Raw genomic sequence first — 144,179 nt, 5'->3', positions numbered from 1 at the left:
TCATTTTGTAATGATCCACCTAATCTCTTGATCCAACCTCTAGAAAGTAACATGCCAAACTTGGGGGATACATCAGCTACCACAATATCCATGATCATTCTTTTCATAGGTAGTTGAGACAAAGTGATGGCTAGGTCCTTGATTAATCCTAGACATTTCACTTTTCTAGAGTCAAAAGAAAACAGGTCATGATAAGGCTTAGTGATGTCAAGACCGAACTCATCCATGACAGCCTTGGGCATTACAGTATGGCTAGCTCTAGTGTCCAAAAGGCAGTTGTGAAGGATTTTTTCATGAATAGTCAGAGAGACATAGAATGATGGGGAGTTGCCTTCACAATTTTCAACCATTGGGCTGAGAAAAACAGCTGGCTTGTCATCTTGCAGATTTACATAGTCAATGGAGGCTTGGATGGATTTAGGCTCAAGGGCCTCAAGGATGGATCCTCTGAAGGAATCGTCCTTCACTAGTTCAATCAGAGGCACAGGTATTCTTAGCTTCTGAATTTCTGATTGAAAACTGAAAGGAGAAGGAGACTTGTCAAGGCCTCTTACCTCATGAGCTGGAGCTTTGAGGATGATGGGATCAACTGCCAGTTGTTTTTGCTTATTAGCTTGTTGTACTGTAGGGACAACAACTCTTTGAACATGAGTTTCCTTGGCATTATTTATCTTTGACCTCAAATTATATCTTTGCTGATCTACAGTTTGTAGAATAGCTTCACCATCCCATTCTTGGCTGATCTGGTCATTGCATAATGACTTTTCATAGGCAGCTGAGGTCAAAAAGGAAGCATTGCCTTTGTCTTCCAAACAATGGATCTCATCATCTTCTTCAAACTACTCTTCTTCCATGACTGCATTCTGAAAAGGAGCCTTCACCCTTTGGTCTTCATTTGCATCTTTGTTTCTTTGCAAAATCTGCAACTGCTCATTAGTTCTTCTATATGGATTTGGATTCAAATTTCTAGGAGCAAAGGTATTAGGCACTCTTCCTTTCCCTGGGTGCTGCTCAACCTTCAATTTAGAGATTTCAGAGGCTAATGACTCGATCATTTTGGTCATTTTATCTATCTTAGGATCAGAGGATGATGAAGACTCGCCCCTCTGTCTTCTTCTATCAACATTTCCCTTGAGCTTCTCTGTAGCCATGATGTTTGATTCCACTTCCAAGGCTACATCCTGCATGTCAACCAAAGTAGCACATCGCCTCTCTCTCAACAATAGGCAGAAGTCAAAATAAAAAGCACTGGCATAGGTGAGTCTAGCACAGGTAGTAGTGGGTTTTACTTCAGCTGGTATCTTTCTGTACATACGGTTAAACCTCTTATTAAAATCAAGCAACAACTCACCATTTTCCCTCTTTAAGTTCCCAAACTCAGTGTGGTAGTAGAAGAGATCCTTCTTATCCCCCCAATGCTTTAGGAACACATCATCTAAAGCTTCAATATATGCTATAGATCTTGGGGTTAGTTCTCTGAACCATTTTCTAGCCTCTCCATCTAGGCTTTGGACAAAGACTCTCATCTACACATCATCTTCACTAATGTCCAGATTATCAGCATAGCTATATAATGACTTAAGATGTTCTTCAGCAGTAACACCTTCAGTCCCTGTGAACTTAGGCCTATATTTCTGATATTCTCCAGTAGGGAATTCAAAGGAGTGGGTAGTATTAGAGGTCCATACCTAGTAGCTATGATTCTTTCCATTTTGGTAGGTTCTTATGGACCTGCCATAGTTGTGATGGCTAAAAGAGTACTGGTAATCTGAATGATAGATGGCTGAGGAGTGATTGACAGGACTAAAGGAGTATAATTGGTAGGAGGTGAGGTTTCCTTTGGGCTTAAAGCAAAAGGAGAACCTAAAGAATAAGGAGCTTATGAATCTCTGAGAGTTTTTCTTCACTGCTAGTATTAGATGTTATACTCTCAACATGTATTTGTTCTATTACAAGCCTTTCTTGAAGAGATATTGGAGATTGTTTAGGTTTACCTGAACTTGATGCTCCTTTCTACAATACCTTTCTCTCTTTGATGATTTTTTTAGGCTCAGGTACTAGGTCAGCTTGTAGCTTTTGAGGATTTCTCCGTGTATGCCTCACAAACTGAGCCAGAACTATGAAGTGGAGTAGCCAAGAGGTTCGGCCTCTAGTAGAGTCACCAGATAGATGATTACAACCAAAATCGTGCCCAGACTTTTTCTATCATCAAAGCTGGATCTATGTTGTTGCCCAGGGAAGCTGAGCTTCAGTTTCCTCTCCCTGGAAATGATGCCAATTATGTTATCACTCCAAGAAACTCTCCTAGGTTGTAGCTCGAAGATGCCTGGTAACATATAATCTTCAATATTGTTCTCTGAACTATTGGAATAAATGATGGTTTGGATCAAGTTAGATAACCATTTCAGTTCTGTTTTCACTTAATGCATGCATGAACACTCTCACCAATACAAGGCTTTAGACCGTTAATGCTCAATAAGTTATAAATTCAATGGATAGATGGAGAATACTCACTATACCAGTAGATTGCATACATAAACATACATCAATGGCTAGCTACAGGCAACAAAGAATCTTGCAAATATAATTTATCAAAGCAGAGATAATATGACAGTTATCTGGCCTTAGACACAAAGAAAACATGAATAAACTGTTCAAGTGCAAGCATAGAACAGCAAAGAGAATGGACATTGAACCTATAATGGCAAAAGATGCTTATATTGCTAAAATGAAGATGAGAAGCTTGAATGAACAGAGGAGGAATAATCTCCAAAAGTTGAACCCTTATTACATCTTATTTTCAACTATTTATAACCTTTTTACAATGCCCTTGAGCTCTAAGAGGCTCGGAGTCTTAATCTTCCTGATATGCATTGTTAACTAATTTGATTCCCTCTAGGCAAGCATGGGATTGGAGTTTTCTGCTTCTGACAGCAGACTAACTGCTTTTAGATATTTTTGGTGGCTTGTTGCGTTGTCTGAGCTCCCTGATCTTTCTTTTTCGGGATGCAGCATGTTGTGGCCCTTCTCTTTCCATTTTTGGGCTCTGTTTCCTGACAACTATCTCATGGGCATTGTTATATGGTGAAATAGGTCTTAGGGCCTTTGTGTTTCCCTGTAAACTGCAAACATTGACTGTTTTGGTTATAAACAGCGAAAACGTTGTAACATTGATAAATCCCATCCATAACTGTGTATTTTAGACTTTAAAGTCCTAAAATATGGTTTAATTATCCATCAGGTCCGCTCTCGTCGCCATCACAAGTCGCATTTGGCCTGGCCTTTGTTTTCCCTTATATAATGAAATATGTGAAAACATTGAAAAAATCTTGAAAGAATTCTTTGGCGAACTTCAGTTATCATACATTCCACTTCTCAGACCCTTTCGGGTCCAGGCTTCATCACAATCGGCACTGGCCAAAGGTTCCATTGTATTTCGTTTAAACAACGAAAACACACAAAAAGTTAAGAAAAAAATGGGCTTTTACAAACCTGAAAACATATATATTTTGGTTCACGAAACCCATCAGGTCCGGGTTCTGTCGCTATCGCACTGCCCCTGTTTCCCTTTGTATTTAACTATATAACGAAATACACAGAAAATGCTTTAAAAATGTCTTTGGATCGGACTTCAAATTTTATGAATTATCATATATATTGCAGTCGGTTCCGGGTATCAGGTCGCCTGTATGTATGTGCATAGACCCCGCCCCTTGGTATAGCGTCGATGCGGTATCAACAATGCAATAAATCACAATCGCTAATCGCTCAATGCCCAGATCCTTTATATAACATAAACTATACTCCCCGCCGATGTGACCCGCCGACATGATCATCGACGATCGGTGATTAGTGGTGTCATGCGCCCGCCTTTAGACTGTCCCCTGTGCTCAACCAATTGCGATTAGCCACCTAGATCTATGCCTTTGATTGGCTAGATCTAATGACGACTATTCATTCCTCTGTTTAAGCCTGCGTTTGTAGGATTTTCATGTTTTTTTAAGCATTTTAGCCTCCCGATAGTGCATTTCTACCCTTCCAAGGGCTTTCCTCTTACACTGATTTTGATCATTAGATGATCTTTGAGCAAAATTTGAAGATTTCAAGTGCATTAATGGATCCATTGGCATGTTTCTAAGAAAATTTGGAGACTTCCAGTAAGGCTAACAGTTACTAAGGTCATCAACCTATCTTCCGTCCGTATTATTTTCGAAGTTGTTTTGGCTCTCAGAGTCATGAAATATTGGCTCGCATTCCTCTTTTTCTTTGTCGCCCATCTCCACAAGCACAATACTTGCCTCCTCAACCTAGTAATTTCCATTTTTAATTGCATGTTTTCTTTGAATAGCGACTGGTACTTGTCTTGGATGGGGGCTCTCCTTTTTGCACACTGTTCAATGAATCCCTGTTTACTAATGAACTCCTCCTTTGGTCTCATGATCGGTGTTGGTCTTTGTGGATTGACATCAACGAACTCAATAGTTGGTTCATATTTTACCCTTATCTCTTCCATTTGTTCAAAAACTCGGGGGGCATCTCTGGTTCCTTATTCTATAGGTCCCTATTCCTCCACATTTCCTCGAAATGGCTCTGAAGCCACTACAGGTCATTGATGAGTAGTATCCTCAATGTTTACTTCCTATGGCTTCTCTTTTGCCCTGTTTTCTCCTTCCACTTTCTCTGGAATTGATTCTAGCCCTTGCGGGTCAGTACCAACGGCCATATCTCTTTCCAACTGCTTGGGAGGTGACAGTGAAATAGTGTCAACAACAATTTCTTCAATTTTCTCATTGGTTGATGTTGGTTCTTGTGTAACAGTGTCGACAACGATTTCTTCAAATTTCCCCCCAGTCGACACTGGTTTTTGTGTAACATTGTCCACAATAAATTCTTCAAATTGTTCACGAGTCGACACTAGTTCTTGTGTAATAGTGTCAAGGGTAGCTTCTTCTTCCATTGGCTCAGCGGTTGACATTGGTTCATGTGTATCAGTGTCAAGGATAGCTTATTCTCCCATTGGCTGTGTGGTTGACACTGGTTCTTGTGTTACAGTGTCAACAGTGATGCTTTCTCCTGTAATTGCTCCTACAAACTTTAATATCGGGAGATAGATTATTTCTCTTACTGTGCAAGTAGGAGAGTGGAATTTCCTTTCCTCTTTCAACACAGAAGCGAGGAGTGGAGAACGGGGGGTAACCTCCTCATTCTTCCAATGCCTTCTACCTGAGTTTCTCTAATTCTGTCTCCATCCCCTGTATCAACTAGTTGTTTTGTCTTTCCTTCCTCCCTTCCTTCCTCTACTTATTTTGTCGCTTGTTCCCCTAACTCACCCAATTGTTTGGAATTTGACGTTGGTTCTTATGTAACAACATCAACTGTGGCTCCTTCATCTACCGACAATTCTTCCTCTACTTCTTCTATTTCTTATTCCCCCAATTCCCCCACTTGTTCAACAATTGACGCTAGTTCTTGTGTAACAACTTCGACCGCAGCTCCTTAATCTGATGACAATTATTCCTCTGCTTCTTCCTTCACTTTTTCCCCCAATTCTTCCACTTGTTCGGCAATTGATGCTGGTTCTTGTGTAACAATGTCGACTGTGACTCCTTCCTCTGCCAACAATTCTTCCTCAACCCTTGTTGGCATCATAACCGCGAGCTCTTCTTCTTCTAATTCAATGAATTTTGGCAAAGTCACGGGGATCTATGATAGGGCATGCACCAGCAGCAGCTTGAAAAGCCCATGGTTTATGAGGACTGTCAATGCTTGGTGCGACTTGTGTGCAAATCATGCCATTAATTGAATATTGTTCCAAAGGAAAAATGGAATATCTAGGGAATTCACTTGTCAGAACTAAGGACATGAAAGAAGCTTAAAATGATACTTGAACAGAGTGGAAAGTCGACATTCACAAGTGATGTATCACATCGCTAAGTATGCAACCTCATCCCATGCAAGCAACAAATATTTTTGATCATATCCTCTCCCCCTCTGAACCACGGTTTCTCCTACCTATAAGAATGATTCCAGAAATTCTGGTAAGGGTGTTCTCCAAGAAAACCATTTATGCCCTCCTTCCATAAATATTCTAGTAGTAAAGATAATCTCTTATGTTACAAGGATGTCCAGTCCACGAACTTTGGAATATTTCAGTTCCAAATTCAATACAAACTAGACTGCAATGCCTTCATCGAACCCCTGTAACCTCTCAAAGTAGGTGTGCCATTCAACATCATGAAAAACCTGCCATACATCCAGTTGACGCGTAACCTAAAATATATCTTCTAGTTCATGCCTAATAGCTTGACCACCCATTCCACCAGTTTCTCTATAACAACACTCGGAGTAATAGAAAAACCGTTGAGGGGGTGTTAGCATGTAAAGTTGCGGTGACAGGGATTGTGGTAACAAGGAATACGGTGACATGGAAATCCAAACAAAGGTTATGGGAAAAAATGGTAAATTCGTGATGATTATAGTAATTAATCCAATGCATTGGAAAACACCACAAATTAATGCTATTGTACATTATTCAAATTCCAATGTGTGTGGATAAGTGTGCAGGGTATGGTGGGGATCATGAATTGATAAGGATCACGGTGGTAATGATTGTGGGATGTACGACTTGGCACGACGTTTAATAACAATGATGGTCTGACATTATTGCCATTAAATACAATATCTTTAACATTAAATGTGATACCTCCCCCCAACTAAGGGATGTCCATCCTTGGTCATGTTTATTCATGTCATAAGTGAAATACCAATCAAATCCATGAAGGAGTAACATCACCAAAGGAGTAAAAACATTGGTGGAGTAACAACATCGGCAGAGTAACAACATCGATGGAGTAAGAACACTGGAGGAGTAACAACATCGGTGGAGTAAAAACACTGCCAGAGTAACAACATCAGCGAAATAACAACACCATTGGAGTAACAACACTAGTGAGTAACGGCACCAATGAAGTAACAACATCGATGAAGTGTCAGCATCAATGGAGTAACAACAATTGCAAGAAAAGAAGTACTAATAGAGTAGTAACAACATTATATATATATATATATGTGATACCTCCCCCCAACTAAGGGATGTCTGTCCTTGGTCATGTTTATTCATGTCATAAGTGAAATACCAATCAAATCCATGAAGGAGTAACATCACCAAAGGAGTAAAAACATTGGTGGAGTAACAACATCGATGGAGTAACAACACTGGAGGAGTAACAACATCGGTGGAGTAACAACACTGCCAGAGTAACAACATCAGCGAAATAACAACACCATTGGAGTAACAACAATTGCAAGAAAAGAAGTACTAATAGAGTAGTAACAACATTATATATATATATATATATATATATATATATATATATATATATATATATATATATATATATATATATATATATATATATATATATATATATATATATGTGATACCTCCCCCCAACTAAGGGATGTCTGTCCTTGGTCATGTTTATTCATGTCATAAGTGAAATACCAATCAAATCCATGAAGGAGTAACATCACCAAAGGAGTAAAAACATTGGTGGAGTAACAACATCGGCAGAGTAACAACATCGACAGAGTAACAACATCGGCAGAGTAACAACATCGATGGAGTAACAACACTGGAGGAGTAACAACATCGGTGGAGTAACAACACTGCCAGAGTAACAACATTAGCGAAATAACAACACCATTGGAGTAACAACACTAGTGAGTAACGGCACCAATGAAGTAACAACATCGACGAAGTGTCAGCATCAATGGAGTAACAACAATTGCAAGAAAAGAAGTACTAATAGAGTAGTAACAACATTATATATATATATATATATATATATATATATATATATATATATATATATATATATATATAATATATATATATATATAGATAGATAGTATGTGTGTTTTTTTTTTTATAAGAGGTATATAGGAAGAGTTCTCTGCACAAACAATTTCAAAACCAAAGTTATTAGAGAAATGCTTAATAAAGGAGTCCATAGAGGCTGGGCAGTGATATAATTTGAGGTGATGTTCGTTTACAAGAAAAGGAGTATGTTCCTCATCGATTGTTATAGGTATAATAGCCCCATTATCAAACACTGTGTCAACTTCATACAGTCCGATCCATTTAGAGAAAATCTTCCCCTTAAAGTCCTTGAACTGAGATTCTGTTGAGGGCCCTGAAATCGGGTCAACAACAAGGGGGATACCCACCCGGTCCGGAACCTGGTTGGCGGCTCCTTGCCCGTTTGGAGTAGCGGGTCCGACTGGGGATAACGGGACCAGTTTCCCAATGCAAGGGGTGTGTGTGTGTAGGGTTTGATTATGCTGTTTCTAGAGAACATTTGAGAGCTAATTTAAATCTAATTCATAGTTTAACTATAAGCTGCTAGAATCTAATGAAAACAACATATACAATCTACGCTAACCCGGGGTATATCTTTTCCATCATGCGATCTAAAAATATTTCATATAATAACTGGTAATGAAGATTATTCAGCTACTATAAGAATATAAACCATTTAAGATGAACCATTCTGCATAAGAAGTTAAACAGAACAGTTGTGAACTGCATATCGCATAATAAATCATTCATATGTCAAGCATGAATAAATGACTCCACCGTACAAAAGTGCCAAATGGTAACCACACATTTATACATTAACATATAAATAACATCAGCTGTATATCACTTTAAGCAAATAAGTAGAAATTCATCAAGAGATAAAAGTACCATTTATGACTGATTTTTTACTCACAAACTTGAAGCAATAATGATTTACTTCTACTGACTTTGAATGCCTACTAAGAGTACAGAAATGCAACATCAGTAGCAGACATTAAGATGCAAATATAAATAAATCCGATCCTTCCATTCATCAAAACCTCCTCTGAGGTGCAGAAATGCATGTTCTGAGGACAAGTTTTTGACAAATTTCTGGACCCTTCTCCAATGCAATGAGAAGGGTTAAAAATACTATGTCCTAATTCTAATAATAGTATTATTACAAAATTAAGGATTCGGTTTTTCAAATGACCGTCCTTTTTCTAATCTAACTAAAACAAAAAACAACATTCTAAATAAAACTACTTGTGGACTTGGTCTTTGAAGTTGCATGTGTCTAACATAGGCTTGAGAAGAGTCGACTGGCTAACTTCTATTCTGAGCTGGGCTGCGAAAACGGCATCTATAAGAGCTGGCGCTACCTTCTCGGCTGCGTTCATGATACACTTTACCATCATCCATTGGCTGTGTGGTTTAACCAGGTACATCCAGTAACTTTCCCAATTCAGTCTAGCCAGTGTTTGGATAGCTTTCCCTTTTCCCTGTGCCTTTTGCCTCCATTCTGTCTCCAGTTGCAACTTGTTTGGTAGGTATCCCGGGGTGGTCTCTAAGATCAAATTGGACCTGTGTACAGGGAAAATTTTAAGAACCCCCCCTAAATTTATAAATATAATAAATGGGCGAATCTCCATGATATATAGGAAAAATGGAAGGCGATTTTATCAATAATATAATATGTATATATAATTTTTTGGCGAATCTCTCACCAGGCATGGCGAATATTTTACTCAATTATAAAATCTTGTAAGATCTTAGCGAGTCTTTCACTAAATAATAAAACTTTGTAAAGTCATAGTGAATCTTAGCATAGGCTACATGCTAGTTTAATTCCCACATTTAAATAGGCTACATTCCAGGTGAATACCATGGGTCAATACCATGTGCCATTTTGGTGAATACCATGGGTTAATAATGGTTTTTTGCATGGTGTTAATAACAATCTAGTCCATGGTATTTGTCCCATAGTATTTTGGCCATAGGTTTCACCTAAATATAACCCATTTTTTGAGTGTTCGTAAATATAAGGTGACTTATGGAGTAATTATAAAAAAATGTTTTATTTGTTTACCATACCTCTCGTTTATTTATATTTTTATTAATTTACCATACCTCTTTTACAAATATGGTATTTGGCCCATAGGATTCACTTAAATAAAACCTCTTTCTTGAGCCTTCATAAATAGAACGAGTGTTATGGACTAAATATAAAAAGAGGTTTTATTTATTTACGATAAGTCTAGTTTATTTATATTTTTATTTATTTACCATACCTTTTGAGTAAGTATAAAAAGATGTTTTATTTATTTACCATACCTCCACTTTACTTATATTTTTATTTGTTTACACCCTTACATGTATATAAGGTGACTTATGGAGTAAATATAAAAAATGTTATATTTATTTACCATACCTCTCATTTATTTATATTTTTATTAATTTACCATATCTCTTTTATAAATATGGTATTTGGCCCATAGGATAAATAAAACCTATTCTTGAAAATGGGCGAATGGATTCACTTAAATAAAACCTATTTTTGAAAATGGGCGAATGGAAGGTTGTAAGTCCTAATTTCAAGGGCTAAATTTACCTTTTTTACCCTCTCCCTTAAAATAAGGTGGGCTATTTGAGGTGATTTGTAAAAATGTACTATGATACAAAATATTCGCCCACTAAAAATTTAAAACCCCTTAGTTTCGCCAAAGGGCGAACATTCGCCCCTAAAATTATCCTTGCTTGTGTAAATTTTCATTTACACAGTCGATAAGAATACTCGCCTGTGTCGCCGTTGTCTCTACTGCTTGCTCTGCCTAGGTGATCTCCGCGTCCCATTTATTAAAGAGCATTTCTTTATGACTTTCATTAATTCTGGGTGCTCCTGCTCTTTTTCCCTCCTCATTGTCTTGCCAAGTCAGATATCCTGTCACCCTCTTGTCGTTCTGATCATATTCGCTTCGCAATTCCACCACCTGACTGGTGATTTTGTCGCTTAGCTCACAGAAGTGCCTCCACTGTGATATTTTACGCCCCAATTCTTCCTGTTGCTGCAGTAGTTGCTCGTTCAAGCCGATGGACTCTGAAATAAACTCTGCCAGCTTAGGTTCATCTTTGTGCATTTCTTGCTCCGTCTGCAGTTGTTTTTCTTTTTCTTCAAGACTCTTTTGGTAGCCTATTTGCATCTGTTGAAAGTCTTCCTGAAGCTTTTCGAGCTGTCTGGAAGCTTCATTGTTTGCGTTGGCTTGCTGCAACTGTTGTTGTAGCAGTTGTATGTGATTCTCTTGTTCCTTTAAGAGTTGCTGAACTTCAGAGGCCTTGTCGATAGTTGCAGAAGCATACGCTCCTGCAATTTGAGACAGCTTCGTAAGATTTTCTGTCAGATTATTATTTGGGTCTTTCCACAAGACGTCCAAATGTTCAGCGTCTTGAGACAGTGCATTTTCGAGCTTTCTTTTCTTTCTCTGTCTTCTCACAACTGCTTTGTGCTGGGGACTGTAGAACACATCTAGTGGGGGAATTTCTTCCACGTTAAGTAGAAGTTCTAAGGATGGAGTGATGGAGAGGTTTTCTGCTTCTTTGGTAATGTTGACTATGGTCGGAGCAACTTCTTGCACCTCCTGTGTATCGCTCACAGGCGTCTTTGGGACTTGCCCTTCTAGGTTGATTAATTCATTAAAGGACTCCCACTCTTTATCTAGCTCTGTTGTGACAAGAGGAGTTTCGATAACCGGAGGGGGAACATCTCTTGGTGGCGAGGTGATAACTTGTTGCTGAGACATTACACTTGACCGAGCTGTATCTTTGACTGCTTCTTCGTTAATTCCTTTGTCATGCACAGACTCTTCAGGATGTTCGGAAACTTCTTGCGCGGCGTTGGACTTAGATCTGGAAGTGCTGGAGTTCTCACTGAGGCTGATGCTCGGAGTTGGCTCTCTACTAGGTATTTGCAGCCTTTCTAGTGGAATGCTGGCCAGCCTTCTATCTCTGTATGACGTGAATTTCTGGAGGTCACCTTGAGATAACCTCGACTGAGCTTCTCGCAAAATCTCTTTGAGTGAGCTCTTACCCTGAAAGAGATCATCAAACAAATCTTTGTGTCTGAAGAACACTCTTATCTTGACGTTCGTAGTAAACTCTTGGGCAACTTTATTTGGGTTGAATGGCCTCACCGGGAACTTATATAATTGAAGGCACGTCACGTTTTCCACCTCACCAAAAGCGTGTCCTACATCGAACAAAGAGAAGGCCCCACAATTGACGGGAAATTGAGGCCAAATGGCCTTTTTCTTATCTTTTAAGTCTTTGGTTAAGCCGCCTTCAGAGCAAGTTTGATAAGCGATTTCTCGAGCCAAAAGCTTATCAGGGACATACAAGGGTAGGACATGTGGAGGTACAGTGCTTCCAAAAACTCGAATGTAAGTAAACCATTCTTCCACAAACCATCTTGCGATGGGGATGATGTCTGACTAGGCCTCGGGAGAGCACCTTGGGGGCTCCATATCATATATCATTCTATATATGGGCAATATAAGCCCATGGCAAATCTGGTAAAAATGAGGGGCAAATTGGGAATCCCACAAGACTTTGTGATAGACGTGAATGGGCAACGGGTCTTGGGTAGTCCATTTCCATCCCATAGTGGGGAAATTAGATACAAGGCAAACAGAATCCATAACATAGGCAGCCAAATAAAAAGGAGGATAGACCCTTTGAGAAAAGGATCTTTTGGACCTGTAACTAACCACAGCCGTGTATAGAGTATCGGAAAGAATTTTGGCCCAATCTACTATATCGGCGTTTGTGGCAGCGTCAATTAATGGCAGCCATTCAGATGAAAACTTGTTGATATCGGGCATACCAAACAACCTACATAGCATGGCTGCAGCAAAACAATATGGAGAAGTAAGGGAACCAGTGCTGTACATACCGTTCTTATCCTTTTTTAACGGCTCATCTCTTCTAGACCATTCTTTAGTGGTGTCCGATAGATCTGGATTCTCCACTGCGAACTTCTTAACAAATTGTGCATTATAGGTCGCTTGCGGTTCGGGCAGATGGTACATCAGCTTCAGATCTTGGGCGGCGAAAGATCCCACGAGCCCATGTCCCTGAATCTTGAATTGTCTGTTGTTTAATTCTGCATCATCCAGAATCCACTTGATCATATCTGTGTATGGTAGAATCTTAGGCCTTGCCGCTATTCTGTGAAGGAATGAACATGCTAGGTCTTCTAGGGATGCTTCCGAGGAGCGTGGTGCACCCGCAACAGCAGTCACCTTCATTATTCTCGGCTTCTCCTCTTCTAATAGCCTGTACATGCCTTCCCATGTTGAGATTCCTGCATCTCGGTTGCAGGCTGTATCTGTGTATAGGGGCGCCATCTCCTTGGTCTTCTCTCTTGCTTCGAAGCTTTGAGCTTTGTTCTTCTTTCCCATTTTTACTTTGTGTTTCTTTCTGAGTCGTCTTTGCACTTTGTTCCTGCAGATTACAAGTGAAATGGAATGTCCGATCAGAAAGGTGATGGGAGAGTTTTAAATGCAAGGGATAAATCAATTACGCCACCTTACGTGAAGCAAATATCCAACAAGGCACGCGTCTTTAATCCTCTTAATGATTGACAACCAATTCATTTACTATCATTAAAAGCGCATGATTTCAGGTCAGGTTATGGTAAGTGGCTTTTCCTTTGAATGGCGCGCCCGAAGGATTCGTACTAAGGTGATTTTATGATTTTCTGACGTACCCTCGCATGTCACACGATCGCAACATCGCAGATTGCAAAATTTAGTGCTTGCCAAACCTCATCTGGCTTGTTTCTGCGATATGCGATCTAGCGATCGCAATATCACAGATCGGCGAATTTCTTAGCTTTTCGCTATGGACATTAGTATGGTGCGATGCGATGTCGTTATTAATCATGAGGGTGGCGCGCATTTTGATTTTAGAAGAGTAACAGAGATGTTTCCTATCTTTTTTGCATACACGACTTTAAAGACCTATCGTCTACCATAGACTTAGGCTTTTTAAAATATCTAAGACGCCTTTTCTAAATTATGATTTGTAACTTCAAAAAGAAAGTCTAGCTTTTCCTAAAAATTTATCTAAGGGTCCCCATTCATTCAGTATCACGGCTGATACTAAATCAAAAAAAGGGGGGGTTGTTGCTGGCCACAACAATTGGCGATTCACTTGGGAGAACCAGTTATCTCTGTATTTCTATTGACGCTTTTAAAAACTCCTGAAAAAATTAAAAATTTTGAACTTTATTATAAAAAGATAAGACAAATGAGACTTCAAACTGCCTATGATGTTTCGTTTCAACCTCTTTCCGTTTTAATTACTTGCACACCCAGTTCGTCTTTGCATCTAAATCAGCTATTACTTGGTCTTTGTAAAACATAAAATAAAGTCTTCTCTGTTTATCAGTCCTTTAGTATGCTCCTTAGTCGTAGGTAGAGCCTCTGCTGCCAGCAGGCGTCCATAGCCTCGACAGGGTTACCTATTATCCAGCAATGATCCTTTATCCTGCTTAAGGCTGTTAACAACTTTTTCAGAGGAAATCCCTTTTTTGACACTTTTTCCTTTTTTATTCTCTTAAAGAACAATGTCTTGGTTTGGTGGCCAAATTATGACACAGTCATTCACTTGATTTACATTTTGCTGAACAAGCTGGCTCGTGATGAGACCCCTTGTCTTTTGATTGCAACAATCTTGAGTCATTGCCCTGTTTTGGTAGACAGTTTTGGCAAAGTCAGCAATCTATAATATCTGTGATCATGATAAGTCGGCTCGTGATGAGACCTCTTATTCTTTGAGATATAGTGTCCTTTTAGGTTATTCCTCTGAATGCTGCGTTTTCCTTTAGCAGGGAGGAAGTCAAATTTTCTTTCCTTAAGAAAGTTCTGGACGACAATGATAGGGCCGTTTTTTGATAAAGGCTGTTTTGACAGAGAATATTTATCTTAAAATTGATACCTTTCATTGTGCTGATTTAAAACAAATCCTATACTGAGATAGCTTTCTTTAAAATTTTGGAGTTTGAAACTATCATCATATATGGGTTAAAGTTCTAATGATAATAAAGATCAAATTTTTAAAAGATTCGTTGTTCATAGTAGCAGAAGTTCAAAATTTTCAACAGAGACAAGGTATCTTTAGTAAATGTCAAATGTCATTGAACCAGAACAAACATTATTATGGAGGAAATTAAAAAGGAATGATAGGCAAATATTTTCTGAGGTTATGAAGAGAATATGTATAGCTTTGCCTATCAGTTATTAAAAACAAAAACCTAACTAAATTACTCCTACTCCTACTCCTACTCTAACCATATACAGGAAATAACTATGTGAAATGATATTTCCAATGGAACCATCTATTCATTTTTATCCCTAGCCGTATGAATCTTCCAAGCATTAATAAAAAGAATCGAATTTTTCTTGGATCGTAATTGTTGGCTAAGAAATAAAAATACATAACCTCAATTGGAATTCTGTCTGATTTTCCTTTCTTATGCAAAGTTGTTTCCAACTGGGTACCTATTGGATCATAAAAATCAGAATGAATTTCAGTTGTGAATTGATGATCTCGCAATAGGAAGGATAACAAGTCAAATTGTGGACAAGATTTTTTGATTTCAATGGCTTGTAACCTTTTATTTGTTAATTTCGAGTTTTTTGTGATTTTGTTTGAAAAGAAAATTCTCATATGTAAGTCGCTAAAACATAATCTATCAAAAGTTTGAAAATTTGAAAAGAAATCCGATTTTGTACATAATGAGTGTAAGTGAGAAAGGAATGATTGGGAATCTATACAAATAGTGTTACAGCATGACTGGGTTTTACTTGTAACATCTTGTTTTTCACAAAAACTGGCCAGGTTTTGTGAATAGGGAACTAGGTCATGATTACAAACAGGAATGGAGCTTTCCTCATGATACGAATCATAGATCGGGGTATTACCTGGGATAGTAAAATCATTTAAGTGATCTTCTACTTCGAGATGAGGGTGGACTGACATGATTTCTGATTTAAGATGTCCTTTACCTTCTGACCCTAGTTGAGTTATTTGAGAAAACTCAACAACATCATCATTGTCAAAGTAATTATCACAAAAGGCTCTACAGATTTCCCTAGGTTCCTCCTTTTCATTGTATGTTTTCTGACAAGGGAGGTCAGGCAATTCTTTTTTGTCTTTGATCAAAAGCTGTGTTAATGCGATCTCTTTAACTTGAAAACCTAATGATGAGTCATTTAAATAACCCTCTGTAGTTTTTGAGATATCTTGAATATTAAGAGGGGAAAGACTCTCATCACTAAAAACATCAGGATAAAGAGAAAATTGTGAATCTGGAACAATGCATTTAAAAACATCATAAAAAAAACTTTGTTCATCAGATCCATCATAAACGTCGGGCTTTAGATCATACCTTTGTGCGCTGATACTTTTTGAAAGAGAAACAGTTGATTGATCTAACCTTGGCATCTGCATTCGTTGACTTGAAATGATATTGTCTGGATTTGTGTCAGAGTCATCTTCTGGTTCCAAGGTAATTTTCCTTTTAGCATCTTCATCTCTATTTTCTGGTATTAGAGCATGCATGACTCCCAGGCTTTGTAGATTTTCTTCATTATGGATGCTTTGTGTATTTGACTTGAAATGATCATTCATATTAGAAGAAAATCTAGCAAAGGTAGAATTAATTTCTGATTGGTCAGACACAGGAGGTAGGAAATACTCATCGTAATCTGAAGATTCTTCGTCTGTGAGCTCATTCTCGAGATCATACTGTAGGCATTTAAGATGAAATCGCATATTGAAATCCCTTACGGGTTCATCTTGTTTTCTTAGATAATCAATTTCATCATATACCTGGTCGTAGTCATAACAATCAAATTCCAAGATGAAAATCTTAACGAACTGGTCCCAGCTGTGAATTGATGCAACTGGGAGGGTTCTGCACCATTTTGTAGCTTCTGCTGTGAAGGTAAGAGTAAAAATCCTGCACAAAACGCCTTCATTAATCCTCTGAGTATCAGAACTTGAAACTTTTTGTATGAACTGAAGGGCGTGATTGAATGCAGAAGAGTTTTTCTTACCGTTGAACTTTACCTGAGACAAAAGCCTTACCACGTCTGGTGGAATGTTGGAAGAGGTATGAACATAGATGCAACTCCAAATAGGAATTTCATGAGTAGCCATCCTGTTTTAAGATTTATAATTCGAAAAACATTCCAGCAGGTACTATGCTCGGCCCTCCTTCTAGCGCCAAATATGTTGAGGGCCCTGAAATCGGGTCAACAACAAGGGGGATACCCACCCGGTCCGGAACCTGGTTGGCGCCTCCTTGCCCGTTGGGAGTAGCCAGTCCGACTGGGGATAACGTGACCAGTTTCCCAATGCAAAGGGTGTGTGTGTGTAGGGTTTGATTATGCTGTTTCTAGAGAACTTTTGAGAGGTAATTTAAATCTAATTCATAGTTTAACTATAAGCTGCTGGAATCTAATGAGAACAACATATACAATCTACGCTAACCCAGGGTATATCTTTTCCATCATGCGATCTAAAAATATTTCATATAATAACTGGTAATGAAGATTATTCAGTTACTATAAGAATATAAACCATTTAAGATAAACCATTCTGCATAAGAAGTTAAACAGAACAGTTGTGGACTGCATATCGCATAATAAATCATTCATATGTCAAGCATGAACAAATGACTCCATCGTACAAAAGTGCCAAATGGTAACCACACATTTATACATTAACATATAAATAACATTAGCTGTATATCACTTTAAGCAAATAAGTAGAAATTCATCAAGAGATAAAAGTACCATTTATGACTGATTTTTTACTCACAAACTTGAAGCAATAATGATTTACTTCTACTTACTTCAAATGCCTACTAAGAGTACAAAAATGCAACATCAGTAGCAGACATTAAGATGCAAATATAAATAAATCCGATCCTTCCATTCATCAAAACCTCCTCTGAGGTGCAGAAATGCATGTTCTGAGGACAAGTTTTTGACAAATTTCTGGACCCTTCTCCAATGCAATGAGAAGGGTTAAAATACTATGTCCTAATTCTAATAATAGTATTATTACAAAATTAAGGATTCGGTTTTCAAATGACCGTCCTTTTTCTAATCTAACTAAAACAAAAAACAACATTCTAAATGAAACTACTTGTGGACTTGGTCTTTGAAGTTGCAAGTGTCCAACATAGGCTTGAGAAGAGTCGGCTGGCTAATTTCTGTTCTGAGCTGGGCTGCGAAAACGGCATCTATGAGAGCTGGCGCTACCTTCTCGGCTGCGTTCATGATACACTTTACCGTCATCCATTGGCTGTGTGGTTTAACCAGGTACATCCAGTAACTTTCCCAATTCAGCCTAGCCAGTGCTTGGATAGCTTTCCCTTTTGCCTGTGCCTTTTGCCTCCATTCTGTCTCCAGTTGCAACTTGTTTGGTAGGTATCTCGGGGTGGTCTCTGAAATCAAATTGGCCCTGTGTAAATTTTCATTTACACAGTCGATAAGAATACTCGCCTGTGTCGCCGCTGTCTCTGCTACTTGCTCTGCTTGCGTGATCTGCTCATCCCATTTATTAAAGAGCATTTCTTTATGACTTTCATTAATTCTAGGTGCTCCTACTCTTTTTCCCTCCTCATTGTCTTGCCAAGTCAGATATCCTGTCACCCTCTTGTCGTTCTGATCATATTCGCTTCGCAATTCCACCACCTGACTGGTGATTTTGTCGCTTAGTTCACAGAAGTGCCTCCACTGTGATATTTTACGCCCCAATTCTTCTTGTTGCTGCAGTAGTTGCTCGTTCAAGCCGATGGACTCTGAAATAAACTCTGCCAGCTTAGGTTCATCTTTGTGCATTTCTTGCTCCATCTGCAGTTGTTTTTCATTTTCTTCAAGACACTTTTGGTAGCTTATTTGCATCTGTTGAAAGTCTTCCTGAAGCTTTTCGAGCTGTCTGGAAGCTTCATTGTTTGCGTTGGCTTGCTGCAACTGTTGTTGTAGCAGTTGTATGTGATTCTCTTGTTCCTTTAAGAGTTGCTGAACTTCAGAGGCCTTGTCGATAGTTGCAGAAGCATACGCTCCTGCAATTTGAGACAGCTTCGTAAGATTTTCTGTCGGATTATTATTTGGGTCTTTCCACAAGACATCCAAATGTTCAGCGTCTTGAGACAGTGCATTTTCGAGATTTCTTTTCTTTCTCTGTCTTCTCACAACTGCTTTGTGCTGGGGACTGTAGAACACATCTAGTGGGGGAATTTCTTCCACGTTAAGTAGAAGTTCTGAGGATGGAGTGATGGAGAGGTTTTCTGCTTCTGTGGCAACGCTGACTATGGTCGGAGCAACTTCTTGCACCACCTGTGTATCGCTCACAGGCGTCTTTGGGACTTGCCCTTCGAGGTTGATTAATTCATTGAAGGACTCCCACTCTTTATCTAGCTCTGTTGTGACAAGAGGGGCTTCGATAACCGGAGGGGGAACATCTCTTGGTGGTGAGGTGATAACTTGTTGCTGAGACATTACACTTGACTGAGCTGTATCTTTGACTGTTTCTTCGTTATTTCCTTTGTCATGCACAGACTCTTCAGGATGTTCGGATACTTCTTGCGCGGCGTTGGACTTAGATCTGGAAGTGCTGGAGTTCTCACTGAGGCTGATGCTCGGAGTTGGCTCTCTAGTAGGTATTCGCAGCCTTTCTAGTGGAATGCTGGCCAGCCTTCTATCTCTGTATGACGTGAATTTCTGGAGGTCACCTGGAGATAACCTCGACTGAGCTTCTCGCAAAATTTCTTTGAGTGAGCTCTTACTCTGAAAGAGATCATCAAACAAATCTTTGTGTCCAAAGAACACTCTTATCTTGACGTTCGTAGTGAACTCTTGGGCAACTTTATTTGGGTCGAATGGCCTCGCTGGGAACTTATATAATTGAAGGCACGTCACGTTTTCCACCTCACCAAAAGCGTGTCCTACATCGAACAAAGAGAAGGCCCCACAATTGACGGGAAATTGAGGCCAAATGGCCTTTTTCTTATCTTTTAAGTCCTTGGTTAAGCCGCCTTCAGAACAGGTTTGATAAGCGATTTCTCGAGCCAAAAGCTTATCAGGGACATACAAGGGTAGGACATGTGGAGGTACAGTGCTTCCAAAAACTCGAATGTAAGTAAACCATTCTTCCCCAAACCATCTTGCGATGGGGATGATGTCCGATTGGGCCTCGGGAGAGCACCTTGGGGGGTCCTTATCATATATCATTCTATATATGGGCAATATAAGCCCATGGAAAATCTGGTAAAAATGAGGGGCAAATTGGGAATCCCACAAGACTTTGTGATAGACGTGAATGGGCAACGGGTCTTGGGTAGTCCATTTCCATCCCATAGTGGGGAAATTAGATACAAGGCAAACAGAATCCATAACATAGGCAGCCAAATAGAAAGGAGGATAGACCCTTTGAGAAAAGGATCTTTTGGACCTGTAACTAACCACAGCCGTATATAGAGTATCGGAATGAATTTTGGCCCAATCTACTATATCGGCATTCGTGGCAGCGTCAATTAATGGCAGCCACTCAGATGAAAACTTGTTGATATCGGGCATACCAAACAACCTACATAGCATGGCTGCAACAAAACAATATGGAGAGGTAAGGGAACCAGTGCTGTACATACCGTTCTTATCCTTCTTTAACGGCTCATCTCTTCTAGACCATTCTTTAGTGGTGTCCGATAGATCTAGATTCTCCATTGCGAACTTCTTAACAAATTGTGCATTATAGGTCGCTTGCGGTTCAGGCAGATGGTACATCAGCTTCAGATCTTGGGCGGCGAAAGATCCCACGAGCCCATGTCCCTGAATCTTGAATTGTCTGTTGTTTAATTCTGCATCATCCAGAATCCACTTGATCATATCTGTGTATGGTAGAATCTTAGGCCTTGCTGCTATTCTGTGAAGGAATGAACATGCTAGGTCCTCTAGGGATGCCTCCGAGGAGCGTGGTGCACCCGCAACAGCAGTCACCTTCATTATTCTCGGCTTCTCCTCTTCTAATAGCCTGTACATGCCTTCCCATGTTGAGATTCCTGCATCTCGGTTGCAGGCTGTATCTGTGTATAGGGGCGCCATCTCCTTGGTCTTCTCTCTTGCTTCGGAGCTTTGAGCTTTGTTCTTCTTTCCCATTTTTACTTTGTGTTTCTTTCTGAGTCGTCTTTGCACTTTGTTCCTGCAGATTACAAGTGAAATGGAATGTCCGATCAGAAAGGTGATGGGAGAGTTTTAAATGCAAGGGATAAATCAATTACGCCACCTTACGTGAAGCAAATATCCAACAAGGCACGCGTCTTTAATCCTCTTAATGACTGACAACCAATTCATTTACTATCATTAAAAGCGCATGATTTCAGGTCAGGTTATGGTAAGTGGCTTTTTCTTTGAATGGCGCGCCCGAAGGATTCGTACTAAGGTGATTTTATGATTTGCTGACGTACCCTCGCATGTCGCACGATCGCAACATCGCAGATCGCAAAACTTAGTGCTTGCCAAACCTCGTCTGGCTTGTTTCTGCGATATGCGATCTAGCGATCGCAATATCGCAGATCGGCGAATTTCTTAGCTTTTCGCTATGGACATTAGTATGGTGCGATGCGATGCCATTATTAATCATGAGGGTGGCGCGCATATTGATTTTTAGAAGAGTAATGGAGATGTTTCCTATATTTTTTGCAAACGCGACCTTAAAGACTTATCGTCTACCATAGACTTAGGCTTTTTAAAATATCTAAGACGCCTTTTCTAAATTATGATTTGTAACTTCAAAAAGAAAGTCTAGCTTTTCCTAAAAATTTATCTAAGGGTCCCCATTCATTCAGTATCATGGTTTGATACTAAATCAAAAAAAAGTGGGGGGGGTGGTTGCTGGCCACAACAGATTCATAGAGCAATGCCTAATCTCCTCTTTGAAATGCCTTTTTCTTGATAAATTTTTCATGCCATTCGGTTCACTGTTGTTGAATTGCAGCAGTATTCTGTACAACTATCAAACAAAATTCATCTAACTCATTTAGTTATTCCAGTCATTGTTTCTAGGCTACTGAAAGATCCAAACCTACTTCAACATTTGTCCTAAGCATCTTAATTTGAAATTCCACCAGAAACAAAGGAGAATTCCCATAGACAAGCTTGTATGGTGAAAATCATTTTGTATTCCGCCATGTTGTTCTATATGCCTAAAGTGCTTCAAGAAGTTTTTTAGACCAGTTTCGGTGATGGTTCGCTATAGTATTTGTGATGATATTCTCTAGTACCTTATTTGTGCTCTTGACTTGACCATTTGCCTGAGGATGATATGGATATGTCACCATATGTTTGATTCCATACTTCTTCATGAGTGTTGATATTAGATGTGATGTGAATTGCACCCCTCCATTTGAAACTATCTCTCTAGGAGCTTCATACCAAACAAAAATTTCTTCGAATAAAAAGTTTGAGACAACCTGTTCTATGGATTTTGCAAAAACTTTGGCTTCTACACACTTTGTCACGTAGCCTGTGTAGACTAGAATGTGAACTTTCTGATGTGAATGAGTATTAAACAGCCCAACGAAATCGATAACCCATTTCTCAAAGGGCTCAAGAACTAATTGACGTTGTAATGGAATCTCACTCGACCGACCAGAGTGACTCATCATTGGAAACTATCACACCCTCGAACATATTTCCTTGCATCAAGAAAAGAGGGCCAATAGTACCCCATCTATAACACCTTATGACCTGTCTGCTTATTTGCAAAATGAACCCTGACAAGGACCATCATGGGCATCTTTCCGAATGTCATAGATTTCATCCTCACCTACACAACATGGAATTTTTTGATCAAGTCATGTATAGAAGAGGTATCCCGCTATCCATGAGTAATGGGCACAATGATGGATGATTTTTTGTTTCTCTCTATATGGCAAATGATGAGGTATTTTTCCTCTAGAAGGATAGTTAGCAATATCTGCATACCATAGAGTGTGAGTAGAAATTACAAGAAGATGTTCATCCGGAAAACTATCCTCTATAGGTGTATCTTCATCATTAGTATTCAGCCTAAACAGGAAATCTACTACTACATTATCTTTTCCTAGTTTATTTACAATGGTAATATCAAATTCTTGTATCAACAATAACCATCTTGTAATTCGACCAAGAGTTTTCAGTTTATTAATCAAATATTTGATGGTTGAATGATCAGTGTGCATGAAAGTGGGATACCCTATAATATAATGTCAAAATTTATTAATATCATAGATAACAGCCAATAACTCTTTTTCAGTTACAGTATAGTTCAGTTGAGCAAGAGTCAAGTTCTTGCTGGCATAGTAAATCGCATATAGTTTCTTGATCTCATGTTGTCAAAAGACCACCCCTACTATTTTATGAGAAGCATCTATGGAGATATGAAATGGGAGCTTCCAACCAAGACCATGTAATATCAAAGCTTTAGAGACTAGTTCTTTGATTTCCAAGAAAGTTGCTTCACATGCATATGTCCACACAAATTCTGCATCTTTAGCTAATAATTGGAAAAGTGGAAATGCTATCTTAGAAATTTTTTCTATAAAACGTCTATAATAGGTAGCATAAAAAATAAAGCTATGTACCACCATTGGTGTCTTTGGTGTAGGAAAATTTAATATTACCTCTACCTTGGCAGGATCAACCCATATTCCTACAGCTGAAAGTAGGTGTCCCAAAACTATTCCTTCGTCCATCATCATATGGAATTTTATTTTACTAAAGAAAACATGTGTCTCTTTGCATTGTTTAAGTACTTTCTCTAAGTTTTCGAGAACTTCTTCAAAATAATCCCCATATGGGGTGAAGTCATCCATGTAGATTTCAACACTGTCATTAACTAGATCTAAAAAAAATCCTAGTATTGGCCGTTGAAAGGTAGCAGGCACATTACAGAGGCCAAATGGAAGGACTCAGTATGTGAAGGTTCCCCAAGGGCAAGTAAAAGTAGTTTTATCCTGATACTAGGTGAAAGATTCCTTCTGATCCTGAAGGACTTTAAGAAATTATTCAGAGTAGGAAGGTGAAAGGTTAGGATTAACATTCAACATTTTCCCTGGATTAATTTCTACATGAATATTGTTATGGGGTGCAATAACAGGAATGTTTTCAACTTCAGTTTCTGGTTCAATGGTTTCCTGAATGGTGCAACTCATAACAGATTCTAATAACTGGCAAGTTGAATCAGAAATGGAGTTGGGACAACTGATAAATGTGCTAATAACATCTTCTTCCATTTCATCTTTAAAACAAAGGGCTTCATCGATGGTAAGAATTGATCTAATATCTTCATTTTTAGGGTCAAGCTCTTCCATAGGTGGAGATTTTTGCATTAAGGTAAATCCCGGTTTAACTGATGAACGTGGTTCTACAAGGGGGTAAATTATAAGGTTCTTTGCAATTTCCCCATTGGATATTACCATATTTCCTTATTGACACCCAATATAAGTATTTTCGGTTGCAAGCCAAGGCCTTCCTAAAATCAAAGGATGTCCCCCAACTAGATATTAGATATGCAGCACCAAAATATCAATAGGGTACTTCCACGAATCTATAGAGATAGTCACATCTTCTAACTTCTGTACCGGTCATACAGTGGATCGATCTGCAAGTTCTAAGACTGTAAGAGTTGGTTTGAAATCTAGTAGGCCAAAGGTAAGTATAGTTGCAGAAGTTATAATGTTAATTTTGGCCCCTAGGTCTACCAGTGCATTTGGGATATCAACTCCATTAATCTGTATTGTAAGAATTAGGTTACTTGGATTGCCATATTTAACAGTTGTAGGATTTTCTAACATTATATCTGATAATCTCACCATGACATGGACATTGAATAGATCTTTTGGTTTTCTTCCAGGTTTCTTAGAACAAAATTCTTTGATCGTTTTGGTATAAATTGGTACATACTTCATAGCATGAAATAAGGAATTTGGACAAATACGTTTTGTAATTCCCCCAAAAGGTCAAATTGAGGATGAGGAATTTGTTTGCACAAGGATAGTCTCTCAGGATAAGGTGGACCAGTTTGACATCCTCGAGTAAAAATTACTTGAGAAGGGGGTTGTTGTCCCTGGTGGGTTGTGTTATATTCTTTCCATGTAGTTAACAGGGGGTTTGAGGTGTACCCGTAACCCCACTTTATGGGGTCCAGGGCAGCGCCTCGGAAAAATTTGGTTTTGGACCCTGTGTTAGGTTGGGTGAACCCACCTATGCCTTTGTGCATGATTTTCGCATATGGTTTTGGATGCGATGGTGTTCGGTCCATGGTATTTGATGCTTCGGTATGTATAAATATGTATTGTAACATTGAAAGGAACATAATGAAAAATCAATATGGTAGTCCTGGTTTTGGGATCTAGGGGAAAATCTCTGTGTATATGTGTTTTATGTGTTATGCTCTCGTATTTTTTATTTTATGTGTTTTAGAATTCGTATGCAGGTAGTTTCTGTACAGGGTTAAAACCTACATTTGGTATCAGAGCAGATTTTGCTTCAAGGGGATGCCTTTGTTGCTGAGGAGTTTTGCTCGGGCCTGTGGTAGACCCTCTTCAGTGGGAGATCTGCGAGATCGATTCTGGTGGTGAAATAAGATGGTGAGCAGTGGAAAGATAGAGATCGAGAAATTTAATGGTCAGAGTTTTGAGTTGTGGAAACTCAAGATGGAGGATCTGTTGGTGGATAAAGATCAGTGGATCGTGGTAGATCCGGTTACTAAACCAATTGGAGTGTCCGATGAAGAATGGAAGAAGTTGGATCGGAAAGCAAAGAGCACAATACGATTATGTGTCTCAGATTTAGTATTGCTGAATGTATCAGGGGAAGCTACAACAAAGGATTTGTGGGACAAGTTAGGGACTTTGTACCAATCTAAGTCTCTGGTGAATAAACTGTTCCTGCGGAAAAAGCTGTATAACCTGAGGATGAAAGATGGAGACTCGGTGACAGAGAATCTGAATGCATTTAATACTGTGGTAAGTCAGTTATCGTCTGTTGATATTAATATTTCAGATGAAGATAAGTGCATCAGTTTGTTGTGTTCTCCACCAGATTCGTGGGATAGTCTGGTTATTGCAATAGGTAAGAATGCAACTGCCTTGCAGTTTGATGAAATAGTCTCAGCCTTGCTGACGGAGGAGATGAGACGGAAAAATATGGAGAGCCAAAATGGTGATGCCTTGTATGTACGAGGATGGTCCCAGAACAGAAACAGAAATAAGTCATCGAGTGGGAGATCTAAATCTCCAAGAAATCCTGTAAAGGTGGTTTGCTGGAAATGCAGAAAGGAAGGCCACTTCAAAAGGGACTATAAATCTAAAGCTCCTAACCAAGGAAAGGGATCTCATGAGGCTCCTTCTACAGAGGCGAAAACCACCTCAAATGAAGGTGGGGATGTATACTTGGCTTCTTCAATTACACATGTAGATCATGAGGCATGGTTGATTGACTCAGGTGCATCCTTTCACTTTACTCCCCATAGAGAGTGGTTCTGTGAGTATGAGAAATATGATGGTGGTGATGTCTTCTTGGGGGATGATAGAAAGGCTAGAATCATTGGTCATGGAAAAGTAAAATTGAAGCTGCAAGGTGGAAGGGTTAGAACACTTCTGGGTGTTCTGCATATTCCTGCATTAGCCAGAAATCTAATTTCTGTCAGTAAGCTAGATGATGCAGGTGTAAAAACAGTGTTCGAGAAGGATACCTACAAGATGGTTCAGGGAGCATCGGTATTGATGCGGGGAGTTCGGATTGGAACTCTATACAAGATGCAAGGTAGCACTGTTATTGATGGGTGTAATAGTTTCGTGGTTCCTGAAAGTGGAGCAGAAGATCTAGTGGTCTCTGGAGAGAAGACCATGCTGTTGCATCAAAAGGTTTGGACATATTGGAGAGAAGGGCCTTCGAATACTTCATGGTAAAGGTATGGTAGACGGTATGAGTAATAGCTCTCTAGATTTTGATTTATGTGAAAATTGTGTATATGGGAAGTAGAATTGAGTGAGTTTCCCCTCTGGTAGTAAGAGGGTGAAACAAATATTAGAACTTGTGCATAGTGATGTGTTTGGACCTGTGAAGGTTCCATCACTAGGTAAGTCTGTGTACTATGTATCACTTATAGATGAATTTTCAAGGAAGACATGTATATATTTCCTTAAGAAGAAATCTAAAGCCTTTGACAGGTTTAAAGAATTTAAGGCTCTCGTGGAAAATCAGACAGAGAAGAAGATAAAGGTGTTGAGGACAAATAATGGTGGAGAATTTTGCAGCAAGGAATTTGAATAATTCTGTAAGAAGTGTGGTATAGCACGACAGAAGACTACTCCATATACACCTCAACAAAATGGAGTTGCAGAAAGAATGAATAAGACATTGATGGAAATGGCAAGAAGTATGCTTAGTGATGTCGGGTTAGGACAAGAATTCTGGGCAGAGGCAGTGGATACTGCATGTTACCTGGTCAATAGGTCACCTTCATCAGCATTGGAGGATAAGACTCCACAAGAGGTATGGACTAGTAAGAAACCCTCTCTTTCACATCTGAGGGTATTTGGATGTGATGCATATGTACATGTTCCAAAGGAGAAACGAACCAAGTTGGATAGTAAATCTAAACAGTGCATCTTTAATGGGTATAAGGATGGTTTAAAAGGTTATAAGCTTTGGAACCCAGTCACACGGAAGGTTGTGTACAGCCGAGATGTGGTGTTCAGAGAGGTAAAAGATGTTATTAAACATGAAGTCCAACCAAAGGAACCTGAGAAGATAGAGTTTGAGCTAAAGGAGCAAGAATCAGACTTTACAGCAGAGGAGGAATCAGAAGATGAAGAGCCACAAACTCCCACTGTGAGAAGATCAGTTCGAGAAAGAAGGTAGCCAAAAAGGTATAGTCCATCTGATTTCTATTCAAATTTTGCTTTGTCTATTACTGATGATGATCCCAGAACTGTGAAGGAAGTAGTGTATTCAGATGACGGAAAACTCTGGAAAGAGGCCATGGTTGATGAAATGGCATCTTTGCACAAAAATGAGGCTTGGGATCTGGTGGAGTTGCCGGCTGGAAGGAAACCCATAGGCAGCAAATGGGTGTTCAAGAAGAAGACAAATGTAGAAGGAAAGGTGGAGAAATACAAAGCTCGATTGGTAGCAAAAGGTTATTCCCAAGTGCCGGGAATTGATTTTGGTGATATTTTTTCTCCTGTTGCTAAGGTAACTTCTATTAGATTACTTTTATCTGTTGCTGCTACTTTTGATTTTGAGGTAGAACAGATGGATGTGAAGACAAAATTTCTTCACATGGATCTGGAAGAGGAAATATACATGAAGCAACCTGAGGGCTTTGCGATAAAGGGTAAGAAAGAACTAGTATGCAAGTTAAAGAAGTCTCTGTATGGATTAAAACAGTCACCAAGGATGTGGTATCAGAAATTTGATACATTTATATGGGGACTTGGCTTCACCAGAAGCAAAGTAGATCACTATGTGTATTTTAAATTAATTGGTGACCGTGTTATTTATCTTGTCTTGTATGTGGATGATATGTTGCTGGTTGGAAAAGAAAAAGAAATTATCCAGGATTTGAAGACCCAATTGTCCTCCAAATTCGACATGAAAGATCTTGGTGCTGCAAACTATATTTTGGGCATGGAAAGTAAAAGAGATCAGGAAAAGAGGAAGCTTTGGTTAAACCAGAGGAAGTATGTCGAGATAATACTGTAGAGGTTTAATATGCAGGATAATAAACTGGTGAAGGTTCCTATTCCTATAGGTGTGAGGTTATCTGTTGAACAGTGTCCTAAGACACAATAATATGAAGAGGACATGTCTCGTGTTCCATATGCAAGTGTAGTCGATATCCTAATGTATGCAATGGTCTGTACTAGACCAGACATTGCACATGCAGTGGGAGTAGTGAGCAGGTTTATGTCAAAACCAGGAAAGGAGCATTGGACAACAGTGAAGCGGGTTTTCAGGTATTTGCGTGGCATTAGTGATTATGGTTTGTGCGAGCAAGGAAGACCAGGATTGGATAGAGTGCTGGATATTCATGGCTTTGTTGATGCAGATTGGGATGGAGATCTGGATCATAGAAGATCTACAAGTGGGTATGTGTTTAGCCTATTTGGAGGTGCAGTCAGTTGGATGAGTAAGAAACAATCTGTAGTGACACTATCAACTACAGAGGTAGAATACATGGCAGACACTCATGCAAGCATGGAAGCAGTTTGGTCGCAGAGATTGTGTTCAAGTATGGGTTAGTACAGGAAGCTATAAGGATAGACTGTGACAGCCAAAGTGCAATTTTCTTAGCAAAGAACCTTGCATATCATTCAAAGACAAAGCACATTGATGTTCAGTATCACTTTGTGAGGGATATGATAGAAGAAAAAAAGGTCTTGCTGGTAAAGCTGGACGCTTTGAAGAATACTGTAGATGCATTGACAAAATCTATGAGCTCTGAGAAGTTCTCTTGGTGTAGAGAGACAATGGGTGTTTCAGGGCTGGAAAAATGACTAAGATCTCTTGTGGCCCCATGTAGAAAGAAAACAACAAGTGGGAGAATGTTGGGTTGTGTTATATTCTTTCCGCGTAGTTAACAGGGGGTTTGAGGTGGACCCGTAACCCCACTTTATGGGGTCTGGGGCAGCGCCCCAGAAAATTTTGGTTTTGGACCCTATGTTAGGTTGGGCGGACCAACCTATGGCTTTATGCATGATTTTCACACATGGTTTTGGATGCTATGGTGTTCGGTCCATGGTATTGGATGCTTCGGCATGTATAAATATGTATTGTAACATTGAAAGGAACATAATGAAAAATCAAGTTGGTAGTCCCGGTTTTGGGATCCACGAGAAAATCTCTATGTATATGTGTTTTATGTGTTATTCTCACGAATTTTTTATTTTATGTGTTTTAGAATTTGTATGCAGGTAATTTCTGTACGGGGTTAAAACCTACAGTCCCATGGGAACTTGTGGTGAATCACCCCCAGTTGTTCTAATAGGATTCCCAAGTTATGTTTTTGAGGCTTCATCGTCAATATGTTAAATAGTTATCTATGAATTCTAAGTATTTACCACCCGATCAGACCGAAGTTTTAGTTCATTACATTCCACGGTGGCAATACTATATGCAGGAAGGTTGAGTGTCTCAACCTGTTGAGCCCGACTATTTTTTGGGTTTGGGTTACATTGAATAGGAAGTTGTGGGCGAAGAGGAGGATTAATGGTGGATGCATTAGAGGGAGTTTGTAACTATTGTTGTAGCATAAGTTGGGAGAATTGTCTTGAAGGAATAGGAGTTCCATGCCAGGTCCGGGACCATGATTGCTAGGGCATTAGATACTGATAGTATTGCGGACATAAGGTGAAAAAGGTAAAAACTGAGGCCCAAAATTAAAACGATTAAAATACTGAGAAGGTTCTTGAGGCATACATTGATTCATGTTCTGTGGTCATGGTTTCCATGATTTCCTTCATCCCATGAAGTACAACTAATCTACCTCTTCATTTTCTCCCTGGAAAACTTCCTTTAGCCTAGGAAGAGATGGACACGTGCTAGAAGAATGAGTCTACTCAAATATTGCACAGGTTTCAATAGTATTGAGAGGAAATTCCTTCAGCGGGTGCCTCTTCCTGCATTGAGGGTAGAAAATAGCCATTGTCTTTTCGACTTCCATCTATTTTTGTTTTTCCTAAAGAACATCCAACTGTGAGGACAATTTTCGTAGCATATTAGTCCTTAAATTATCCATCAAGTTTCCAATTTCTACTTTTGTAACCCCACTGCTAGATGTCTTGAGAACTCGTACTCCTTGATTATGCCTCATAGCTCCACGTGAACATTTGATGCACAATTCACAGATGGTGTCAAATTCTTCCTTTGAAATTTCTCCCTTTCTTGCCACATTAAGGAGTTCCAAAGATTCCTCCCTTAGCGCCCAGAGAAAGATTATCTTTAAGATATCCTTATCTAGATCACTATGGTCCGATCTTTGCAGACAATCTTTGAAGCATTCCACAAAGTCCTCCATTTTCTCATCCTCTTTCTGCACAATCTAAAATTTTCCTCCTTAATATCTCGAGATTTGCAGTAGTCTTAATATTTTTCAAGAAAAATATTCTTCATGTCATCCCATGTTGTAATAGATTTTACCCCTAAACCCATAAAACACCTCAGACTTGTTCCCTTCAAAGTAGTAGGGAATATATTCAATTTCTAAGCATCATAAATATAATCATATCCTTGACAAACAATGTCGAATTCAAAAAGGAACATGTCCATATCTTTAGAAGAAAGACCATGGAAATTAGGTAATGTCTTCAAAGGAATAGGCTTCATAGACGCATCACCTCTAATATATCCAATTCAAAATTTGATTGTGTAAGTTGGATAAGCCATGAATATTTTCCAATATTCACTTGTAATCTCAACAGGTTCTGGTTTTCTACAGTGCGGGGTTGAGTCTGTCTAACAACACTTCCTCAATCAAATGATGGAGTGAAATCCCTCAATCCTTCTTCTTCTTCTGAACTGGAAATGATCAATTCTTTTGATCCTATGCTTCCTAGTTCTTCTTCTCAGAAATTTTCTTCTGCTATTGGGGGAGGTTGTGGTTGTGAAAGTAACTATCCTCCAGATTTAGTATGAGATCTAACCTTAACAGTAGCTGGGGATGATGCTCTTGACTCAACCCTTGAAATTATTTCTTGGATATACGTAACTCTGCCTAGATCTTTCCTTCCTATTTTTGGGGGTCTTCCTCTACCCCTTTTGTTCGTCTCTCTCTTCATGCAATCAGAAATAGAAAGGAAAATAGTCAAACAAATTTGAAGCTCCAGACATAGAACAGGGTGGAAACTGCCCTTCCCAAGATGAGAGAGTGGCCCCTAAAAATAATACAAAAGAAACAGAAACAAGCCAACCATGAAATATAAGCTCAGGACCTGAAATATGGTAAAAAAAACTTCCCTTCCCAAGATGAGAGAGCAGTTCCTAAAAGAAACAAGAAATCGAAATAACCAAGGCAATTTAATGCTTAGGACCTTGAATTGGGTGGAAATTTCCCTCCCCGTGATGAGAGATTGATCCTAAAAAAAAGAAGAAATCAAACCAACGAAAGTGATCTAATGCTCAAGACCTGGAGCAAGGTGAAAAATTCCCTCCCTAGGACAAGAGATCGGTCCTATGGTTAATACTGGCCATAATTTCACGCCTTCGATAGCCTCCCTGACAACGATGCAAAAATTTTGGTGTTCATATATGAATTATGGAATTCACCCTTTTCCCAGATTAATTTTCAAAACTAGGGCTCGTCTGGTTATTTCAAGGCTACCATGCAAGTTCTATGTAGGCCACAGTTTCCCTACCCAACATTGAGCATTCAGTCAACAACATAACAATTTGTTTGAATAAGAAATAACAGTAACACCAATCAAAGTAACAACAAGTTAGGATTCACATTAACACAACTTAATGAACCATTACAGAGATAACGAAATAAACATAACATAAGATAAATCTACACACACCACTAATCCAACTTCACGTGGTCAGGGGAGTGGGCCCAACTCCCTAATCAGGGCTATGGTAAAAGATCAAAGACTAATGAATACTCAGAATATCATGATTGCATTAATCAAAATAAGATTACAGAAGTTTATTGTTATATGCTCAGAACTCTCATATCTCTCTTTAGTGATGGCTAGCGTTTCCATCCCCGTAGCCTTAGTTATACATTTCAATGTTACAAAGATAGTATCGACAATTTCTAGAGATTACGACAGTTGTTTTCCTACAAATATACAATGATCATTGAGACATAAACAGAATATGAAGATAGAAAATGTATTACATCTAGCATCCTAAGATAGCATTGTCAGCTCATCGATAACCATATGTTGAATAGTAGTATGTTGATCATCATCCTTTCAAATCCGAAAAGAAACATGGGTTAGCAAGTCGCATAAGCAATACTCCCCTAGGACTACGCTTCATTGATTAGTAATTCATAAAGACTCCCTTGGGTGGAATCATGATTACATCTAGCATCCTAAGATAGAATTGTCAGCTCATCGATAACCATACGTTGAATAGTAGTCTATTGATCATCATCCTTTCAAATCCGAAAAGAAACATGGGTTAGCAAGTCGCATAAGCAATACTCCCCTAGGACTACGCTTCATTGATTAGTAATTCACAAAGACATGAAAAATATATATACCTTTGTGCTTGAGATAAAAATTAACCTTGCAAGCACATGAAATAGGTGAAGGAAAGGGGTAAGAAGACATTTAAAAGGTAGGAAAATTTAGCAACCAATAGTCATGTACACAAGCCTATAGGAGGAAAGAGATGATTTGATGCCAAACATCTATTGCGATGTTGGACATGTGGAGAGAATCACTACAATAAATATGATCCATGTCATAGTAATGTAGGGCCATGGATTTAAAGCACACGAGAAGCTTATACTATGGGAGATATAACACAAAGCATATGCAGGATATATGCAATTATGGACAATAAGAAGGCCAACCATTAGGCTTCCATATTTGAAATTAAAAGTGAGATCGATAATCAAATTATTTCTATTTTAATTGAACCAGACTTGAAATATAGCTATATCAATCCTGAACTTGTGGATCAATGCCAACTAGTTAAAGAAATGCATGCAGAATCACGGTTGGTTCAACTGGCAATGGGGATGAGAAGAAGGGTAAATCAATGCATCAAATCACATGTATTTGAAATCAATGGCATGCCAACCATAAAAAAAAAACAATTTTCTTCCTTTGGGTGCATACACTACGTTGTTGGGCATGGACTAGTTGTATAATCTTTAGACAAAAGTAAATTGTTATGAGAAGACCATTGAATGTCTAGATAAAGTTGGAGAGAGAAATATTTTGCAGGGAAAATGAAAGCCCACTTCAGTGAGAATGATCGCAACTATTCAATCTATGTGTGACCATAGAATAGGGTGTATTCTATTTGTTGTGCACATTTCTAGTGATGCTAAAGCTAATAAAAGTATAGGGAGAGAGGACAATGAGGTCATAAGAAGACATCATGTATTCGAGCAGTACTGAGATGTGTTTCCAACACACATTCTCGGATTACCTCCTCATAGGCACTTATACTTTTCCATTAATTTGATGCAATGAATAGCACTATCATCCAAGGCACCATATAGGATGAGCACTCCTAAGTTGGCTGAACTAAAATTAAAGCTTAAGGAGATGCTTGATAAGGGCTACGTAAGACCAAGTGTATCTCCGTGGGGAGCACCGGTTATTTTTGTAGAGAAAATGGATGGTACACTTAGGCTATGGATTGATTATAGGAAATTAAACAAGAAATCATCAAGAATAGGTATCCATTACCAGAAATTAATTATTTATTTGATCAGTTAAGGGAAGCAACAATCTTCTTAAATATTGATTTAACGTTAGTATTTGGCCTTGTAATTTCTTCATTTCTTCTATTTAACTCTTCAGTTCTTATATCAATTTATTGTCCTTTTTTATCCACATTTATATTATTTTTCTCATTATGAACTAGACCTTGGCGATATTCATTTATTTATGAAATTATGTTTAATTGAAAAGAAAAAGATTGTTTTACATATAATTGAGTTAATGATGTGTGGAATAATACTTTGCTAAAAACAAATATTTCGAAGGAGAAAGTAGGGCAGTTGCATCCGGGACAATATTTGGTGATCCAGGCAGGAGTTGTCCCTATAATAAGGAGTTCGTTGCAGAAACAATTTTTTTGGTCTCTCCATCAAAAATAGAATACTAATCTTAAATTAGAAATAACATCTTGATAATCAATGATTCACAAAACATTCCTCAATTTGCAACGTTTTAGTGTAGTCCCTTTTTGTAATATATAAACAAAGGAAGTCACTTATATAGGGATGATGAACAATTGTAAAACTCAAGACAGAGTTGTGAACTTAGTTATGATTGCATTTACTTTTTGAGGACGTTTAATGCAAAATTATATTAGTTAATTTCAACTTTTGCTTATTCGTATTTTGATCTGAATTTCTTCTAAGGACAGGCTGACTCTTGGGAAGTTTGGGCCCGTTACCCTGGATGAAGTGTTGTCTCTCTCATGTAAAGTAGATTATCTTAATTGTTTGTTGTTATTTTTTAATTAATTATATTTTCTTCATTTAAATAGTTACTATGGGTTTCATTTATACTCTATACATTTAAGAACAATGTAGCATGTCATGTTATTTCTTGATAGTTGTTTCCTTAATTCTTTATTGTTGTTTCTTGAAATATTGTTGTTACTTAGTTAATAGTTATTGGTTTATCTCACAATAGTTAAATAGTTGAAATCCTATTAGATAAGGACTAAGGTTTTCATATGTTGTTCCTTGATTCTTATTTGAAGTATTATGGTTGATTAGTTATGTATTTGAATTTCAATTGTACGAGCAAGGTTACGAGTTAGTTCATACTTAAGGTTTATTTTCAGTCTTATCATTTGGTTTTTTCCTTTAGCCTTATTTATTTTAAGTGCTACTAGATATGAAATATTATAAGGGTGAGCATAGAATATATTTTCTTTTAGTAGAAAGATTAGGACTTTAGATCATTTCATGTAGAACCATGTTATGAAACCAGCTCATAAAGAGATAGAAAAGATAGATCAACACCTTAGAAATAAACCTCTCCGAGGGGGAAACCTCCTTTACATTATACAAATGAACAATTCTTTGATGATACAAATGACAAGACCTCCTTTCTATATATAGGAGTCTAATGGGTCATAATATAATTAGAGCTGACATAACAATAATAGTGTAAGGGCACAATAATAAGAATAATGGCCTTCTATGGGGCACAATAATAACGATATGGGGACTACATGGGCACAAAAATATAATAAGGGGGTTGTACTAATAACAATAAGGGGTTACACTAGTAGTATAGGGACCTAACATGCCCCTCTCCTTCAAAAAGTGTTATCCTCAACGCTTGAGTAGTTCTTAAAGCTTCTGTATAAAATTCTTGTCCTCCCATGTGGAAACTTTAGCGAGTAAGTTCTTCCACTTGATGAGATAATCTGAAATTGATCGATTTCGTAGCTATCGGGTTCTTGATTATGTGACTACTCCAAGCTCTAATACGATTTTTCCTTCCTTGTCAAGTTATCACAATACTGTTTGAACTGGGATCTTCTACAACTTTTGAATGAGTTCCCACTCCTTTGGGCATATGGATATATGTAAGGCCTGATGTTTGGAGGAACACTTCCTGGAATCAAACCTGGAACCAAATGAATAGCATGATCATGATCAAGAATAGGTGGGAGGCCTTTGGGTGTCTCAAATACCTTGGAATGATTGTCCAAAACGTTTTGGAGATCTGGAGAAATACATGATTTCGATGTGGGATCCTCTAGTGAACATAATTGTGTAATTACACCTCGTTGTTATTTATTTAGAAGCTTTGTCATGTTGTTAGAGTTGATTACCTTTGCAGGTTTCTCTTTGATACCCCTCAATTCAACTTTCTTTCCTTCCCAAAAAAAGTTCAAGAAAAGTTCTTGAAAATTAAAAGCTATCATACCCAAAGATTGTAGCCATTGGACTCCTAGTAAAACATCAGCACCACCCATTGGAATGGAAAGAATTGGCTATTCAATACATATTCACCCATAGATAGTTTGATATTATGGCACTTTCCAGAGAAATTTATGGTTCCTCCACTTGCAACTATCACTTGACACTCCAGTGTTGGATATAGGAAGAAATTCAATTCAGTGGCTATCTTACAATGAATAAAATTATGGGTACTGCTCGAATCAATCAACACTATTACCTTTTTCTTCTTGATATGTCCTTCTATCTTGCTAGTTTGATGAGTGGTAATTTCTTCCAATGCATTACAAGATATGGTCGGATTCATTTCTTGATGCTCGATGTGATCTTTCAATTCTTGAACATTTTTCTTCTTGATATGTCCTTCTATATTGATAGTTTGAGGAGTGGTAATTCTGGCCAATGCATTACAAGATATGGTCGGATTCATTTCTTCTTTCTTCATGTGATCTTTCACTTCTTGAACCTTTTTCTTCTTGATATGTCCTTCTATCTTGAGAGTTTGAAGAGTGGTAATTATTTCCAATGATTTAAAAGATATGGTTGGATTCATTTATTCTTTCTCTAGGGTTGGTTCCTGGTGTATATCCTCTTCTTTTGATGTTTCTTGATCCTTTTCTTCCTCCTCTTCATAATCTATGTAAACTAATTTCTTCTCAGTACACTTATGACCTTTCGTGCATTTGCTATCATAATTGTAACAAAGCCCTTTTTCTCTTTTTTCTTCCAATTGTTGTGGTGTAAACCCTATAGGTTGTGGAAGGCTAGGAGAAAAAACACTTTCATAATTATAGTCGTGAGTGGTGGGGTTCCTTGTTTCCATAATTTCGCTTTCAATTTTTCTTGCCCACTTGAATGCCTTCTCCAATGAATCAGGTTCCCAAAGATGAACCTCATGTTGAATGTTATCCTTTAAAGTACCTATGAAGACATCAATCCTTTGCTTCTCTGCAATATCTTTTATCCTTATATTCAATTTTTGAAATTACTCAATGTGCTCTACCATTGAACACTTTTGTTTGATATTTATCAATTGGTTAAAGAAGGTGTTTCTATTTGTATCTTCATAATGCGCTATCATTTCCTCTGTGAAAATTGACCACGTGACAAGTGGTTTATGAGAACGAAGCCCTTTATACCATAAAAATTGATTTGATTCTAAATAATTAGATGCAATACGTACCTTCTGTAATGGCGGTACACCATGTAGATCAAAATATTTTTCCATATGTAGTATCCAATTTACCAGATCCTTGACATGAAACTTCGTCATCTCACTTTTTCTTGATTTTAGGAGCTCGTTCTTGAAACGACTGTAACTCTGTACTTTCAGATCTTGAAGGTTTGAAATTTCATTTTGTAATAGCCCTCTGAGTCCTCTTTCTAGCTCTGCAAGCCTGATCGCAATTGGATTCCTAAAGAAAAATCTATTCCCAATCTCCCATGATGACCTAATTATAGACTAGATCAATAGAGCGAACTTGTATGAAGTGACACGTGTCACTTTTTCAACCTTAGTACTTGAAACTGGTATACAGAAAACTACAAGATGTCCTCTTTCTGAAACTTCTTATGAAATTTCAATCTAATGCTCAGAACAAAAGTTATAACGATTTTCCCTAGGTCACCTATTTAGGATGTAATTCGGGAGTCTGCAAAAACCCTAACTTCCATAGATCATATATCCGCAAATGTAGCGATCCAAGATCTGAAATTCAGACCCAAGGTTCAGAAAGACTTCTTCTCAAATGGGTTTTCGTTTTCGCTTCTGAAACTTTGTAGACAAAACGGTATAACGAACATTCCAGATGACCTGTTTTAAATGAAATTCTGGAGCTTGCAAAAACTCTAACTTCTTCAAATCATATAACCTAAAATATAGAGAGAAAGTATCTGAAATTTGGACCCAAGGTTCACCAAGAATTCTTCCCAAATGGGTATTTCTTAGCTTATGAAATGTCGCAGAAAAATAGTTATAGCGAAAATTCCACAATGACCCGTTTGGAGCAGCGAAACCCTAGAATCCAAAACTCTGATACCAAATGTTATGAAACCAACTCACAAAAAGATAGACAAGATAGATGAACGCCTTAGAAATAAGCCTCTTCGAGGGTACAAACTCCTTTACATTATACAGATGAACAATTCTTGGATGATACAAATGACAAGACCTCCTTTATATATATATGAGTCTAAGGGGTCATAATATAATCAGAGCCAACATAACAATAATAATATAAGGGCACAATAATAAAAATAATTGGCTTCTATGGGGCACAATAATAACAATATGGGGACTACATGGGCACAAAAATATAGTAAGAGGGTTTTACTAATAACAATAAGGGGTTGCACTAGTAGTATAGGCACCTAACAAACCAACATTAGTCACGGGTAGTTCCCTTCGTATATTTTTCCAACTACCTTGAAATAAAAATATGCTTCTTGGGGAGGTTGTAAAAATAGTATCATCATACTAATAACTAGTCATACATGCATACTTGACTCCAAGAGGATTGGATAATAAAGATGGAAGGTAAGAACCTACACATACACCCTTGATAAGCTTGCGGTGGAGTATTCCCTTAGTTGGTAGTTTTAGGTCATATAGTGTGCATGAGTAGAAGAGGAAATAGAGTTAAAAATAAAAATGAAATGAATCCAAAAACCATCTCTATGAGTAAAAAAACCCAAGGCCAAGTCAACCTCAGGAGACTGACCTATATAAACGACATCATATGGAAAGTAGAATGTCAAGCTTCATTAGGACGCTAAACAATATCCATAAAAGGAGCTACATTTTTCAGTACCCCTGTGGAAAATTCCTTTACTATAGTAGAAGATGAGACTCATGATAGAATTTTAGGATCGACAACAAAAGAAGAGGAGAGTTTTCAATCCTCATCAATAAAACAACGTCACATTCGTAATAAGAGTGAGGGGAACTCTTATAATTTGAGAGGAGGAGGTGAACAAAGTAACCCAAACTTTCAATCATTTGAACATGATTCTCCTACAACACCAATATCAAGGGAAGGGATTTTTATCCTTGAATTAGGTAGTGTTGTGAGGGCTAGACACATACTCCAAGAGCCAGAACAAGGATCTCAACACTACACTAGTCCTTATCAATTAGTACCTCCTAACTTTGGGATCCCATTAGGGTAATGGAAAAAATTGACCAAAATATGGGACGGGTGAATGAATCTGCCACAACAACTTCAACAATATAATTTCCTATTGTTTACCTACAAGAAAATTCACATATGAAAGTTATACCACTTTAGGGTCTTCCAAATTTCCATAGATTGGCTTTGAAATATCTAGATGCCTTCATTTTTGAATTTGATGTCATGTGAATAGGGTATGATTATACCACTAACCCAAAAAAATTGAAGTTGTTCCCATTTACCTTGAAGGGAGTAGCGTTACAATGGTTATGGGATTAGGAGGTGGTACCATTAATTCTTGGGATGAAATGAAGGAATATTTTCGTAGAAAATACTAGGACTATTGTCGGTCTAGGGACTTGAGAGAAGAAATATTTAATATTATTTACAAAGAGAATGATATTTTAGAAGACTACATAGAAATATTTCAATATAACCTACAAAGATCACCATATACTATTCATCCCAAAGAGGTATTGAAATTTGTCCTTATTAGGGGAATGGAAGATGAATGGTTATAAACACTTAATCTAATGGGACAAGGATATTATTCCAAGAATTAATATGATTATATTATTATGTTTTCTATCATATGTTCCTAAGGAAGTGTAAGGAGCAAGCATGGGATACGATATCCCCAAAGAAGAAATAGTAGGACCACTAGTGAGGGAGTTACTCTAGTAGAAATTGGTAATTTATTTGAAGACATTAACATTTATATTCTAAATACCTTCACTACACAGTTGGATGTCTTGCAGGTGAAATACAAACAGGCATAGGTGGAACAAGCATTAGCAATATTTTGTCCTCACTGTCACTGGAAACATGGTCGCAAGGGATGTCCATTAGATTTGATTATAATTTGTGAAACCTTTACAAAATATCATTCAACCAATCATTTTCCATCCTTGCCAGGATTAAAATACGTCTACAAGGAGGTTAGGGAGGAAGTTGATCTAACATACCATGTAACTCAACAACAACAATGGAAATCTCGTCCTCCAATTATGACCTAAGATCCTTCTATGTTTTTTACTTGTCATTATAATTAACAACATTACCCTAGACCATCTTGGAAGAAAAAACAATACCCTAGACCCTCCTATTTAAACCAACAATATTTTGGATCCCCTTGGAAAAACCAATAATATTTTGGGCCACCTTGGAAAAGTCCACAATATAAAAAATATCCTTCCCAATGGACAAAACAAGCCACTCAAGGGTCAACATGGCCTCAAAATTGGCAACACCCTTCTGGTCCAACTAGTCAATCTCCAGGGCCATTACCCAATGAAAACCACAACAACAATTACAACCATAGCTCATGTTACCTTCGAATAATTCACCCCCATTACACCCGAAATTTCCCACACAACCAAATCCCAATCCAAATAATATACCCATTTTGATTGAACTTGTATAAATATTATATACTTATAATTATTGTATTCCCCCTTTAGAATGCAATGAAATATAAGTAAGCTTGGGGCAGACGATCTTTGCAAAAAAATCTCCAATAATTTCTGAGCAATATAAAAATAAAAGGTACAATAAAGAGAAGACTGAGACTCAACCTGATTTTTTTTTATCAGTTGCAACCTATGGTGGGTTAGAGTCATCATTTCCATGAACATCAGATTCACCCATTGAACCCACTAGAAACTGGAAATCAACTAAGTTTACAACTACTACTCCCCCATTTCTGGAAATATTTATTGTAATGAAAATACTGCTATAACATGAATTTGACTTCATAGGGGAATTATGAAATATTTGTGTTATGATTCCTCTCTTGCAGGCTATTAAAGATGTGCCCAATTATGCAAATACTATTAAGGAATTGTGTGTCAATAATCCTAGGAGAAAGTCTAAGGATCCTCCCACTATCCATGTAATTGGGAAACTATTTGATTTAATTCTAGGAAAATAGATTCCTATGAAATATGAAAACCCTGGGAATCCTATCGTCACTGTACAAGTATAGGATATCAATTTTCCAAATATTTTGGCATATTTGGGAGCTTCTATTAATATCATGACATTGAATGCTTGTTCATTCCTTCGACTACATGAGTTAAGACCAACCCCTACTATGTTTGAATTAGTTGATAGATTTTTCATCAAACCAGAAAGAGTTCTTGAAGATGTAATTGTCTCGATGGACTCCTCGGAGTACCTTTCCAATTTCTTGGTTCTTAATCTCATAGGCAAGATAGAAGGACATCCCCTGACCCTGGGTAGACCTTGCCTTATCATCACCAATGCTTACATCAAATGTCAGACTTGTCATATGATGATTTCTCGAGGAATAGCCATTAAGAGCCTTACAATTTATCCACCTGATAAACCTAGCATAGAATCTAGTAACTCAATGTGGTTCTCGCCCGATTGTGAAAATGATTTTGTCCCGTCTTGACTATTTAAAAACCTCTTACTTTGAAGCAACACATTAAAGATGATACCATTAGTAGCTTCATTAGTCAACCCTTTACAGTAGAACATCCAACTTGCCAAATGCACAAAGTTGTATTGGATAATGAAGCTCAAGGTAACCCTATTCAAAAATCTACTAGTGACCACATTCGTACAAAAATTGTTTATAACAACATTCTAGTTGAAATCGATCCTTGTAAAAAATTAAACATTAATTCCAATATTATGAGTTCTCAACAAGAATGGCTGATACAAGTCCTCTAGAAGCATAAACAAGATTTTGGTTGGGATTACAAATATATGAAGGGCATTGATCCCGAATTGTGTACACACCATATTTATAATGGAAGATGTGTGTCCTATTCATTAGCCATAATGAATGTTGAACCCACATCTTAAGGATATAGTTAAGTAGGAACTTCATAAATTGCTTGATGTCAATTTTATATATATTATATCAGATAGTTAATGGGATTTTTCACTCGTTATTGTCCCTAAGAAGAATGGAAGTGGCACATTTGTGTAGATTATAGGGAATTAAATAAGGCTACACAAAAATACCACTTCCCTCTTCCATTTATCAATCAATTCCTTGATACTCTATCTAGAAACAAATATTTTTCCTTAATGGAAGAATTCAATGGATATAACCAAATCCAAAGTGCTCTAAAATACAAATATAAAACTACATTTACTTTCCCATGGGAAACTTTTTCATACCAAGTTCTCCCATTTGGTCTTTGCAATGCACCCATAACCTTTTAAAGAGAAATTATGGGTATATTCTCTGATTTAGTTAATGATGATATTGAAATGTATATGGACAATTTCACACCTTATGGTGATGAATTTGGACAAGCCTGAATAACCTAGAGAAAGTCCTCATCATATGTATACTACCAAACTATGCCTTAGCCATGAAAATTTCCATATCTTGATGACAAAAGGCGTGTTTTTCAAGAAAGTTATATTTTTTGTAGGCATCCAGGTGGACACACAAAAATTGAGATAATTCTCAAGATTCTTGTTCCTCAGACACAAAAGGAGGTATGAATTTTCCTTGGCTATTCTTATCAAAGGTTTACAACATATTTTTCAAAAATTCTGTTGGACACCTAATCCTAAATGGGTTAGTGTGGAAGCTGAATAGACTAAGTAGTCCAAGAGACCTTGGGATGTGAAACCCAACGGTCACAACAATGTACTATAAATGTATATCAGTTGTTAATAAAAATTGTATTGCATGTTTTATCTTTCATATCTCTCTTGCTGTCCATGTGTGTTTAACATGGTATCAGAGCAGGCGTATTCCTGCCCTGCATAATTATTTTTGAGCCATTTGTTTTATGGCCTTTCTGTGCAGTTTATTTCTGCCATATTCCTTTATACAAGCCTGCGCCCTCTATCAAGAGACCAGCTGCAAACGCTGTCTCACTGCGTCAGTGTCATAGACGTTTTATAACTGCGCTCTCTGTACCTGCGCTCTTTGCCTGACATAGTACCTGCGCTCTCTGCCTCACTGCCCATGAACGTTCCTGAAAGAAGCGTTGTTCTGTCCAGCGCTGTCCATGCTGTCCTGAACTGATGGAAGGCAGAAGAACGCCTCTGTCGTTCTGCCACACCTGCGCTGCCCTGAATTCGCTCAGAATCCAAAACCGTTCCATATTCCTGCGCCTCTGGGCTCTGTCCATTAACGCATCTGTCCACTGAGCGTTGTCCGGCGGATACTCGGCCTTCTTGCAGAGAGGTATTCATTTTTCAAATTTTTTTCTTCATTGAAGGACGCTCTCCAAGCGATTCAAATTGAATGTGTATTCAAACTGAATGAGTATTAATGCTGTACACATACAGCACTCTGCGTTTTATTTTTCTGGCAAACTCTGTTAGTTCTGCCCCTCAGGCACTTTTAAGTTTTCCAGGATTGCACTCTTCTTTTGGCCATATGTATGTTTCTTCTGGTCTGGATAAACAATATGCTGTTAAGTACATGAACCTGAACATGACGTGAATGTATCCTTTCCGCCCAACGACCAGTTGTTCATCTGATAGAGATGAGACCTCGCAGGCCAATCGAATTGTCAGATGCAGACTGATTTGATTTGACATTTATGCTTCTACGCGTGGCTGTGAGAGTAGTACAAATTTATAATCGTATAAACAAAATCTCGTTTTATGGAATGCAGAGAAGAAAAGTTGAGAGCAGTATTTATATTTTGGAAATAAGAGGACCGAAGTCGGCATTTGTCATGATCCTCGGAGTTGTGGAAATAATTGTAATTGTAAAATCTTCCTGAGTTTTTAAAACCACAAATGAAGAATGAGACTTCATGTCATTGCCATTAATAAGTTTAATCTGAGACTGCGAGAGGATCTAAGCCCATTAGTCAGGTGCGGAGTAGGCAGAGTATTGGGTAGTTTAAGCCATGTAAGGCAACAAGCCTTTTCTTGGTAACTTTCTTGATGAATATGAAGGAATGAAGTTTAGGAATGAGCGAGTATATAGCGGTGTTGAGCATTAGAAGAAATTTGATGCTGCAGATTGGATTTTCAAAGGGGGTGATGAATTGCAGCACAACCCAATTGCAGCGGCGGCTACCTGCCTGAGAACTTGATGGCTAGAGGCTCAAACTAAGGTAACACAATTCATTTTCTGAAGAAATTTATTGCTCAAAATCCTTAAAGCGGCTGTGATTTTGCTCCAATGTGAAAATTATATTGATATCGAGAATTTAATGGTGGAAACTGTGTATTTTGAGTTGTTTGTGGCAAAGGGGATCATTTCAAGCCTTTTAACAGTGTGTGATGGCGATTTGAAGAAAAAGAAAACTAGTGATTTTGAGCTATTTGATGGTGAAAACTAAATATTTCGACTCCATTGATTCACTATCCAATTCTGCTAGTGCATTGGATAATATCCATTCAGTGCTTTATATATGTGTTTGTGTTGTTTGGTTCATATAACACTGTTATGACCTTCCAGATTCATATTGACACATTGGCATTGCAAGTAATGTTGTTGTGACTCTTGCAAGGGTGGAAAATGTATTCCCGTATATCTCGTATGGAAAACGTGCATGTTCCATGGTATGTTGAATGCAAAGTTGAATAGTTGAACACAATATGCTGGTTATATGGTGTGAATACCTACATTGAATGATCAAACCTACTCTTTTAATCTATGTGCATTGGTCGTTGAGTATGTATGTTAGTTTGGCATAAGCGTTGGTTGGAGAAATATTGGTGGACATGCAGGCATAGTTTTTCTCAGAATTTGTTATCTTGGATTCGAATTCTCTCTGAGCGTGAATACGTAGCATCCATAACGCATTGAACCGTTGGCTCCCAGTGCTGTTCGAAGAATGATGGCTTAATTCATTTGATACACAAACCCTTATCTTCGATGTATTGATATTGAGCTGGTCTCCAAGATTTGTCATAAAAAGGGTGTATTGGTTTGTATAGATTGTACTTTTGCAACGCCTGTTAACCAGAAAGCGTTAGCACTCGGCGCAGATATTGTATTGCATTCGGTAACTAAATATATTGCAGGTCATAATGATGTTCTTGCAGGCAGTTTGAGTGGTTCAAACAAGGTTATTGGCACAGTACGTGCTTTGCACAATGTCTTGGGAGGTGTATTAAGTCCAAATGCAGCGTACTTGTTTCTTCGTGGCATAAAGACCCTGCATCTTCGTGTACAACAACAAAATTCAACAACTTTAAGGATTTCCCGCACTTTAGAGGCACATCCAAAGGTTTCTCATGTCCATTGGTATTTCGAAGATTTCCATCTCCACCCATTCATGCAAAGAGTTATAGAATCTGTTTTGTGTTAAAGTTCTGCGGAGATACTCTTCCAGAAATTGTGTGGCTGTGGGGTCGACGTATGCCAGTGTCATCTACAGCAACCAAGGGCAAAGTTTTGTGTGAACTTGTCTATGAATTGATGTAATCTATTAATTTGATGCAAGGAGTGTTGTTGACTGTTTGCATTAAACAGAGATTAGATTTAGAGATTTGATATGATAGTATTGACACATTATTCTTTGTAAATGCCTATGATAAAGCAACTATTGAGTTGGTACTGCTGACATTGTTGATCTATAGACATGTATTGATGAAGTGGAGTATGATTTCACATTCTAGGGTTTTAGAGATAAGTCTTGCATTACCAAGTATTATTGACTGAATACGCTGATGGATAGACTCTGATGATGATGTTGAATTGACGGGCTAAGTGTTATGTCACAGAACTTGATATTCCTTGATTCCACTGCTGCATAAAGAGTTTGGTGGGCTGATTGTAATCTTTTATGGAGAAAAGTTTTGACGGTTGTATTATCAGAACATAACGTTGGTCATGAGTAAACTCTTATTTTGGTGCTTGCTGGTTGCACATTGATGATTTGCTACATATTTATAAAGGATATTGCTGTGTACTGTGAGTGGGTATTACTTTTCTGCATTGAGTAGTAGTTGTGTTCAGTTTTTTAAGGTGTAAAATCTAACATTAAAGATAAATGGCCAGAATCAGTGAAGTATTAAAGCTCCTCAAAACTCTCATATTGTCTATTAATCATGATACATTAAAATTCAGCAAAGTTTCTCTCATAGACATTCAGGTCTGTCTACAATATGCACAAGAACAGATTGATTTTTTGCAGCTTGAATCTCAGCTACAACAAGAAGAATTAAAACGGAGGAGTCATTCTGAACCTGTTTCTGTTCAGAACAATGAAGCAGACTCCCATAAACAGCAAGACAATATTGTTGAAGTTCATTTAGATCCAGTGCCCAATAAATCAGCAGTTGTACATGCAGATGCAGAAACTCAGTCTGCACTTCCCAAGCCCATCATCAGACCTTGGGAACAGCTTGTCCATAACAAGCACAGAACTGGTCTTGGATATGACAAGGACTTGTCCTTTCATATTCCAGACTACTCAAAGCCCATTCAGTTTCAGAGTGATGGATTCATTCATGATAGTTCAGCTGCTCCTCATGACAGTTCAGCTTCAGCTATTCCAGACTCTACCCCTCTTCCACAACAACAACAACAACAGATTGTGAAATGCCAACACTGTGACTGAGTTGGCCATTTGAAAGATCACTGTTTTGATCTTCATCCATGTGAGCACTGTCATAAAACCAACCATTCTTCACACAGATGCTTCAGAAACAAACGTCCTGTAAGAACAAAGATTCATCTTAGATGGATCGCTTCTTGGCAATGGGCATCAGCAGCCAAGAAGATATTCCAAACACATGTCAGAACTTGTTCCAGAGTATTGAATAGTCTTGCAGTTGAGTTTTCTCCATCTTCTCACCTTGTATCTGACAGGGGGGGAAATGATGGTCATCTACAAGCTTCAAAGTCACATCAAGTGAGCCTGAGCCACAACCTGCCACACCAGTTTCAGAGTTGTAGCCAGAGACAAAGATGCCCGTGAACATGCCTTTAGTTGGCAATCTGGGACACTTCCTCTAGCAGAAGACTTCAGCTTCTTGCCAGTTTTGGAAGAATTCCAGGAACACAATTGAGAACACTTCCTCTAGCAGAAGACACCAGCTTCTTGCCAGTTTTGGAAGAGTTCCAGGAATTGCATTAAGCATTCCAGAGTTGTTGGTCATCCTTAAACCATCACAGGTTGAGACTTCCCTTTTCAGGTTGAATTTCTCCCTTTTATGTGGGGTGAGACCTCCCTTTTATGGTTGAAGGTTTCCCTCTTTAAAACAATAGGATCACTTCCTCTAGCAGAAAACTTCAGTTTCTTGCCAATTTTGGAAGAGTTCCGGGAACTGCACTAAGCGTTCCAGTGTTGGTGGTCATCCTTAAACCACTGCCCTTTATACCAACATTTCAGAGAGCACATTCAGCCTAGTGCTGCCATGCATTTTTTGCACATTTTGTATTACAGCTCTCTTCTTGGACTCATACATAACCCTTCGGATTAAGGGGGGAATGTTGGACACCTAATCCTAAATGGGTTAGTGTGGAAGCTGAATAGACTAAGTAGTCCAAGAGACCTTGGGATGTGAAACCCAACGGTCACAAAAATGTACTATAAATGTATATCAGTTGTTAATAAAAATTGTATTGCATGTTTTATCTTTCATATCTCTCTTGCTGTCCATGTGTGTTTAACAAATTCCAGCACCATTATATGTATTAACAAGAAATTTAGAATTTATTTGGAATGATAAATGTGATAATGCCTTTGCATAATTAAAGAGATTACTTTCAACAACACTGGTATTATGATGTCCTAATTGGAAAACTCATTCAATATATCTTCTGACGCAACAAACATAACCATAGGAGAAATACTTGGGCAAGAAGAAGACAATAAATTTGATGTTATTTAGTACAGTATAAAAATTTTGGTGCTAAAAGAATTAAATTATACAATGACATAAAAAGAGTTCTTGGATGTTTTTAATTTGTTAACAAATTTCGTCATTATATCACTAGCCATCCCATTTTATTATATATAGATCATTCTACTAATAACTCTTTAGCTAATAAAAAAATTACTAATGGTAGAGTGACTCATGGGTTGCTTCTGTTGTAGGAATTCGACATCGCCATAAAGGATAGGCCAGGGAAAGAAAATCTCGTTGCATATCTCTTATCCAAGATTCGCCTGCAAATGACTCATCTCCTATAATTTATAGATGAACATTTATTCGCGGTATCTGTTAATACACCATGGTATGTTGATGTTGCAAACTATCTTATAGTAGGGAAGTTACATTCACATTTTTCTCCTTGATAGAAAAAACTGATCATTCACCATAGTTCTCGGTTTTCCTGTAAATATGGTTATCTTTTTCATGCTTGAGTAGATCTTCATATTCGTAGATGCATAAGGAAAGAGGAAATTTATGATATCCTTAAGGCCTTCTATAATGAACCCTATGGGGGTCACTTTGTTAAATGAATAACAAGACATAAAGTGTTGCAGATGGCTTACTTCTGGCCAACAATACTTAAGGATGCTAAGAAGTACATTCAAGGCTATGACATATACCAAAGGAGGGCCACCTTATTCAATATGGTGAGGTGCATCTTCAAGTGGAACTGGTGTTGGTACCATTTGAAAAATGGGATATGTATTTTGTGGGCCCCATCAATCCTCCCTCAAATAAGAAATCTTATATTTTGGTTTGTACCAACTATGTTACAAAGTGGGTGGAGGCGATAGTTGTTTCAAGGGCTATAGAAGAGGTAGTTAAAAAGTTATTGTCCAAACTATTTGTTTTATACGACCTGCCAAGAGAGCATTTCACTATTGGAGGATCATAATTCACGTATCATAAAACCTCGGCAACATTGCATAAATATGGCATAATTTAAGCTCAAAGTTACTTTCCCATACCATCCACAAGCAAATTCTCAGGTTCAAATTACAAACAAAGTGTTGGAAAACATTCTTAAAAAAGTAATGACTACTAATAACCTAGATCACACCTTCAAGCTTCCTAAAGCCCTATCGCCTTACACACAACTTGGAATAATACCACATTATATTCACTTTACCAACTTGTGTATGGTAAAATACCAATTTTTCCAATTGAATTTGAGATTAAGACTCTTAAGACTATCCTAGAATTCGGATTGGATCTTTAAGAAGCACAAAAATAACACCTAGAGAAACTTAATGAATTGGATTAAATGTGCCTTGTTTCCCTTCAACAAACATCTATAGTTTAGAAACATAGGGATAAATGGCATGATCATCTCATTAAAAGAAAAATGTTCCAAAAAGGCAGCTGGGCATTACTGTATGATTGCATATTCCAAGACTTCTCGGGTAAATTTGAAACTAGATGGTTAAGACCTTATGAGTTCAGTGAAGTATATGATAATGCAAGACTGTGCCTTACTATCATAGATGATATTGGCATTTCTTTCCTTCAAAATGGTCATCAAATGTGCCTATACCATTAACTAGTCACAAAGGATTCTAATTTTCACAAAGTCACAAATGATGCAAATTAAGAAATTGTAGGTGATTAGGGGGGTGCCCCCAAACCTGTGACCTATGTAGATTTAATTTTTAGTCAAAATTTTAGTCTTTAAGAAATATATTTACTTTGATTATTTTTTTCTATATTAATTTTTATTTCCTTTACTTATTTCATTTTTCTTTCATTTCTTTTGTGTACATATTTTTTCCATATAATTTGTTTTTTCTTAAGTCACAGCTATTGTGACTTCAAGCAATAGTTATTGTAACTTCAAGTCACAATTTTTGTAACCTCAAGACACAATTGATGTTCCTTTACTCAAATTTGAATAAGATTATTGCCTTTATATATTTTAAATAGTTTTAAGGTATAATGACCTTCTTATCCCCTTTCATCTTACAAATGGCTATGATTGGTTGAAGAGCTTGCCCATTTTCCTCTCACCATACATTCACCATATTGCGAATCATTTAGGGGTATAAGGTTGTGTTATTATTAAACTTTCAATATTTGAATGGTAATAGCTCATTTCATGTTAGTTATCCTTTTAAAGTAACTTTTTCAAGCAATTTGTACAAATCCTTATTCAAAGGGTACCAGTGGCACAACTTTGTATGGAGGACCATCCCTGCGATTGTTTTCACTAAAATAACAACATAGGAATTAATTATTATATAGAATTTTTGTATTATTATTTGAAATGCTCCATTTCACTTCACACTAAAGTAAAAATGACAAAGGGACTATAATGAAAGATGTGCTCAAAAATCCAACCTAAGAAGTGAAGTAATGTGCTTAGTAAATAAACTCTTGTATCATCCATCCTCCACAAATTTAAAATATCATATATATACTGAACATGCTTGTTGCAAGTGGGGCCATGCTTGTCTTGTACGATGGAAAACCCATCGAGGTACTTAATAGGCCTACTAGCAATGGGGCCATGTCAGGTTAAAAGGAGATATAAAATAGACTAGCATAATGTTGCTAACCTTAGGAATTATCATGATTGCATTCAACCACCATTAGTCCTATAGTTGGATCTAAGGGAAATAAACTCCATACTTTGGCTTTTAGAGAATGGCCAAAACTTTTCTATAACCATAAGTCTTCGATGTTTGTATTCCAAAAATATAGGAATGCTATGGGATGTGATACCCTTAGAAACTATTATTCTTTGCTTACTAAATAGGATTTATGATAACCTTGCTATGATAAAACATAAACTTTTATCAAACTAAATATGATTGAGTCTATCATTTGAATATCCATCTTTCATTTTTTGCATTTATTCGTACAACCTTGTTGGTCAATCATCATAATGCCATTATTTTTATAAAAGGGGTTATAAAATGGTTCAATCATTAAAACAAGTCATAAGTATTTTAAATAAGGCAATCTCTTATTTCAATGCTTAGTTCTAGCACTGATTGCATTACGGTCTTATGTGGTATGTCATATGGAGGTACATATCTCATCCTCGAATTATTATTTGAAATGATCAATTAAGCACCATTTTCATCCTAGCTATGACTAATTTGATTGTTGGCCAATGTGATGAGCTCTCATATTCCAACAGGAATCTTACAACTCCCAAGGCTACCAACTTTATCTATTACCCCGAGGTTTGTACAAACTTAGGACGGGATGGCACTATATGTGTAGAAAAGACCTTCCTCTTCCTAGTCTGAATCCCTTTGATGTAGGTGAATTAACGCATTGAAGCAACTTCAAAAGAGAAAATATCTATGTAAGTCACCAGTTTGAAACTGCAGAAGGTAAATAGCCATAAGCAACCCTATTCTACTTTTTCTATAAAGTAAATCAAAAAACCAAAGTCTATTATATTTGCAAAAGTGTAAAGAACAATGATAACCAAACAAATATAACCTAGTAGGCTAGAAAGGAAATGGCATTAAAGGAAATCTATTCTATTTTCTAGGAAAGGAAAATCCTATATTACTCTTGTGGGAAGGAAATCACACTTTGCTTAAAGTAAATTATCGAAAGGAAATCTAAACTAATTTCATAAATCAACATTCACGAAGCAAGTATTGTAAAAGATAAATGGAAAATTAACTAAGCCTCAACTCAACCAAAGTTGCCTTAGAGCATTAACAGGCTATAAATATACTTCTACCATGAATTTGCAGTGAATAAGAGCTCGAAAACAAATTTATACAAGTTGCTACAAGGTTGCTACATGATTTCTATAGGATGCATGTTTCTCGAGTTAACCTACCAAATGCCCAAGCTAATCAAATACAAATACTATGGGGTAGATTTTATAGTTAGTTTCAATCCCTTAAGGCTTCAATACAAGTGAAATCAGCTCGATATAACTTCATTACCACATTCTAAAATTCAGCAAAAAATATTACTAAAACCAAAAATTTCAAAACAATGAGCTAGTAAGTTGATCTAATTACTCAAATGGTTATGCTAATCAAGTGAAAATGATATGAGGTAATTTTTTATATTAATTTATATGTTTTTAGACTTCAATCCAAGTGGAGTAAACTTTAGAGAATATTATTAACACGTGCTGAAATTCAACAAAAAATTATTACTATTTTGCTATAGGATACTTCCAGAAATTTCAGAATTATGAACTAGTAAACTAGTCGAAGTAGCTCAATGATGAATATGAATTTGAAAAGTTTTTTTAAGAATGTAATTGTAACTATAAATGACTAGAAAAAACACACACTCTAATCATTTAACCCATTTAACCTACAACAAATGAAGCATTAATATTGAGTGTATAAATAGGAAATGCAAGTGAACAAGTGTTAAAATTGGCAACTAAGGCCAAATTCAACATTGTTCCACTCCTCTGGGAAATATTATTACAACATTGAATTCCTATTTTCGAGAGGAACAAAATCGATACAAAGATAGCCAAATTTGGATAAGGAAAAATGATTTTTTGAATTTATGTTTTTCTCATTAATATTATCAAGGTCGACCTCCTTTGGCTCAATCAGCTCAATTGACACGTTCCTTCATCTCCTCCAAATTTTAATATAGAGGAGCCTTATCACTCACCTGAGATAATCAAAAGGGCTTGGATTTATGTGTGTGGTAGTTAGATTCCTCAAGGAAGTTATAGGATGCTCTGTTTCTGGGCTCTCCCCTAGCCTAGGGTCCAATCTCCCTATGATGGACAGCAATAGGACAAGATAAGTTTGTATGGGATCTCCTACCATTTTCATATTGAAGTTAAGGAGTTGTATGACAGGTCAAGCTAGCCTCTTGGTTCTCTTGTGGATAATACGAAGGAGAAACCCTCTTCTTATGAAGCCGCATCACTGTTTCAGATAGGGCCGTTGTGTATATTCTCATAATAGGAGGCCGAGGTGCCCTTCGTGATCATAAATCACCCTTCTGGAAGCTCCTTGTGTCTTAAGGTTAGCCGCAGTCATGAAGAATTATTCAGGGTTGGATTTCAATTCTTCTTGTGCAACCCTAACTAGAATCAGTATTTCGATGGATAACCATATGCTTCCCTAGTTTGCCTTATCCTTTCTAGCTAGTTCATGCACCTATTACAGTTATGAGTAGATCACTCATTATTTAAGGATTGTTATGTCTAGAACTTCAGATTGTCAAGTAAGTATTGAATTTTTACCTTTTTTACCTTATCTCTCTCTCTATTGAATATCTTGATGAAGAATAAGAATAATTTATCAAGGGTTTTCTCCATCTTAGGGTTTTCCCCCTGCTTGAGCCATATCCTATGTACTTTTCTTGGATTGTCTTCCTCTTCTTTTTTCTATGTTCTTTCTTTATTTACGATCATGATAATGATCTTATGTAATTGCTAATGAAAAATCGGTGATATGAATATCTGAAGTAACCGTCTCATGATTAGAACATGTTAACTCCAAATTTAACATGGTATTCGAGCTAGGAGAAGTGAAGCCTGTGGTAGAGTTAGATTGATCAGTCATATGAGTTCATATTGACAATGACACTACTCTGAGGTAGATCTTGCTAGTTGGTTAAGCACATAATTTATGTTTGCATGGCTTGGTTCAGAAATTAGTGTCAGTAGAATGATGGCTCTTACACATTATAAGTGAAGTATGGCCATGAGTTGTATTATGACAAGACAAGATATAGGATTATATATATTATACTTCAATTTAGCTAGCTACGAGTTGTTTTCATCTGGCTAATATTTACAGTAGTGACTGTATAGATGGTCCATATTATTTAGATAAGATCCTTATTATTGTTGTTACCAAGAAAAAGCAACTTTGGGCTAGGAGATCTCTAAAATTTGTTTTAGCCCTACCATATTTACATTGTTTAGATTATAGAAAAAAGCATAATCTCTCTGATGAGGTATTCTTTCTCGCATGTCTGAGGCACTACAACTCACTACATGACTCACATTCTAATCTCACTCTCTGGTACCACTAATTACATACCATTTCTCTCGAACTATGACTACTACATAATCTCGGTATAATAGCTACAATAACATATGGATGGAATATGGTTTCAATATCTATGATTTCACATCGAGATAAGGTATTGCATCACTTGACAGGGTCTCTAATATGATCATGCATTGATATCACTTCATTGTACATATCAAGTATGACATCGTCTACTTATGGATATCCTCTGCTGGCTTCTGTAGCTAGGAACCTAACCTTTCTCTTTTCGCTATCCTTCACTTTCTGTGGTAGTATTCATAGATCTTAGTAAAATGCATTACTCTATATAGCTTGGCTTACTAAAATATTGGATGGGGTCATTATGACTTGTAGGCCGGGCCTCTGCATAATGCACCTTATATTTTCGTGTTTGTACTGAAGCATCTCAACCTCTTTTCTATATCCTCTAGGGTATCTACTTCATTTTTATCACTAGAGCATAATATTTTTTATTATTATTAGAAAGGGTGGGGTTGTCACCTAGGTTTTCCTTGTATGAACATTTTCTGACCCCAGTGGAAATTAGAGTGTTTATCTCCACATTTCCTTCCCCTCTAGTAAAATATTAAATTGTTCTGCAAACTTCACATCACTATCAAGTTTTTATGAAGACCTTTCCATCAATTATATCCTTGCAAGATTTATTCCAACCATAATATGTTTGATTATCTGATATATGGGGATTTTGAAGGTAATGTCATTCTCTCTAAAATTCCTAGGGGACTTGAGGCACATCTCGAGCTTTATCAAAATCGCATAGAAATGGTTGTTAATGATCTCTGTCATGTATCTATTCTCAAAGCCTAATTGGAGATGATAAACCTCTTCTGGATATGTGTTTTCTTCAAATAGAACTCTTCCATAATGGTGTCACGAGATTATGGAATATACCAAAGGAAAATAATATTTCTCCCTTAAGGTACATCCAGATCAAGTTACTGATGTGGATTTTTCTCCTACAATCTGCCATTTAGCGATTGCCTATATTGATCATAGTACTACTATGGAATTCTAAAAGAATTTTGATGAAAACATATGAAGGCCCATCATTTTGCTTGTCTTGCATTCTACTCATTTGCACTATATCTAGGCACTGATAGCTTTGAAAAGACATGGAAATTGTGGGATGTTATCACAGGTATTTGCAAGAAGGCCACAATTGAAGTGTTATGGGATTGCTTCATTAGCAGCAACTTGTGGTTGACATACATTTGGGATCCTCATATAGGAAGAAGTGTTCTTGCGCTTGAAGTCCATCTGAAATCAATTATTTTCATAGTTCTAACCAAATGGTTATCACTTAGCATTTGGTAGAGAGAATCATTCTTATCTCATTCGGAACCTAAGGAAGAGACAATGAATATATATCATATCTGCTCATTCTCACCTTCTTTCATAGGAAACGTTGATCCATAGGAGGGATATTTCTTGGTAACTCCCTCATATAACAGTACTTCTTAGGTGTGGTTGCCGAGGGACTTCAAATCCATCAACATATTGGCAAGACTTGAGGCTAAGGTTATGAGTATGAATAATTCAGCACCACCATTGTGATTGTATTTTAATCAAGACGAAGGTGACAATAATGATACATGAGGTAACAACGTGAAGTCATATTTCGTTATAACTTTGTGATTGAATGTAAGTTCTCATAACCTGGAAGGAATTATTGAAGTAAACCACTTGTCACCTCAACATTCTCACAATATCAACAGTAATAGTTCCATAAAATTTTGACTTTGACATCTTAGACTAAGAGTCTTCTTTATTCGAGATATAGATCTTGACCATGAAGTACATAGTCAGATGAGATGGCAAAATATCTATACCATATCGTGAGTAAATTTGTATCCGAGCTTCTGAGGAATACAAAGAAGAAAGGTTGGATCAATCAGCTAATATCTTCTACTGATGATGTGGCTTCAACAATCATTATATGAGCCATCACCACTACCTTTTGTCTCCATGATACGTTTATCTAAGAAAAAGATATGGGTGCAATGCTCTTGTCCTTTCTCCATGTTGACGTGGATGAACTTGAGTAGTGGTTGATGTCAAAATTTGTCCACCCTATCCGACTATATCATCGAAATCTCCTTCAGGGGGGTCCAAATGAAGTTGAAACAATTCAAGGAACTGGTAAATACTATCTGCCAGCTCGTATTCATACATAAATGTTTGAATTGATTGATAACTCCTCTTTCCCTATTATTATTTCAAGAAGGTTTTCCATATCAAAGGACATAAGGACTTCTAGCCAATTGCAGATGAATCAATAAGAAAGGTGTTATAGGGATTAATGCATGGGTGTTTGGTGATGTAGAAACCCTCGAGTATCTTCTTGGGATCCTTGGAAAACTGTCATATTAACAACAACTATCACGAAGATGCATTCATATTTATGTTAAACAAATGAGAACCAAAGCAGGAAGAAGGACTTATTTCCTCAAGTCTTGGTGTGGTGTTGCTATAGAGCACAAAGTAGCAAGGTAGAAGACCCCTTAGCTAGCTACATATCAAATCCTGCACATAGATAAGACAAGCGTAATATCACCGCATATAACTTTGAAAAATAATACATTAAAATATAAAGATATCTAATTACTTGTATCTAAGCCATTCATAATAATGACATTGCATAAATATGTAAACAGATTACGCTACCAACATCATGGAGTGGACAACACAATTGCAGTTCTATATTGATGTAGAAAAGAGTGATTACAACCATCAGTTGTATCATCCTTCCCTTACTTGACAGTAAAATAGGCAATCCTTTCAAATGTTTCAACCTTTTCCACAAAATCCCTAGCCTCTCATATATAGCATGAGGGGATAATCCTTGCCAAATCCCTCATGAGTTACATTAGGAAAAAGAAATGATGTTTCCATGCCTTTGTTCTATTTCCCATTTGTAGACTCCATTAAGAATTGGTAATTCCTCCAAATATGTTGAGTTCTGATGTTTCCCTACTTTTGTGAGTAGAAATAAGAGCGAATCTTGGGATATTTCTCAGTCAACTCATTCCTTTGACCCATAGAAGCTCAATTAGGTTGACTAACGCCCTTCCCGATGTAACAAACAAAGATACCCTAGGAACTAATGCACCCTTAGCCTTGCTAGGAAGATTTATAAAGCAGGTTGCTAGTTTCTAGATAACGCTAGCTTGGAAAATGGGTCTGTGAACTTGGTCAGTCCTTCAGTCATCTTGCTCTTCTCCTCTGAGTTGATGAGGAGGTCATTTTCCTATATAATAGATGCCCCCTAAAGTGTGAGATCAGAGGCAGTGAAGATCGACGAAATACTTTATATATAACTATCCTTTTATTTGGAAAAGAGAGAGAGAGGATCAGAGCTTTGGGAATATGAGAAACCTGATACAACACATATATAAAAGATCTAAAATCATGTCCTGAGTCGGGAATTCCCATGCTCAATAGCTATGTTAGAGTGATTTCTCAACAAAGAGATATGACGATCGTGGCTACCAATAAGCACAATGCAGAACCTATGTCATAATAAGAACATTCTGATGAGTTGTCTCTAACTAACAATAAATGCAACTTGGGAGAGGAAACAAGGATGATTGATGTAAGCCTCTACCCAAGGTCTTGATTTCTGTTTCACTGTAACAATATATTTCGATACATGTGAATAAGAGAATTCAAGTCGAACATGTATGAAATCATCTGATTACCAGTCAATAATGGAGACTGCTAACAGACACGAGGATGGCCACCGATAATGGTGATGGTCTTCAAGATGCACAATACAATCTAGTGGGTGTGAATAATGGTTTTTCATTGAACACTCGTAGAATCGTTTAACCAGGAGCTAATAATGAAAACCCCTAACCAAACACAAGGCAACCTATCACTGATGTTTGCAAGTTCCAAGGCACTGAAGTGTTTATGGGTCTGCTTCCTAGATAAAGTGTAAAAGTCGATAGGAAGAGATATGTGGAAAGGTAGGCAATAATGTGTCCTACATCAGCCAACACGAAATGGGACAAGAATGATTGTTTTTTTAAGAATATTTTGAGCATTGGGTCAAAACGACAAAGGGCATGATGGAAGAATATGCTTGATGGTTTGATGGACGAAATAGAAGATAAAGGTTTTCCCTTGAAAAATAGAAGGCACGACACAATAGTTTTAACCATGCAGCATTAGAATCATGAATACTAGAGAGTGTTAGGATACAGAGATGCAACATCGTGGTGTATAGGCTAAAATCATAGGATGGTAAGATTCATATTGAGAGGTTGTCACAAGGAAGGTTTTTTTGAGGGAGTGCCATGTTCAAGGGAGTGACTGCTACCAAAAAACTCTTTTCAAAATACTGACACAAAGCAATTGTATTTTCCACTTTCCCCATCTAATTAATTTAGTGAGTCCATACGGGTAAAATCATTGGTCTTTTCATGTTTTAAGATTTTGAAAAGATCATAAAGAGCGACTCTATTCCCTATCTGATTAGTTTAATGAGTCCAAATAGGAAAACTCATTGGTCTTTTCATGTTTCAAGAGTCTGAAAATATTGTAAAGAGAAACTCCATTCCTCATCTATTTAATTTAATGAGTCCAAATGGGACAACTCAGTGGTCTTTTCATATTTAGAGAGTCTGAAAAGATCATTAAGAACGACTCCAGGGTGGTCCCTTTGTCATAGCTTTTAGTTGGGTGCGACAAAGGTTTAATTGTATACCCGAAAAGGTTCCTTTTCTATAAGTTAATATATAGAGTCCACATAAAGAGATAAACATACTCTCAAGAGATGTTTTCCTCATTTTGTTATGAGTATGAGGAGATGGACTAAACTCAATATTCATCATGAATTTTTAATGAGTCACGCGACGACAAACTCAATAGATCTTCATCGGATGTTAATGTGTCAAATGATGAAAACTTGAGGTATATTTTTCAGTTTAATGAGTGAGGAAAAAGAGGTAAAAGAACTATTCATTCCTTATTCATAGATTTAATGAGCCCGAAGAAGGGAAAAACTAGGGGATTTTTCCATTTAAGAGCAAGAAAGAGTCCCAAAAAAGAAAGTGCTCATACCGTCATCGTAGGAGTTTAACGGGCCTGAAGATGAAAACTCGGGGTTTTTTTTATTTAACGAGCGAGAAAAGTTCCTAAAAAGAATTCTAGGAGCTCCTTAATAAGTTTTTAATTATCCTGAGGAAGTAACTCACAGTTTTTTCGATTTTATGAGCGAGAAAAAGTTCCTAAAAACAATTCTCAGTCTATCCTTTTTAGTTAAGTGAGCTAGAAAAAGAGAGAAAAAGAGTTTCTCAGACCATGGTCGTAGGAGTTTAACGAGCTTGATGACGAAAAATTGGGGATTTTTTTAGTTTAAAGAGCAAGAAAATATCCAAAACAAGAAAGCACTCATTGCGAATCAAACACAGTCATTTCTGCAATTCAGCCCTGAATATCCTTTCATCAACATGAGTAATTTCTGACAATGTGGAGCCATGGCACTTGATAAATATCATAGGATATGAACTACTTCTACTTTAATTACTTGAATTAAGATAATTCATGTCTCGAAAGTGACTATAAGGGAGTTTTTGAGCCTCCACTTTCACCATTTGCATCATTTGAGAGCTATGAGAGTGTTTTGGTGCTAAAGAGGACCAAATCTTCCACGGATGATTGCGGGCGATCCAGGTGACCATTCGACATGCCGTCTGTCCCACATAGATGCCAAAATCTTTATCTTGCATTATTTAACCTTTTTTTATCTTCATTGGGGGTGGATTTTTAGAGATTTTGGAAGCCCTAGTTCATTAACTACACCTAACGCCCCCTTGTAGGCCTATAGGGAGCATTAAATGCCCTTTATGACTTGTAGGAGGGCGTTAGTCCTCCCTATTTTCCACAAGGGGGTGTTAGTGGATGAGGGCGCACTATAAAACCCCAGCAAGTGTTTTCTTGATATTGTTTACCCCATTTGCACTAATTTTTGGGTTGATTTGTGTAGGTTTTGATCAATCATGACTAGTTTATGGAGAGAACGGGCCCATGATCGACGAGAATTACTTATGCAAAATGATCCAACTTGTATACCTACATTGTGCTAGTGTGGTTTGATGAAATATGCATAGATGGACCTGATGAAAGTTCAGGAGGATCTTTTGTGCTGTACCATTCAGTGTTGGGATGAACACGAAGGAATGTTCAGGATTGGGGACCATGAGCTTGCAATTGACCAAGATGGCATCTATTTTTAGATAGGTTTCTCATGCAGAGGAGCATGAGCAAACTTGAATAGTGGTAGGCCCAATCCCTAATCCAATTTAGAGCTGGTCCAAGCTTATTTTATTCTTGAGAGCGGCCTTGTGAGCAAAAAGGTCCCTATAGAGTGGATCAGATCCAAGCCTATGAGGGCTATATTATGGATGATTATGCACTTGGTGGGGTCTAAAATTCCCCATGTCATGCCAAAGGCCCAACTGTTACTTGCCATTGATTCTGTTCAATCGAATATCTTCAACTGGTGCGAGGCAGTGCTTCATCAGTTGAAGTCGAAGTTGACTGTGTGTAGGACCCAGACCCAACAGAGTTTTGGGTATGATACTCTCATTGTATCCTTTATACTTGAGAGGGTGCCAGTTATGCGACCACGGATGAGGTTAGGTCCTGTTGATCTAAGAGATCCTAGGTAGAGGCGATGGGAATCTCTCAATCCTCGCACTAGAGGAGGGCCCATCCAGCATTTTTTTGAAGAGTATTTCTTAAAATACCTCAGTGACTAGATAGTGATGATAGATGATTATGCCTGCACGGGCATGGACTTCACAGGTGATCCTGACTTGATCTTGCCACCTGGTAAAAACTAGCAACCTCAAGATAAGAAGGTTTATTGAGATTACTTAAGTATTTTTAAGCTTTTAAATGGTTATGTTACGTTTTTGTTAATTTTATGGGTGAACTAGTAATGACATGAAGCTTTTACCTTGACACAGACGTGGCACTAGTGCGACCTGTAGGTGAGCCTTTCCAAGTGAGGTGAGGTGGCTAACTAACCGAAGGTGGGGGCGATTCTCAGAGTAGGCACATAAAGCCTTTTGTCAACTCAGCATAGTTTACAATGAACCGTTTTAAGAAGTTTTTTTTCCCTCACAAATGTTGGAGCTACAAAATGGATTACAGTGCGGGAAATTGAGTAATTTCCTTTACCTTGTCAGGATCAACCCTAATCTTGTACTTGGAGACAATGAAACCAATTAGGAGTCCATAATCTAAAAAGAAAATGCATTTATGTGGCTTTATACATATGTTATAGAACCTGCACCTAAGAAAAATAGCTCGCAAATGATCTAGATGTTGAGCTCGCTTCTTGGAATGGGTTGGGACGTCATCCAAGTAAGCCTGAACAATGTGTTTGATATCATGAAATGCATAGTCCATAGCCCATTGAAATGTTGCTCGAGCATTCTTTAAACCGAATGGGAGTTCTCGATATGCAAAGATTCCCCGAGGGAAAATGAAGGCAGTTTTGTGCTGGTCTGTCAGTTTTATAGCGATTTGGTTATAACCTGAGAAACCATCCATGAATGAGAAGGATTCACAACTAGTGTAGTCATCAATGATTTGGACGATGAACTGTGTCGGATAATTATCCTTTAGACACACAGCGTTCAAGTCTCGATAGTCGACACAAACGTGGATGGTACCTTATTTCTTATCGACAGGAACCATATTGGAAACCCATTCCATTAAGGGAATGGGGTAGACGAAACCAACACATAATAATTTTTCCACCTCTATCTTGATGGTTGTAGTTCTACGAGGGTGGACTGATCGAAGCCTTTGTCAAACAGGCTTGGCATTGTCATATACCTTGATATCATGCTCAACAATAGATGGATCTATGCCAGGCATTTCCTTGTAAGACCACGCAAATACATCGCTAAATTCCTTAAAAAGATAGGTGAATTTTTCAATTTTCTGAGGAGTACAATCAACTCCAACCTAGATGTTTTCCACGATGCCTGTCATGACAAAAATATCGATGAGAAATGTCTTTGAAAGATTTCCCATGTTCCCTTCCGAATCTAAAGTTCAGATAGTTGTATAAGGTGAGGGAACGATTTTAGGTGTGTCATAAGACAATATTCGAATGGGAATCATGTCTGAATAAGATATTGAGACACGACGGTGAGAGTCCTCCTAAGGTCCCTCTTCAAAACACATGATCTCTAGAATAGCTTCATCTGAAGGTAGGACTTGATTGAGGAGATGTAGGAAGGAGCATTTATGAGAGGGGAGGTGGTACTGTTGGTCATGACCAAAGTGATCAGAGATTTGGATGCATATTGAATGGCTTAGTAGGCCAATTCAGCTGGTGACAATTGAATTTGTTCTCGGTAAGTGTCAATGTTTGAAGGGGCTAGGAGGATCCAAGGATCAGTTGGTTCATGAGGAATGGATGAAACCATAGAGACCGTCTTGGAATTGTGGGCAGCGGGAGAGGAAAACAACGCACCAGGGAAGAGCCCTTTAATAGACCGGTACTGATACTGATGTAGGACTTAGGTACACCACCCACTAAGGGTACATGGCCACTGCGTAACGGGGAGTAATATGGGGTGTAAAAGGACAACTGGTCCACTGTTACTATCCTTCCATCCAATGGAAATAGGATGATGCAAAATAAAGTAGATACAATGGGAGTCATGGCATAATTCCAATTGCGATCCAACAATAGATTATAGTTGAGCTTTCAATCTACGACTTTGATGTCCATCATTATCGTTTTCCCACTCAAAGTGATGGGGTAGTTGGCTAGGTAACATTTTGGGATGAAAGTGTGGTCATCGAGATCTTTAAGGGAATTCGATGGCGGGGATAGGGTTGGAGAAACCAAAGCGAGCCAACATGAAGCCGACATGACACAGTTTGAAGCACCTCGTCAATGACAGTTCTATGTACTCCTCGACCTTTTGAAAATATTTTCACCTGAAATGCAACCTGATGTGAAAGGGGAGGTTTACATTTGTCCATGTCAAAAATTCCAAGCATGGAATCCTAAGGGTTGACCCCACCAATTTCCAAAAGGAGAGCTTTCATTTGTGTTGGACAGGTTTGCAATACTTCGAGCACTGACATAGCTGATGGTGCTTCTACCAAATCTTCTACAATACTGTAGTTCTAGGTAGCATGTGCAAATGTATTATGCATTGTGTAACGAAGTGCCCATTTTGGGGGGCAAATCACAAGATTAGTAACTGACCTTTTGATATTAAGATCATTAGGTGGCAGTGGGTTTTGACTCAAGGAGGCTTCCTTAGCATTAGCGACTGGAGCTCCATAATTTTTGGCTCTGGTTTGAAGATCTACCATTTCAAAGGTGTAAATGGTAGATGGTCCTTCACCAACTGAAGGATGATGTGAATTGGGGCTGGTTTGCAATAAGGTGTTGCTGCTGCTAAGCAGGGAAAGGATTTTTTAGGACCACAGGGGTCCTACCAGTGTCCTTTTCAGCAATGAAATATGGGCATTCTTGGAGAGATAGACAACGATATGTCATATGTGTTGAAAATGGCAACAAGAAATGCTAAAAATAGAAGTGATAAAAATAGCACTGTTATAAATAGTAGTTCGGGTACCAGTGTTGGACATAGCAGCAAGGAATGAAAAATGGAAGTGCTATAAATAGCATTGCTAAAAATAGAAGTTTGGGATAGATTCCTATTCTAGTCAGTCCCTGAACTAAAATAGTGAAGTAAAATTCGAATTTGATCTTAGCGGTTGTTTGTAAATTAATTAATTAATTCATCTTGAGTTAATTAGTTAAGGAAAATCAAACATGAAGTCTATGTTGGGACATGCAACAGTTTCTCCATTGATTGGGGAATTTATCCATCAGTTAAAGAGATAAGGATGAGTTGTAATTAGTTGGCTCGGTCAACTGAGTCAAGTCTAGTTAGATTAATTCAAACAATTTGTTGAATTAATGTAAGTTCACTTAGTTAATGCTTGCATGCATGTAACTGCTACACTTCAGATAACTGAATATTCTCTCATAAATAACTCATGCATGTTAGTTTAGACAGAGACCCAATTGAGATCAGAGGAGGGATAGTGTACTATCAGTTGGATGGATTTTTCCTATAAAGGAAACCCATCTATGCAGAAGGATTCATCTCCTTCAGGATTGTGTAGTTATTACTGGGCCAAGTGAGTAGTGTGAGGTGGGAATTCACATGTGTGGAAGCGTTGGACTCCAATAAAAACTGTGCAAGGAAATAGGAGACTTGGACGGTAGAGGAGAAGGTTTTTAAGAGGATTTTGAATGTCTATGAGCAGCAGAGGGATTACACTGAGAGCTGGTTGGCTTCCAAGCTAAGGCTTTGTGTAATTCTATGACTATTATCCACTTGTATGATAATACAAAGATTGGGGTTTTAGGCTAAGGCTTTCCCTGGGTTATTTCTTCTGTGTTATGTGTGATTGATTTCTCATTCTCAGTTATATGTGTTCTCTTGATCTTGCTCAATTCGATTAAGCTTCCACAGTGTTGTAGAAGTAGATCTTGTATTGTGTTTTAGTATATTGCATAATATGTTGATCTACAGTGGGAATTTCAACATGATAATGGAGCAAAGGTGATCAAGGTGAAGAACAATATACAAGAAGGAGGAATTCGAAGGTTGTGGTTCCTGAATATAGAAATCGAGTTCTTATCACATCTCAATTTCACCAATGGCGTTCAACAGTTTAAGACTCGAGTATGCCCTTGATGGCAGCTCGAATTATATAGCCTGGAAGGATCGGATGGAGGTAGTATTAGAGGATAACGGTCTAAAGGACTTCATTGATCAAGAAGTCCCCAGGCTGACTAATGCTACTCAACTGGCAGAATGGAAGAAATGTGTGGCTAGAGCAAGGAGAGTTCTCCTGGAGGGAGTTTGATACCACATTGTCTCGAGCCTCCATGGGAAGGAGACACTGTTTTCGATGTGGAAAAAATTGAAAGATCTATATCAAAATAGCAGTGGTCAGAGGAAGCTGGCACTGAAAGACAAGCTTCAGAAGATCAAGTGTGAAAAGGGTGACACGACCTCTACATATCTGAACGAGCTCATTACCTATAGGGATGAGCTTGGAAATGTAGGGATCACGACTGTTGATGATGACATGGTGAGTCTTGCACTCTTCGGTCTTCCTAAGAGTTGGCATAGCTACCAAGACTCGGTTAATGGAAGAGAAAAACTGCCAGATTAGGAACAACTTTGGTCAGATCTGATGTAGGAGGAGATAAGAAGAAGCACCAGAGATGGATCTTCTTCATCCAAGGAGGATGAAGAAAAATGTGCCTTAGCGAGTAAGGAAAAGAAACAGAAGGAGAAGGATTCTCATTCCAATTTGAGTTCTTCCCATGGTGGGAATAAGTTTGACAAATCAAAAGTGTGATGATTTTGTTGTCATGAGGTGGGCCATTTTGCCACAAATTGTCCACTAAGGAAATCCAAGAAGGGATCCGTGGAAGGATCAGAAGGTGAGGCACTGGCCTCATAGTTCTAGTTGGATTTCACACTTTTCGCATGCATGGTTTCATCCATGGTAGGGCGTGGTTGGTTTCTTGATAGTGGAGCTTCTTTCCACATGACTGGCAACAAGAGCTTATTCAGTACCTTGGAGGAGAAGGATCTCTAGATGCAGATCGCACAGTTGTTTTTTAGAGGGAGCATGGAGCTCGCATTACCTTGACCGATGTCAAGTATGTGCTAGGACTGAAGTAAAACTTGGTGTCAATCGCGATGCTGGAAGACAGAGGCTGTGATGTAGTCTTCAGAAAGGTAAAAGGTTTTCCTTAGACACATCATCACTAGACAGGTGAAGCAGTTCGGTTCACGAGTCAAGAACCTGTATGCTCTTGAGGTTCAAGATGCATGCAAAGCCTTGAGGAGTAAGGCAACTGATGGAGACTTGGTGGTTGAGAGGGAGAGTACATTACCTCTCAACATGCAGCCACAGGAGAAGTCTCAGATGATTGTGGAGGAGCCACAATTGGTGAAGCAGCTTTAGGAGGTTGTGGAGCAGCCACAATTGGGGATGACGAGAGGGGAAAAAGTGGAGGCATCCACTCATGCAGAGACCTCTAGTAGGGGGAATTTCAAGCCAGGTGGGTAGAGGGATCACATGCAGCCATACCTCGAGGTGGGAGGTGGGGCGATGTGGAGTGATCATGCCAAGAAGGCTGAAATAGGGGCTGGATCATTGAGGTATCCAACATTTTTGGGTTATACCTTGCTATGGGAGCCCCGATGAGGAGTAGCAAGACTGGCTGAGTGGGTAGAGGCATATGCAGATGGAGCGGCAAAGAGAGCTATAGTGCAAGAATCCCAAGACAGTGCAGAGCTAGTAGGCTGCAACAATGCGAGAGGCACAGGAGTGTTGAACCAGTGTAGGATGGCACAGAGAGGTGTGCAATGGTGTGAGATGCATGGAGTGTTGTAGCAGCTCAGAGGTCATAGAGGGAGCACTTTTCAGCAGCAGAGGGAGCTTCAGCATCAGAGGGTGTTTCTAGTCCAACAGAGAGGTCGATTGGGAGAATTTTTATTTCTAGAGTTGCTGGAGCAACAACACTTGGGAGAAGTGTTGCATGCCAAACATTCCAAAGGTTCAAGATCGGGTTTGAGTTGAATTCCTTTCTTGTTGAAAGGGAGCGTTGAAAATGGCAACAAGAAATGCTAAAAATAGAAGTGCTAAAAATAGAACTACTATAAATAGCAGTTCAGGTACCAGTGTTGGACATAGTAGCATGGTGAGAGCGAGTATTGCAACAAGAATGTTGCAACTCCTGGGCTACCAACTTTACTTTTATCAACCCGGTAGTAAGTAACAAACTTGGAAGTGTCGGTGCTATATGCACAAGTACTAGTTCTCACTGCAGGTTGTCACATGGTCAACCGGTGTGAGATCACTAGGAGCTCAAGCCAACTTCTATAGATTTCAGAAGAAGCTCTATGTGTGATGAAAGGGAAGAAAGATATTATTCTACAGATGCTATTCTAACAACAGAAAGGAGAAAGCTGGAATGTAAAGCAAAACCTATTAAACCCTAATTAACAAGCTAATTCTACTTTTGCCAAAAACACTATGAAAACCATGAAATAAATGCCATTACCTACTCAACGAAGTAAAAAACATTTTACCATGCTATTTCTGGAAGTAAATAAGCCAAAAACATATTTTTGGATTTTTATGTGTTTTTATGTGAATTTAACATGCATCTAATTTATTGTGTGTGAGTGTGGCAGCGAACAGGTGGAGTTAGAGGGTGGTTTTGGAGCTTGAGAGGATGTAGGATGGTGTGAATGGGTCCTAGGAGGTCTTAGGTGCCCTTCTAGAGGCTTTCCCACACTCCTCCTTCAAAATAAAGCCTGCAGGAAAAACTACAGGAGGACACAGGAAAACTACAGGAGGAAAATAGGGAAACTACAGGAGGCCTACAGGAGGAGGCCAAGAGAAATTTTCGTTGTTTTGAGGGTGTGAGAGTGGGTAGAAAAGGTGGATGAAGGACGGAATGGGGTGTTAAGGTGCCTAAGGTCTACCATGAATCACCGGGAGAGAGAAAGATGATTGGGTTTGCTCAAGGAGAGAGGAAGAAGTTATATGAAAAATGAAGGAAACAAGGGCAGAATTGAGGTGAGGTTTGGAGGACCTATAGGGCATGGATCAGATGGAGGGTGTGATTACTGGTAAGCTGGCCTACTGCTAGAAGAAATCTGCTGCATAGAAACTGACAGTCAACCAAGAAAATCAAGCAACCAATGAAATGAGTGCATCCTAGGAAAAACAAAGTTTTGCATTAAAAGGGCCTAAACTATGATGTATATAAGGAAATGTTGGGAAATTTTGTATGAAAGGAAAGAATGAAAAAGGACTATTGCAAATCAGGAAGTGAACATGATAAAGAAGATCTAAAGCAAAGAAAAACTGGACTATCAACCTACTAGAGAGCTACAAACACTAGAAGTCCTAGGAATGAGGAAAATCTGTGTTTTTGGGGCAGCAAGAGAGTCTTTGCCTCAAATCATTGTCCCAGAGGGAGGAAGAGAGGCCAAGGCACTATTGCTAGCCTTTTGAATCTTCTCTGATTATTTCTTAACCTACTACAGAAAGCACAACTTGAAGCAAGCTACTAAATCATCAAAAGCAACCTATTCTTAACCATAAGAGAAATACATCTAACAACAAACTAATCTACAAACTTAAGTAAAGCATAAAAATACAAGTAAAGAGAAGCTTGGCTACTTGGATTGGGCCCTAACCCAAGAGATTTTTCCCTCTGAGGTAACTCAATGCTAGCTCAAAAAGGATTCCATCTTCATTATCAAAAAATTGCAAGATTACATAAAACTGTCATAAAATAGTAAGCTCAAAATTTGAGCAGAGTTTACACAAGAAAAAAGAAGTCAACCCTAGTGAGACCCTAGGCCTCTCTACTTATACATCTAAAGCTACCAACAAATTCCTTAAAATCAGGGAGGCTTGGCTCCCAAAACTCGAGATAACTATCAATCATCTTCCACTTTCTTCATTGCCTTATAGTGCATGATTCGACTGCTTGTACTCCGAGCTGAATGAAGGGTAATTCGAAGTGAGGAGAAATAAATGAGGAGGATTCCCTCCTATAAGTCCTCTCCTCTTTCTACTTCAAGTTATTACTGTAGTTTTACCACTAGATCCTTGACTTTGACCTCGAAATCCATCAATAATCTACATTAAATACATGTTAGATCACATGGCATAATAACTAACTCAACTCACCCTATAAGCATATATATAATCAGAAAATCATACAATAAGCTAAGAGAATGGTTGATTTGACTAGGTTAGGAGGGAAAATGAGCCCATATAATTTCCCATTTATGAAGCTCATCATCACCCCCTACTGAAGGTGTTGCTCATGCTCTGAGCAACCTAGTCAATCTCTTGGTCTTTCATGGCCCTGGTGGCCTCCCTAGCATTTCAGGTTTCTGATGTGGTCTGCTCATGTTCTCCATAAAATCTTACATTTCTGTCTATGTCCTTCCACTGCTCCTCTTCTTCTTCTCTTCTGCCTTCTAGCATGCCTAATATGAGTCGATGACTCAGTTTTAGGCCAATCCAGTTGACCTTCAGCCTTTGCATGGAGCACTTGTACATTGACACTCTTTTCAATGCCTCCTTCAGCCTCATGGGGGAATGGTATTCTCTAATCTGCAAGCTGTGGGGTAGGGTGTTCCATCTTCTCATGCCTGCATGCACACATTCATCCCCAAGTAGCCTAAGCATATCTTCAAAGTGTGCAATGGCTTGTTCCTAATTGGCTAGATATTTAGGGGCAATCTGAGGGTCATTGGCAAGCAGGTTGTGTGTGCTGATGAGTGCCATAGGATTTGATGTCTCAGCTCTTATCATCAATGGTTCATTTTGCTATTTTATTAACAATCTTTTCATTTTTGCTGCCCTCAATTCTTCATGGTTCATCCATGACGCCATGGCCATTAATTGTAGATCCCCTAGCTTGGCATTGGGGTCCCACACATTCAGGTCTATGAGGGCCATGTTGTGTAGATAGAACTCTTCCATCTTTGCTTTGTCCTTGGAGGTGCTTTGGTCACACAAATCCATGAACTTCCTGTAGTCTTGGAAAGGCATTATTCCCCTTTGTGCCAAAGTTTTTATTTGGAATTGAAGCCATTGATCCTTCAGACACAGGCCATAAGATTTGGATAGTGTTCTGCATTGTAATGCTTCTATGGATAAGCTGGCCATGTATGCCAAATGAATCTCTTTCTCCTGCAGCTGCCTCCTTAGTAATTAATTCTCATTCTCAAGGTGGCCTCTTGTAATGGCTTCTCTGTCTCTAAGAGCACTCAATTCCCTGCCCATTTCCCTGAGTTTGTCTTCCGTGTGGCCAATATCCTCAACTCTTGTGGACTTGGCTATCTATATCCACCTATGCCTTATCACTCACTCTTTTCCCAATTCGAAAAACAATGGAATTACAGATTTCTATTGGATTATCTTGCCTCCCTCAAGTATTCTGTAATAGGAATCAAGATTACACCAAGGGTCAGGTTCTTGTAGCTCTTGTGCTTCCTCTTTCACCTCTGGCTGTCCTCCTATCTTTTCCTCAAGTTTTTGTGTCTCTTGTAGTTTGGACAGTGTCTCCTGTAGGACTGTTTTAGCCTCCTGTGGGTCTGGTTTGAGGTCTTGTAGAATTTATGTTCCCTTCCATGTAGAAGATCTTATAGTCATCCTTTCATAGGTTATGGCTGTCATGGAATGAGATTCTTTCACCTTGGCAGATGGTGAATCTTCAATGTTAATGGAAGTCTTTGATGAGCGCTGAGGTTTGCCTGTTTTAATTCTGGTACTCTTCCTTGCCGTAAAATACATGGAGGTTTTTCTTTTCCTTTTCTACTTCTGCTTGACTGGTGTACTGAGGGTAGTGAGGGCAGCTGCTGCTTCTCTTTCCAAAGTTTCAGGGGACTCTTCTCTTTGCTCTGCCCTCTGTGCCTCCTTTTCTCCCTCTTCTATCACTTTTTCCTCATCCTGCTCTGTCTCTTTTTCTACCTCCTGTTCTGTCTCTTAAACTCTCCCCTCCTCTATTTCTTTTCTTTCCTCCTTCCTCTCTTGCTCTACTTTGTCACCACTGGCTTCATCTTCTCCTCCTTATTGTTCTCCCTCCTCACTGACAGCAGGACTAACATCATAGGTTAATGCCTTGATGTCATCCTCAGCTGTCATATTTCTACAAACTTCCCATGCTATAGGGGTTATAAGGGTATGGAGGGCTTCTTCTACTAGGATCTTGATTAGGCCATGGTGAGCTAGCTACTGTGAATTTCCTTCTTGTACCTTGGTGCTGGAGTCAATGAGGGACTGAAGGAGAAAGTAAGGGATACCGAGCTTTTGATGTGCTGGGGTATCCATGCCATATCTCAATTCTTGGAGGATTCTGAAAAGATATCCATAAACAATGTTGTACCTCCCCTCACAAGAAATGTATTTTATCACTTGGTATCTAACCTCATCCCAGGGATATGGTACACTAGCCCTCCTAATTCCATTTTTGTCTTCAATAGGGGTTTCATTATCTTGGAAAAATTTCCTCTTTGCAGCCTGGCCAATTATTTTCTCATCTTTACTCCAAGGCAGCCCAAGAGGAAGGGTAGTGACCCTACTGATGAATTCATGGGCTTCTCAATGGAGAGGCCTCTAATGGTTATAGTAGCATGAGTTCCCGTGTGAGGGACCAGAGAAAGAGCAAATTCATGGGCAATTTCATCATCAAACCCTCTAAACTTCTCAAAGAAATTCATCCAGTTTGCCCTTGTAAATATTTCCACCACTTGAGGATGTGCATGGAGTCTAGTGGTGTTAGTGGGCTCTTTTCTCATAAACCCCCCTATCATATTGCATGTACTTCTTTTAAAAAACTAGATATGGAGGTGGAGACAAAGAGTTTTGAGTGAAATAGAAAAACAGAGGGGACTGTGTTTAAAAAAAAAAAACAGATTTTTTTTATGTATTTCTACCCTCTCAAAGACTCATTTTATCTTCAATTTGAGACCAAATCTTTCACATTTTGATATTCAACAGAGGGAATTCATGAACCCTACCTCTTTAGACTAAAATTCGTGCCAAAAATCATGTTTCCTCCCTTCAAAATGACCCACTGTCCCTCCTTTAAAAGCCCACTGTCCCTCCTGTAGATTTCCTGTAGGTGCTCCTGTAGAAGATGCCGAGAGAAAAAATATGGAGGAAATTAATGGAGGATGGTGGATACGTGTCTGTGGGGGCATAAGAAGACTATTTTGTGGCTAATTTATGAGGAGAAACTGAAGAAAAGGTGGTGAGAATGCGCGGGGAGGAGTGGTCATTACCTTTTATCGCTGTTTTTGGTTATGAGTGCTGAGCTGGCAAGGTGTATGTTGCCTAGATTAGGACCGTTGGTCCCCACCTACTTGGTCATCACGACCCCCCTTGTAATCATCCCCTCATTACTACATTAGAGTTAACTCTTCCTCCCACTACCTGTCCTTCGCATCTTTTGCTTGAGTTGACTGTGTGCACGTGTGGGTGATATCTTGGTTAAGTGGAGTCAACTAAATGAAGGTGGTCAAGTTAACTTTCCACCTTTCCCTCTTTCAATTTCAACCATCTTATTGCCTTCATATGGTTCCTAATTACACAAATGCAGATAGAGGAGTGACTTAGCTACTTACCTATAATCCAAGTGTATTTTCTACCATCAACTATGAGGTGCTGTGGCTTTCTTTGCTGCATGCCTTCATTTTCCCTCATGCATACTGTCTATACTTGATGATGTGTTGTTGTGTGTTTTTGTAGGTTCTTCTTTTGCTGTAGCTGAGCTACATGTGCCTTTTCAACCTTCAGATGTGCTGCCCCTTGCTACTGGTGCTGGACTTCTATGGGATTAGCTACGACAAGAATTCCTACATGAGCTCCTGTAACTACTTCTCGCCTTGAAACTTCAGCAATTTCCTTGTGGTTGGAGCTCTAGAATGATGCCAAAGGTGGAGATGAATGATGGAGGGATAGTAGGTAAGCTTCAGGTAAAGTTCATGGTGCATTTTCCTCCTTTATTTTTGTTTTTTTTTCAAAACTGAAAAACTGTTTTTTTTGTGTTTTTTCTTGGAAAGGAAGATAATAATAATAATAATGATGCTTGGAGTGTGATGCAGGCTTGGAAATGATGCCAAGGAGGTTTGAAGATGGTAAGAGGGATTTTATGTTCCTCATGAAGCTTTTCTTGCCCCTCAAACTACCTCTTGTAGACACTTTTGGCTCTCTGTAATTCCTATAGGAGCCTCCTATAGAAAAACAAAACCTCCTGTAGAAAACAAAGTTTTGGAAGAAGAAGTACAGTGGGGTGAAAGAGATGCCAAAAATGATGGAGGTAGGTGTGGAGAAGATGAGATGGATGCTAGTATGAATGTCAGGGTCTCCTTGGCACCTTCTTCTGCTCCCTGTAGTCCTCCTGCAAACCTGCAATGCAATAAAAATTCAATTTTTTTTCTTGAAAATAGTTAGGGCACCTCAGAGAGGTTTTCACCTTAATTTCCTGCCCTGGGCACCTCCAAGGGAGGTTTTCACCTAGGGATCCTATTCTTTTCCCCTTTTTTTTTGACATCACTAGGCCGCCTCAGAAGAGGTTTTCAACCCAACGATGGGACTCAAGCACCTCATGGAGGTTTTCACTTGAGTCCTTATTTTTTCTCTTTTTTCTTCAGTAAGTGGGTGAAGTGGAAGCTAAGACATTCTCCACTACCATCATTGTTTTATTCAAATCTTCAATGAAATCTCGCTTAGAGAGGGGTTTCTTGTAGACTTTCAACCGATGTCAATTGAAAAGCATGGGGATTGCTTCATCATCAATGGTTCTGATCAGAATTGAACCATTGTCATTGCATTTCTCCACAGTGTAGGGTCCCAACCATCTTATCCTCAGCTTGCATTTGAAATCCTTATATCTTGAATCATAGAATAGTGCCCAATCTACCTCTTGGAATTGCTTCTCCATGATATTTCTGTCATGCCATATGTTTCTCTAAAGTTGAGCTACCTTTGTATGGAGAAGGGCTTGCAATCTTTATTCATCCAATCCATTGAGCTGAAGTAATCTATCCTTCTGTGCATGGCTAAGTTCTAGGTCTAGCCGAGCTGCCATTCATAGGGTATTGAATTCAAACTCTATTGACAAGAAAGCCTTCCCATAGACCAGTTCATAGGGTGTGAACTCGGTGGTGGTCTTCCATGTTGTGTTGTAGGCCCAAGTGGCCTCAATTAATCTGTTTGCCCAGTATTTTCTGTTGCTGCTCACTACTTTGGTTAGGATCCCTTGCAATGCTCTATTAGTGACCTCCACTTGCCCATTGGCTTGTGGATGGTAAGGGGTGGAAGTCTTGTGCTTGATCTTATGATGTGTGAGTAGGTCTTCAATTAGGTTGGAAGTGAACTGACTGCCTTGGTCTGTGACCAACTCTCTCAGATACCCGAACTGGTAGAATATGTTTTCCCTCAAAAACTCGACTACTTTTTCCTTTGTCACTGCTTGGTTGCTTTTGTCTCCACCCACTTGTTGGAAATAATACTGAGAGGGGGGAGGGGTGAATCAGTATTATCAGATCAGTAAAAACTTTCCAATTTCATACTCAGAAACATATACGCTACTTCAATTAAGTGAACCCACGTGTACACGCTACTGTGTCTAATGAAACTCGTGTATATCCAGAGATCTTATAATTCAGTTAGCTTAATCTTCAGTAAATGCATCAGAACATTATTAAGCATATTAACAGTAAACAGGTGCAGAATAACAGAACAAAACATCACACAAGAGCCACACACATGAACACCATGATATAAGGTGGAAACCCAATGTGGGTGAAAACCACCTGCTGCAATTCGTCTCTTTCTTCTTTAATAAGAAACTTCTTTTACAATGGACAGAGATCTCAAAACCTTTTCAACTAAGACAACTTCCTCAAATTCTTCACCCAGATCCCTCATACAATTCACAATCTCATCCATACGCATGAAATAATTAGCTATGCTTTCATTACTACGCATCTTAAGAGTTTCATACCGGATTCTGAGAGTTTGAAGCTTTGCTCTTTTTACCTGATCATCTCCTTCGTAGCTTGTAACGATTTTGTCCCATATTTCCTTAGCTGATTTGAAATGCATGATCTTCATAAATTCTGATTGAGTCAAACTACTCAATAGGACAGTAACAGCTTTGGCATTGAGCTCATATTGCTTTTTCTCTGCTGGATCTGTAGGAGTTGCTGATGGGAATTTGTATCCTCCTTCTACGATTCCCCAAACTTCTGCTCCAAGTGATTGTAGATATGCAGTGGTTCTTATCTTCCAGTGAGTAAAATTGTTCCTGTCAAAGACTGGTGGCCTGATGTGTGCCTCTCTTTTTGGAGTAGCCATTCTGATGGATCTTTTCCTTTAAGCGATCAAGCTTCCTTTGAAGGACCTGCTTTGATACCAATTGTTGGAAATAATACTGAGAGGGGGGGGGGGGTGAATCAGTATTATCAGATCAGTAAAAACTTTCCAATTTCATACTCAGAAACATATACGCTACTTCAATTAAGTGAACCCGCGTGTACACGCTACTGTGTCTAATGAAACTCGCGTATATCCAGAGATCTTATAATTCAGTTATCTTAATCTTCAGTAAATGCATCAGAACATTATTAAGCATATTAACAGTAAACAGGTGCAGAATAACAGAACAGAACATCACACAAGAGCCACACACATGAACACCATGATATAAGGTGGAAACCCAATGTGGGTGAAAACCACCTGCTGCAATTCGTCTCTTTCTTCTTTAATAAGAAACTTCTTTTACAATGTACTGGTGCAGTCCTTTACCACTACGCAGGCTACAACTTGCAGAGGGCTACAACCCTCTCTCGTTTTCCAACTACTTCTGGAAGGGAGCTACAACCCCCTCAGCTCTTGTACTAGCCGATCCATTTACTAGTACGTAGGTGCTGACCCTACAACCTTCTTTCCTTCAAGGACCACGTTTCATCAATTTTCAGACTGGATCCAAGAGTACAAAACAAACATTACCGCAATACAATCATCAACTTATACTTGCATCATAATTCATAAACAACCCAATACTGAATCACTGAAACCCTGTCATCAAGAACACAGAACCCAAACCAGAGCCCAGAACTCTGCAACAACCACCAGAATCAGTAGCAACCTAAAATATCAAATCTTATTATGCATACGCTACTTCACTGTATTAAAACCGCGTGTATACGCGATTTCTCCAAAGGCAACCCGCGTGCAGATCTAGAAATAATTACTTATACGTTCGCTGTCAAATCCGACCCTTGCCAAGCGTCCCGAACAGATAACCAGCAATACCAGATCTTCTCACTTCGTCAGACACCCAATACTTACACCTTTGCCTAATGATCTTCTCCTTATATAGCCTTAGGCCCTTCACAATACCGCGGGCCGAAACCATAGTAACACAATACCATCAACCTCAAAACTAGGGATCGACACGCCCGTCGAGACACCATGGTCCGAAACCATAGGCACAACTTCCAAGGACTAACCACCACGGACCAAAGGTACTTTTCATATGTACGCGCTTTTCCTGAAGCCAACCTGCGTGTACACGCTGGTTTTCCTTTATGAACCCGCATATATCTCTTTCTTGTCCTGCTGTACTAAGATCTGTCCTCCGATCAAGTTGCCATCACTTGTACCTGTCTCTGAGTGAGTTTCCATCAAGGACAACACTTGTATCATAATGCCAACAATCTCCCCCTTTGGACTTGATGGCAACCACCACACCAAGTCACTCTCCCCCTTTGACATCAAGGGCAAAGGGCGGACCAAGATATTCTCTTCTTTGGTATACCTTCTGCTGTCCATACTATTGTCTATACTCCCCCTGAGTACATGCTGAAGTTTCTGATTTGGCTCCCCCTTTGTTTATGCCAAAGTGTACCAATCTATCCACGCTCCCCCTGAGCAGATGCAGGTTCTAAGACCAACCATTCAGATCTGTACCATAAGCATCACCCTGCAATACTATTCCTTTGATCAAACAACAAGATGTATCATTTAGTTTCATCAGCCACTTCTAACCATAATGCCAACAATGAATTATTTGAAGTATATGCTCCCCCTGAGTGTGAGCCAACCATGACTCAACCATTTCCTGAGTCTGTTCTGCTCCCCCTGAGCCTGAGCCAACCATGTTCTGCCGCCCTTTCTTCATATACGCGACTTTGCAGCCTGTAACTCGCGTATATACGCGACTTGTCTTCATTATATCAGCGTATGCAAGATGGAATATTGAATTTCGTCACTTTCAGATTCCCCTGTGTCTGTTATGTCAGCTGTCTGAATTATGCCACACCTTTCTGTCTCTGTCTTCTTCAGTTCCTGGAACTGTGATGATGTATGGTCCTCTTGTTTTGAATTTTGAAATCTGCTCCTGCATTCCCTTGCTTTATGCCCATAGTTGTTGCATGTATAACACCTTACATTTTTCATGTTCCTTCTATCACAATCAATTGCTTTGTGTCCATATGCATTGCAGGCAAAGAAATATCCTCTGAAATACCTGGGATGTGATGATCTTTCTTGAACCATTCTACTTCTACATCTGGCTGCAACATGTCCAAGATTATGACATACATAACATTCAACATTATTCAGTGGAGGAAATAATCGTCTATCACGTCCATAGTTAGGAGTAAAGGATCTTCCTTGAGGAATTTCTTTCCTTGGTTGTTCCTTGTTGAGCATTTCAGATTTCTCATTAGAGTTTCTTGCCTCACCTTGTGAACTAGATTCACCTTCAACATATTCATGAAAACCAAGACCAGTCTTGATAGCAGGAGACCTTTGACTATTAAGAATATCATCCAAGACTTTAGTACTTTCTTGAAATCGTAAAAGCTTATCCTTTTCTTTTATTTTACCTTTCAAGATATTTACCTCAACTTGATGTTGTTCTTCCTTTTTCAGATATTGATTCCTTAGGTCTTCTTCAACTTTTCTTCCTTCTTCCACTTGTCGCTTTAGTTTGGTCACTTCATGTTCTTGATCTTCAAGATCTTCTCTGTTCTGTTCTCTTGATTTTTTACGATCTTCTTTTAGAGAGAGGATCTTTGATTCAAGTCTCTGAATAGTTGTACTCTGATCCTTTACTATATCCTGCAATTGCTCCCTTACCCTGATTTCTGTCTCCAATTGTTCTTTTAATTTGGCAACTTCTTCAGTTTCTGCATTCTTCTCTTCATGTGCCATGAGACTTTTAATATCTTCGCTATTATTGGATGAAGCATTCTTCTTCCTATGTGCCATGAGACTTCTAATATCTTCACTATCATTGAATGAACTTTTAATATGGGTATAATAGCTTCTACCATCTTCTTCAGATATCTTTCCTTTGTTATGAGGACATCTAGCAGCATAGTGACCAACTCTACCACATAGAAAACATTTGAAAGGTAGCTTACCTTTGAACCATCCAGTTCCCCGTTCAAGATTCTTGACAAAATTTACCTCATCTTCTTCCTCTGACACTTCGAATGCGACCTCTGGTGGTACCTCTTGTCGCATTTCAAAAGCAGTTAAGATCCCGTGAAGCTGTGACATGGTGATTTTCTGCACATTCTCCTTTTCTTCTATGGCAGATACTTTAGAATCAAATTTAGTAGACAGAGATCTCAAAACCTTTTCAACTAAGACAACTTCCTCAAATTCTTCACCCAGATCCCTCATACAATTCACAATCTCATCCATACGCATGAAATAATTAGCTATGCTTTCATTACTACGCATCTTAAGAGTTTCATACCGGATTCTGAGAGTTTGAAGCTTTGCTCTTTTTACCTGATCATCTCCTTCGTAGCTTGTAACGATTTTGTCCCATATTTCCTTAGCTGATTTGAAATGCATGATCTTCATAAATTCTGATTGAGTCAAACTACTCAATAGGACAGTAACAGCTTTGGCATTGAGCTCATATTGCTTTTTCTCTGCTGGATCTGTAGGAGTTGCTGATGGGAATTTGTATCCTCCTTCTACGATTCCCCAAACTTCTGCTCCAAGTGATTGTAGATATGCAGTGGTTCTTATCTTCCAGTGAGTAAAATTGTTCCTGTCAAAGACTGGTGGCCTGATGTGTGCCTCTCTTTTTGGAGTAGCCATTCTGATGGATCTTTTCCTTTAAGCGATCAAGCTTCCTTTGAAGGACCTGCTTTGATACCAATTGTTGGAAATAATACTGAGAGGGGGGGGGGGGTGAATCAGTATTATCAGATCAGTAAAAACTTTCCAATTTCATACTCAGAAACATATACGCTACTTCAATTAAGTGAACCCGCGTGTACACGCTATTGTGTCTAATGAAACTCGCGTATATCCAGAGATCTTATAATTCAGTTATCTTAATCTTCAGTAAATGCATCAGAACATTATTAAGCATATTAACAGTAAACAGGTGCAGAATAACAGAACAGAACATCACACAAGAGCCACACACATGAACACCATGATATAAGGTGGAAACCCAATGTGGGTGAAAACCACCTGCTGCAATTCGTCTCTTTCTTCTTTAATAAGAAACTTCTTTTACAATGTACTGGTGCAGTCCTTTACCACTACGCAGGCTACAACTTGCAGAGGGCTACAACCCTCTCTCGTTTTCCAACTACTTCTGGAAGGGAGCTACAACCCCCTCAGCTCTTGTACTAGCCGATCAATTTACTAGTACGTAGGTGCTGACCCTACAACCTTCTTTCCTTCAGGGACCACGTTTCATCAATTTTCAGACTGGATCCAAGAGTACAAAACAAACATTACCGCAATACAATCATCAACTTATACTTGCATCATAATTCATAAACAACACAATACTGAATCACTGAAACCCTGTCATCAAGAACACAGAACCCAAACCAGAGCCCAGAACTCTGCAACAACCACCAGAATTAGCAGCAACCTGAAATATCAAATCTTATTATGCATACGCTACTTCACTGTATTAAAACCGCGTGTATACGCGATTTCTCCAAAGGCAACCCGCGTGCAGATCTAGAAATAATTACTTATACCTTCGCTGTCAGATCCGACCCTTGCCAAGCGTCCCGAACAGATAACCAGCAATACCAGATCTTCTCACTTCGTCAGACACCCATTACTTACACCTTTGCCTAATGATCTTCTCCTTATATAGCATTAGGCCCTTCACAATACCATAGGCCGAAACCATAGTAACACAATACCATCAACCTCAAAACTAGGGATCGACACGCCCGTCGAGACACCATGGTCCGAAACCATAGGCACAACTTCCGAGGACTAACCGCCACGGACCAAAGGTACTTTTCATATGTACGCGCTTTTCCTTAAGCCAACCTGCGTGTACACGCTGGTTTTCCTTTATGAACCCGCGTATATCTCTTTCTTGTCCTGCTGTACTGAGATCTGTCCTCCGATCAAGTTTCCATCACTTGTACCTGTCTCTGAGTGAGTTGCCATCAAGGACAACACTTGTATCATAATGCCAACACCACTTTGTCAGGTAGTCGGTGCACACAATGATGTACTGCTTCGATTTGAAGGGGGGTTGATAGGCCCCAAAAAGTCCATGCCCCACTTCTCAAATTGCTCAAAGGTCACTTGAGGTTGCATGGGAATTTCATCCTTTGGAGTGGGTTTCCCCATCCTCTGACACCGATCACACTGGCTCGTGTATCTCCTCACATCCTGATGAAGAGTGGGCCACTAGTAACCTGCGTACAATATCTTGAAGATGGTTCTTTTTGCTGCAAAATTACCTCCACAAGGCCCGTCATGACAGGTCATGAGGATGTCAAAGGCTTCCTCCTCCTTGAAACATCTTCTCAACATCTGATTTGGGCCAAGTTTGAAGAGATTGCCTCCAATCCAAGTGAAAGGATCGTTTTTCCTTACTATCTTGATCTTCTCTCTTGAGGATAGGTGTGGTGGGAACTGTGTTGAAACCAAGTAGTTTGCTATATCAGCAAACCATGGAGAGAGTACTGATATAGCAAATAGGTGTTCATCTAGCATTTGGTCATCCACCGTTCCTTCTTCACCTACAGGCAAATGTACTCTAGAAAAAAAGTCAACAACAACATTCTCTTTACGAGGCTTATCAATAATGGTCAGATCAAACTGCTGTAGTAAAAGCAACCATTTAATAATGCGAGCATTTACATCTGGTTTGTTCATTAAATATATAATTGTAGCATGATCAGTGTGCACAAAGTTTTGATATCCTATGATATAATGTCTGAATTTGTTTATGGAATGCACGAAAACTAGGAGTTCCTTCTCGGTCACTGTATAGTTTAACTTTGCCTTTGACAAGTTTTTGCTCATAAAGTATATGGCATAAGGTAACTTTTCATTAACTTGTCCTAAGGCTGCTCCTATTTCTTTGTTCAAGGCAACTGTGTGAATGTGAAAGGGTAGGGCCCAGTTTGGGCCTCTGAGAATTGGGGCAGTCACTAGCTTGCTCTTCAAGGTATCTCGGGCTTCTTGACAGTTTTCCAACCATATGAACTCAACATCTTTGCCTAGGAGGCCAAACAAAGGAGAGGCTAACTTGCTGAAGTATTTAATGAATCTCTTGTAATATCCAGCTAAACCTAGGAAGCTTTTGACATCTCTCACCTTTTGAGAAGGTAGGACCCTTTGGATGATGGCAATTTGGTTGGGGTCCACCTGCAGTCCTTGTTGAGATATTGCATGACCTAGCACAATCCCTTCAGTCATCAAAAATTCACATTTTTCTGGATTGATGGATAGGTTCATCTCAATACACTTATCTAGAATTTTTCCTAGGTTAGATAAAGATTCCTGAAAGTTAGAGCCATAAGGAGTAAAATCATCCATGTATATTTCTACTGCATCATGAACCAGTTCAGAAAATATACTTAATACTGCTATTTGGAAAGTGGCTGGAGCGTTGCACAAACTAAAAGGAAGGACCCGGTATGCAAAGGTACCCCAAGGACAAGTGAAAGTGGTCTTATCTTGGTCTTCCGGGCTGATTTGAATCTGATTGTACCCGCTAAACCCATCTAGGAAGGAGAAAAACTTTTTCCCTGCCAAACCATCTAACACTTGATCTATGAAAGGTAAAGGAAAATGGTCCCTTTTAGTGGCTTTGTTCAATTCCTGATAGTCGACACAGATTCTCCACTTACAATTTTTCTTTGGCACTAGCACCAAAGGAGAGACCCATTCACTATCAGAGATGGGATAGATGAATCCTGCATCAAGCAATTTCTGCAGTTCTTCCTTAACAATATCTTTAAGTGCTAGGTTCATCCTCCTTTGAGGCTTCCTGACTGGCTTTCAATCTTCCTTGATGTATATATGATTAGTACATACTTAAGGGTGCACTCCCTTCATCTCATTATAACTCCAGGCGAAGGCATCTAGATGTTTTCTCAATATCCTACATAGCTCCTTCTCCTGGGAAGTAGATAGGGATGGACTGATTTTCAATGTTCTTTCTGGGCTGAACTCTATATTTTTAACACGGAGAGAAAAGTTGGGTCGGCCACACAGAGATTAGTTGAGGGGTTGTTTTGGGTTTCTCTTACTATGTCTTCTAATGGTGATACACTAGGAGGTGGATTCTGAATCAAATTTTCAATCATATCATCCTCATCTTGCGGTTCCCCCCCATGGAAATTTCTAATGTACAAAGTGGTGCAGAATAAACTTCATCCTCATCCTCCTCCTCCAACCAGAGAGGTAGATCATGTTCTAGCAAGGGTTGGGTAGGATGATCATGATCATGGACATGTGCCCATTCTTTATGGTCATGTTCCTAGCTCGACAGCTAATGTAGGCATCAACTGTAGCCAACCAGGGTCTTCCCAGAATGAGAGGATACCTAGTGAGCTTTGCCTTTGGCTGGAGAACTAAGAAATCAGTAGGGTACTCCCAAGAATTAATGGAGACCATCACATCTTCCACAATCCCCTCAGGGGTCACTGTGGAGCGGTCTGCTAGTTGCAGCACTGTCATGGTATTCCTCAAGGAGCCTTGGAGGTTACGTTTGAGCATTGTGTCCTTTTTCATCACATTAATGGCAGCTCCCAGATCAATCAAGGTATGTGGGACCATTGTGCCATTGATGTGGACATCAACTACTGGGCTTCCAGGGTCCAGATATTTTGGACAGATTATCTGCCCCAACATCAGGTCGGACAGTTGTCCTATGGCATTGATTGTTGGAGCATCTCTCTTGCACCTTCCTGGATGCCTAAAGCACTTCTCTTTGATCAACATATTGTATATAGGGACATTTTTTATTGCTTGGAGAAGTGGTATCTTCACACATAAATGTGCCAATTATCCCAGGAGTTCAGTCTCTTCTACGGTAGGCTGGATTGTCATGGATAGTCTCTTAGGAAAGGGTGGATTTTCTTTAGGTTCGCTTTCCTCTTTATCTTCCTCAACCTCCCTGGGTAGAGGCTGGCTATCTGGGAGAACTTTCTTGGATCACAAGTTAATTTCTTGAATCTCCACAACATAAGTTGGGCATGATGGTTCCCCACTATACACTTGTTGAGTCTGTCTATTGTTCAAGTTCAAATTTCGCTGGGCAGGCATTTGGGGCTACCTTAGTGGCAAAGAAGGTAACGGTTGTGTTTGGGTAGGTGGAAGAGGTAGAAGAGCGGGAAGAGAGATGTATTGGGGCCTCCACCCCTAATGAGATGCATTCCACTGAGGTTGCAATTGAGCATAGGATTGAAATGAATGGGTGGCTGTTTGGGCATGATATTGAGATGTGAAGGACCAAGGAGGAGGCGTGGACCAGGAAGGATGAGCAGGGGGGCCCCAAGAAGGTATGGAGGTGACTTGGTTAGGGTTGTAGTATGCCTGAGATGTCCCTTGCATCCCCTGCTGGTATCGTCTAGGTCCATGCGGCCTCCTTTGATTTATGTAATAGATCTGTTCAGTGACTCCTTCGGCCCCTTGGTATACAATTTTAAGTCTAGGCAAGGAAGGGCACTTATCTGTAGATTGATCTTCTTCACAGATTGAATAAACCTCTATAGAGTTTAATGGGCATTCATTCCTAGGATGCCTCCTGGTGCTCTAGGGAAAAAATGGCTAAAGCCCTCTCTGCTTCCTCTTTTTTTCTTTTGATATGTAAGGTATCCATTTGCATGGCACGAGTCTGCAACATCTCACTCTTGAAGTCTTCCAACATGTTTCCAATTTCACCTTTAATGGATGAATTGGAAGAAGAGGTACTGTCTATGGGTTGACTCCCCCTACCTTTCTTTCTGGCTGCTCTAGAATGGTTTCTAAAAATAGTTTCTATGTCCTCATAAGATAGTTGTTAGATGTCTCCAACGACCAGTAGATGGAGGGTGTCTAAAAGGTCTTCCTGAATTCCCCTGAGCAGGACCAACTTCAGAGACTCAAGGTTAAGTGTACACCTGGCCCTTTTGTAACAAAGTTGGAACCTCTCTTCATAGTCTTCTAGGGACTCATCACTTCCTATAGTCATTCAAAAGATTTTTTCTTTTGTATATTTTTACCTACAGTAGTCTCGATACTTTTTATTAAAGGCTTGCTGCATTTTAGCCCAAGTTGTGATGCTATTGCCAGGTAATCCCATGAACCAACACAGTGTTGCGTCCTTGAGAGTAGAAGGGAACAGTTTCAACTTTTGCTCATCTTCTGCATAGTCATAAGTTTGACAGATGACAACAAACTCGAACAAGAAGGTGTCAGGATCTTCTATAGTCAGACCATGGAAGTGAGGTAGGGCTGAAGGACTTATATTCTTCATTTTGGTGTCCCCATTGGTCTCCCAAATGGGGAGGGTACCCTCTATTCTCTCTCCATTTCCCCTAGAATTTCTGTTTCAGCCATTAGCTTTAGAGGAATGTTTTCTTCTTCTTCTTTCCCTATAGGTTCTTCAAATATGTCTGGATGTTCACCTAAGGGTTCTTCTTGATTGCAGCCACCGAAGAAGAGAGAAGGTTGGCTGTGTGAAGTAGTGGGGGTGTTGGGCAAAAATTTTCCTAAGTTATCTCTACTCCTATGAGGCATGAAAGGAAATATTTTTGGTTGGTTTTTTTGTTTCTTTTTCCCCACACTGAAAGTACCTACAGAAACTGAAATTGTGATTGAACAAAACAAATTGCAACTGGCTGAAATGAACTTGCTGAATAGAAATTTGCAGAATCGAAAAGGAAAGCAAGGAAATCCAAAACTGAAAGAAAAGAAATGACTAGTCTACTTTTGCCAAAATAAACTATTAGCAGAATGTTGCAACAAGAAATAGAAGAAAGCAGTAATCACAGAATACTCTAATGCTTCCTTGGAAACAGCACCAAAAAGTGGTGAGAGAAAATATTGTAGCAAGAATGCTACAACTCCTGGGCTACCAACTTTACTTTTATCAACCTAGTAGTAAGTAACAAACTTGGAAGCATCGGTGCTATATGCACAAGTACTAGTTCTCACTACAGGTTGTCACTTGGTCAGCCAACGTGAGATCACTAGGAGCTCAAGCCAACTTCTATAGATTTCAGAAGAAGCTCTATGTGTGATGAAAGGAAAGAAAGATTACTTTATAGATGCTATTCTAACTGCAGAAAGGAGAAAGACTGGAATGTAAAGAAAAACCTAGTAAACCCTAATTAACAAGCTAATTCTACTTTTGCCAAAAACACTATGAAAACCATGAAAGAAATGCCATTACCTACTCAAGGAAGTAAACAACATCTAACCATGCTATTTCTGGAAGTAAATAAGCAAAAAACATATTTTTGGATTTTTATGTGTTTTTATGTGAATTTAACATGCATCTAATTTATTGTGTGTGAGTGTGGCAGCAAATAGGTGGCGTTAGAGGGTGGTTTTGGAGCTTGGGAGGATGTAGGATGGTGTGGATGGCTCCTAGGAGGTCTTAGGTGGCCTTCTGGAGTATTTTCCTACACTCAGACTTCAAAAGAAAGCCTACAAGAGAAACTACAGGAGGACACAGGAAAACTACAGGATGAAAACAGGGAAACTACAGGAGGACTACAAGAGGAGGTCGAGAGCAATTTTTGTTGTTTTGAAGGTGTGAGAGTGGGTGGAAAAGGTGGATGAAGTTTGGAATGAGGTGTTAGGGCACCTAAGGTATACCATGAATCACCAGGAGAGAGAAAGATGATTGGGTTTTGTCAAGGAGAGAGGTAGAAGTTCTATGAAAAATGAAGGAAACTAGGGCAGGTTTGGAGGACCTATAGTGTTGGAATTTTGGCACAGGTGTGGCCCTATGGTACAGGTGTTGTCCTTGATGGCAACTCACTTTGGTGTCAGACCTCAGTTCAGGCACTCAGAATGAAGGAAATCTTGTATACACAGGTTCACCTTGCCAAAGACGCGTATACACACGGGTTATACGTTCAGAAGTCGCGTATGCGTATACACGCACTTTTATGCATAGAAAAGCGTGTACATGGTGGGAAAATTATTTTTGGTCCATGGTTGTTAGTCCTTGGAATTTGAACCTATGGTTTTGGACCAAAGTATCTCGTCAGAAGTGTTGACCCCAGGTTTTGGGCCCTTGGTATTGGTTTATTATGGTTTTGGACTGGGTATTGTGGAAGGCCTAAAACTATAAAAGAGGAAGGAGATCACGTGACAAGGTATCATTTGAATTATTATTGAATATATGATAATGTACGAGATCTGAAATATTAGTGATTAGCATTGTGGAGCGGATCTGGATCTGAATAAAGGAGGAACCTTAGCGAAAAGAAGGATAAGTTCTATTGATGGGTCATAATCTCTTGGCTTGAATGATAATATCTTTGCATGATTTTGATCTGTTATATCTGGCACATGCGTGATCTATAAATCTGATAATCTGGGTTAATCAGTGCCTGAATACTTGAAAGAGTGAATTATGTTTGTAGATCTGTACGCAGGTTCAGTTCAGCTAAGGCGCGTATATACGCAGGTTCAGTGAAGGAAAACAGCGTATACGCAGGTTGTTCCATACGCAGAAGCGTATGCACGCAGGTTTCAGGCCATTAAAGTAGCGTATACATTTTGAGTTGTGTTTTTTCTGCTTTTGTTTATTGCTGCAGTGTTCTGGGTTTAGTTTTGGTGTGTGGTACGGTTACTGTGATCTGGGTACAGTCGTTAGAGAGGTGTTTATGTTGATTTAGTTTTGATTGGTGAAAAGGTGATTGGTTGATGCAGAAATTCTTGATGGTTGATTGATGTTATTTGTGGATCCAGTCTGAAAATTTATGAAACGTGGTCCTTGAAAGAAAGAGAAGGTTGTAGCCTTCTGTAGGCCAGCACCTACGTACTAGTATCTTGGCTAGTGCAAGAGCTAAGGGGGTTGTAGCTCCCTTCCAGGAGAAGCTGGAAAACGAGAGAGAGTTGTAGCTCTCTGCAGGTTGCAGCCTATGTACTGGTAAAAGGACTGCACTAGTACATTTGTAAAAAGAAGTTTCTAATTAAAGAAAATATAGAGACGAATTGCAGCAAGTGGTTTTCACCCACATTGGGTTTCCACCTTATATCTTGTGTTCTTGTGTGCGATTGTCTTTCTGCTCTGCTTTACTGTTTCTGGTTACTGGTTATTTGCTTCTGAATCACAGATTAACAATCAACATCAGAAAGATAAAATAAATTAAAAGTTTGCATTATATACGCGGGTTTTCTTCTGCATTATTGTGTATATAAGCGGGTTTAATTAACTGAAGTAGCGTATAGCAGTTGATTTTTAAAAAGGAATATTTGACTTAATAATACTGATTCACCCCCCCTCTCAGTGTTATTTCCAACATATAGGGCATGGATCAAATGGAGGGTGTGATTACTAGTAAGCTGGCCTACTACTGGAAGATATCTGCTACATATAAACTAACAATAAACCAAGAAAATCAAGCAACCAATGAAATGAGTGCATCCTAGGAAAAGCAGAGTTCTGCATTAAAAGGGCCTAAACTATGATATATAGAAGGAAATTCTAGGAAATGCTACAAGAAATGAAAGAATGAAAAAGGACTATTTAAAATCAGGAAGTGAACATGCTAAAGAAGATCTAAATCATAGCAAAGATGGACTATCAACCTACTAGAGAGATGCAAACACTAGAGGTCTTAGGAATGAGGAAAATTTGTGTCTTTGGGGTAGCAAGAGAGTCTTTGCCTCAAATCATGGTCCCAGATGGAGGAAGAGAGGCCAAGGCACTGTTGCTAGCCCTTTGAATCTTCTCTGATCATTGCTTAACCTGCTACAAAAATCACAAATGGAAGCAAGCTACTAAATCATCAAAAGCAACCTATTCTTAACCATAAGAGAAATACATCTAACAACAAACTAATCTACAAACTGAAATAAAGCATAAAAATACAAGTAAAGAGAATCTTGGCTACTTGGATTGGGCCCTAACCTAAGAGCTTTAGCCCTCTAAGGTAACTTAGTGCTAGCTCAAAAAGGATTCCATCTTCATTATCAAAAAATAGCAAGATTACATAAAACTGTCATAAAATAGTACGCTCAAAATTTGAGCAGAGTTTACACAAGAAAAAAAGTCAACCCTAGTGAGGCCCTAGGGCTCTGTACTTATACGTCTGAAGCTACCAACAGCTTCCTTAAAATTAGGGAGGCTTGGCTCCCAAAACTCGAGATAACTATCAATCATCTTCCACTTGCTCGGCCGCTACCTTCTAGTGCATGATTCGGCTGCTTGTACTCCGAGATGAATGAAGGGGAATTCAAAGTGAGGAGCAATAAATGAAGGGGATTCCCTCCTATAAGTCCTCTCCTCTTTCTACTTCAAGTTATTGCTACAGTTGGACCACTAGATCCTTGTTTTTACCTCGAAATCCATCAATAATCTGCACTAAATACATGTTAGACCACATGGCATAATAATTAACTCAACTCACCCTATAAGCATAAATATAATTAGAAAATCATACAATAAACTAAGAGAATGGTTTATTTGACTAGGTTAGGAGGTAAAATGAGCCCATATAGTTACCCATTTATGAGGCTCATCACGACAAGGAATGAAAAATGGAAGCTCTATAAATAGAGTTCGGGATAGATTCCTATTTTAGTCAGTCCCTAAACTAAAATAGTGAAGTAAAATTCGAATTTCATATTAGAAGCTATTTGTAAATTAATTAGTTAATTCATCATCTTGAGTTAATTGGTTAAGGAAAATCAAACATGAAGTCTATGTGGGGACATGCGACAATTTCTCCATTAATTGAGGAATTTATCCATCAGTTAAAGAGATAAAGATGAGTTGTAATATTGAGTTGTAATTAGTTGGCTCAGTTAACTAAGTCAAGTCTAGTTAGATTAATTCAAATAGTTTGTTTAATTAATGTAAGTTCAGTTAGTTAATGCTTGCATGTATGTAACTGCTGCACTTGAGATAATTGAATATTCTTTCATAAATAACTCATGCATGTCAGTTCAGACAGAGACCCAGTTGAGATCATAGGAGGGATAGTGTACTATCAGTTGGATGGATTTTTCCTATAAAGGAAACTCATCTATGCAGAAGGATTCATCTCCTTCAGGATTTCGTAGTTACTACTGGGCCAAGTGAGCAGTGTGAGGTGGGAATTCACATGTGTGGAAGCACTGGACCCCAAGAAAAACTGCGCAAGGAAATAGGAGGCTTGGAGGGCAGAGGAGAAGGTTTGTGAGAGGCCTTTGACTATCTGTGAGTAGCAGAGGGATTATACTGGGAGATGGTTGGCTTCCAAGCTGAGGCTTTGTGTAATTTTGTGACTATTTTCCACTTATATGATAATATAGATATTAGGGTTTTAGTCTGAGGCTTTCCCCGTGTTATTTCTTATGTGTTATGTGTGATTGATTTCTCATTCTCAGTTATATGTATTCTGTTGTTCTTGCTTAATTCGATTAAGCTTTCGCAAAGTGTTGTAGAAGTAGATCTTTTATTGCGTTTTAGTATATTGCATAATCTGTTGATCTACAATGGGAATTTCTACAATATGGTCTTCCGCACAAATTTTGCAAGGGAATTTGGTGGCTTTGTCCTTTCCATCATTAGAGGGTTTGCAACAACCTTCTGCTTTGGTTTGTACTGCTTGGTTGACTGCTCTTCAAAAGAAGCAGTCTTTTTCTTATTCTTATTATTCTTACCCCCTAGTTTTTGTGTAGGTTTCACATATTTTATCATGGCAGTAGGAAGAGCAGTCGATTTGGTAGAAGGGTCAACTGACAACTCGGAAATGTGACCGCTAATTTTTTTTACAAAAGTCCTGGAGGTAGTGCCGATAATACTAGGTTTCTGAGTAGCAGAAGCATTGGAGTTTCTATAGGCATTGGGAATGACGTCGTATAATGTGCTAGACTGTGAATAAATCAAATCTAAGTGCTGGGCACGAAAAATGGATTGGTCTTCCATGACCGCACCACCTAAGACGGCATCTTTAGTGATTTGAGGGAGAAGATATTTGCAGAACCAATACGTTAATAGATAGTTTGGGAGGGAAGATTTGACTAGCCTCCGCATATGTCTCCATTCATGGATATGATTAGAGATGTGGGTGGCAGTATCCTGACGTAATGAAGTAAGGAGTTCCATGCTAGTTTCATAGTGGATGGGTAACTAAAAGTTCTTTAAGAATTCCATCGCTAAAGCACCAAAGGTATTGACTGATGTGCGTGGTAACTCAATGTACCACTTGGCTGCATTTCGAGTAAGGGTGCGGGGAAAGAGCTATAACCGAATACTATCATCCACCATGGAGTTAGAAATGCACCATAAATGATAGATGGTGATGTGCGTACGTGGATCCCCCCCTTGTTTCCCTTCAAACTTCGGGATGTCCATCGGAATCTTGTGTGGGATTGGAGGCCAAAGTAAGTTGTGATAGATGGGGTCATTGGTGAGTTTGTACAAGTCAGGGATATCAATAATTTCCAATAAAGAAAAGGTGTTTGATGCCCCTGAATTAGACCAAGGTGATGACATATGACTTGAGGATCCTTGTGATCCTCCCATCATGTTGTTCCCAATATTATACCTAAGATTCATGGAATAGTAATTTCCTTGGGGTATAGTTGTGTACTGTGGTTGTCCATAGGAATTGTTAGACTGGGGGTTATAAGTTCCCCCAGGATAAGGAATGCCCCCTTGAGTCATTTGAGGTTGAGAGTGGCATGTCCATATGGATTGAGTGGGACCTTGTTGAGGGATCCCACTCACCATGTAATTAAGTATAGGTCCTTGACTGACATAAGGAGGGTACTATCCCTGTTGTCTTGTAAATAGAGGGGGAACTATAACGTTCCCGGCTGGTATGTGCATATTGGGAACATTGTCCCTATGCATATGAACCTGGGGGTTGGAACGGAATAATGGATTCAAACCAAAGTGGTTGTTGAAGGGACCCGTGCTAACCGTGCTATATGCAACATTATATGGAGCGTTATATGTAGCACTTGCCAAAGGTCCAAGAGCTGACACAAATGGGACGGAAACTGGTATATACTGTGTTCTGTTCCTGTTGGGTGTCATGATGGGGTTTGAATCTGGGACAAGTGGGATAGCAAGGTTTTCCATCAAAGGTGTGGCATTGACTGTCGACTGAGGAGGTGGTGGTGTACCAAAAGTGTCCACAAAATGCCATGACTTGCTAGTCATCGATGGGATGGGTGGTGTTGGTCCAACATAAGACATAGGAGATACAAATGAAATTGGAATCAAGAGTGGTCCTAACAGATTTGTGATCGGAGGATTGTATGGAGGAATGAAACCTTCAGTAAATAAATCTTCTGGTAAGCTTGAATCGTGGGATGTCCACACTGATTCAGTGTTAGATCTCGAAGACTGATTGGCCGAAGACGGGTAATCTGGTTCACTGGGGCTCGACAGATCCTCCATAATGAGTGGGGAAGATCTAACAACCATCTAGATTGAGGACAACGACCGAATGTAGCCACGGTGGATGATAATTTTTATCAATAGATTTTATAGTGATATTTATTAAAGTCTCGGTGATAACAATCTGGCACTTAAAAAATAAAAAATACACTAAAGAAATGAATCAACAAGCAAAGGGCATGACCCTGTTTGATAACCACCATTTTCTGGAGATGAAACTCAGTATCACAATGGATAAAAGAGAGATTTTTCCAACTATAAAGTTATGATTACTCTTGAGCTTCGCCCGAACCTCAGATTAAGGGGCCAAGTACTCTCTTGAAGATGAGCACCCTCCAAAAACTGAAGACATAGTAGGTTTGTTTTTGTTAGGTATCAGGGCAACCCACCCTAGTCACCTTGTGTTCATCCCTAAAAGTATGGCCACCATGGTTACCTCAGATCATAGATACTACTGGTGGGGACATAGTCATAGACAATACATTGTGTGGGCAGGATACCTGAGTCCCCGACTCAAACCGATATCCTTGAAGGGATCCCTAATACACAGAATACCCAAAGCAGATGTAAGTGAAGGCAGGCTACCTTTGTTTATAGTTCGATGTTGTCTCTTATTTAGCTCCACGTTTACTGGAGTGGTCCCAAATAGTATGAGTGCATAAGGATTTCCCTCTTTAATGGCACTAGTTTCGGTGTATGATCTTGGGTAGTTAACTCACAACTGCCTATCCCAAGATCCTAGCCTAAACTAATGTATGTTTACTCTAAAAAGAGTTGTTTATTGATTTTATTAGGTAAATTTTAAATGTACTTTGTTAGAGTCTTTGATAGGGGTTTTGATGTATGAAGTTATATGGTACTCTGACTCAAATCATGTAAAAACAATGGTTGTAAATTTCACTTTCGATGAAGAAGTTACTTGTACAAAGGGAGAGTCGTTTATACATCAATATATATACCATGCATCTAGTTCAGTAAAAGAACCAACCAACAAAACTAACAATGTGCACTAACAACTTTTGAAACCAAAGGATGCAGATCTAACCAACTAAGAAAAAAATAGTAAAAAAAAAATATTTTTTTCTTTTATGAAAACAAAAACTTTAAGAAGTAAATGTATTTTCTTAAAAAAAATGTTTAGGAGACAGATCAATCAAACAAGCATAGTTGTAGATCCCTGATTAGTCTACAAGCATATTTCCCAACCCATGAGGTCACATAGTAGTATGTTTATCAAGAAATGGTTGGCTAATGCTCTGTAATAGAAGGTACAGAGAGTTACTTTCTACACTAACGCACTGTGTGTGAGGCCATAGTGCTTTATAAAGCATTGTTTACACTAGCAGACAACGTTAGTGAGTAAAAAGGCTAAAATATAAGGCTACAGGGATCATATCTATGGTTGAGCACTGAGAAAAGGGTGTTTTATAGTCTTGAGTGGTCAGAAAGGGGATCAAGAAGTACAAGAAGGCCTAGAACAAAGAGAGATCTAGGAACTTTGGGAGAAATCTAGGAACTAAGTGTATTTCCCAGTGGAGTCACCAATTCTGCTATAGGGATTAATGCACGAGTGTTTTGTGATGTAGAAACCCTCAAGGATCTTCTCGGGATCCTTGATAGACTATCATATTAGCTACAGCTGTCATGAAGATGCATGCATATCTATATTAAAAAAATTAGAATCAAAGCAAGAAGAAGGACTTATTATCTCAATTCTTGGTGTGGTGTTATTGGAGAGCACAAAGTATCAAGGTGGAAGACCCCTTAGGTAGCTCCAGATCAAAACTTGCACATAGATAAGACAAGTGTAATATAACATCATATAACTTTGAAAAAACAATGCATTAACATATAAATATATATAATTACATGTATCTAAGCCACTCATAATAATGACATTGCATAAATATGTAAACATATTACACTACCAACATCGCGGAGTGGACAACACAATTGCAGTTCTATATTGATGTAAAGAAGAGTGATTATAACCATTGGTTGTATCAGCCTTCCCTTGCTCCTCCAACTCCTCTCTCTCTCTCCCTTCTTAAACTCTTGCTATGTCTTAGTCAGAGTCTATGCTCGACAGTCAAATAGGAAATCCTTTCAAATGTTTTAACCTTTTCCACAATGGCCCTAGCCTCTCATATATATCATGAGAGGATAAGCCTTGCCAAATCCCTCATGAGTTCCATTATGCAAAAGTAGTGTTGTTTCCATGCCTTTGTGCTCTTTCCCATTTGTAGACTCCATTAGGAGCTAGTAATTCCTCCAAACATGTTGAGTTCTGATGTTTCCCTGCCTCTATGAGCTGACATAGGAGAGAATATTGGAATATTTCTTGGTCAACTCATTCCTTTGAACCATAGAAGCTCAATTAGTCTGACTAACGCCCTTCCTAAGGTAACAAACATAGTTACCCTAGGAACTAATGCACCCTTAGCCTTGCTAGGAAGCTTTGTAAATTAGGTTGCCAGTTTCTACACAACGTTAGCTTGGCAAATGGGTCTATGAACTTGGTTAGTCCTTCAGTCATCCTGCTCTTCTCCTCTGAGTGGATGAGGAGGTAATTTTCCTATATAACGAAAGGTTTCTTTCCTAATATTAAAGGGGAAGCTATGATTCAAAGGGAGTTGATGTCCTCCTTAGCTTTAAGGTGATGATGTTGATACAAACACTTTACAGGTAATCTGAGGTACACTATCTAAATTGCTGAAGCACAATATGATGAAAAGAAAGATTTTGTATCTTAGTCTGAATTCTAGAAGCTTGTTTAGGATGAATGCTCAAAGTAGTAAGTCTGTCTTTTATGAATCCATTCCAATTCGCTCTTCAGTAAGCAAAGAGTAGGATTCTGAGAATATAGTATTTCACTTACCACTTTATATGGTACAAAAAGGGACATACCTGTCTTATGACATGTTTAGGTGGAAATATCTCATCATGAGAAGATTGTCTCATGGACATGGTGCACTCTGAAAATTTAAACTTAGGCTTTGATATCTCTAAGTAAGAGGGAGTGAAATCAGTCAAATATTTTCTTCATCAAGATATACGAGAAGCAGTGGATAGCTAAGTGTTGCTAATATCTCTATTGTATACTTATATATACATATATATGCTGCTGGATGGAGCTATGGGGCTCCCATTGATCTAGTTTTGTTGTTCAGAAAGCAACTTAACAATATTCCCTATATGAAGGGATTCTTGGCAGAAGATTGAGTTTTGGGAGCTCTTGGGGGATTGGGGTACCTTTTGATCTATGAGCAACCCTAGGGTGAGTGGTTCACCTTTCCCTATGATACCCTATGATGGTTGACATGTGTGTAGTGTGAGTGGTTCACCTTCCCCTACAATTGCTAACACATGTGTGTAGGGTGAGTGGTTCACCTTCCCCTACTATTGATGACATATGCATAGGATAAATGGTTAACCTTCTCCTATGGCATATGAGAAGGATGAGTGGTTCACCTTATCTTGTGGATTCCCCAATGAGAGATGCATATATGCATTTTTTGACATGTCAGTGGGACGTGGTTCATCCTTTCCCCACATGTAGGATTCTCATTCGCTATGATTGTTGGTTGACATGTAGGTGGGACGTGGTTCATACTTTCTCCACATGTAGGATTCTCATTCCCTATGATTGTTGGTTAACATGTATGTGGGACATGGTTCATCCTTTCCCCATGGGTAGGATCCTTCCTATGATTGATTTTTGTGACTTGTTTTTGTAGGATGTGGTTCGTCCTTTTCCTATGTGTGATTGAGATGTGTGATTGTAGGATTGGTTTGTCATTTCCCTATGGGTGTTTATGATGAGTGATTGTAGGATGTGGTTTTTCCTTTCCCTACATGTGGTTGTGAGCAGGATGTGATACATTCTTTACCTTATAATTGACTCAGTATCATCCTACCCATGTAGTCCGGGACACATGGAAAGTACCTCTCATCTAGCCAATGAGTTGGGAAAAGTGGTTGGGGGCCATAGCACTACTAATGGATGTATCGGGTATTTTCATACTCCCTATGACTAGGATGCATGGTGTTCTTCAACTTGATTTAGGATCAAGTATGATTGAGGTTTTACCTCTGGAATGACTTTTGTTAATAGAGAGTAGTAAGCTCTTGTGACTCACTCTCAATCATTTCTTCTTTATTATTACATCAATGTTCAATAGAGAAGATAAGAGACAATATACAAATATGGTTCATGAGGATAGGATGGGATGATGATCGATGACAATGACTTATGGCTTGACAAGTGGAATTCTCCCTAGTTGAGAGGGAGTGTTAAAATTGGCAACTAGGGCCAAATTCCAGTTTGGTCTACTCCTATGGGAAATATTATTACAGCATGGAATTCCTCTTTTCGAGCGGAAAACAATCAATATAAAGATCACCAAATTTGGATAAGGAAAAATGGGTTTTTGAATTTATGTTTCTCTCATTAAGTTTATCAAGGTCAGAACCTTCATATGTTGGGTCAATCAGCTAAAATGACACATCTCTTCATCTCCTCTGAATAGTATATGTATAGAGGAGCCTTCTCCCTCACTTGAGATAATTGAAAGGGCTAGGATCTATGTCTGTGGCAATTGGAGTCTTCAAAGAAGTCACATGATGATCTGTTTTTGGGTTCCCCTCTAGCCTAGGGTTGAATCTCTCTCTGATGGACAACTGTAGGAGAGGATAAGTTTGTATGGGCTCTCTTATCATTTTTAGATTAACATTAATGAGTTGTATGAAAAACTGAGTTAGCCTCCTAGTTTGTTTGTGGATAATATGAAGGAGAAATCCTCTCCCAATGAAGTTGCATCACTATTTCAAATAACGTCGTTTTTCTATATTCTCATAATAGGAGGTTGAGGTGCCTTTCATGATCATAAAATCACCCTTATGTAAGCTCCTTGTATCTTAAGGTTAGTCGTAGTCATGAGGACATATTCAGGGATGGATGTCAGTGATTCTTGCATAGCCCTAACCAGACTCACTATTTCGATGGATGACCATATGTAGTCCTAGTCTGTATTATCCTTCCTAGCTAGTTCATGCAGCTATTATAGTTATGAGTAGATCATTCATTGTTTAACGAATGTTAGATCTATAACTTCAAATTGTCAAGTCAATATTGAATTTGTATTTGTGTACCTTACCTCTCTCTCTGCTGAATATATTGATGATGAATAATAAGAAGAATTGATCAAGGGTTTTCCCCATCTTGGGGTTTTTCCCTAGCTTGAACCATATCCTATATAATCTTGTATTGACTTGTCTTCCTCTTCCTTTGTCTATGCTTTTTATTCAGTTACAATCATGATAATGATCTTATGTATTTTCTAATGAAAATGGGTGATATGAATATCTAAAGTAACTGTCTCATGATTAGAACATGTTAACTCCAAATTTAACAACAAGACATTCAAAGAAGATAAAGTAATTATATAGCAGGGCCGTGAGGCCCTTGGGATGGCCAATTCCAAGGATACTCAGAGTTCTATGAAGGAAACCAAGCCTTAGAAGCTAAAAATGACACCAAACTTCATTATTAGAGTTAATCCAAGTACATTCCTGCTAGAAATGAAAGTAAAACTTCTATATAACAAGTTTTGTTCACAAGAAAACTAATAAATACATGCCCCTAGAGGATACTTCAAATTATTGCTTATAAAAATTGATGAGGAAGTATCCTATTGAAAGGAGCAATATTTTTCCTCCAAAATTCCTCAAAAATTTGATTTGCTTCCTAACAATAAGAATCTTCACTAAATATCTGTTTCTAGCTTCTCATGTACCAGGGAACACATCCTTATATTTTCTCAATAAGTGGAGCTCCAAAATATGTCAATGTTTTCACGATATTTTATTCATATATTGGTCCATCATGTGGCATCCTATGGTGGGGAGTAAGTCTCTAAATTATCTCATCTTCCAAATATTCAAAATCTACCCAATATTCTCACAATATTCTACAAAAACAAATAAAATTAGGCACACTATGCAATTATCAATAAACCTTCCTAAGAACTTATTAAAGCTAAGAAAAAATTATTATGTGTAGAAGGAGAGATTTAATATAGTCTTTATGTGCATAGGAAAGGTTATATGGGCCTTATTTGTATCTAATTTGGAGGCCCATCATACCCCCCTACTGAAATTTCTTCTCACCATTTGACCAATATACTCATCTTCTTTCCTTTTCTTTCCTTCATTTACTTCCTTTTTGGCTTGTATGACATGTAGTTTCCTCTGCTAGATGAAAGCCTTTATTTCCATTTCCTTGTGTATCATAGGGCCTTCTACTTCCTCCTTTCTCTTCTTAGCTAGTATTCTTGGTTTATTAATTTCTTTCTAATGCTCTTGAGACTTTGTATGTGTTTCTAACAATTCCACTTGAACTTATGATCATGCTAAATGAAGCTCAACCAACTCTATTTCATCTATTCTTGTCTCTATTTTTTCTCTGCATATACCTTTGTCTTTTCTTCCATTTCTTCCTCAATTTATGTGAAGCTTGGAAAGGCCCATAACACTCTTCTACAACCTTCTACTGACTTTTCCCTCCTTGAGGCCACTTTTAGAACCCTTATATCACTCTCGAATGCAATCTTGAAGCAATATAGGGCATCCTGTAACAATTTTGAAGCAGCTTGTAGCACTTCACCAAATTGACCAGAGCTCAGTGAGAGTTTCCTCTTAAACCTATTCTTTGCTTTTCATCACTTTATAATGTCCTATAAGCCTTGGAATCCAACTTAAAGAGATCATAGACCCTTTGCACATCTTCCTTTAATCATTGTAGCATGGTTTCTTTTCAGAACAGGGAATCGTGTAGCACAGTTTTTTAAAGGAGAGGAAAGGATAGCAAGGTTAACCAATTATATCATGCAAATTTTCACCATTTGTCAATCATAATACTCAATCGTTGCACTATTTGAATTTAGAATGTATAATGCAGAAAAAATTCCCCTTTGATAACTGATATATTTTGATTTTTTTTTTCAAATGTAAGTGGAAATAATTTTTAACTTACATTTCCCTTGAAGATTCCCTTGCTTTTCAAGTCATTTGAGGCTTTGGTGGTTGTTCTTGGAAAACATTTGTCTCCCTATAGCAATTTGTTTATCTCTTGTGGTAGCTTGTAACTTTCTTCTAGCGACATATATGTATGTTGTAGCAGCGCCTGTATAATTGTGTAGTAGCTAGTTTGCATACCAAGAGTTGGTGGATCTACCATTCTACTTTTATTTTTACATATTTTTTAGAATATATATTCTCTCTCTCTCTCTCTCTCTCTTACAACATTACATGAAAAGCTTTGAGTTAAGTGAGTTGGCCCCACCTATATTTTGTCTCCCTTTTTTAATTTTTTCCCTTAATGATATCACATGCAAAATAAACTTGGAGTGCTTCAAGCTAACTAAGCTAGCCCCCACCGACTTTTCTTACTCCATGATAACATCCCACTTTCTTAAGTTTTTTTTCACGTTTGTCACATTTATCTCCCACACATGTGGGTGTCCTTTGGATAAAAGTTAAGTGACTTGCTAAATAAGGCCAAGGCTTCCAAATATTATGTTTGGCTATAAAAGACCTTTCCTTCTCACACTTTTAATGTTTTCTCAAGCTAGAAGAGCTTCAAAATGTTAGGTTAAAGAGCTGCAAACTTGTGCCTTACTATGAGTGTTTTTTATGCAAGATGTTTCTATAGATGTGGAGGTTTTCCTTGATGATCATGAAGCTACATATGATAATCTGTTGGAAGTCGTAGTGCTGATAACCTTGTTTCTAGAGGTCTTCTAGGGATTTTTATTATTGTTGTTATTGCTTCACATCTCTAGTTCAAATGGCTAAAACACTATTATTGAGATTCTCTTGATGTCAGTGTTGTAGCTGATGATCAACTAGTTGATGCTTGCATGTATTTTTAAATAAGGGTGAGGATTCTTTGCATGCATTGTAATATTTCATATTCTTGTTTCCCTTGCTTCATGAATGGTTTGTTAAATTTTTTTTTTTTGAAATGTTCATTGCTGATTGAAACTTCATAATGTAGTTCTTGAGGAGGTAGGTACCATTGTGGATCTGATGTTGTTTCTTATGGGTGAATAGGGATCCTTTAGCATCTTACAAAGGGTTGTATGTTTTCTCATGATTAGAGAGGTAGTCCTCCATTGCCTTCATGATGATTGTCTTCTCGATTTGGTGCTCTAGCTATGGTCTTGTAGGGTTTGTGTAGTTTACTACAGGAGTGTGTGTCTTCCTATAGAAGTCACACATATCCTTCGAAGATCAAAATTTCCTCCAGGTGTTTCCTCTAAAAACATTGATAATTCATGAATAAAATGTTGATGATTGTCAAAGGCCTTTTCTGTGGTGGAAGAAGGGGTGAAAAGCAGTGATTTGATGGACATAAGTGAGACCAAGGGTGGAGAAGAGGTTAGGTGATGTGGTAAATGAGTGATGAGGCTATGGTGGACCCCCTCACTTGTTCCTAAGTGGAAAACACAAGAACTATCCCTTCCTTTTGTATTGATCACAATCTTGTAGAAAATATGAGACTATCTTGTAGCAGTTCTAGGACAATCTTGTAGCAAACTTGTTAACCCATATCATTAAAATGGTACATTGGATTAACTTGAAATTTTTTGAACATATTTCCATCATCCTTATACATCTCCCCATAGAAAGTTTTGGCCAATGGATGGATGAATCTTGAGAAAATGAAAAATGGCTGTAGGTGATGGTGATCAATTTCTTGAAAAATATGCATTAGAATTTGGTGAATTTTCTAAAGAATGTTATTATCATTCTTATGCATCTCCCCATAAAACATCTCGACCAATGGATGTGGGGTTTTCATGATTTGGTCAAGGTAATTTTTTCTCTATGATTTTTTGCAATTCTGGAATATCTTGTAGTAACACATAAATTTCTTGTAGCAGTTATAGGACAATGACGAAAATGAATGGAAAGGATTGGGAATGATGGATGAATGTTTTAAATGGGTGAGGGTGATGGATTGACACGACCTTTTTGATATTGGAGCATCTTGGAAAAGGAGGTGAAAGCTCAAGGTTGACTTCCCTTGACTATATTTATGATAATATTTTTCTTATGGTGCTTCGTTGTTGTTGCTTGCATAGGTTGGAGAGTACGTACATTCATTCGACAGAGAAACCTAGAGCAAAGAATTTTTTTTCCTTTTCTTCTTTTTTCCTAGACCTACTATCTACCTTAATGAGGTTTTCAACTAGTAGGTCTATCGAGGCACCTCCGTGGAGGTTTTCATCTAGGATATTATTTCCTTCTTTTTTCTTTTCTATTTTTCTTTTTTTTTTTTCCTCTTATTTCTAACCCACTAACCACCTCATAAATGTTTTCAATAAATGAGCCAATCTTGGGTGCCTAAAAAGAGGTTTTCACTTGAGATTTTTAATTTTTCCTCTTCTTTTCTCTTTTTCATTTTTTTATTTCTTTTTTCCTATCCTACTATACTTGGAAAAAATAAAATATCTCTCAATTGTAGGGATACTTCCAATGGAGCCTTGTACATACCAAGATGGAAAATAAAATCATATGCATGTTTGAAAGATATGATCTGATATATACTAGAATGTGAGATATCAACTAATTTGACTTTGATGGTGCCAAACATTGTTAAAGTGAGTGGTGCTTCCTCTTAGTGATTGTCAGGAGCCAAAGTTTAATATAGGCATAATGCCCTTGGTCTGCTTTCTCATATGGATCATTTTGTATTTCTTCTTCTTTTGTGCCATTCAAATCTTACACTATTTTTCAATTAGTCCCTTGAACACATAAAGGATCTAATGATAAGCATAATATAAATGATTCAATCTCAGGCTCCAATGGATTCTCTCAATAAAATGTAGTCCATGATTCTTCTGGATATTTTTCTTCAATGATAGGAAGAGAATATGATATTTCCAATACTCTTCTAGATCTAAGATGAATATCAAGATGAGTTGTTTGGAATTTTTGTACCTTGACATTGTAAGTGGGTTAAGGAAATGGTTGTACTAGTAGTTGAGTGGGTCTTTAAAATGGTTGTGGTTGAGGTTTTGGTTGTGGTAGAAGTGGATGGTATGGATAGCAATGAATTTGGTATGTAGGATATTGAAGATCTTGAGAGAAATATGGATCTTCTTCTTCTGGATGTTGTTCTTCAATAATAGGAAGAGAATATGATATTTCTAGTACTCTTCTAGATATAAGATGAATATCAAGATGAGTTGTTTGGAATTTTTGTACCTCGACATTATAAGTGGGCTAAGGAAATGGTTGTACTAGTATTTGGGTGCATCTTTAAATGGTTGTGGTTGAGGTTTTGGTTGTGGTGGAGGTGGATGGTATGGATAGCATTGAATTTGATGAGGTTGGTGTTGATATGAATGAAAATAAGGAATGACATGTTGGGGAGGATAAGTCCATGAATCTTGAGGAAATTATGGATCACCCCACTAAGTAGGTTGGTGTTGATATGGTTGAAAATGAGGAATGGAATAAGACCCTTGATATGGTTGAAAAGGTTGGGGAGGATAAAACTCTTGTTGATATGGGTTGAAAAAGTAGAGCTGCTCCATGCCTCCTTTGCTACATCTTCTTCTACTTGAAAACGTGGATGGTGATATGGTTCTTACTAAACAACATGATCAAGTGGGGGATTTGTGGTACAATTTTTTTTTCTTTTGTATGAGAATGCTAATGAAATGCAATGAAAGGTGCCTAATGTTTTTTTTTTCTTTTGTAGAAAATATGAATTTAGAGAATAAAGAAGGAATTTCCAAGAAAAAGAGAGTGATTTCTTTGACACCCTCGCTAGAAATGACGCTAAAAAGTGATGAGCTTTGGTATTGCAAATCCCAAGGCTACCAACTTTAACTATCAACATGTGGTTCGTACAAACTTAGGAGGGGTCGACATTGTATGTTGGACAAGGACCTTCCTCTTCCTAGTCTGACTCTCTTTGATTTAGGTCAAAGAATTAAATGAAACAAATTCAAATGATCAAAGATCTAGGTAAGCCGTTAGTCCTAAGTTGCAAAAGGTAAATAACAATAAGCAATCATATTATAATTTTTCTAGAAAGTAAATGACGAAAACAAAATCTATTCTATTTGAAAAAGTGAAAATAAGAATGAAAACTAAACAAAAATAATCTATCATGCTAGAAAGGAAATGGAATTAAAGGAAATCTATTATATTTTGTAGGAAAGGAAATTCCTACATCACTCTTGCAAGAAGAAAATCACACTTTTCTTAAAGTAAATTGCAGAAAGAAAATTTAAACTAATTATAGAAATCAACATTTAAGAAGCAAGAAATGTAAAAGCTAAATGGTGACCTAACCAAGCCTATACTCAACCAAAGTAGCCTCAGAGAATTAATAGGTTATACATCTACTTCTACCTTGAATTTGGAGTGAATAAGAGCTTGAAAACAAACTGCTACAAGATGCTACAGGATTGCTACAGGATGTGTGCTTCTCGAGTTAACCTACCAAATTCCCAAGCTAATCAAATGCAAACACTATGTGGTAATTTTTTTTTATTAATTTAAATTATTGTAGAGTTCAATACAATTGAAATCAACTCAAAAGAGTTTCGTTAGAACATGATAAAAGTCAATAGAAAAATACTACTAAAAACCAGAACTTTCAGAACAACGAGCGAGTAAGTTGATCTATGTACCCAAATGCCTATGATAATCAAGCGAAAATGATACGGGGTAATTTTTTATTATTAATTTGGATGTTTTTAGCCTTCTATAAAATTGTAATGAAATCTAAATAATCTTATTAACATATGTTAAAATTCAACAAAAAATTATTATTGTTTTGCTACAAGATACTTCCAGAAATTCCAGAATTGTGAACTAGTAAACCAATCCAAGTAGCTCAATGATGAATATGACTTTGCAGAGTTATTCTAAGTATACATCATATTTGTAACTAGATAAATGACCTGAAAAACAACTTAGTTCAATTATTTAACCATTCTAACCTATAACAAATGAAACGTGAATACTAAGTGTAGAAATAGGAAATGTAAGAATAAGAAATGAAAGTGAACAAGACATTCAAAGAAGGTAAATAAATTGTACAACAGAGCTCTAACACCCCCGGTATGGCCAAGGCCAAGGATACTCAGATTCCTATCAAAGAAACCAAGCCTTAGAATCTGAAAATGACTCCAAACTTCAATATTATAGTCAATCCAAGTACATCCGTGCTAGAAATAAAACTACCACTACTAAATAATAAGTTTTCTTCACAAGAAGACTAAGAAATACATGCCCCTAGAGGCTAATTGAAATTTATACTTTTACAAATTGATAGGGAAGCATCCTCCTTGAAAGGAGAAAGCTTTTCCCTCAAAAAATCCTCAAAAAGAAAATCTGGTTCCCAAAAATAGGAATGTTCATTAAATATTGAGTTCCAACTTCTCTTATAGCAGGGAACACATCCATAGATTTTCTCAACCAATGGAGCTATAAAATATGTTAGTGATTTCATGATATTTTATTAATTTATTGGTCTGTCCTATGGGATCCTCTGGGAGGGAGCAAGTCCCTAAGTTATCTCATCTTCCAAATCTTCAAAATCTACCCAATATTCTCACAATATTCTACAAAAGCAAATAATATGCAATTATCTCTTAACCTTAGTGAGAACTTATTAAAACTAAAAAAACATTATTAAGTATAGAAGGAGATATTTAATATATTATTTGTGTTCCTAGGAAAGGTTAGATGGGCCATAGTTTGTATCTAATTTGGAGGCACACCGTAAGGATGATTATTAAACTAGTTGGGAGGGTGAGGATATGATGTCATAAAATATTTCTTGTAATGATTTGAATGCTTCTCCTTTATTCGGGCATTGTTAATACAACTTTTTTATGGAAGATGAGAAAACAGTTATGCCAACTTCAGTATCTCATAGACTTTTTAGCCATTTTGAATAGCAAGAGTGAGTTGCAGTCATAGGAATGGGAGGACAGTGTTGTGGGGAAAAATGCCTATGCAGGACGATCCTATCCACCTAAGGTGTGACAGTGCCTTAGCAACAAACAGAAACAGCTATTCTAGTATTCTTACTTTATGAATTAAGAATGAAGAGAGATGGATGGACTAACCGGTGTCTTCCGTTTGTCCCTCGATCCGGTTTCTCTTCTCTTTGAGAGCTCCCAGCTACTTGCCTTCTCGCTCGCCTAGCTTCAATAGGTTCCTGCAAGATCACAAGAAGGGAATACTACACAAAGACATAGATTCATATTCATAACTAGTTCAGGATTAGAAATAAACTAAACATACCAATGCAATCATACATCAAAGACACATCAGCATATAGGAGAAACCAAGATAGCTTTATTGATGAAATAACAATGTTCAGGAGGAGATACAACCAAGAGAGTTCCAATCCAGCATCTACCTCCCAGCGAATGAAATCCTCTCTTCACCTCCCTTCAAAGCATTAAGCACCCAATGATCTCAATCTCAAACCAACAGCAATTCTTTGCAATAACAAAATTCCAGCCCCTAGATCTCATGGAGGAGAGATCTATATATAGATGTTTGGAGAGAGGATGAGTCAGCTTGAGCTCTGACTAGTGTCCTCTCTCTCTGTCAGTTCTTGCTTCCACTTGGAGACTAAGAGCCTCTTACTCATCACCTAGTCGAACTCAGCAAGGCAAGTGTCATGGAGGAAGATTCTGGAAGCTTCCACAGTCTTTTACACCTCGCACAAAGGACCCTGCCATTTGTCATTTCCCGCTCAGCGCACCCTGGTAGTGCTTCCACCTGCGTTGCAGTGCAACTAGCCAGTGTAGTCTCTGCATTTCAACGCAGGCAGCTAGTGGAGCCTCTGAATTGATCCTGAACTGACTGGTTTTTGAGTAGTTTCTGGTGGAGAACTTCTGTGAATTGCTGTGGTTTGCTGGCCTTGTTCCTCTAGGGGTAGGAACAACATGTTTAGGGACTTTGGATCCCTTGGATTATGGACATTTCATGCTTATAGCTGTAAGGCACAAAAATGTCTATAACAGTTGTCCCCTAAAGTATGAGGCCGTTTATCGGGTGAAATGCTTTATTAGGAGGATCCAAAGTTCTTTCAATGCTGGGAGGAGACCTGTAATACAATACAATACAATACATTATTTTCATACTTTTTTCATGATCTAGCTGAGGCGGGCATTCCCATGCTCAGCTTTATAAATTCATTTTCATGTACATATAACAGACAATCGTCTGATGATAGACTAATGATTCTGATAGAGCCATCATCCTTTTGGTAGGATGATTATCTGTGCTGTAAAGCTGTACATTTCCATGTCTTTATTTTCTGAATATATATCGCAGCCCGGATGGATGAAACTAGATCCGGGCTCTTCAATCTCGTCTTATCTTCACTCTAAGTACAAGTCGATCCATGTGAGAATTGCTCTGAAGTCGAACATGGAAAGACATCGCTTGATTACCAGTCAATGATGTAAATTGTTAACAAGCGCGAGAGGAATCACCGATAATGATGATGACCCTCAAGGTACTGCAGTACAATTCACGTGGTGTGAATAAAGGACTTGGTGTCGAACACCACCCAAAATCTTTCGGTCGAAGGTCATTGACGTATACCAGTCGCCGGAAGTGAGAAACTTGCCATTGAGGCATGCAAACTTCAAAGTACTGAAGGGGTTGTTCCTAGATGAACTTCTTGGATAATGAGCTGATGTCGACAAGAAGCGATCCGTCAAAGGAGGGCCTTAATGAATCCCACATCGATGACACGGACCTGAGCTAATGATTTTGATGGAGGTGAAAACGATCTGGTGATATATGATTCAGGGTGGCGGTCATGAAAGAGTATAATGTATGGTAGTGGATGGGACACAGGTGACTTCTCTGAACGACTTCTCTTAAACATATGGCAACACTTTTTTGATGGATCGGTAGCATTACCCCAAATATGGATGGTATGGCGAGACCATGGTGATGTGACCGGTGAATGAAACAACCCAACCCGATTGTGGTACGGAGGAAAAGTGTCATGTTCAAGAGCGACTTGCTACCATCAAAGTTTCTTTGAGTTTCTCCCAATTTTTCCCCAGTCATTGCTGACCAGTACCTCTTTATTTTTTTCAAGCTTGAGGAGGATAACATATGCTTGTTCTATAATTTTCCCTTTGGGAAAACCCATCGCTATGTTTTAACGAGCCTAGCGATAGTGAAACTCGTTCTCGTCTAAAGACAAGTTTGTCGCTATTTCATGCATTTAACGAGTCTAACGACAAGGATAACTCGGTCCTTTTCATTTTTAGAGAGTCTGAAAAGGTACATAAAGTTAACTCCAAAAGTCCTTTTTCGTCATCTAATCCCTTAAGTCCGAAAAAGTATAAAACAATAAAGAAGGGATGAATTTTCGATAATTTTAACGAGCCGAATAAAACAAGCGCTCGATCTTTTTGTGCAATAATCCCTGAGGTCCAAAAAGATTAAAATCTAGAGGAGGGATAGCACTTCCGGTCGCTTTAACAAGCTGGAAGGCCAAAACTCGGCAATCTTTTCATATTTTACGAGTCAGATGAAAAGAGCTTAAAGAAGACTCGTCTTTTGAGGAACGAGTGATAAAATGGGCAGCAGCTGATTCCAGGTAAGGCTTGGAATTTCTAAATCACGGCAGTGTCACAAGTGTCATGCGGAAAGAGTCGACGGTGCGGACACAACCGACCTCCCTAGAAGCCTAAGACTTTCTAGTGACAAACAAGACAAATAAGAGCAATCCTTCTCTAAATATGCATTACAATATGAGAAATCAGGTGTTTAGATCCTACCTGTAACCCAACGCTGTTGTAGCAGTCCAGCTTCGTTGATCCGGATGAGCTCCTCCTTCTCTTCGAAACCTGCATCCACTAACAATCAAACGATTAAATAGCACCTAAATATCACATAAAATAAAACATATTTAACATATAGACCAAGGAGTATATGAAACAACTCATAAATAACAAATTGTTGAGAAGAATGGACTAATTTGTATTAAAAGGTAACAAAAGGAACCATTACAACATGAGCCTTGGTGTTGTGCAAGTTCCTCCCAGGGTCCACAAGAGTTCTCCTTTACTCTGATCAGCTCACCCACTTCCAAATAGAACAAGCAAAGATGGTAATCTCTCCTCACAAGCTTCTACAAAGAAGTCCTAATTCCAGCAGCATCTACCCTTAGGAATGTTCAACTTTCAACCTCTCTCCCTCTGGCCCAATGCCTGTATTTATAGTGCTCTAGAGGAAGTTAATTAGCTCCACCATGGATGGGATAAGCCACTCTTTCAATGGGATAGCTCCCCTCTTCATGGGATAAGTTCCTCTTTCTTTGGGTACATGAACCATCTGGAGGCGCTTCATACACGTCAAACAAGCTTCTAGAATGCTCTAGAAATGACCACAAGTAACTTTTTAAAGATGAAACTCGCGCCTTTTGAACTTTACAGGGGTACGCACCCACTCCTTTACATACAGAGCGTACAAGTATGCAGGTATTGTGAACTTGGGTTGCGCACACGCAAGTAAGGCAAAGAGAAACTGCGTACCAGAGATAATTGACTTTAAATGACTTTTCTCTTATTTTTTGGAGTTTGACATGAAGAGCAGAGGCATGAGACTTGCTAAGGAGGATAGTATGACAGTGGATGGAGCCATACTAACTGTAAATAGTCATGGTGACATTTTTTAGTGTAACAGATTGCCCCCTAAAGTGCGAAGCCTGTAGTAGATTAGGGTTTCATATGATCTAGGAAGGGTGAAGTACTTTATCATTTCAAGGAGTATCTTGCGGAGAGCCCGGTCAGAACCTACAAATATTCAACACAAAATACATATATAATATGATATCATCGCTGAGGTAGGCATTCCCATACTCAGATTGAAAACTTTAACTAACAATCTAACTACTGCTCTGATACAGGAATGATTTTGCAGTACATCACAATCATAGACTTTTGTAGACACAGTATGGATGCAGCCATCTGTTTATGATAAGTCTACTATATAATGAATACAAAACTCCTCGCAGCCTGGATGGTGGAAACTAGATCCAGGGTCTTCATCTCTACTTCTCGAATTGGTATGATTCTAACCATGCGAATAAATGAGTTGATGTCGAACATGGTAGAAACCACTTGATTACCAGTCGATGATGTAAACTGTTAACAAGTGTGAGAGAGACCACCAGTGATGTCAATGGTTCTCAAAGTACCCAGTACAATCCATGAAATGTGAATGAATGGGTTGATTTCGAACACGTCACGGAATCCTTTGATCGAAAGTCAATGATGTAAACTGTTGTCAAAGGCGAGAAACCTGCCATTGATGCATGCAGACTTCAAGGTACTGACGATTTCTAAGTCATCTTTCTAGATAATGTGCTGATGTCGATAGAAAGCAACCCATCGCAGGCAAGCCCACAACACGAAATCATTGTTCAAGTTGAAGAAATGTTGCTGTAAGGACTGACTCAGGGATGGTCAAAATGGATGACAAGTATTTTGCATATGAATAGTTTATTTGCAGAGACCTCTTGAACACATAACGACACGACAGATGGTTTGGTGACGATTGACCCAAAGTTAATACCCAGAAACGGTTGAAGACTTTCAAAGAGGTTTGATCAACTTTAAGGCAAAGGATTTCCCAACCCAGGTGAATGAAAAGTGTCGTGTTCAAGAGCGGTGATAAGGTTCTTCTGTAACAAAGGATAACAAATAGGTTCATTCTTCTCTCTTTTCCCCCAACATTTCTGGCAAGTACCTCTTTATTTTTTACAAGCTTGAGGAGGATAACATATGCTTGATTATAAGCTCATCCTTCGGATGAGTCCAACTTAGTTTAGATTCAGACCCTAAGAAGGAGTGGTTCGTTCCTGTTTGTAATCGAACAGGTCCTTTACTGTGAAATTTTAACGAGTCCAGTATAGGAGAAACTCGGCGTTTTTCAATTTTAGAGAGTCTGAAAAGCTAAAGAAGACTCCAAGGTGAACTTTTTCGTAAATTTGTGTCTCTCAAGCCCGAAAAAGTATAAAATCATACCTGAGAGAACCGCTTGGTCTTGCGACCAAGGAGTACTTTCATGATTAGTGCCTTTGACCTAAAAAGTAAAAAGCAATCAAGGACACGTCGTTTTATTTCCAGTATCGAGTTTGAAACGACAAAAACCCGGAAATCTTTTCTTGTTTTTACGGTCAGAAAAGGGCTATAAGAGGACCGTCTTTTAATTGCATTTTAACGAGTGTAAAAGAAACGCTCGGCAATCTTTTCATGTTTTAGGAGTCAGAAAAGGGCTTAAAAGATGACTCTGATTTCTTGGTTCGTGAAAAATGATGATTTTACCCTAAAGTCCCTTTGTCCTACACAAAAACAACAGATTACTCATACCTGTTTAAGATAGGCAAAAATACATTGAAAAATATCCTTTCACGGTGAAAAATAAACAAACTTAGCATTCATTTATCCAAAAAACCTATAAAAAGACTTTTTACCATGTCATTTTTACCATTTTACTATTGAGGTTGAGAAAAGGGCTTTAGACAAGAAACTTCCCGTGGACATTGCGGAGAATCCGACCGTCAGAATCGAGCGCCGTCTCTTTCAGGTATTTCACAACATCCTCCTCTTCAATTTCATCCGTTTAGAATTTCATTTCAAGTCCTAGTTTGATTTTTTAGAGGGTTTTGGGTTTTAGGGTCCGCTTTTCGGGGTACGCAGGTGCCCCATGGGTGACCTGCGTACCCTGACTTTTTCGTATATAGGAAAAAGGTTGGAGTACGCAGGCCACCTTCAGAACAGCTGCGTACCCCCGCTCTGTTTTCTGAACGCAGGGTGCGTACTCCGTGCAAAGCGGATTTTCAAACCCCAAACACAAAAATCAACCATCAAAGTTTTATTTTATGAATTCTAATCATTGTTTTTTGGTGTGTAGATTGTCCACCATGCTAGATTGGCATGAAAGAGAACCCGAAGATGTTGATTTGGCCGCAATAGGTCATCAACCTTCCATTGATGCTTTAAAGGCATGCGGTCTCTACAAGTACTGGGCCATACCTGGCATGAGGGCCTAGGTGCCATTCTTAGAGTGGCTGGTTGAAAGGTGGAACATTCAGGATCAGTGTTTCTACATCGGAGAGCACCAGCTCGAGATAGAGCCCTCCGACATATATGTTCTCACTGGCTTGCCTAACAGGGGCGAGCAACTGTCTCTATTCGGGACTAGGCCGGGTGGCCAATCCCTTGCTAGTCTCCGACTAGAGTGGTGCAACGATCAAAACCAGGAGAAGGGGATAGAAATCAAATACATATCCCGACCTGAACTTATGGTGATAGCCTTTACTGTTACCAGACTTTGCGGTGCTGCCGCTTTGCACATAGCCACTGGTTCCCAAATGCGGATGGCTATAGATTGCTTCCAAGGCACCATTTTCAACTGTTGCGATGCTGTGTTGGCCAATATGAAGGGCCAACTAACTAGGGCAAAGAATGGACAACTGAAGACCTTTGGATATGGGCCTTTAGTTGTGAGCTTTGCCTTAGAGAGAGTTCCAATGCTGATCCCCCAGCATCTTACAGTTCCAGTTGGGCCTCCTCGGGAGCCTAAGTTGACGCGGTGGGTTGCGGTAATGGCCCGACATCCTGACGAGGGAGCAGCAGTTGTTCGATTTCCTGATGGTTACTTTCACTGGTTGGAGAACCAGGTCTTTGCGATTCAGGATTTTCCTTATGCCGGAATGGATTTTCGGAATGATCCGGACATGGTTCTTCCACAGGGAGAACAATGGGATGACAGAGGTACTTCATTTTTCACAAGTTTTTAAATTATCTATTTTTTTTGTTTTTTATATATATCGTCTCAAACTGACAGTAAAAATGTTCAAAATGCAGATGTAGGCCCACGGCGTCCAGCCAATCTCCGGGCTTTTGAGAGGAGACATCCAGCTGCACCGGCACCGGCCCCACAGGACGCGGCCGCAGAGACACTAGCTGAGTTGGAGCAGGATCTAGAGCGTCTGACGGCGGATATACCAGAGACGACCATAGATGATATTCCTATCAAACTTCAGCGCTATGTAGTCGCAGTCCCGGGACCTTTTAGGAGGTTTTTGTGTAGGGTAGCCCGTGCAGTGGTGTCGTATAGAAAGCACCACCAGTGATTGGATAGTCATTTGTGTAGACACATGTGACATTTTGACTTTTTGTACTTATCATTTTTGCCGATCATAAGGTGTTTTAAACCTATGATCGAAGACGATGTATATTTTTTGACACACTTCTATCTATATATATCATTATTACCGACTTATTTTGTTAAACGTGTGATGAAATGTTTATAAATTTACATTTATGATTGTTACAAATGTCTATTTAACATTCGAGATGCCATTGCATCTGCTAATGTATTTAAAGACCTTGGAATATGCTGATATTCAATGTAATCAAATTCACGTTCCAAGAGACGCACCCTCAAAAACAACCTTAATAACACTGGATTTCTAATGGCATAGACTCTATTAAGCTGTAATACAACGAGTTCAGAATCTAACCTCACTATCAAACTCCGAATCCCAAATGAAATAGATTCAGATAATAATTCAATCACTGCACTGTATTCTGCAATGTTGTTTGTTGTTTGACCGAGGCTGACCCCATGCATAGAAACTAACTCGTCAGAGGGCGAATAGATAACCCAAGCTGCGGAAGAGATATTACGTGTACTACGACAAGCACCATCAGCAAATCCAATATATGTTTGGAGAGGCGTCGACATCTGCAATATCAAGAGTAAAACCAAGATAAGCCAAAATAACGACGAAAACACACTCTCTAAACTAAGCACACTGTCTAAACTAAACACACAGTCTAAACTAAGCACACATACCAGCTAGAAAGAGAAAACTAATCCTAACTAAAATCTCCATACCCATCATTTAAGCATAATACCTCTTTAGGTAAAGTCCATTTCTGGGTTTACCCAAAGAATCCCCGTCAAAGTCTACCAGCTCATAGGCCCCTTTTGCTAGCTTTCGCTTGACAATGTAGGGCCCATGCCACATAGGAACGAATTTTCCAGCACCTAACTTATCATTAGCTTGATCATATAACAACACTAGGTCTCCTTCCGAAAAATTTCGAGGAGTCACATTCCGGTCATACTGAGCTTTCATTCGTTTTGCGTGAGTCTCGATTGCCAAAGCAGCTTCACGTCGAGTCTCATCTAATATAGCTAAGTATAACAGATGCTTCTCCTCTTTGGAAGTAGCTGGGAGTAATTCGATGGCCATTTGCAGTGACGGGATTTCGCATTCAATGGGCAGCACGGCTTCCAAACCATAAACTAGTTGGAAAGGAGTGAACCCTGTTGATGTTTTCACTGAGGTTCGGTATGCCCACAATGCCGAAAATAACATGTTGTGCCAATTCGACCGATGAATACTAATGATCCGTCGGATCATGATAACTAGAACTTTGTTGATAGACTCAACCAGACCGTTCGCTTGGGGATAATAAGGAGTAGAACTATCATGACGTAAACCAAGCTGGCCTGTAAGTTCTGTCATCATAATGTTTCGAAAATGGTGCCCATGGTCAGTGATTATCGCTTGTGGGACACCAAACCTAGCAATAATGTGATTGAATATGAAAATCGCTGCTGTCTTACCGTCTTCCTCGAATGTAGGCATCGCCTCGGCCCACTTAGTAAAATAATCAACCGCAAGGATGATATACGCATGCCCCCCGGCCGAGTGAAGATTACAAGTAATAAAATCGATACCCCATTTGGCGAAAGGACCAACGGCAATTATAGGGTGGAGAGGAGCAGGTGGCACGCGCATCTTTCGATCAAACACCTGACAGTTGTGGCATTTTCGGACCGCAATAATACAGTCTCTAAATAAGGACGGCCAGAAATAGCCAGCGCGCAGTATCTTTTGGGCTGTGGCATACCCAGACATATGACCACCACACGCTCCAGAGTGACAGTCATTCAAAACCCTTTCAGCTTCCTCATGAGTTAAGCAACGTCGAAAAATCAAGTCCGCCCCACGACGATAAAGAGTATCTCCAATGATTTTGTATTGTTGGCACTGGAATCGAATTTTTCGACGCTCTGACTTTGAGATTTCGGGCCGAAAGGATTGGGTCTGGAGATAGACGATTATATCCCCATACCACGGATCTAAAGTGTTGATAAGAAACAAAGATTCGTCCGCAATGGGCTCCTCTGCCACTGTTTCTGTGTCAGCATGCGGGAAATCACACATTAACTCGGCAAAAACTAAGGATTTCTTAGACTTGGATTTCTCGAACTCCAAATCAAACTCCTGTAGGATAACAATCCATTTGGAGTACTTGCCCCCTAGCAATTGTTTAGTCAAAATATAGATCATAGGGTTGCAATCCGAAATCACCGTAGTTTTACGGATAAGAATGTAGTGACGAAATCGCTGGACAGCTTGAACGGCTGCTAGTGCCAACTTTTCCACATGTGAATACTTTAACTCGGTTGGATTTAAGGTCCGACTAAGATAATATATCACATGTTCTGTTCCAAATTCATCTTCCTGAACTAAGACCATTCCAATGGTGGAGTGGGAGGCGGCGAGATACAAAAAGTAATCCTGGTTGTAGTTGGGAGGATGCAGCAACGGTGCATGGGTCAACGCGTGCTTAAGTGCATCAAAAGATTTCTGAGCTATCTCATCCCAAGAGAATTGAGCATTTTGTTTCAACAACCGGGTGAAACCCTTTGTAACCTTGGCGTAGTTAGGAATGAATCGACGTAAAAAGTTTGCTTTCCCTTGCAAACTTTGGAGTTGGCGCAGACTCGAAGGAGGAGGCAGCTTGATGATAGCTTCTACCTTCGAGGGATCGACGCGGATACCGGCTTTTGAAACGACAAATCCTAGCAATCGTCCCACTTCTATGCAGAAGACACATTTGTGTGGGTTCAACCGAATTCGATAATGCCGACACCTCATAAAGATAGCTCGTAAGTGGACAAGGTGATCAGCTCGATGTAAAGAATGAGCAGGCAAATCATCGAGATACGGTTGCACAATGTGTTTGATGTCGTGAAACGCATAAGACATTGCCCGTTGGAAGGTGGCTCCGGTATTCTTAAGTCCAAAAGGTAGTTTGCAATAAGAAAATGTCCCCCAAGGACAAATGAAAGCCATTTTTGGTTGATCGGCAGGTAGAATATTGATTTGGTTGTAACCGGAAAAACCGTCCATAAAGGAAAATATTTCACTGCCGGCACAATCATCAATTATTTGATCGATATAGGGCGTGGGATAGTTGTCTTTTGGACAAGCACAATTTATATCCCTATAATCGATGCATATTCTTATTGTTCCTTGTTTTTTATTAACCGGAACAATATTCGATACCCAATCCGTTAACGGGATCGGATAAATGAAACCTGCTTTCAACAGCTTCTCGACTTCTGCTTTAATCGCAGCCACTTTCCTAGGGTGTATCTGAAGTAGACGTTGCCGAACGGGTTTAGCGTCCGGGTAGGCCTTGATTTCATGAAAAACAATGGAGGGATCAATTCCTGGCATTTCCTCATAGGACCAGGCAAACACGTCGCGAAATTCTTGAAATAGGGCCTTGTATTTTTGAATTTCATCATCTGTACACGAGGCACCTATATGAATGTTCTCAATAATTCCGGTTTTGACTGAAATGTCAATGGCAATAGTTTGAGAAATGTTTCCCAAATTCAACTCTGAATCAGGATGTTTCATGGGATTCTGAGCGTCCTTGACATATTCAGCTGTAAAGATTGATGAAAAATCATTTTCAAAGTCATCACCCTCAGGTAAAAACGAAGATCTGTGATGGAGATCTTCCCATGGTAGATCGTCTACACTTAGGATTTCACGAAGTTGTTCGTCAGATGACACAACTTCAGGAAACGCTATCCGTTCTGAGGTTGATGTGAAAAGTGATTCTTCACCGACCACATTCATTTGGTCAATTTGGGTTGAACGCGAGTCGGTAAAAGACTGCACGGCTTCATAAGCAATTTCATATGGACTCAAAGGCATAGCATCACCGAATGAGTCTATCTCAGATTCAGATGGGACAATCCAAGGATCATCGTAAATAATGGTGTCTAAAGTAATCATATGAATGAAAGCAAATGAAGGGTCTGCGTTGAGTGGAGGGAAAGGAAAAGTTCCCAGTAAACCGGAATCTTTAACTAATCCTACACCAACATTCTTGTAAGGAATAGTCGTTTTACCGACATGCTAGATACTCTCTGAAGAGGCTGGGTCGGATGAAAAGTAAGCCAGCTGGTCTATGGTCACGATCTTGCCATTGTGTGGAAACTTTATAACTCTGAAGACCGATGACACGACCGCTGTCATAGCATAAGTCCAACTGCGACCCAAAAGAAGGTTGTAGTCTAGAGGGGCATCAACCACTTCCACATCCAGCCTAACGGTTTTTCCTTCAACCCCTATAGGCAAATCCTGTAGAATGCCAAACGGATGGAACCCATGGCCATCAAAGGCCTTAAGAATCGTCGGGGATTGGTTCAATGCAGGAGAACCAAGCGATCTCCAACATTGAATCGACATAATACACGTAGAAGCTCCTTCATCAATTACAGTCCAATGAATAGGGCTGTTTTTTGACTATCACTGGGATCTGGAAAGCCATTTGATGAGGGAGACGCGGTGTACTATTTTCTAGATCAAAGATTATCAGGTTCGGATCCTGAATGTCAACAGCTCCTATAGCCGACAAGAGTAATTTTCGTTGTGCTGGACACGATTGCAGCACTTCCAACGCCGACATTGCTGAGGGTGAAACAGCTAAGTCCTCAACAATGTTATAATTCTGAGCTGCTCTCGCATGTGGATTGAAAGCAGACTTTCGAAGTATACCCTTGGCGGGCGGTTTGATAACTAAGTCCGGGTTAGGTTTCTCGATCTATAGTGGATCGGAACCGGGAGCTAAGGTTGATGGATTAGAATGAGAAGATTCTGCTTCTTTGCCATCAACAGGACTCTTACTACCGTAATCTTGCGATCGAGTCGCAATCCGTACATGAGACATCATCAATATGGGTTCTTCACTGGCACTCGAGGAAGAACCTATCATCTTACTCTCCTGCTTTGGAAATGGATTTGTCAAAACAGCAGGAGTTGGGGAACCTTTAACGATTTTCACAACCTCCGCCCAATGAGGGCAATCTCTTGTGAAATGATATTCTTCACAAATTAAACAAGGATAGCGAGGTTTGCACTTCTCGTCGTTAGATTCCGACTTCTCTTTTTTCTCCTTTGGAGCCTTGTCTGCTTTTTCCTTCTTCTTACCTTTCTTCTTACCACCGTTTTTTGATTTAGCCGTAGATGACTCTACAGCGTGAACGTCGGCGGTAATTTCAGGAGAAGACTCTCCTGTCGGGGAGTCTAGTAAGGTTATTATTGGAGAAGAATTCTTTGAGGATTTCTTCTTACTTTAGTATTCACCGTACCAATCATGCCATCAGCAGCATGAGACCCCGAAGGAGCAGCAGCGATTTGATTTGACTTAGGAAGATCTGGGATCTTCTCGTGCAACGTACTCGACTGAGTGTAAACTAAGTCAAGGTACTGGGCTTGAGCAATGACTTGCTCCTCAGTAACAACTCCGGCCTTAGCTACATCTTCAGTAATCTTCGGTAATAATGATTTAACAAACCATTCAGCTAAGATTTGGTCCGGGATAAAAACTTTCACTAAACGTCTTCGACGTCGCCATTCATGAATATGATCGGAAATATAAGTGGACGTCGATTGTTTTAATGAAGTTAATAACTCGGTACCATTATCGTATCTGACCGGCAACTGAAAATGAGTAAGGAACGAAGTAGCTAACTGGCTGAAATTATAAAAAGAGGACCGTGGTAACTCAATGTACCACTTGGCCGCGAGACCAATGAGCGTACGCTGGAAAAGACGTAAACGGATTGAATCATCCCAGATAGAATTTGAAGCACACCAGAGGTGGTGAGTCATCACATGATTTGACGGATCCTCTCCAGACTTACCTCCGAACTTGGGTATATCACTGGGCAACTTATTTGGCATTAGCGGCCAGAACGAAAGATAATTGATTGGATCGTTCGTTAGGCGTGTCAAGTCGGGTAAATCCAAAGTTGCGATAAACGGTAATTGCCAGTTAGGATCTCTAAAACTCTGGGTCACAATACCAGTTCCAGGAGGAGGATATCCAGGATAACTAGGAATAGGAATCGCATTCGGGATATTATATCCTCCTGGAAAACCAGGATTAACCGGACCATACTGGGGTTGTTGAGGTTGTTGATAAGTGTACCCAGGATACGGTTGATACTGGTAAACCGGTTGTTGGACAGCAGGACCGAATTGGTACTGTCCCTGGTACTGTTGATACGTAAATTGAGGTTGACTTTTTACAACAGTACTTAAACCAGGCTGCCCTACAGGCATCTGAACCGTGGTTTGAATCGTGGATCCGGACAACGGTAAAGATGTCTGAGGGGTGGTTGTAGAGACAGTAGAAACTGGAGCTGTCGATACTCCAGAAGTAAGTGCGGTAGACTGGACAGATGTTGCGGCAGTTGCAGCAGTCGTTTGAGATGGAGTACTAGGAGCAATTGGCGACTGAGTAACTACCGAAGTTACAGAAGTTTGAATATTTGACTGGACAGGTTGCGGTTGCTGGGGTGAACCAGAAACTACGGGTTGTCCAGTTTGAGGTAACAACTGTATACTTGGCTGCAACACCTGTTGACCTTGTGATGGATCCCACACTATCATTCCGGGGTATTGACCCGTAACAGGTTGAGGATACTGAGATCCGTAACCAGGTTGAGGGTAGGATTGATAATTGACAGGTACATTTCCTATACTTTGAACATAAGCTTGACCTTGAGGTGGTAGATAACCTTGAGTCGAGTACTGACCTTGGGGTTGATACCCTTGAGGCACGTACTGATACTGGGGTTGACCTTGACTCGAGTGCTGACCTTGGGGTTGATATCCTTGGGGTAAGTACTGATACTGGGGTTGACCTTGGGGCACATATTGAGGCTGGGGTTGACCTTGAGGAATGTATTGTACCACAGGTATATACTGTCCTTGAGGTTGCCCCCCAGACGCAATTTGTGTACCTTGAGGTTGCCCCCCAGGCGTTACTTGAGGTTGCCCCCCAGGCGGTAACTGCGCACCTTGAGGTTGAGAACTAGGAGTTGAACCTGACATCATATAGATGTCTCCTACACCCAACGGCTTATTACCATTGTTTCCAGCTAATAACCCATGTTCAATGGGTTGAGGAGATGCTCCTGCAAAAGTACCAGCAAGTGACTGATACCCAGTAGGAACAGAAGGACCGCCATCCAAAAATGATTCAGGTGATTGAGTGAACATGGACGACTGACCAGACATATTTACAGGAGTATAAATACCTCCAGGTGGAAAAGGATTACGAGGTGGAGAAAAACTTGTACCTGAGTTGTCTAAATAATTAGTTAACGAAAGATACCAAGTAGTACTTCTAGGTGGACTGTAAAAGATAGATTCACGCTCTCTTAGATCAATAGTAGGTTGATCTTCAAGAATAGGGCCGCCTACTTCTTCTTCTAGAGCAAGTTCTTCAATAGCTATCAAACCAGAAGGAAGATTTTCGGTTATGACTCTTTCTACCCTAGGTGAATCAGGAACACTAGAAGTTGGAGTAACAGGTTCAGATATTCCAGGTTCTTCGCCTATATCACTAGCAGATGAAAAACTACCAGCAAGCTCGGAAACTGCAACAGCTTCAGGATTATAACCTGTCTCTAGACTTTGGTAATCTTGATGGACTACCAACGAAGACTCTCCTTCTTCAGGTGAACCTACTCTACTGCCACTAGGAGGAGTTACAAGGACTTTCAAACCTTCGTAATGACTTGGAACCTCTTCGGGAGGTTCCCCCCGAATTCTACGGGATGTCCTCAACAATTCGGCCACGGAAACAATCTCAGGAGACTGGCCCCGAAGTCTACAGGACTGTCTCGGTAATTCCACCACAGTTAAAGACTTTTAACTACTGCACACGCAAACAAAGTAAAATCTCAAAGCAAACTACCTAAAGTCTCTAAAGAACCAAACAAATTTGAAGCACACGCCTAAAGAATCTAGGGCGTCAAACCAAGCACAAATAGTAGCCTTCCGGACCGAAAACGCTAGTTGGAGATGAAACCCAACATCGTCGGATTCAGTACAGAAGTGGCGGGTGGAACAATTACCCCGACAACCTACTTAATGAATATACTGGCACAAGTTCCTCCACTTTAACTGTCTCGAGTGAAGTGAACCCCCCGAAAAATCCAAGTGAGTCTAGCCGACGTCTGCTCCAGGTACAGTGGGATCTTCCCTCCACCGTCACCTCGGTAGAATCCTAAAGATTATGGTCACTAAGGTTACCAACAGCAACAAATACACCTGGGGGAATAGTCTACACTCCGACAGCACGCAAGGGCAGAGTACCAAGCTCAATCCCCTAGCCGGCTCCTTAACAATAATCCAAGGTTTACCGACAAGTGACCCCTGGCTCCTCGACAATGGTTAATCCGAGGTTTACCGTTTGTAATACGTGCGTGTCTGGCGTCGTTCCCAACGAGGGAGGATTGATCCCCTCACTGGTTCGGACATGAGCTCGTGCTTCTCCATTAAGAGGAGCTTTCCCAGAGTATAGATGAAACAGCTGGATTTAATCTATCACAAGATAAGCTACTTGTTTGGTTTTGTTGTCTTGGAGAGTTTATTACTCTCCTACTCCAAGACACTAGCCTGATATATATTGGTGTTTCAGAGCCCTAGTAAATAAAATTTACTAAGTTGATTTTACTTTAAGCGTTAATTTTATGGCTTTCTTAAGACAAAAGGTAGTGGAGATGAAACTGGTGGTGTGTAGACTCGACTCGCAACCACTACAAAGATGCACCTAAGATGATTTACACTACTTTTCTTTTTCAATGAATCTCCTAGCTAAGAGAGTTGGAAGAATGCAAATTTGATAGAAAACAACTTTCTTGCCAAAGACAATCAAAGAAACAATTCTCTTTACATTTTCAAAACATGCAACTCATGACCACTAATTATTCACGAAATTTCCTTTTTCTTCAAAAGACTACAAATGCTACCAAAGCAAACTTTGTTTCCAAAAGAATTTTTGTATTTTTCCTATATTAATCAAGCATGTAAAACTATTTATCACAAATCAAATTTAACAAATCTAAGGCAATCAAATCAAAATCACTCAAAAGAAAATTAAAGAGAAATTTACCTAAAAGCAAAAAATAATGAGGACAAAAGCCTACAAGGATAATTCCCGGATGTTTTACTCAGTCAAAATGCAACTAAGGATCAATTCATGCAGAATCATAAACTAATCGAAAAACAAAATCGAAATCTTTTTGTTCTTTTTCGCAAAAATGAAATTCAAAGCTTTAATCAACAAAATTTTTCGAGATTCGCAAAGAGAAGACACAAAGGTAGGTTTCTCACAAGGGTGAATTCTATGATAGGCCCGACTCCTAAGAGGGTTGAACAAAACCAGGGAGATCCAAAGTTTGACAACCTCTAACGCCAAAGTCACTACAGGACCAGTTAAAAATCAAACCCTAAGGCAAAATCTCTATGAATTCCACCAAAACTCTCGACACTAACGGAACAAGTTCAGATGAAGATCTCTGACAGTAAACCAATGGATCTGGGTAGTAAAAACAAATTAAAAACAAAATCTAAAGAGAAAAAAAGAAAAAATTGAAATTTTCTCAAAATTGACGGGGGTACGCAGGTCATCTGGTCACACAGGTGCGGGTACGCTCTGTGCACAAAGCCGCAGTGTGTACAAGTACGCACTGTGCCTAACTCAGAGGCTGCGTACTGCTGGCAAAGCTAAGAAAAATAAAAAACTAAATTGACCCTAAGCTAACCCACCCAAATAGACAGTCAGACAGCCAAAAACCAGAAAATAAGCGATTTTTCTGAGATCAAAATATGAAATCAAAAAGAACTCAAACACATTCATGGTTTCCCCAGTGGAGTCGCCATTTTGTCAGGCGGAAAGAGTCGACGGTGCGGACACAACCGACCTCCCTAGAAGCCTAAGACTTTCTAGTGACAAAAAAGACAAATAAGAGCAATCCTTCTCTAAATATGCATTACAATATGAGAAATCAAGTGTTTAGATCCTACCTGTAACCCAACGCTGTTGTAGCAGTCCAGCTTCGTTGATCCGGATGAGCTCCTCCTTCTCTTCGAAACCTACATCCACTAACAATCAAATGATTAAATAGCACCTGAATATCACATAAAATAAAACATATTTAACATATAGACCAAGGAGTATATGAAACAACTCATAAATAACAAATTGTTGAGAAGAATGGACTAATTTGTATTAAAAGGTAACAAAAGGAACCATTACAACCTGAGCCTTGGTGTTGTGCAAGTTCCTCCCAGGGTCCACAAGAGTTCTCCTTTACTCTGATCAGCTCACCCACTTCCAAATAGAACAAGCAAAGATGGTAATCTCTCCTCACAAGCTTCTACAAAGAATTCCTAATTCCAGCAGCATCTACCCTTAGGAATGTTCAGCTTTCAACCTCTCTCCCTCTGGCCCAATGCCTGTATTTATAGTGCTTTAGAGGAAGTTAATTAGCTCCACCATGGATGGCATAAGCCCCTCTTTCAATGGGATAGCTCCCCTCTTCATGGGATAAGTTCCTCTTTCTTTGGGTACATGAACCATCTGGAGGCCCTTCATACACGTCAAACAAGCTTCTAGAATGCTCTAGAAATGACCACAAGTAACTTTTTAAAGATGAAACTCATGCCTTTTGACCTTTACAGGGGTACACACCCACTCCTTTACATACAGAGCGTACAAGTACGCAGGTATTGTGAACTTGGGTTGCGTACACGCAGGTAAGGCTAAGAGAAACTGCGTACCAGAGATAATTGACTTTAAATGACTTTTCTCTTCTTTTTTGGAGTTTGACATGAAGAGCAGAGGCATGAGACTTGCTAAGGAGGATAGTATGACAGTAGATGGAGCCATACTAACTGCAAATAGTCATGGTGACATTTTTTAGTGTAACAACAAGGATGGCTCGTGAAATCACTCTTCGCAGCTGTTCCTCAAAATGGGTAAACAATCAAATGGAGATGAATGATCGGCCAATGGAAAAGTGGAGGTGACGGTGCAAACATGACCAAGGCTTTAATGGCTGATAATGGTGCATTCACGGTGGTTATTTGCCGGAGGATAGTTCATTTTTTAACGAGCTTAAACGCGGATTGAAACATTTGCTCGATCTTATGTTTATTTTTTAACGAGCATGAACTATGCGCTAAAACTGCTCGAGGCGGGTTTATTTTTTAACGAGCTTGAATCCTGCGGTAACACTGCTCATGATAAGTTTGCATGCCCCAAGCATAATAATGCAAATCGAGGTGCATGCCCCCCCCCCGAAGCTTCATTGCATTCAACTCGGTGGTTGGAATGAAGGTTTACCTTTGAGATTTGAAAAGGGGATTTGTTTCATTTTTTAATGAGGTTGACACAGTAAAAGAACTATCCTCATGACTCCTTGTTTCATTTTTTAACGAGGTTGACACGAGATAAGAACCGTCCTCGGAGTCCAAATCCATTAGATATAGAAGGTTTCATATTCCACTGTGGCCACTTCCGCCAGTTTACTCGGAGGCGGTAGGGAAAAAGTACCCATTAAGGCAGGGTCTTTTAGGAGACCTACTCCTATATTTTGGAGCGAATGATTGCTTCCATGGATCATTGGAATGCTTCCCGTAACTTGTGAACTGTTGGGGAGAAAGTTTTGCTGATCGACGATTGTAATCCCTCCTTGAAAGGGAAATGCAATCTTTCTGAAATAGGTCGACACAACAGCTGCCATGGCATAAATCCATGGTCTTCCTAGTAGGATGTTGTAATCAAGATTCCCATCAATGACTTCAACATCTATTTCTACCGTTTTCCCCCCTAATTCAACTTTCAAGTTATTTAGGATACCATACGGGGTATATGTCCGTCCATCAAATGCTTTTAATGTCGTCGATGATCGTGACAAGGTTGGAGATCCTAAAGTTTTCCAGCAACTCATCGACATAATGCATGTGGATGCCCCCTCATCAATAATTGTTCGATGAACAGTTTTGTTGAGGGCTTTCACTTGAATAAGGAAAGCTAGTTGAGCTGGTAACTGAGGGTCATATCCTTTATGATTAAAGGCCACAAGATTGGAATCCATTGGGTCAATCCCACCTATTGCTGATAATAAAGCTTGCTCTTGGGAGAGGCAATTTTGCGGTACCTCAAGTGTCGACATAGTGGACGGCGATTGGGCCAGGTCCTCTATTATATTATAATTCTGTGCTATTTTTGCACGAGGATTAAATGTCGATTTGTACACTACTCCCTTTGGCGACTTTATCATTTGTTCAGGAATGATGGGTGGCACAACTTTGGTCAAAGTTGTTGTCGAACTACTAGGTTGTTCATTAGCCTTGTTATTCGACACCTGTGGATTCTCGTAACCTTTATTCCTTGCCAAAGCATCATTTTTCTGCTTTGAGATAGACAACATAAGAACTTGGGATCGGGAAGCATTTTGATTAGCAACTAGTTTGGTTCCCGGGTTTGGAAACGGATCAGTCAATACTGCTGAGGTTTCTGAACTCTTAAAGAGTTTCTTAACTTCAGGTATATGTGGACAATCTCTCGTCCAATGATCCTCATCGCATATATGACACCCCGCAGGGGGTTTCCTTTTTCTCCCTTTCTTTTTCTTCTTGCCCCCTGGTTGCTTCAGTTGTTTGCCCTTGTCGATCGACGCGGCATTTACTTCCGAGGCAAGAAGTTCCTCATTTGCATTTTGACTAGAAATCTTACGGGCCTTTTTAGATGTAGCCTTTGTCTATTTCGTGTCTGTTGGGCCAATCATGCCATCGCCGGCATGAGAGTCATTGTTTGATTTAGGAGGAGGAGGAATTGAGAATTCCGGTCTAGTGGTGTCAGGTATTTTGTCGTAGAGCATGCCGAACTGAGTATAGATCAAGTCCAGATATTGTGCATGAGCGATAACCTGCTCTTCTGTTACGACTCCCCCCTTTGCCACATCTTCTGTGATGGAAGGTAGTAATGACTTGATAAACCATTCAACTAATAGCTGATCAGGTATGTACATTTTTACCATCCTACGACGACGTCGCCACTCATGTATATGATCAGATATGTGGGTGGCGGTCGTCTGTTTGAAGTTGGTAAGGAGTTCTGTTCCCGTTTCATACCTTATCAGTAATTGAAAATGGGTTAAAAAGGTTGTGGCTAAGGTACTGAAGTTGTCGAACGAAGCTCTAGGCAATTCAATGTACCATTTTGCCGCTGGACCCGTTAACTTCCTCTGGAAGAGGCGAAGTCTTATCGAATCATCATTCAGGGTGTTTGATGAACACCACAGATGAAATGTCATCACATGATTCGACGGATCTTCACCCGGATTTCCATTAAATTTAGGAATATCTGACGGAAGTTTATGCGGAATCGCTGGCCACCAAGGGGCATAAGCAATTGGATCATTCGTCAGCCGGTTTAGATCTGGTAATTCTAGAGTTGCTACAAAGGGCAACTGTTGATTCAGGTTAGGCGAAGCATACCCAGGATAAGATGGAATCGCCTGAGCAATGGGTCTTTGCATACCAGCATAATGTATTTGATGTTGGCAACTTTGACAAGGTTGATGGGCATAACCACTATAATATGGTTGTTGATAACCACTTTGGAAATGCAATTGCCCATTACTTACAAAGACTTGTTGCTCAGTTCCTTGATATGATTGCTGGAATGGGGGTTGTTGAGTTTGAACCAGCTCTGGTTGTTGGACCATTTGCTGTTGACCAATACTGGATGATCGACCAAGATGAGGAGTCACAGTACTTGTTTGAGCCTGAGTCGCTCCAGATAAGGAGGCACTAACCTGAGATTGTGATTGAGTCGTTGAGACAAGAAGCTGTTGTATTGCAACCTGAGAAACTTGGGGTTGACATACAACAGGTGGAGCTTGTACTTGCGACACATTCACTATAGCAGGTATGGTGGGAATATTCGACACAGGGTGTACTGGTTGCATTGAATATACAACCCCTGGTTGTTGAGGCAGTATCGGTACCCAACCGCTGGATGTAATTCCAGTTTGACCTGAACTTTGTTGTAAAATCCCATATGGTTGTTCTCTGGGAGGGAACAATGAAAGAGCATACTGCCCTCCATATGGTGGAAATCCAGTACTTAAAGGGTAGATTGGCCTTTGAAGACACATTGGATCAATTTGTTGAGTTTCAACATAAGAAATACCAGGTGATAATCCGGATGAAGAAATAGGAACTAACCATGTCGTCGTCCCTGATTGGACTCCGGCTTGTTGTTGATAACTTGCCGGGACATATGGTATACCAGCGTACATTGTTGGAGTAGCTGCAGGAGGTTCTGCTGCTGCTGTATTGGATGACACAGTCCTAGATTTCGACGGTTGTTCAGACATATCTAGTCTATCCAAAATATTTCTTAGCGATTCTACAAGAACTTGTGATGAAGGGAGACTAACTTCGAAGATCAACGAGGGAAAGGTGATGATTATTCCGTTTAAAATAAATTTTACGACGCTTTAGACACAACTTGTTTTTTCAGTTTTAAAGAGTCGAGAAAAAACAAAAGATGACTCTAGTCGCCTTCGATGTTTTAACGAGCCCGAAGTGACAAATGCTCGGATGGACTTTTTCTGTTATAGAGTCTGAAAAAGGCCAAAAGGAACTGCTCTGGAGATCTAGGTAGAGGGTGTGCCAAACCAATCACAAAACTGCAGAATACGTTTTACGGTACGGCAGTCAATCTTCCCGAATGCTGTGTTCGGTGCATTGCGATCAGTAGGGCGGTCGACACGGCTTCTTATGGATAAAAGTTTTGAGCCTATAGGGGTCTCCCAATATATACGCGACGGTACGTGGGAGCACAATCCGTACTGGCACTTTTGGTCCCTCAGGAGGAATCACCCAACCATCAGCGAGGCCAACAAATACCAGGTTTTAAGACGCCGGAACACGTCTCTAGCCTAGACCTCTATGTTGTGCGTTATGTTACAAAGCGTTATTAAGTTCATTCAATTTATTTTATGTTGATCTTTTCTTAGAAGTTTGCCTTTTGAGGTTCACCATGAGATGTAGATACAACTTCCTAAATGCAATCTAAAAGATGATAAGCAAATTTTATCTCTTTTTCAACAATGAAAATCCTAGCTACAAAGGGAAAAGAAAGACACCATCTTTTCTCAGAGAGCAATCAGCACAATCTAAATGCACTTTTCCTAAATCAAGCATGCAAACTATCAACATGCAAATGCACAATGCAAGTGTTTGTTTTCTTCTTTCTTAATATTGATGCCTAAAAAGAAAGCTTTTTGCACAACTTTGAATTTGCTTTTAAATGACAAATACAAACAAGTTTACTTTTTCGAAATCAGAAAGGGTAGAAGAGAATACAACACTTTACGACTTTCGAAATGAACACTTGTTTCGACACTTAAAAGAGACAAACTCAAACCAAAAGCAAAAGTAAATGTATAATCAATTGTAAACAGCCAATGAACTCTCTCCTAAGACCACAATCAACAGATCTGAATCAAGGGCTACAGGATGACTATTTCACTCTTGCAATGGAAAACTGTAAATGCGCCACAAACACATAAAAACATTCACAGTCTTTTTGTACAAAAGGAGGCGGAATTAAAGCAGAGAAAAGGGGTTATCAGACAGGTACCTATGCTGGTTACAGGCTGTAGAAATCAGAGATCAAAACAAGGCAAAACAGAGTAGAGAACCCCAGCTGCACAAGGCCTAAGCTGGATCAGCGCACCTGTATAACAGAGAAACTGAATTGCAACGCAGGTAGCCTTCACGGGAACTGGGTTGAAATGCAGAGTCTCTTCACAGAGCCTGCACTGGAGCAGAAACGAGAGTTCTTCTTTGGGTTCTGGGTCACGGTTTGCAATTTAATCTACAGTTTCAGGCCAAATAAAAGCAACAATCAAGGTACAATCAAAGGGATGATTTGAAGGAGGGTGAAGATCTATCACAAAGGATCATCAAATCATTTGTGAGTCCATCGTTCAGATCATAGACAAATCCAGTGATTGGATCAAAGCAGCAGCTGTCTACTTTGCATCTGAAAATAGCAGATGCAGTTCGATTGCTGATTTTGAGTCTATGAAACAAACAATGATAGAAACAAAAATAAAATGACTAAACAGATCTCCCCAGTGGAGTCGCCAATTTGTTGTGGGGAAAAATGCCTATGCAGGACGATCCTATCCACCTAAGGTGTGACAGTGCCTTAGCAACAAACAGAAACAGCTATTCTAGTATTCTTCCTTTATGAATTAAGAATGAAGAGAGATGGATGGACTAACCAGTGTCTTTTGTTTGTCCCTCGATCCGATTTCTCTTCCCTTTGAGAGCTCCCAACTACTTGCCTTCTCGCTCGCCCAGCTTCAACAGGTTCCTGCAAGATCACAAGAAGGGAATACTACACAAAGACATAGATTCATATTCATAACTAGTTCAGGATTAGAAATAAACTAAACATACCAATGCAATCATACATCAAAGACACATCAGCATATAGGAGAAACCAAGATAGATTTATTGATGAAATAACAAGGTTCAGGAGGAGATACAACCAAGAGAGTTCCAATCCAGCATCTACCTCCCAGCGAATGAAATCCTCTCTTCACCTCCCTTCAAAGCATTAAGCACCCAATGATCTCAATCTCAAACCAACAACAATTCTTTGCAATAACAAAATTCCAGCCCCTAGATCTCATGGAGGAGAGATCTATATATAGATGTTTGGAGAGAGGATGAGTCAGCTTGAGATCTGACTAGTGTCCTCTCTCTCTGTCAGTTCTTGCTTCCACTTGGAGACTAAGAGCCTCTTACTCATCACCTAGTCGAACTCAGCAAGGCAAGTGTCATGGAGGAAGATTCTGGAAGCTTCCACAGTCTTTACACCTCGCACAAAGGACCCTGCCATTTGTCATTTCCCGCTCAACGCACCCTGGTAGTGCTTCCACCTGCGTTGCAGTGCAACTAGCCAGTGTAGCCTCTGCATTTCAACGCAGGAAGCTAGTGGAGCCTCTGAATTGATCCTGAATTGACTGGTTTTTGAGCAGTTTCTGGTGGAGAACTTCTGTGAATTGTTGTGGTTTGCTAGCCTTGTTCCTCTAAGGGTAGGAACAACATGTTTAGGGACTTTGGATCCCTTGGATTATGGACATTTCATGCTTATAGTTGTAAGGCACAAAAATGTCTATAACAGACAGTTAACTAGATACAAGCCAAACCATCCATGATCTATGGAAGAGGCATGCACAATTTTGAATTGCGTATGATCAGTGTAATATTTCAAAAGGATGTAGGCCTTTGACAAGGCAATTGCATTGGAATTTATGCAAAATTTGAATGATGGATGAGAATGATGAGAAACTTACAAGTTTAGGTAATGGAGGAGGCTATAGCTGAAGTTACAAGGTTAATGGTAAAATGAGAAAAGTGGTATGAGCCACACACTTCACTACAACATGTAGATCATCTATTTCTGGAAGAAGGAGAATAACTGGTTAATAAGGGGAAAGTCTACAATACCAACTCGCTTTCAGAAGCATGGATAGAGCTAGCTGAAATAATTCAGAGATATATTACATGTGACAAGAATTTTGATGTGGTTCAAGCTTGCCACCACAAACTAATGGCACCTTTGAGAACAAAGGTATCCCTTAACAATCCTTTCTTCTTGAAATCCATTTCGCATTATACTACACATAGAGTTAGGAAAGATGAAAATCCTTTATAGTCATAAGTCACCATGGATTAATCAACCTTCTATTTTTAATAAGGTTACAAGAGGCCCAACAAACTTCATAAAATTTCATGGGGATAAATGTAGAACCTAGGAATGAGAAAAACAATACTAAGGAAACTCCTCTGGAAAATGCTCTAGAAAACCTTGAACATGCAGTTGGTAGTCAAAAGCCTAAAGTCATAAATAGAAGTGGAAATGCTGAGGCGAAAACTAAAAATCAAATCTATGAGGGAGGAGATGACAAGGAGAATTCAACTAATCGATTATCTCCTAAGCAGCTAAACTCTCCCCTTAACAAGGAAGAAGTGGGAGGAGAAAAAATTACAACCCAAGGAGTGTGAACTGGTTATGTACAAGAACCTCCCCAACTTGAATATCCTTCAATGCAAGATAACCCTCCGTGCTTGAAACTCTTCAAATTGAACCTTTCTGATCTGATAACTTGCAACGGGAATCCATTCAATTAGGAACCTCTCATCCTGAGATCCTTCATTACAAATATTTTCACTCAGAGGCCTTTTGACCAGAATCAGAGTGTTTGACACCTACATGTCCTCAAGCAAAATCATTGCAAACTAAAACCATTTAGTGAGAAGCACCTATTACTAAAAAACCTAGCATGGATAGCCTCATTCTTGACTACCTTACCAAGGGGAAGGAGAAACGTTTTCCTTCTATCTAGGTTATCGATGGGCCTCCAAATTAGACACAAATTAGCCTTACGTATCCAAGTGTCTTCTTCAAGCTTCTTCCCCTTATCCTCCCCCATGGTCACACCACTGCTGAGCATCGTGTTCATGTTGGGGTCCTCTTCGCGTGGTTTAGACCTCATTATTTGGATGTTTTACATCGAAGTGGGCTGTAGCACCCCTTTTTCACACATTTCTGCGATCAGCGTTAGACAATCTATCATTTCATGATCAAACTGTTCACAGTACGGGCAAGATAATCTCATTAGTTGGTACAATCACCCACGTAGTGCCCAAGGCCCCCACAATTGTAACAAATTAGCTATCTGCGACCTCTCCCAGGCCCCATTCCCCCACAACCTCGACCTCGCACTTGGAAGCCACCTCCCGCTATTGCTACAACTGGATCGAGGCCTTGCATTTCTTTCTGCATTCGATAGGCTAGGGTCCTATCCATCATTAGTTCATAGCTTCGACATGTTCGCTCATCATGACCCACTGGCCTACAGAAATTATAGTACAGTTGCGGCAGAGTCTGGGTATATTTCTGCAACAGGTGACAGTTGTCCATTGTGTGCTTTCCTGCCACTTGACAAATCGTGCGCCAAAGAGCAGCGGACACACTCAGACTTGCTTGCACCTCTGGTCTCAATGACATCAGCCCCCCTCCTACCAAATAGTTCACGAATATCGGACAATGGTACTTATCATGACCCTGGCCCTTACATTTTATACACCACACTTCTTCACGCACCTCTGGCTGGGGCACCCTATCCTGCTTCAAGCTCTGCATCTCTAAGCATAGGTTTTGTAGTTATGAATTGATTTGCTAGACTCCCAACCCTGGATCCTATATCGGTGTTTCATGCAACCTCATCACCATTTCCAATGCCTCTACCTAGGTTGAGAGCTTCTGTTGTGGCAGTGTTGTCCTCAGGTGTGGTGTCAAAGATGCCACAACCCACGCGCAGTGTTGTGCGTTTGTCAGTGTCATATTAGCCTTACGGATCGTACTTTTCAACCTTTGATCTAGATCCCAGGGAGTTTCACCTGGAAACATCGCGATCTCCTTGAATCCTATAATCGACTGCGTCTCTGATTTTGGTCAACTAAACTCTCAGTTTAATGCACTCTGAATTTCTGCTATTCTAGGATTCGAATGATCATTTGAGTGTTTGATATACCAAGTCAACACGCGATCCTGCAACACACTTACCAATGTGGCCTTTTTGATGTTATCATCCATAACCCCGTGCGCTTCCCACACTGCCCTTACTACAAACCAAAACTGATTGGGATCTTTGTTTCCTACTCCTTTGAATACAGGCAACTTGACCACGTTCGCCATGCTAAACTGCTGGTTTGGTAGAGGCAGAGTGGGCAAAGTTGGAGGTGAAGAAGGCGATGGGAGTGGTGGCATTAGCGTAGATGATAACTGCGGAATGTGCTACCCGATCAAACTAACCGCACTCCTTGGAGAAACCCAAGTGCGCTTTCCTTACTAGCTCGTGGTGGTGAAATTAAAGGACTATTTCCTAACCCTTCAATCCCTTTGAAGATCCTTCCACTTCGTGTTGTTCCACTCATTAATGTATGCACATCATCCATTTTTCACATAACAACATCTTAATCTAGGTATTCAAAGACTTGATGTACTTACCTCGCGGTCCTTTGAGAAACCATCTTTTGGCTTCGCTATAGCTGACAGTTGTGTCTATCATGAATTCAGTGATAAACCCTCCTATTATCTAATCCAACCAATGATCTATGGCCTGCACGATCTTATCTTCAGATGCCTCTAGCCTTTGCACTAACTCCGGAGTCCACACTATCAGCTGATCAAGCTTGCACCTTCCAGTGCTGTCTGCTATCCTCATGATCCACTCATATAGCTTTGACGAGAAGGATGCAAAGAAGATATCATGGATTTCCATGTATATGTAGCGATCCAGCGACCTCTTCTCAGATATCTGTGGGGTTTTGTTTTCCTACACCACGAACTCGTGAAGCTTCTGATCCAACCAATATTCAACCTATTTCTTCGTAGGGTTCTAGGATTCCGACATTAGACATCCCTTAGGCAGATCTTTGTCCTAACAATGGAAACATTTGTTGGCTTATTGGGGCTTGACCCAGGTTCAGAAATGTTTAGCCAAACAAATCCCAACACTACTTGCCCTTTCGACAGCAGTCTGTGGAGCGTGGACTGAAGTCTTACTCGAGGTAGTATGGGAGGGTGCTAGAACTAGGTTTCCGCACCCTAGGGATGTCTTTATGGGGTCTGGGTTTGCGTGGAGCAATCCTACATGCATGACTTCTTTCTCGCAGCTATCTTTTCAGAGAAACTCCCTTAGTCAAGCGCGAATGCAATTTACCCTTTCTTGTGCTTCTTATTATTATAGATCTTTGTTTAATTACAAAATTACAACACTTCCAGTTATTATTCAATTTAAACAGAGATGCGCGCAACCATAAATCTTAAAGATACACATAAAACCATAACATAAGCATAAAAATATAGATCTGGGATCAGATGCATAAACCAGAATTGAGAACAGATACACAATATTTTAGAAATACTTATCTTTATTAATGTCCTTTGTCCGGTTACAACCAACTTCCTGCCCTACGCACACAACTGCAGGGGTCCAGGCACACAGCTGCAGACTCTAACCAGCCCTCCACATAGCCAACTGCGGAACCTTTATCTCCTATTACAACCCAAACTTTCACTTCACAGACTCAGATCTACTGTCTCAATCAGACACCCATATTACTTCTGTTACCAAAAAGCTACCTTACACTTAGAGCCTTTCTCTTATTTATACATTCCCATGGTCCGTGGACCATGGGCAAGCCAACACATTCTAGATTAACTTATAATATTTTAGGGCGGACTACCCTTGAACTTGATCCATTATGTTAGGCCCCTATACTACTAGTGTAACCCCTTATTGTTATTAGTACAACCCACCTATTATATTGATGTACCCATGTAGTGCCCATATTATTACTAATGTGCCCCATAGAAGCCCACTATTGTTATTATTGTGCCCTTACATTATTATTGTTATGTCGGCTCTGATTATGTTATGACCCCTTAGACTCCTATATATAGAAAGGAGGTCTTTTCATTTGTATCATCCAAGAATTGTTCATTTATGTAATGTAAAGGAGGTTGCCCCCTCGAAGAGGCTGAATTCTAAGGCGTTGATCTATCTTTTCTATCTTTTCTTGAGCTGGTTCGATAACGTTTGGTATCAGAGCTTTGGATTCTAGGGTTTCGCTGCTCCAAACAGGTCATCGTGGCATTTTCACTATAACTTTTTTTCTGCGACGTTTCAAAAGTTGAAAAAAAAAACCCATTTGAGAAGAAATCACGCTGAACCTCATGTCCAAATTTTAGAGCTTTTCGCGCTATACTTGTGGAGATATGATCTGAGGAAGTTTGTCTTTTTGCAGACTCCTGAATTACATTCCAAACAGGTGACCTGGGGAAAATAGTCATAACTTTCTCTCTGAGAATTGGATTGAAATTTCATAAGAAGGTATAGAAAGAGGACGGATTGTAGTTTCTTGTATATCTTTTTCAGAGCCAGAGGTCAAAAAATTGACACGTGGCACTTCATACAAGTTCTCTCTTCTGGAAAGGTCTATAATCAGGTCATCTTGGGATATTGTGCATAACTCTTTTTTTGAGAATCAAATTTGGATCAGACTGGTGGCATTGGAAAGAGGACACAGAGGGCTACTACAGGTAGCAATTTCAAAACATAAATATCCACAAGTATAGAGTTACAGTCGTTTCAAGATTGAGGTTCTAAAATCAAGAAAAAGCAAGATGAGGAAGTTTGATGGCAAGGATCCGGTAAATTGGATACTTCAGATGGAGAAATATTTTGATCTACATGGTGTACCACTGTTACAAAAGGTATGTATTGCATCTTGATATTTAGAATCAGATCAATTTTTATGGTATAAAGGGCTTTGTTCTCGTAAACAACTTGTTACGTGGTCAATTCTCACGGAGGAAACGATAGCACATTATGAGGATACAAAGAGCAACACCTTCTTTAGAGCAACACCACAACAATTGGAAAGAGTAAAAGGGCTTTGTGACATATTTGAAAGTAAAATTATGGCAACAAGGAAGTCTACCCCTCACAACTTTAAAGATGGACATGTTTTTTCTGCTAGCCTTCCACAACCTACAAGGGTTACACCACAACAATTGGAAGAAAAAAGAGAAAAAGGGCTTTGTTACAATTGTGATAGCAAATGCACTAAAGGTCATAGGTGTGCTGAGAAGAAATTATTTTACATAGAGTATGAAGAGGAGGAAGAAAAGGATCAAGAAACATCAAAAGAAGAGGATATATGCCAGGACCCGACCCCAGAGAAAGAAGAAATGAATCAGAACATATCTTGTAAACTATTGGCAAGAATGACCACTCCTCAAACTCTCAAGATAGAAGGACATATCAAGAAGAAAAAGGTGCAAGAAGTGAAAGATCACATCAAGAAAGAAGAAATTAATCCAGCCATATCTTTTAATTCACTGGTCGGAATTACCACTCCTCAAACTATCAAGATAGAAGGACATATCAAGAAGAAAAATGTTCGAGAAGTGAAAGATCACATCGAGTGTCAAGAAATGAATCTGACCATATCTTGTAAAGGATTGGAAGAAATTACCACTCCTCAAACACTAAAGATAGAAGGACATATCAAGAAGAAAAAGGTTCAAGCAGTGAAAGATCAGATCGAGCATCAACAACAAGTTCTCCAACTTTTAAAGGATAACGCCACTTCGGTGCAAAATAAAATGAAACAACAGGTAGATCAACATCATAGTGAAAAATGTTTTGCTGTAGGCGATTGGGTATTTTTACTGCTACATCTAAAGCAAGCTATTTATGAGAAGGAAATGTTGGCAATACTACATGCACTTAAAAAATGGTGATCTTACCGAATGGGAAGACTCTTCAAGGATGAGGATGTGGAAGCATTGTTTTGTGCTATTTTTATTATCCAACTAGATTGGATAAACGAAGCAAGGGATGAATGGAAGAAGGACAAAGAAGTATGGCCACTTATTCAAAAGTTCAAAAAGATCCCAATTCAAACAATATTGTCAGATATTGAAAAGGAAGGAAAAATCATATTGGAACCTGGAGCAGTCACAGAAATAAGAACCCGACAGCTACGAAATCGATCAATTTCAGAGTATCTCATCAAGTGGAAGAACTTACCCACTGAAGATTCCACATGGGAGGACAAGAATTTTATACAGAAGCATCAAGAACTACTCAAGCGTTGAGGACAACGCTTTATGAAGGAGAGGGGCATGTTAGGCCCCTATACTACTAGTGTAACCCCTTATTGTTATTAGTACAACCCACTTATTATATTGATATACCCATGTAGTGCCCATATTGTTACTAATGTGCTCCATAGAAGCCCACTATTGTTATTATTGTGCCCTTACATTATTATTGTTATGTCAGCTCTGATTATGTTACGACCCCTTAGACTCCTATATATAGAAAGGAGGTATTTTCATTTGTATCATCCAAGAATTATTCATTTATGTAATGTAAAGGAGGTTGCCCCCTCGAAAAGGCTGAATTCTAAGGCATTGATCTATCTTTTCTATCTTTTCTTGAGCTAGTTTCATAACACATTACAATTCGCGCTCTATGCGCTTCACAGAGCTTTTACAGTAAAATACCCAAAAATGTGAGCTTCAAGCCCCAAAACCATTACGTGGGGGATCCGTTGCCCTACAAATTCACATGTAGCAACCCTCCGATGACAGTCTTCCTTACCTACTTGGTTATGGTCTTCCGTTGGTTCACATGGCCCAAGTTCTGCTAAAGTCTTCTCCTCGCATGGTTAGTTGTGTTTTGTATTGCATTGTGTTTGCATTAGGTTTTAATATAAAGTCCGAAATAGGTTTTGTGCATTAGGTTTAGGACATAGGTTTTTCACCATAACATTTGCACTAGGACTTAGGATTAAGTAGCATAGGCTTTTAAAATTAGGTTTTTATACCTGAGCTTATGATTTAAACCTTTTTACATCACCATATAAAAAACCCCATTACAACAATATTTCCACATTATGAAAATAATCTAGACCACATTTCCACCATGAAAACCACCACCATGATTAACTGAAGAACACTAGTGAAGCTGATGAAGTTGAAGATGAATAGGACTTCCTACAAAAACTAGACTAACAAGATCCTCTTGGATCTTTCATCTTTCTGACACACCATTTTCTTGTGGAGTTCCTGGAACTGTCTTGTCTCTGCAAATTCCATGCTATAAACAATATTTATCAAACTCTTTGATGCAATATTCACTTCCATTGTTTGATCCGAGACACTTCAACCTTTTTCCTATCTCATTCTCAACCAAAGCATTCCATTTCTTGAAAGTACCAAATACATCAGATTTATTCTGAATACAATAAATCCAGGGTTTTCTCATTGCATCATCAATAAAAATAACATAATAGCGAGAACCACAGCGAGATGATACCTGAGTAGGTCCCCATACATTTGTATGCAAAAGCTCTAATTTTTTTCTCGTCTTTTCTTCCCCAACTCTGAGGAACGTGACTCTCTTCTGTTTTCCATAAACATAATTCTCGCAAAATTCTAAATCATCATGCTTCAAGCCTATCAACAAATTTCTTGAGTGAATAATTTGCATCCCCTTCTCACTCATGTGTCTGAGCCTATGATGCAACAATGTTGTATCTTCTCCTATAGAGGTTAAATAATTAGCAGAATTAGAAATGTCATTGCATAAATACAGTGTACCAACCTTTTCTTCTTTTTCTATTACCAGGGATCCTTTAGTGACCTTCCAAGTTTTATCTGTAAAAGTAGTTACATAGCCTTCACCTCCCAACTTCCCTTTTGAAATTAGATTTTTCTTTAGATCCGGAACATGCCTTACCTCTTTCAATAGCCATTGGTTTCCATTCTGTTGTTTTATGAAAACTTTACCCATTCAAATGATTTTATAGTGTTTATTGTCACCCAAATGAACCTGTCCAAAATCTCCTTGAACATAATCATGAAAATGTTTCCTATCAGATGTGGCATGGAATGAGGCCCCTGAATCTACCACCCATGCATCAATAATACTTTTTAATGAAAGAATCAAAGCATATTGCAACACATCACTTGTCACATTCACTTCATGTTTTTTTTTCTTGTAGCGCATCTCCTTATTTTTCCTTTCGAGACTCACAGTCTTTCTTCAGGTGTCCTTTCTTCCCACATTTCCACCACATTATCCCCAATCTGGACTTGGATCTACCTTTCCTTGAATTACTATGATATTCTAGGATCTTTCCTCTTTCCATTTTTCTTCCCCTAGTATCTGTGGTCAAATCATTACCTGATGTCTCACCAGAGATTTTTCGTCGCATTTCCTCACTAAGGATTGCACCGACAACATCATCAAAATTTAAAGTAATAGATCTAGAGATGGAGTTACTAATGGCCATAACTAAACCATTCCAACTTTCTTGCAATGAGCATAGAAATAACAGAGCCCTAACTCCATCATCAAAAGTTACCCCTACATAACTTAAGTGACTGGTAACTGTATTAAATTCATTTAAATGATCAGCAACAGATCCACCTTTTGACATCTTCATATTAAATAAATGCTTCAAAAGAAATAGCTTATTTGAGGCCGAGGGTTTTTCATATAATTTGGCCAATGCTGACATTAAACCCTCTATTTTCATTTCCTTTGAAATATTAAAGGCTACAAATGCTACTAGGCACAACCATATTGTTCCATGTGCCTTTCTTTCAAGAATATCCCATTATGTGTTTTTCATACTCATCATCTTCTTTTTCTTTCCACTCAATGGTAGGTACAGATATTTATGATATAGATAATATTCCATCTACATCTTCCAAAGCTAGTAGTTTGGGTCATTAAATTTTTCTACCCTAAACCTACCATCTTCCTCCATTGCTTCCACTCGAACTAGGAACCCTTTTCTCCTGCGAGTTTATCAACCAAATAGACCTTCATCTCTGATACCCGTTGTTAGAAAATTATATATTACAGAGCAATTGAACACATAAAATATTGCAAAAATAAAAACACAGAAAATGCATAAAACAAGAGAGACACAGATATAAGTGGCTCACCCAATTTGGGCTATGTCCACAAAGAAACAGACAGTCCTTCCTTTATATTATCCAGTAAAATGAAGAGATACAACCTACAACAAATATGTTGTAATTTCCTCTTCACTCTCACACGATCTCCTCTCTCTTTTGTCACTCAGAATACACATATCTTCAGCCGCAATACAATTTCCTCATATATAGAGAGGGGTTGCCTTCTAGGGGAAAAAAACTAAATTAAACATAACTTCTACCATCAGATCATCCACCTAATGGACGGCCTAGATTGACTATGAAATTAAAATATTTTACAAAGAAATTTTACATCTATTTTTAGCTTTAGGAGCGCTACCCCCAAACCCCCACTTGGGGGGGGCTCATAAAAATCATCGTCGCCCCCCCTGGAAACAAACAAACTGGTAGCATTGTTGCCCCATTATGAACTGGGGTCCAATGCGGCAATACCTCTAAATAAAGAAGATAATCAGGCTCCACACCCAAAAGGAGGGTCAAACCATGATATATTAGCAGACTTCACAACAGGATTTCTTTGGAAATACTTATTCAATGGACTTGTTTGAAACAAAATCCACTCCAGCTCCTTAGCACACTCTCATACATTAACCTGGACACTAAGCCATTCAAATAATTCTTTGTCACTTACAAAATTTGGTCATCAAATTCTCTAGATTTAAATATCGACCTTACACTCTTCATCCTCCACAAGCACTCTTGGTTAAAATTCCAACTTTCATGATCCAACTACAAGAGTTATGCATAATCCCAAATTCTACCAACAACAAAATAAATTTATGGAGTTTCATTAACCGAGTCTTGGTGCAATAACTTTATATAAGACATTGATGAAACATGGCATAAAGTCTAGTATTACTAGAATCATTCTCATAGATTTGTGAGATTTTATATAGGGAATTAACCATTTACATAGGTCACGAATACATAATTAAACCAAGAGTTGAACTTAGGGAAATAAATGGGAAAACTCAAACTCCATTAAATTTAATAAGATGTATCCACAAATTATTAGCGCACACTTCTTCTCACGAGATCTTGTCATCTTACATGAGAAACACACATGAATTCAATATAGGACAAATAAAGACATGGAGTTATACTTAGAACAAATTCATATTATCTTCAATGCTTTGAACAAAGTATTTACAAAATGTTACAATGGTGTATTGACAACCTTTGGGATCAAGTTCCCTTTCATCTCTATTCCTTAAGATCCTTTTAATATCATCTTTGAATGTCTACTATCCTGAGATATTTGTCTAACAATCCCCTCTCTATCTATTTTATTCTAATTGTACAAACACATTATTATTGGCTCAGAAAACATCTCCACAGAATATCCTAAATGGGACATCTATCTAGCAAGCTAAAACTACCTAAAACCTAACTCTAACACTTGTTACACTAAAAAAATACCACTTATCTAATCACTAAAATAAACTAACACCTCATCCTACTAATTGCATTATTACAATGAGCCATGTGGCTAAACTATTAGCCTAGATTTACATTTGTGTTCACACTATAATTTCCTATTTTGTACAATTTGTTTCTAAGGGAAGTCCCTTCCCATTTAGAAGTTTTCATGACCCCTTTGGGGTCAAAGACAAAATGACTTCCCCAAGGTTGATGCTCTTGCTTCATTTTCTTAAGCTACTTTTACTACTAAAATTTTTAGATAGGTGAATTTTTTCCCCAAATGAAGATAAGGATGGAAATCAAAACACTAACTACCCATATGACTTACCAGTTGACAATTTGGAGATTATTGCCAAGATTCTGAACAACTTCAAACAATCACACACTCACAAACTAAGCTAATTTAGTGTAATTTGGGATATGAAAGGCAGTGCCTTTTTCATATTCTAATCCATGTCAATTTTTGTTAAATGATAGTTCTTCGCAAGTTCTAACAAACATCTTGGGAATTTCATGTTGTTGTTCTTTTATTCCTTTCGTTTTTATGTTCTTATTGTTGTCATTCTATCCGTATCACTCATCTTTAATCAATGTTTCCTTCATTAATTGATTGGATGATTCCATATTCTTAAATTATTATGTTCCACAATGAGAATAAACCATCTATGTTATGGCTTGTGCGTCACAAGTCACATCGACCTTTTACATGATCTCATATATATCACATGTCGCATCAAATTGTTGAAGAAGATCATCTATATCATATGTTAAATCAATATATTGGATAAGTTCCTGTGTGCTACAATATACACCAACATTTCGGATGATTTTGTTTGTATCACAAGTTGCATTAGTCTTGTGTATTAGATCCTCTATATCACAAATTGCATCAACCTTTTGTATGAGTTTATTAGTTGTAGATGCTGCATCAAGCACGTTGTCAATTTTATGTTTTTCCCTTAATTATATTTTAAGTGCATCAAAAAATTGATCCTTTATATTTATTTGATCATGTATATCAATAAGAAAATTATGCAATTCATTTTTATAATCTTGTAATATCATAATATCTGGAGAGGAATTTCATAATTTTTTTTCTACTTTACCCATTTTTCTCATGCTCACTTGTCACACTCGTTTGTAATTGTGTGATTGCAATGACATTCATACTTGCTCACTTGCACTTTTTTTATTTACATCACACTAACTTGATTTTAAGTCACCTTGGGGTGTTACGTACTACCAATCATGCACTATAAAGTCTGATGACAATGTCTTAAATTTTAACCTCCTTATTTAATTCAAGTAGTTCCCTTTACAATAGATATTCTTTTAATTCCTCTCTTTGAATAAGTCAATGAATTAAATTAAATGACTTCTCCTTATTAAATTCTTACAATTCAATTATGTTGCAACTCCAAAAGCCCTCGATAATTCGTCTCAAAGCCTTAGGCCTGGAGGGAATTGGCAAGCCCACCTTTTCAAATGAGTATAAAGGTAACTTTACCAAACCTATCTAGAATTTGTGAGTTATGATCACACCTAGTTTTGATTAAGATAATTTAGGAAAGCTTATTATTTTCATTGAGGATTTTTGGAAAATAAAATAGCACAACAACACCCTCCAACTCTTTGTTTACCTACTCAATCCTTAGGGAAAGTATTGACTTGAGCTTTAATGCAATATTTTTGTGCTTTCATACATTTTCTAGTGTAGCACTAAGCTTCCCAATTCTATAGTACAAAACTACAACTCTAAACTAAGTCAAATTTTAGTGTTTTTCCCCTCAAATTTAGTCTCTTCCAATTTACGTAGTGCTATACTAACCCTTTGTTCAATCATATAGCACAGAAATAAGCCTAAAGGATGCATTGTGTTCCTTCCTTGACTTCCCACTTAGCTCCTGTTGATGCCCCGAAAATTGTTGTATCAACATTGGGGGATAACCACCCGGTCCGGACCTTAGTACAGCTCCTTTTCCGTTTGGAATGGTGGCTCCAACTGGGGATAATGGGACCAGTTTCCCAGAAACGGATAAACGGGATGAATGAATGATTGGTTGACTAATCTAATGATAGGTGAATAACTTAATCTATCGGCGAAATAAAAGAACTACTACTAATCCCGGGAACTATTGTATTTTTTAAAGTGTAGCGCTTGATGATCTATGTTTACAAACAGGCATGTAGATGACTCTATTTAATAAACATGGACTTTTATTTGTTCAAGAATTACTCTGCTTAAATCGTTAAACAAAGGGATTAGCGCAATATTGCTACACTTTATATGTCATCGATACATATATGATCAAAGGAAAAGCATCCCATAAACATCCAATAGTGGAGGGAATAAAGAAATGTTGTTAAAACACATACATATATTCGATAATAGCAAAGGCAATCAGATAACAATTCATATGAAAAGAATGAATTCAGACATAGATAATAGTACCATATGAGCTACTAGACACTCCCAATATCAATCGCTATTTGAGATTCTTCTTCCAACGCAGAAATACTTTCAAACAAAGACAGTAGTGCACATTTGCATAAAAGCTTCCTTGTCAAAATTAGAATAACTGGTCCAGTTTTATAAAAGAATATGGCTGAAGCACAATAGTGCGACTTCAGTCTTTAAGTCAAGTACAAAACTTTACGACCCTTTCCAAAACAATGGAAGGGTCTATAGATACTTAACTAATCTAACTATCTATGAAACTGAAATCCTACTTAATTGGTATCAATTGATTTTGATCATATTTTCCTCAGCAACCTGGCAGTCGGCGGCATGAATCATCAAGTACGCTGTTTGCCTTTAAATCTGAGCTGACTTATCGCAAGCATCGGCTCCACTTCGGGTGGTCTGTTGAGGTGAGAGCTAAGCTGGGTGGCATAGGTGGCATCCTGAATATCGGGGATAATATACCCGATTGCATCTGTAAGGCACTTGAGGGCGGCTCTTTGAGTGTGTGGTTTTACCAAGAAGAACCAATAGGTGTCCCATGTTAAACTGTTAATTCCAACAATTAATCCCCCCTTTTCCTCTAGATCTGGATAACATGACTGATCCAATGTTTTCATTGCTGTCAATTTTCCTAGCGTGCATTGGGAAATCATATTTGACAAGTAGAGAGTGTTATTAACTAATTCAACCAAATTACTTGTAGTTGATTTGCACCTTGAAACTGCCCTCTCTGCTTTCATTAACTGGGACTGCCATTCTGTAAATAATATATCTTTATGTGACTCTAAAATTCTTGGTAAATTCGCCGCTTGTCCCTGATCAGTATCTTGCCAGTCAAGAAATGCAGCTATCGTTTCTTCAGCTTGATCCAATTCTGTCCTAGCCTTTTCTATTTTCTCACTTATTGCTGCCGTTAATTCACATAGTGGCTCCGCCTGGGCGATTTGTTGACATAGAAGCTTAATTTGGGCTATCAATGTCGTATTTATCTGTAGTGCTTCTACTCTGAATTCAGTTATTTGTGGAACGCCCTTCGTCTTCTCAAGCTGTGCTGATAGTTGAGCAATATCCTCATCTTTTGTTTTCAGCATTTGCTCATTTGCTGCCTTCAGTTGTGCCAAGGCCTCTGATAACTCTTTCTGCTTCTGGATTGCGCTGTGGTCAATCCTTTGTTTCTCTGCCTGCAATTGTTGAGTTAGTTGATTGTTTACTTGCTGTTGTGTCAACAATTGTTGTTCTTCCTGCTCTGCTTTCTGCTTTGCTTCAGTTAGTTGTGCCTGTAATAAGAAGATTTCCTGGTCTTTTGTTTTCAATAA

This window comes from Pinus tabuliformis, chromosome 7 (genome assembly GCF_031772625.1).
Source record: "Pinus tabuliformis cultivar Carrire ecotype Pingquan chromosome 7, CPIR1, whole genome shotgun sequence".
Classification (NCBI taxonomy): Eukaryota; Viridiplantae; Streptophyta; class Pinopsida; order Pinales; family Pinaceae; genus Pinus; species Pinus tabuliformis.
The sequence above is the reverse complement of the archived record's forward strand: the minus strand, read 5'-3'. Positions refer to the sequence as shown.